Genomic DNA, 144179 nt, shown 5'->3' on the forward strand with positions numbered 1-144179 from the left:
TGTTCTCTCTCTGATTCACTACTTGTGTCTATTTTTGGTGCTCTGACAGAATGACTATGGGTACATATGACTGGGTGGGTGGGTAACATGATGTTCTTTAAGGTCATCATCTAATATTTGCTGTGCTTAGAAAGTTGATACAATTTTAATATGTGATGAAAAATGTGCTGTAAAATTCACTATCATGGGACCGGGCACTGGCAGCCATCCGTAATATGAAATGTGAAGACGACACAAGAGCTGAATCTGTGGCGCTATCATTTTTCAGACCATTTACTTCAGTCACTCCCATCACAGTACAGTAAGGGGGGCAGGGCCTATATTTGGCTGTCCTTTTGTGGGCATTTATGTGCTATTGAACTGAGACCTTTATTTGGAATAGCTTGTAGGAGCAGCTCCCCCCGATGTCCAAACCTGGGTGGGAGGCTCAACTACGGTGTCATTGTCACACGACTCCACCATGGTGGCCAGCTGCCTGGCAGAAACGCATCCACCAGTTAAATCTGGTTAAACCGCCAGGTTCGCCATGAAATGAGGGGGAAGCCGGCTCCTCGGGGCTAGTAGGGCTGCCCCCTCCTCATGAGCAATGATTATAGACTTTGCTATCCCCTCAAATAGGGGTATGACAAATTAAATTTACTAACGTTACTAAGGATTCTATATGGTCCAGTTATTTGCCAACTGTGTCCACTGGCAGACTCGGAGCAGAGGAGGTCCATGCGGTAAGTCGTGAGGGGGTGACACCATGTGTTACCCGCACCGGGTGACACCAACCCTAGTGACGCCACTGGTAGCTGGTGCATTCACCCTGTGGGCTTTCCCTCAAACTTTCTTGGAAACAACCCCTTTTTGTGTGAGGAGCACACCTGACCATGGCACGTATGTAATCTTGTGTAGTATACTGTCAGAGTGCTCGGTTCTTTTCTCTTCACGCTTCACCATACCCTGAGGGGGTTCAGCGCTATATAAATGTAATCACCATACAATACAACTGCAGATTTGTTTCTTGTACTGCTCACTTTCAACCCAAGTGTCTGCTTCCGCTCCCCCCATTCTGCTGTAATACGTAAAGTCCACACCGGATGTTACAGCTGGGTCAATTTAGTACTTCCCAGAAGCTGCTGGCAGGAGTAAATCCTTCTACCAGAGGCACATGTACTGCTGGTAAACAGCCCCCGTACTAGTTCCATCATGCATCACAATCCACCCACTTCCTACACACACTACAGTGGCCTGGCGCATAGTGCACAGAAACTGCAATTCAGAGACAGGCTTGGCGGTATGCACCCACTCCCAGTTCATCGACCTCTCCGGTAAACCAGTGAACTGATGATAAAGTAATATATAATTCTTGTAATACAAGGCATTTACAGCCCCAGATCCCCCAAACGGTTACAGCACAATTCTCTCCTAATGCTATATATGCTTTCAGACATCTATTATTTCATCCTTATATCATTCATCTGTTCACTCACATATATAAGTACAGACTACCAGCTGTAAAAACAAGCATTTGCAATGCAATAGGTCTCGCATTAGGAAGGTTTGAGCTATTGGTATTGTAAATGACAATTTTTTTATTTATGTGTTGGTTTTGTCATTTACGATGCCAATAGTTTTAACTTTCGCAAATGTGACACCTATAGCTTTTGTGATGCAATATGTGTTGTATTTATGTGACTTAGATGTATTGATATTACAAATAACAATGGCTTTTTTTTAAATAATTAATACTTAAATTAAAGTTATCGTAATTTATAATGGCAATAGCTTAAACTTTGTAAATAACTTTTGTGAAGATTATGTTCAGTTTATTTTATTGTGACGAAAATCCAAGAACAGACGTGAAATATAAACATATTTTTGTGACATTTGTAATAATGCTTGAAACATTGAGAGAACATATTTGAACCAGTTGTTGAATGGTTGCACAGATTGATGCTGTGATGGTGCTGAGTGATGTTGTGGTGGCGACGAGTGATGCTGTGGCATTCAGTGATGCTTTGGTAGCTCATAGTGATGTTGTGGTGCCGCTGAGTGATGCTGTGGTGATGCGATAGATAGATAGAGTGAGGGCGATAGATAGAGGGAGGGAGGGCAATAGATAGATAGAGTGAGGGCGATAGATAGAGTGAGGGAGATAGAGTGAGGGATATAGATGGAGTGAGTGCGATAGATAGATAGAGTGAGGGCGATAGATAGAGGGAGAGAGGGCAATAGATAGATAGAGTGAGGGCGATAGATAGAGTGAGGGAGATAGATAGAGTGAGGGAGATAGATAGAGTGAGGGCGATAGCTAGATAGATAGATAGATAGATAGATAGATAGATAGATAGATAGATAGATAGATAGATAGATAGATAGATAGATAGATAGATAGATAGATAGATAGATAGATAGATAGATAGATAGATAGATAGATAGATAGATAGATAGATAGATAGATAGATAGTGATAGAGTGAGGGCGATAGATAGAGTGAGGGTGACAGATTCGAGTAGGTAAATTCGAACTTTTTCCATGGGAATAGGATCATGAAAAGGATGGTGGATGTTTTACAATGTACACTATTTGCATAGGAATTGTTGGCCTGCTTCATTTAATTGGTATTTCAGGGACGTTGTTTTAACAAAGATGCCAAGGCTTTTATAAGTAGATGCATTTCCCTTTCTGCATTGGTTTTGGAGCATTTTGGAAAAGTTATTTCAACTTGGAACACAGGTGTCGAAAGCAATGTTCTGGGGTTGAAAGGTTTGACGTGTCTCATGATTAAGCGGTAAGCGGGAGAGGTAAAGAAGCAGGGTGGATTAACAACTCACAGCCTAAGAACGGCTCAGTGCAAGATGTAATCCTTGGAAAAGGGCAAAAAGCGTCACACACAGTGAAGTTAGCCAATTGCTGATGAGGTCTGACCTGACCCACTGCAACATGTCCCATGCTATAATGGGCAGAACAGATATCTAACTGAAACAACAACAGACCAGTGGATGAAGAGCGCTGGACGAAAGCCCTAATGAGAAAGAATATTCTGTATATAATTTAAGTTAAATGAAAAAATCTTGGATAACATCAGACGTATAAAAAATAATATTGCAGTCATTTTTTAAGAAAGGACAGGTGCTGGGCAAAGATGTTCATATGCTGGGTGCAGTTAGTCACACAAACACACTTAGGCCAGGGTACCACTGCAACTGAAGTAATTGTAATTTCATTTATATAGCGCTTACTACGCCTGACGAGGGGTCAAAGCGTTTTTCGGCAAGTAGAATGCTACTCCGGAACACAAAGAGGATTAGTGGTGAATCAGTATAGGGAGATATGAAATTAATTTAAGCGGTGGAAATGTGATTCTGTTAGTTGGATTGAAAAGGACAGAGGAGGGATAGAAGATAGAAGGTCTTGAAAACGGTATTTTTGTATCACAGCAGTAAAAGATGGTATGAGATGAGTAATGGGGATGTGGGGGGGGGTGTACCATGTTAGGCTAAGTCACAGTGCACTGTCAGAGAGCCTAGATACACCATCAGAGAGAACAGTATTCAGAAATGAACTGAATATGCTTTTACAGAGGAGTTTCACTGCAAAACCTATATATTTTTTTTTTAAAAGACACGCTCGAAAAGTCAGTCAATACCAGTGCCATCTCTGAACTGCCACCACCCTCACCCCCTGACAGCAGGACAAGATAGCCATCAGGAGCGAGATCAGAGAGAAGGGGTCATCATCCTCGCAGAGCTGAGTTTGTAAAAGAAAACAAAGGTTGAGATTGTTATTCTGAATAACGCCTCTAACCTGAAAGGAATGTCTGACAATAGAGTGCGTGGCTTAATTCAGAACAGCGCCCCGGGGAGGGAGGAGGGCTGTTTCACAAGCCTGAGATAAAGGAATAACATCTTTCCTTGGTTATTAAAGTGTGTTTCGTTGAGTACTGGTTCTGTGAGAAGACACCTTGATGCCACGAAGGACGTTTTAATACAGTTCTGATAGGTCCTGTTAGATTTCTAGTCCTATAAAGAAGAGCCACGTGAATCAAGCATGACAAGGTCTGTGTGGGAAGGATGGGGGCGAAATACATCTATTTGTGGATGTAAGCCATGGCAGGGGGTGTCTTTGTCCTGCTACCGCGAATTAATGACTATAAAAACTAGTCTGTCAGGCAGGAGAACCTCTGACTGTGGTCCATCATAGAAGTCGCAAAGAAAATGTATCTCTTCCTGTTTGTCACATTAGCTGTGGATATTGCTCTCTTCACTTGTTTTTAATAAAAAAAACATTTATCATCACCGACTGTGTTGCGGACATACAAATGGTTCTTGAATTCTGAGGCCTGTACTTATATCGCCCCTCCAATCATGCACACACATTAGACATCAATAGTTGCTTTAATATTGTTGTATGTCAGTCACATATTCTGTCACTTTGCAGCTTGGCGTATAAACCCTCCGACATACATACAGGCCGATGACGTCACGCTGTATTTCAAACGTAGTATCGCAAATTACCTCACCCATAACGTAGGTGCCCCTGTCAATCATGATGTCACTGCCCCTGAAGTATTCCAGTCTCTTGAAAAGTTCCCTCGGAATCCATACAGTACTTCATAGAAGGAATATGAAATAGGTACTGCTAAACAGGCAGCTTAAAAAACGAGCTGCGCAGTGGGGAGACCAAGAGGGCACAGCGCGTGCAAGAATGCGGCACTGCCGTGGATGATTTTTATTTATTTATTTATCTGTTTTTATATAGCGCGGACTTTACCCCAAGGCGTCAGAGCGCTTCACAGTAGGGTGGGCTCCGACTCCTCTGTGCACGTCAACAAGGTGGTCGCTACCTCGTGGGGACGTGCTGGTATCCGGGACCCTGTCTCCCCCCCCTGCGCTTAGCAATGCCTCCGCGAGCGCCGACGCTCGGCTCCTCTCCACCGGCCACACGCACGAGTAACGAGTAAAAACGAAACTGAAACATACAAGCCGCACGACATGAGCTGTCTACGGTAGAAGCTAACGCGCGTGACCAAATCCCAAGACGCGCGTCGACGCGCGCGAACCAATCCCAAGGAGCGTGTCGGAATCCGACTCGGACATGCTTCTCAATCTGCGCGTGGCCATCTCTTGTCTCCACTCGTTGTCGGCTGAGCCGACAGCTATAGTCTCGCGGCGAGAGCGCGCTTCGGGCTTTCGCCAGGACGAGACATAAAAACAGGAAACAGCCTTTACAACGTGGGCTGAGACGCAAATGCCATTTCCTTGCAAGAGGAACAACGCTTGCCTGAATCACGGATCGGCCTTAACCACGCATACCCATGGTTAAGACAGACAGTGGGCAAGATGTCTGGCTGGGCGGGGAGAGGAACAGGAAGAGTTTCAACAGTAAGCTCCGGATGCAGACAGGTTAGTGGGGCTGGGGCTGAAGGGTCGTTTTTAGGGGTGTGGGTTGAATTTATGGCTCAGAGCGGGTGGTTGGGGTGTCTTTTTGAGAAGGGGCAGAGTTTTAGGGCTAAGGGTGGGGATTTGGGATAGTTTTAAGGAGTGGGGAGGGGCAGTTTTGATGGAAGGGGGTCAGTTTTCAGGCTGGGGGCTGGGTCGGGCTAGTTTTTGGCAGGGGTAAAGGTTTTATGCCTTAGAGCAGGGGAAGGGGTAGTTTTCAGGGCAGGTTGGGGTCGGTTTTAGGGTTCAGGGCGGGGCGGTCGGGCTAGTTTTTGGGGAAGGGACCAAGTGTTAGGGCTTAGGGTGAAGGGTCAGGGTAGTTTTAAGGCGTGTGGCTGGGGTGGGGTGAGATACCGGTCTGGGAATCTGGTGCTAGGGCACAGGTCAGGCGGGCTGGAATACTCAATATACCATGCATATCCCTTTAGCAATCATGCCTTTACAGTGAAATTTGTTGTAAAGGCATACGTGGTAAAGGCGTACGTGGTTGTATCATACATCCCCCAAAAAAACATTTTAAATAACAACTTCTCAATACAGTACTATAATGTCAAAGCTTCCCTGTTAAAAAAATACACCTTTTTAAATTTTAGAGACTTTATCATATTTTCATAAAATAGCATGAAATTCCAACCCCCAGATGTGTGTGCCCTTTCATCAGTGGCACGTGATTTAACAGTAGATGTTGTAGCACCCAGGATAATGTGCTGCATGGCAAAATACTTATACGGACCCAAATGCGATACCCATTGCCTATGCTTGCTATGTATTCTTTCATACTGGCTCTGCGGATAGCACTGACCTCATTGCTTGAAGTGTGAGGCTTCCTGCCCCCACTCCTGCACCACTGCTGCTGCTGTACAGGAAGGGGGAACCCAGCAACAGAGAACCCTGACTGCTATCTCAAACCAACTCATAAATATTTCTGATAAGTGAGAACATTCGTCCTCGAGAACGTTTGAGGCCAACTTTCCAGGCAGCTCTTCCACTGAAATAGATCATAACAATCATTAGTACTCAAAACAATTTGTTATCTTAAATTGTGCATTAAAACAATGGTACCAGATGCAATACTGCACTAACCCTTCCCCAGAGGAATGATTTTGGACTCATTTAATGATATGTCGTTGTTCCAACTACTGGCATTTTTTTTTTAAAGAGGAAAGTGGCCAAAAGAAGAGGCATCATTGCTTTGAAAATGCTGAAAAAATAGAAAGACAAATTGGGTTTAGGAATATTGAGGTGTTCTAACATATTAAAGACATTTTCAAAATATGTTTACGCTCCACGTTGTACACAGAAAACTATGCAAGCTAACACCATGCGAAAGAAGGCTGCTGTAGAATCCTCTGATGTAAATCTCACACGTTTTCTCAGTGTTTTTTTATTTAATGAATACACAAAGCAGTGGGTCCCCCAGACACACTGCTGTACTAAAACAATTAATAATCAATTATTCCAATGATGCTTAAAAGAATCATATACAAGTACAAACCAGAACTTAAAACACCAGAACAAGCTCGGGAAGATCAGCAACAACAAAATTACTATATGAATTTTACGACACAGCAACTTTTTAAATTATATAGAAGTATATCATTTTAAGACAAACACAATCAAGCAAAAAATCACGCGAGACGTTAATATAAACAATAAAAAAAACATTTGCCCTAAAATGTTAATAATTAATAATTGAACAATGTGGTATTATGCATCCTTGAAAATATATCAATGTAATCCCTTGTTTTCCATGCTACATCTCTTCCTTTAAGGGGAGAGGTGTGGCGCTGCGGCCAGGGTGACTGACTCCGGAATCTGGGGATCCCAGGGTCGGCGGCAGGTTAGCCCAGCACCATGTGACTCTGGGCAATAGCTTGCTTAATCTTCCCGACGGCCCCTAGCGCCTAGAGACCCTAACGGGTGATGGTACGCACTTTACAAATGTGTATTATTATTATTATTATTATTATTAAATGTGGATTATTATTCCTTGGGGTCAGATGTTTCTTGTATGGCCTGCCAACTATTGTGTGGATGACACTGCCAGGAGAAGCAGGACCATGGTGCCCCCGAAGCAGAATGCCTTCTGGAAGTAGATTGCCTCTCACAAACCTGGGAGCAACTATCAAGTCAATGAAACTGATCTGGATGCGAACAAAGATAGCATCGGACCACAATATCACTAAGGACTGTAGGGATGGTCAAGTCTACACATGGCATTCATTCTTACAAGGGGGAGATTTGAGCATTAGTCTGAAGAGGGTAGGGTCCCATTCCAAGAATGATTTGTCTCCACAACTGTTCTGCTGCAGTACCCTTCACATGCCACCTTTCTAATGGTGCACATTCAGCGAGTACAGAGGCATCCAATTTCTTTAATAAAGAGAGTAACACTTTATACGTCCATACAATCAACACATAAAGAAGGGAGAATAAGTCCCATGCAATTACAGACAGGGCACTTAGTGTCTCTCTTGGACATGCGCACACTCTCCAGAGCCACCAGACTCCCTGGAGTTGTTTGTTTAAAATGTTATGTGCTTTATGCCCATTTTTGCCTAACTATAACTATATAATCATATAATTATATATATATATATATATATATATATATATATATATATATACATACATACATATATATATATATATATATATATATATATATATATATATATATATATATATATATATATATATATATATATATATATATATATATATATATATATATATATATATATATATATATGAAACACCAAATCCTGTCCACATCAAATGCTGCAACACTTTACCAGCGACGTTAACAGGAGCGGTCCACCACTCAGGTTTTAATTGATTTTAAAGATTCTCCATCTTGTTCCCTCCAAAAATACATAGAATTAGAAGAAAGACTATATGGATGTGGGGTATCGATTTAAAATTCGCAACTCTAATTACATAATATCAGTATTATTTTTGTAGTGCGAATTATAAATACAAAGTATCCTAAAATAAGCTGAAAAACTTTGTCAATAACAGCTAAACATTGCAACAAAGAAGTAAAAGAATTAATCAAAACTTCTGAACCCCACTCCATAATGTTGACAGAATGTATGGATAATCCATTATATCTGAAAAAATACACAAATGTGCAATAAAGGGCAAGTGCCCACATTATAACCAACATAGTCTGTCAAAAAATCATCTATTATATGAAGGCAATGGAGACCAGAGCATTTCACCAAAGTGCAAAGTGTATCGTTCTACTGAGAGTACCTAGCAGACACGATATAAATAAACTAAAATTAGAACTAACGGATGCATATCAATTTTCTTATTAGAAAGATGCCATAAAGTGCATATTGTAATTGGTGTGTATAAATATATCAGTAAAAAGCAGATGCTGAAGACAGGAGATATAAATAATTTGTAGCTAAACATATTTAAATAGTGTGCAACATAAATGGTCATCTCACGATTCCAATACTACACAAATACCAGATAAAAACCAGTAAAACCAAGAACATAGTTTAACCAGTAAAAACCACAGTAAAAGTGCAGCTAAAATCCAACAAATAACCAATCTGTTCACACTAAAAAATATATATACAGATTGCATAAAAATAATATTTAGAAAAATACATCAGGATAGTTGTAAGCTTGAATAAAAATTAAATTCACCATCCTGATGATAGCAGCAAGAAATAGAAAGTGTAAATAGTGCATTGAAATGCAGACATGTAAACATTAGACTCCAATTATAAAAATATACACAAAATAAATATATACATAAAAATGTATATATATATATATATATATATATATAAATATGAGTGCATAAAAATAACATCACATTAAGAGTCAGATCATAATTTCCTGCAAATTACTTTCGAGGTTGACGCCATACTACAGAAAGTTATAAAGATCCTCATCTGTATTGAGCCCATTGGCCATCTTTGTATCTAACCGTATCATATACTGGCTTTCCAATTAGCGCAATTTCTTCTCTCTGTTCCCTCCTCTGATAGATTTGGGAACTGCGTCAATTACAAAGTAGCAAAGATCTTGAACGTTATTATGGTGCACCAATTTAAATTGTCGGGCAACTGGATAAGAGGAATCCGAATTCACAATTCACAATTACAATGCTTCTGAAGCATTGTGATTGATAAACAACAAACTGCGATACACAGGTTATTTTCTCTCGAATTTCAAAGTTTCTTCCTTTTGAGTCTTTCAGGCTTTTCAAGTTTTGGCCAACTTTGCAAGCTTTGCACGATTGACATTTGGTAAACCCATGCTGGCGTTTGTCTAACCATGTAGCTGTTTTGATTTTCTTGAAGTGACTGTTGACTAAAGTATCTTGAATTGATGGAGCTTTACGGAAAGATATTAGTGGTCTGTCTCTTATTAGGGAGCCAATCTCTGTATCTTTTTTCAGTACACTCCAATACTTAGTCAGAATGTGCGGTATCTTGATGCTCTCTTTTGAATATGTGAGAATTAGTCGCGGTTTGTCGTCATCTGGTTTGGTTTCTTTGTTTTTGGGTATAAGCGTTTCTGCTCTTGTTTTTGTTCTTGCTCTCTGTTCTCATCGTAGTGTATCAGCATATTTGTATCCGTGGGTGATGAACCGGTCTTTGGCCTCTTTGAATTTGTTTTCCATTTCTATATCTTCCAAGCAGTTCCGTTTCATACGCAAACATTCACCATATGGGATACTTTGCTTCAATGATGTAGGGTGAAAACTCGTGCCATATAGTAAGCTGTTTGTGGATGTCTTCTTTCTAATGAGTGTTGTTTCCAGTTTATTGTTCTTTACATAGACCTTTGTATCTAAAAAGTCTATTTCTGTTTTCTGGATGTTGTAAGTAAACTTTAGTCCCACTTGATTTTCATTTAAAATTTCAATGTACTTGATCAGTTTTTCTTTCGGACCCTTCCATAGGAGGAACAGGTCATCGATGAACCTGAGCCTCAAAACCACTTCCGTGGTATATTGTTCATTTTCCTCTCTCCAAGCTATGTTCTTCTCCCACCAACCCATGGTGAGATCGGCATAGCTTGGAGAGAAGGACACACCCATGGCACAGCCGCATACCTGTGCATATATGTTTTTATTAAAGAGAAACACATTGTTAGTTAGGCAAAAGGTTATCATGTCTAATAACATGTTTGTGTGTCTCAGCTCAGATATTGGCCTTTGTTTCAAGAAGTACTTAATTGCTGTTAATCCCACGTCATGTTGTATTGACGTGTACAGGGACACGACGGGCCCGTGAACAAGCCTGATGTGAAGGCGAAACGCGTTGGGTAGGACAAGCTGAAAATAAAGCTGCTTTAACTTCGAAAGAAACTCGAGTGAGTACATTTTTTAAAACAATCGTTGGATTGATTCTGTTGATATGTATATCTATATATATATATATATATATATTTATATACATATATAAATATAAATATATATATATATATTTATATATATATATATATATATATATATATATATATATATATATATATATATATATATATATATATATATATATATATATATATATATATATATATATATATATATATACATATATATATATATCAAACAGCACTCCTGACCGCTTACGAAGCGGCAATTCAGCAGGCGCAGACCTCTTCTCAATTACATCAATGGGCTCAAAAGTAAAACGCCATCACACCATCAAATCAAGGCAGTGGAAAACTTAATTGCAAAGGTGCAGAGCTTGGTCACATGACGCGCCTAAAGTAGGTGTAACAATAAATAGTGTACACAAAGCTCTATCACCCGTGGAAACAGGATTAAAAGCATAACAAAATCGATTGGCATAACATAAATTCATGGATTTAATGTCTCTTATCTGTTTGTGTATCATACACAGCATGTGTGCATCAGAACAAATTAAAGCATACCAGCAGTTGAGAGGGGTGGCTATGGGGGCATGCTTCTCCCCCACCTACGCATGCTTGCATGTGGGGTGGTGGGAGGAGCATGTCCTCACTAAAGTATTAGCCGATCATTTCCCCAACTGCCTGGTACATTTCTGGCGTTTCATTGACGACATTTGTGTAATTTGGAGAGGGTCGTTGGAGTCAGCTAATGAATTCGTCAATTTGATTAATGTAAACAACCTTAATTTAGGTTTCACTTCACAGATTAGTACACAAGTCATCCAATTTCTTGATGTAGAGATTTATATTGAGAATGGGAGAGTTAACACTCGCTTGCATAGAAAAGCTACAGCGGGCAACGCCATACTGCACGCGAGTAGCTCCCATCCTAACCATTTGATCAGAAGCATCCCTTATGGGGAGTTTCTTAGGATGAGGAGAATCTGCAGCACCCCATCAGATTTGGAAAGATGCCAAAATGAAGCACTGGAAAGATTCTGTGCCCGAGGTTATGATGTGGCTCTCTTATTAGATGCAAAGGATAAAGCCAATCAACTGGACAGGGATAACTATCTAGCATCCATCACTGGGATTGTTACCCCTAGTTCAGTTGAGAGTGAGGTTGAGACCCAAACTGATAACATCAGCCTCATAACCACCTTTAATGATGAGCACAAAAAAGTGAGAGGAATACTGAAGAAGCATTGGCCCCTTTTGAAGACTGATATCACTCTGGCCCCCCTCATACCAGCTGAACCAGGGGTGGTGTTTAGAAGAGCTCCCTCTATGAGGGATATGTTGGTTAGATCCAGTCCGGAGGTAGTAATTAAACCTTATCGTATCTCCAATAAATGCGGTTTTTTTAAATGTATATCTTGCAGGGCCTGCAAATTTGGTGTAAACACCAGTGAGTATTGCTCTGCTTTTGACCCTACTCCCATTAAGATCAGGGATCATTTCACCTGCCGCACGGACTTTGCAGTATATGTGCTCCAGTGTACCTGTGGACTCAGGTACGTTGGGAGCACCAAACTGCAGGCTTTTAACCGCATCCTACAACACCTACGGGCTGTGGTCAATTCGGATGGCAACTATCCGGTAGCCCGGCATTTCGAATTGGTCCACAATAAGAACTTAAATGAATTGAGATATTTCATCATTGACGCGGTGCCGAAAAATATCAGAGGGGGAAACAGGGAGAAAGCGTTAAGGCAACTTGAGAGTAAATACATTGTATTACTCGATACCAGAATCCCTAACGGTTTGAATACAGGGGAGGATCTTTATTGTTTCCTCTAGAGGTAGCAGTATAGCAAGGTACATTAGCCACCCTGTCACTTCAATCATGAACTAGTACCCGTTGGGATCAAGCTGCCTGTTGAACAAGTGAAAAGGGCACTATGCCACAATATTAACTTGAGACACCTGCTATGCCCTGTACCCCATGGTGTAGCTTTTCTTGTCAGATATTTGTGCACTATGCCATGATGTTTCCGTTGTGCCTTAGTACATACGTTGTCTATAAAAGGTTTTTTTGATGTCACTGTAACTATTACACACATTTACTTCTGTCAGTTGGTGGCATGCAACTCTTCATTAATAGAGATTAAATTAGCGTGCCACCACCAATGCACTCCCTTAAAATACTTGAGTATAGCACTCGGTTTTAACAAGCACAATTTTGCACATTATCACTAAAAATGCACTTTATAATATCATATATTGCACGTTCCCTATATGTGTGACTTTTTGCAACTCAGTAATACTTATATACATGAATTGGAGTAAATCATGAACATGATGGGCAATGCACTTTATTTCCATAGGCATCAGTATAAAAGATATATTTATTTGTAAATAGTTTGTAAATATATTAATTTGCCTTGCTATATGTGTACATTGATAGATATTTTATCATGTAATGAATTTGCCTTTTTGCACTTGGACCATTGTACATTGTCGATGGGATTGTAAATAACTGTTCCGTTTACAAAGTATTTTTTTCATGTTTATGTTGCATTTAAGTCTGATTGGGAGCATTCACAGTATATAAGCACACGTATTGGTTCTTTCTAGTCATGTGATCAAGGCTGCCGTGTTGCAGCCGAAACGCGTCATGCTGGGGACAGAAGAGCAATAAACCACCCTTGAACTAAAACTTATCGCAGTGTTTGTGGTCTGTACCTACGTCGAGGACTCTGCACTTTTGCCGAGAGTAGGAGTTGGAACGGATATATATATATATATATATATATATATATATATATATATATATATATTACCCACACACTCCTAGAAATCGGCTCCAGGGTACAAACGGCCAGCACACCGGTGTCAGTGTTCTTAGTTAGTTTATTTCATTTCCAAACCCCCCAGCACCCTCGACAGACGCGTTTCGCACAGGGCTTCGTCAGTGTCTTCTGTGTACAAACTTACTCGCCATATTTAAACCATCCGCTCTTTTTGGAGTCATAAACATAGAAAAGGTATTTGCATCAACATTCATGGCGGCCATCTTGTAGTATATACATATATACAAAGATATTTACATGGTTTCAGCTTGGCGACTAATAAAAAAAGTGCTCAGTGCAAGTGAATTAAAGTGAAGTTTGACGTTTGACAAAATTATTAATTGTTTCTTTCGAGACTGTTGCCTATATACAATGTTTCAGCAATTTAATGTTAGGAGCAGTATAGATACAACTTTATCTCCAATGATCAAAAAAAAAAAAAAAAAAAAAATATATATATATATATATATATATATATCAAACAGCACTCCTGACCGCTTACGAAGCGGCAATTCAGCAGGCGCAGACCTCTTCTCAATTACATCAATGGGCTCAAAAGTAAAACGCCATCACACCATCAAATCAAGGCAGTGGAAAACTTAATTGCAAAGGTGCAGAGCTTGGTCACATGACGCGCCCAAAGTAGGTGTAACAATAAATAGTGTACACAAAGCTCTATCACCCGTGGAAACAGGATTAAAAGCATAACAAAATCGATTGGCATAACATAAATTCATGGATTTAATGTCTCTTATCTGTTTGTGTATCATACACAGCATGTGTGCATCAGAACAAATTAAAGCATAGTGCTTAAATCCGTACATAGAAGAGATATGAATTATGACAAAAATTGTGCTAGTGTAAACAAGATATAAAGGACACACCTATAAACAATCCGAGCATAGTGCTTATGTATATAAATGTGAGGTTGGAGCACAATATTTATAGTTCATTATTAACGGTTCCACAATCAAGTATATTGTATTTACAAAATAGTCAATATTAATTTTTGCGAATTAAGTTCCAAAATATAACTTGATGTCCTCTAGAGTGTGATACTCATACAATATGTCATATCGCAAAGTTCAATGTAATGATCGAAGAATTATCAATAAATCAACTGATGACCCAGCCATGATAATATAGACAGTGTGCCCCCTTGAGATCACTAGACTGCACAACACATGAAACATGATCTTAGTATGCCAACCAAAACAAAAAGTGCTCATGTGATTAGGGTGAAAAACTAAAATTATAAACAGTGTATGATGTTCAACGGTTAAGGCTGAAGCAGATTGTTTGAAAATCAACATAGTTCATTCAATGTAGCAATAAACTCATAAATTGTCTAGTCATCATGTAATTATTTAGACTAACAACGGGTGAACCTTCTCAAAATCTCAAAAACACAAGATCCAATATATCATTAAAGAAAGTTATGCAGTTCATCAATGGTGTTTAAACCATTTGGTGCCTTAGAATAAAGCAATAAGATGAAAGAAGTCTCTTTTTGTCTAAGGAATTTCTCTCTATCTCCCCCCCGTCCAGGGTTGGGAACTGACCCTAAAAGTGTGTATTGCAAATCATTTAATCTGTTTCCACGAACAGCCTTAAAGTGGCGAGCCACCGGGTAATTGCTGTCGGAATTAACAATCGCACGTATATGTTGTAAGATACGTTGATTGGCTGGTAGTTTGGTGCTGCCAATATAGGCGAGATTACATGTGCACTTGAGTTGGTAAATCACATGGTCACTCCGGCATGTCAAATATTCTGTGATCCGAATTGGTTTATCATTAAATGCTGACTTATAGTGCGTTCCATTGACCGCAAACATACACGCACGGCAGGACGTGCATTTAAAGAAACCTGTTTTGGCCAGCCAAGTACGTTTTGATGTTAATTCTGGTTGGGCCTGGTCCAAAGCGTCCTTCATGGAGGGAGCCCTACTGAAGGTGATCGCCAGTTTTTGAGGTAAGATTGGACCTAAAATGACATCTGTCAGAATAATTGGCCATTCTGCGTTGATGATACGTCTCAGTTTGCGTTGTTGTGAGCAATAGGTGGTAATGAGACGTACTGACTTAGTGTCACTCTCCTCAGAAATAGTCACAATTTTAGGAGCCAGTAATTTATCCCTCGAAAGTAGAGATGCTTTCGAGAGGGCGCGTTGCAAAAGATCAGGACTGTAGCCACGCTCTTGAAATCTCTTAGTGGATTCCGTCAGGCAATGATCTACTGTAATAGGATCACTAAAAATCCTTTTAATTCGGACAAATTCACCGAATGGTATACTGTTAATTGTGTGGGAGGGATGGGCACTCTGGGCATGCAAAATTGCATTGCCCGCCGTTGTTTTTCTGTGGAGCTTGGTGTGGAGCCTACCCTGTTCAATATAAATCTGAACATCAAGAAACTCGGCCGAGTCTAATGAAATGGTGGCAGTGACTTTCAGATTACGAGTATTGGTGTTAATCTCGTTTACAAATTGTTGAGCCTCAGCTTGTGACCCCTTCCATATGATACAGATGTCGTCTATGAAACGCCAGTAGTGGGCAAGGTGTGAAAGCCACTGGCTGTGGGTTTTGCCTAGCATGTGATCCTCCCACCAGCCAACATGTAAACATGAGTAGCCGGGGGAAAAGCACAAACCCATGGCAACACCCCTTTCCTGATGGAAAAACTCATTTTCAAACTGGAAGTAATTATTAGTTAAGCAGATGTTCATCATTTCTACCAGCATGGTGTTATGGTTACGCAGAATGGCATTGCGAGAGTCCAAATAGTATTTGGCTGCCTTCAAACCTTGGGAATGATTAATTTTAGTATACAATGATTCAATGTCCATCACCAAAAAACAGAAATCAGAACACCAATTTACATGTTTGATTTTAACCAAAAAGTCTGTAGTGTCTGTGAGATAAGAAGGGAGTAAAGTCATGTGGGGTTGGAGAAAATAATCAATATACTTAGATAGATTTTCATTCATACTACCCCGTGCCGAAATAATAGGACGACCAGGAACAGGAGTGATGCATTTGTGTACTTTGGGGAGAAGATATAAAACAGGAGTGATTGGGTGTGAAACGCTGAGAAATTTGGCCTCTTCTTTGGTGATGAGACTTTGTCTTTGCCATTGATGGACCTTTTTTCTGGTTGTGTCATTGCTTTTCAGCATGGCAAATTTAGTTGTCTTAGTGTAACACACGGGATCATCCAATTGTCTTTTCGCTTCCCGGATGTAATCCACTTTGGCCCATAGTACCGTGTTACCACCTTTGTCGGCGTTTTTAACAATCACTGATTGGTCGCTTTGAATTTTCTTCATCAATAACTCATATTGCTCGTTATTGTTTTTTTTTCTTCCCCAAAGTAGTCCTATTGAGTTGTTTTAGTTCAGCTATGACCCGGTCGCTAAAAACGTCGACCGCGTCCTTCGGCATCAGAGGTAGGAAGGTTGATTTACTTCGAAAGGGACTGGGAACTGATTTGTTTACAGGGACAACTTGACCCACAGTAGGTGTTTCTTCCTCGTTGTCCTCATGTGCTAAGGAAAGAAGTGTTTGAAGGCCTTCGAGATTTCTTACTTACAAGGGAGCAATAGTTGGTTCGGGTGGTATGCTGCTGATGGTGCTTGCTAAATCATCAGGCTTAGGGTGCAGTTGGAAGTATTTCATCAATTTGACATTCCTGATGAATTTAAAAACGTCTATGCGTGCCTGAGTGTAAGAAAAATTAGTCTTCGGACAAAATGAAAGGCCTAACGACAAAAGTTGCTCCTCAGCTTTAGACAAAACGAGGTCTGTCAAATGAATTACCGTGTTCTGTTGCCTCATTGGGGTTTGTTCCAGTTCCTCCGGGAGTTGCCCGGGCTGCGCCTCGCTTTGGATATATATGCAAAACAACTCCTCCAAAGAAACAGCAGAGGCTGCAGTAGGGGAAAAACCACGGAGGCGTCTTTATTCACAATGTACTTCGTGGCGAATGCATTTCGGCTTCTTTAACCTTCCTCAGCGCCCAGAGTGATTAGGAAGTTTAAACGCCAATGTGGTTTTAAATGTCCTGCCACATGCTGATAGGTTGCTGTCCGCTACGCCCCAAAACCTGTGTCTGCGCTCACTTGCTGCAGATCACGTAATGTGAGTGAACTGCAAGTCCCAGAGTGCTTTATTTCATTCAGGTATGTAATGCGGGGTGGCTGATGCATGTGCGGATTACAGGACAACACGATGTTGTTATGTCCAATTTCCTATGTGGTACTATATATATTGGCTCTGGAAAAAGCAATGGATACAGGGACATTATAGTTAGGAAATAGAATTTTTTTTAAATATGTATATATACGTATATATATATCTATACTTACAAAAACAAAGGTTAAAAGGATGTTATAGTTAGGAAACAGAATTAAAACAACCTTAGAAATAGGTTTGGATTTTACAACCACAAAACCATAGAAATTCAGCAGTTACCACAAGTAACTATAACTCGTGCCTTAAGGTAACTATAATTCACCCCCCCACCATGCACAGTTTTCTCACGAATAATTTCACTGCAAATGTTGTAGTGATATTGTCAATGATGTCATAGAGGATGTCATAAGTAATGTAATATATGGGATAATAACAGTGCATGGTGAGGGCATGACTTATTGTAAACATAGGGCTTGAGTTACTATAACATCCCTGTAACCTTTGTTTTTCCAATTGAATTTCTGTTTTCTTAATGCTATTTCCTAAGTGTAATATCCCTGTAACCTTTGTTTTTTCAATGAATTTCTATGGTGCCTGCATATCTGAATGGGTGTGTGAGTGTCTGTTTGACTGTGTAAGTGGGTTTATGAGTGGTTTTCTAAGTCTCTGAGTGGGTGTGTGAGTGGTTTTCTAGGTTTCTAAGTGTGTGTGTGTGTGAGTAGCAGTATGGGTGTTTGAGTGGGCGTGTAAGTGCGTGTGAGTGGGTATGTGAGTGCATGTGTGACTGACTGTGTGGGTATGTGAGTGGGTGTGTGAGTGGTATTGTGGGTCTGTGAGCGGGTCTGTGTGTGGGTGGGTGTGTGAGTGCTTGCATGGGTGTTTATCTTGGTATGTGAGTGCCTGTGTGGGTATGTGGATGGTGTTCTGGGTCTTGGAGAGGGTATATGAGTGGCTGTGTGGTGTTTAAATAGGCATGGGAGTGGGTGTGTGAGTGTGTGTGTGTGAGTGTGTGTGTGTGTGATCGGCCATGAAGGTCTGTGAGTGGGTGTATGATTTGTTTTATGGGTCTCTGAGTGGGTGTGTGAGTTGTTTTGTGGGTCTCTGAGTTGGTGTGTGAGTGGCTGTACAGGTGTGTGAGTGGGTGTGTGAGTGGTTGCATAGATGTGCATGTAGATGTGGTGAGTGAGTGGTTCTCTGGGTCTCTGAATGTGTGTGTGAGTGTCTGTATGAGCATGTAAGTGGGTGTGTGAGTGGTTTTTAGGTCTCTAAGTGGGTAGGTGGTGGCTGTATGGATGTGTGAGTGGTTTTCTGGGTCTCTGAGTGGGTGTGTGAGTGGCTGTATGGTTGTGTGACTGGCTGTGTGGGTCTGTGAGTGGGTGTTTGAGTGGTTCTGTAGGTATATGAGTGGGTGTGTGAGTGGTTGTGTGGGTATGTACCTGAGTGTGTGTAAGCCTGTGTAGATGTGTGAGTGGATATGTGAGTGGTTTTCTGGGTCTCTGAGTGGGTGTTTGGCTGTGTGAGTGCATATGTGACTGGCTGTGTGGGTATGTGAGTGGGTGTTTGAGTGGTTTTCTGGGTCTGTGAATGGGTGTGTGAGCAGTTGTGTGGGTGTGTAAATTGGTGTATGACTGTGTGGATAGATGTATGAGTGCATGTATGACTGCATGTGTGGATCATGTGTGGATCATGAACATGACTCCACTTGAAAGAGTGGTCGCCCCTTCGGGGGTGAAGATCATCAGCTATGCTGATGATACTCAGCTGGTGGTGGGCCTCACTCAGTTGGTGGAACAACCTGAGGTGTTACACGACTGCCTTGCCAATGTCTATCGCTGGATGTCTAACTCTGCCTTAAAGCTTAATGGAGGAAAAACCGAGCTGATGCTCCTGGGTAATTCCAGTCCCTCCATTATTGCTAGCTGTTGGCCCCGGTCTCTTGGTGAGCCACCATCTCCCAAGAAGGAGATCAAGTCCTTGGGAGTATGGTTGGAGGAAGATCTGTCCTTCAGGACCCACGCCAAGAAGACCGCGGGGGTCTGCTTCGGTCTACTGAGGTCAGCCCGAAAGGTGTTACCACTGCTTCCTGATCCAGCAAAGAAGCTTCTGGTACGTGGTTTAATCCTATCGAGGCTCGACTATGGGAATGCGCTGTTCCTCGGCACTCCCGAAGCGACCTTTAAAACCCTCCAACAGGTGCAAAACGCAGCTGCTAGACTTCTTATGGATGTTCCTAGAAGACAGTCTGCCGCCCCAGCCCTTAAGATGCTTCATTGGCTCCCCGTGAAGGAGCGGGTGAAGTTTAAAGCGCTATGCACGGCCCACAAAATTCTGCATGGCAAAGGCCCCCCCATCCTTTCTAACATGGCCCGTCCTTATAAGCCCCCACGTCTTTTACGCTTGGACCAAAAACATCTGCTGCAGTCAGCGAGAGTAAGGAGAGCTCGATCTGGGGGCAGGCGTTTCTCTGTGCAGGTGGCGACTCTGTGGAACTCTTTGCCCCTCAAGATTCGCTCAGAGCCCAAGATCCTACTATTTAGGAAACTTCTTAAGACCTACCTGTTTCCACAGTAGGGATTAGTTGAGTCTTTCCTTTTGGTCTGTCTACGCCGGGATGCCCCAGGGTAAGCTGAGCGCATTATAAGTTTCATATTGATCTGTGGTTCGAGGGGTTTTGTCGTTCTCTGAGTGGGTGTGTGAGTGGCTGTACAGGTAAGTTAGTGGATTTTTTAGAGTGGTTATGTTGGTGTGTACATGGATGTGTGAGTGGATTTGTGAGTGCTGTGTGGGTCTGTGAGTAGGTCTGTGAGTTGTTCTGCGGGTCTCTGAGTGTGTGTGTGAGTGGCTGTATGCGGGTGTGAGAGGTGTTTTGGATCTCTGAGTGGGTGCATGATCGGTGGGATCTAGATCCATGGGTTCACATGGGGGCTGTGCTCAGTGCCATAGACAGTCCACGGATCTTTGTGCGCCCCCCAAAAACTTTTTGGGACAATTTCCTGGCCATTGGGGCTCCCTCACAGACTCGACCATCAATCCTAAGGGGTCAGAATACCTCGATCCTCATACCTTATATCCAAATTACACGTTATTCCTTCCCCAGGAACCATGTCCCTCTTAAAACAAAACATTTTGGATGCACCTTTTCTCTCAGATTGCAGCCAGCCAATTATGGCATTGCTGTTGGTGCATGTATCTGTGTCTGTAGATATACATACATCTTTTTTATTAATAACTCCAAAACTACTGAACTGATATACACCATATTACAAAAAGCAATCTTTCTGAACCAAGATCTAGCTTTCTGCCAAATGTGGTGTAATTCCGTTCAGCGTTTCGGGCTGTACTCATGTCTAAAATGCCAACGGAAAATTGCATGGGGAAAACACATTTTGGAACTCCTCCCTTTTTCTTGGCCTCCACTTGATGAACCACCGCAAAACGTTCCTGCCAGCACCAGAAGTAGGTGGCAAACTAGTACTGAAAATTTTGTAAAGATTTGTAAAAGCCCGGCCAAATTTTATTGGCATGACAAAAAATAATTTTCCTATGGAAACTAGGTCCAAACTGTAATTACCAACCTCAGTAGGTAACAAATATCAAGTTGGGTCTGATGGCTTAGTGGACTGATGCGTCCACTGTATGGACCACTGTTTGCACTTATCGTCACAGGTTCAAATCCGGGCAGGTCCACTCAGCCTGTCATCCTTCTGTGGTCGATAAAATGAGTACCTTTTAGTGAGTTGACAATAAACATATGTTATTCAGCACCAACTACACATGTTTGTATATATACACTATATACGCTGAACAAAAACGGGGGAAAGGTGTGGTGTGTATACATGTATATATATATATATAGAGAGAGAGAGAGAGAGCTCAGTGCTTTATAGATGATTTTTTTGCATGCATTTTTACTATATAATTACAATTATTTACTGTACTGATCTCACTCATGATGTTTCAGTTGACATAAATGGAATAATCAATGACATCCCTGAAGACGTAACAATTATTGTCAGCAATGACATCATGAAGGGCAACATTGATGACATCACACTTAAGGGCACGGTATGACTGAAAGGTATGTTAAACATATATGTGTCTCATTCTTGGTGACAGTTCAGCTTCTGTAAAAATACTAGGAGTGCACCAGATATGGGCCATGATGTACAGTTGGGCAGTGTAGGAATATTCATTAATTTATGGAGGAGGTGCAAAATATGTAAGATTTGCCCCTGAGTGAATTTAATCTGCCATACAGAAATAACATGAAGGAAATATCAAAGGTGGTATCTCAAAGGTAGTATCTCTTTGTTAAGTATTTTCTATATAAATCAGGGGATTGTTTATGTCCAAAACTCTAGATCTCCTTCACTTGAGGCTCTTTCACTTAAGGCTGGATTAACACATATTTGTTTTTTTTTAAACTGAAGACTGTGTGAGATCTGCCAAAGAACAATGGACAGCGGATTTTTGTTTTGGGGACACTCTTGAGACCGTGATTGGCAATTGTGTTGCTTTGTAAAGTGTGAAAAGATCATCTAACTCTGAGAGGACAAGTGTGTGCCTCTCACAAGTGTGCGAGGAATCTGCTTGAGCTTAGAATATCTGGCAACTTCTAGAAGACAGTGCAGTGCACAAAAGATAATATGTGTCAGCGATAACCAAGAAGGTCAAAGATACTGAGTGAAGATATTCAAGTAAAGCAGTCATGCCATGCCACTTCTGTGCACCACAATGAAGCTGGATGCCATATTCAGATAGTCTGTGGTTGGTTCAACAGTGATTTTCAGAGCCCTAAATACAGGGTCTGCCCTAATAGAGCGTTGATCCTGTATTAACAGTAACCTCAGAGATTCAGCCATCCAGGATAATAGAGGGGAGAATATATTTTCAAAGTTTTGAGGTGAAATAACAAGCAGGATTCAGAAATAGGTGTCAAAGGTGACCCTGGGGTTTCTGACCATTTTCACTGACAGTGAGCAACTTGCCACTGGCTAAGGAGATTGACACAAAAGGTCCTCCTTGTCAACAATAATCGTACTCTCAGCCATTATTACTCAACATGAGCCAATCGTATGCAATCTCTGATCTCCTCCAAATACTCCTAAAACTTGGTAGTCATAGGGCCCGATTCAAAGAATGAACTTAAGACTCAATCCTAAACTTACTACTATTTTGGTATTCACAGAATACACTTACTACTTTTGGCATTCACAGAATGAACTTACTACTTTTGGTATTCACAGAAGTTGATTTTGTCTTAAGTTTGTCTTAGGACAAACTTAAGACAGACTTAAGACAACATCCTAACTTAAGCCTGCCTGCATCCTACTGAGACTCACTTAGAGAGAAAATGCAGTTGAAAATAAATTAGAAAATTCATGCTAGAACTTACTTAAAGGAGACTTCATCTGCATAACGAACTCCATCCCCCACAATGCACCGAGGGAGAGTGCGATGTAAACACGCCCACGGATGGGGATGGTATTTAAATAAAGTTGGATAATGTGTTGTGCAGATCTCTAGTGTTATTTTTCCTGCCTAGGAAGAAGGGGCTGTGAGCCCTGAAACGCGTCGGCGACAGAAACCATAACACAGAGGAAGCATGCAGGATGCATGGTGAGGCCGGAGGGCTGAGCATGGTCGAGTTCTCTCTCGAATGCTTCAGGGCAATTTTGCGGTTTTCATAATCACACACGGCTGCCCGGCCGTGGGGACGGGAACCATTGTTTGCTGGAGAATATGCCCATCACCAGTGATCAGAGGCTGTTGTCCGACACAGCTCAGGATGCTCAACAGCACCGTGCTCTGTATGCGGAATAAGCCTGCCTGCATCCTACTGAGACTCGCTTAAAGAGAAAATGCAATTGAAAAGAAATTAGAAAATTCACGCTAGAACTTACTTAAAGGAGACTTCATCTGCATAACGAACTCCATCCCCCACAATGCACCGAGGGAGAGTGCGATGTAAACACGCCCACGGACGGGGATGGTGTTTAAATAAAGTTGGAGAACGTGTTGTGCAGATCTTTAGTGTGATTTCTCCTGCCCAGGAAGAAGGGGCTGTGAGGCCTGAAATGCATCGGCAACAGAAACCATAACACAGAGGAAGCGTGCAGGCTGCTTGATGAGGTCGGAGGGCTGAGCATGGTTGAGTTCTCTCCCGAATGCTTCAGGGCAATTTTGCGGTTTTCATATATATATATATATATGTATATATATATATATACATATATTCACTGAAAAAAACAAAGGTTTCTAGGTCGTTATAGTTAGGCAAAAGTTTCACTTATACAAAACCAGTGAAATTCAGCAGTTATACTTAGCTGAGCTAACTACAACTCGTGCCCATCAAAGCTCTGCTTATGACCTCACATATTACATCACTAACGACATGGTCATTGACATCACTGATGACATCTCAAATGGCATCACTGATGACATCATCCAGTGACTGTGAGTGTTTTTAAAAAGTTTATTAGTGTTAAATATATATACCAAGGTGCATTGGTGAATCAGTGGGTGTATGATTGCCTGTATGGGTGATTCAGTGGGTGTGTGACTGACTGTATAAGTAAGTTAGTGATTAGGTGTCTCAGTGACTGGTTGTGTGAATATCTGTATCGGTCTGTCATTTGGTGTCTAAGTGGCTGTATGCGTGTGTGAGTGGGTACGTAAGTGGCTGTATGGGTGAGTGATTGGTTGTCTGAGTACCTGTATGGATGTCTGAGTGTCTGTGCGGGTGGGTGATGGGGTGTGTGACTGCCTGTATAGATGAGTCAGTGGGTGAGTCAGGGACTCTATGGGTTAGTGAGTGTGTGTGTGTGTGAGGGGCTATATGGCTGAGTGAGTGTGTGTATAGAAGTGTGGTTGAGTGAGTGGATGTGTCAGTGGTATATGGGTGAGTAAATAGGTAGGTGAAAGACAGAATATGTGGGGTATATGAGTGACTGTATGGGTGAGAGTGAGTGAATTTGAGAGTCTCTGGGTGTGTGTGTGCTTGTGTCAGTGACTGTATAGGTGAGTGAATATATGTTAGTATCTGTAAGAGTAAGTGAATGGTTGTTGTGTGTAGCTGTATAGGTGAGTAAGTGGTTGTGTGATTGACTGTATCGATGAGTGAGTAAGTGGGTGAGTCACTCCTTGGGTGACTGACTCAGTGTGTGTGAGTGGCTGTATGAGTGTTTGAGTGGATATTTCAGTGGCTGTATTAGTGCGTGAATGGGTGTTCAAGTGGTTCTATGGGCGAGTGAGTGGATGTGTGTGTTTAGATCTATGAATCAGTGAGTGGGTGAGTAAGTACTGGTATGGGTCTGTGAATAGTTTGTGAATGGTTGTGTGGGAGTGGGTGTATGAAAGGTTCAAAGGGGGTGTTAGTGGGTGCATTAGTGATTTTGTGGATGATGTCATCAGTGATGTAGTGGAGAAGTGTGGCTCACTGGTTAGAGGAGGCAGACCTGGAAGCAGAGGTCAGCCCGGGACCAAGGGTTCAATTCCCGGCTCGGCGGGGTCTTGAGTCCTAAAATGTCCATGTTTTTTAAGGAAACAAGGGGGACCCTATAATTGGCTGTGGACCAGGGGTTAGTAACAATTTGTTAGGAGACAATGGTCCAAAGCAGTGCATGTATGAAAAGAGAAATATTTAAGCAAAGCCGTAATAAGCCACCTGTATTTATCCAAGTCCAGCCGGACAAGGAATTTATTTTCACAATGTAAGAATACTTGTAAATCACGTTACAAAGAATACAAGGGCACAGTCCTGTGCTTTACCATAAAAGGGAAGAGTTTAAGGAGAGTTAGAGGTAAGAAGAGTTTTTACAGGCAAGGAAAAAGAGCAAACTGGACACTTTTTTAAAATCAAAAATGCGAGTGTTTTGCCAGAGTAGTCCGTACAGCAAAAGATACACATTGTTTTATACCATACAACTACTTTAAGAGGTCGACGTTTCGATCCCCCGCTCTAAGATACATGGGGATCATCATCAGGACTTATTAATTGTGTTGCCTGTGGGGAAAATTTTTTTATAAGCCTCTTCTATGAAGGAGGTGCAATTGGGAAGGCTGCGATAGCTCTGAATTAAGCTGTCTTTCCTGGTTGTGCTGCAAAGGTTAGCGAGCAAGATCGGCATGTGACGCTGGCGGCCGTAGCCACTTTACCGCGTCGGGGAAGTAATAATGATCAGACCTTGGTTTGTCCAACGGATTGCCGGATTGTATTGTGGAGGAGCCGGGACAGTGCTCGGATCCGCTAAGGCTGGGAGCGATGTCCTCAAATTGCCACGGTGCAGTCGGTGCTGCCGTAGACCTGGAAGCAGAGGTCAGCCCGGGACCAAGGGTTCAATTCCCGGCTCGGCGGGGTCTTGAGTCCTAAAATGTCCATGGACTCGACAATTCTCGCTCCGGTGCCTACTCGATTCACGGGTTCACACTCTGCGACTCTGGGCAATAGCTTGCTTAATCTCCACAATGGCCCCTCGCGGCGGGATGCCTGGCTTTCACCTTGCGGATACCCTGCCGGGGTATCTCACAGGGGAATACCAGGATGGGTTCCCTAAGCAAGCGCCTTGATGCCTTCGGGTGATAGGTGCGCTATATAAATTGCAATACAATACATGTCACTAACCATGTCATGACTAATATAATATGTGAGGTCATAAGCAGTGCATTGCGGGGGCGCGAGTTATAGTTAGCTCAGGGAACTATAAATGCTGACTCACTGATTTTATATGATTGAAATCTGAGCCTAACTATAATGACCCTGTAAACTTTATTTTTTTTCAGTGAATTTCCAAGGTTTCATTACTTCCTTTTCCTAACTATAACGTCCCTGTAACCATTGTTTTTTTCAGTGTATTGCTGAGGTTTTTAAAATGCTATTTCCTAACTATAACGTCCCTGTAACCTTTGGTTTTTTCCAGTGAATTTCTATTTTTTTTAAGTAGTAATTGCGTTGGAGTGGTGGAGAAAGGGGGCGGGCCTCCGACCTGCTCTCAGGAATCTCACTGTGTAGGTCTTACAGGAGGTACCAGGAGCACTTATTGGCCCCCAGTGTCCCACAGCATTCAAGATGGTGGACTTTATTCCCCAACCAGTAGTGTTCCAGGAGGGATGTTTGCAGAGTGGTGGAGAAAAGAAGCGTGGCCTCCAAAGACCTCTTAGCAATCCCTCTGTGTGGGACTTGCAGGAGGTAGCAGTAGGGGCTGTTCACCTCCAAGCACCCTCAACAGCCAAGGGAAATTCATCCTCAACTAATTGTGTGCAGGAGGGGAATGCAGAGTCTTGGAAAAATCCACAAAGACCTCTCAGCAAGCCCACAGTGTGGGACTTACTAAAGGTAACAGGAGGGGGAGTTGGCCAACAACTCCTCCTGTTACCTCCAGTAAGTCTCACACATCATGATTGCTGAGGGATCTTTCTGATGCCATGCCCTCTTTCTCCACCACTCTACACACCACTGGCTGGGGAATAAAGTCCCTTGACCGCTTAGGGTCCTTGGGGGCCAACTACCTGTTATCTCAAATAAGTCCCACACAGCTAGATTGGTAGTGGTTGTCAGAGGCCACGCCCCCCTTTTCCAACACTCTGCAAACACACCTCCTGGTGCACTACTGGTTGGGGGAAGAAGTCTACTTTAGTCCTAAAGCCCTCAGGAGTAAAGTGGAATTTATCCACAACCAGCAGTGTGCCAGGAAGCGCGATTGCAGAGTGGTGCAGAAAGTGCCTCCGGCAGTGTGTGATTACTTTATCTTTATATGGAATTATTAGGGAAGGAGGAGCTGTGTGCCCCCCCCTTCATGGGGCTGATTTTGGACCTGGAATCCCCATATACAGTCAATAGGTATATTTAAAATGGGAGGAGGGTTACATAGCCCCCCTCCCCGGGGTGCCCCACATCTTGGGCCCAACTTTTTGTTTTTTTTAATATTTTTGTTAATAGCAGAAGAGGGTGGCCCCCCTTCCCTGGGTGATTTTGGCCCCGAAGAACCTTCCCCCGGGGCCTGCCCTTTATTTATTTTTTAAACATGGGAGGAGGGCCATGTGGCCTCCCTCCTGGGCGGATTCTGGCTCTGGGGACCCCATTCCTCGTGGCCTGGCCACACTACTGAGTACCCTGGTCCCAACCAGGGCACCCAGTTTCTCACATTGGGGACTGCAGGGGGAGCCTGAAGGCACGCAGTCCCTGCCGGCGCCCTGCGTCCTGCGGGAGCCAGCATGGCTTTTGGACAAAAGCAATTCAGCTCTGCTCCATGCAAGTGAGAGCATTTTACAAGCTCTCACTTGTACAAAGCAGAGTAGAGTTTGCTATTGCTTGGCAGGAGCAGTGCTCCGGCCAAGCCACAGCAAACTGCAATGTTTTGGGCGTGGGCACCCCGGGACATTGCAGGGGGCCGGCCCTGGGTAAGGGCAGTCCCCAGGGTGGTTAATGGCTCCAGGAGGGGCCCACATGAACCCCTCAATTGTTTGTTTGATCCATTCTTTGATTTAGCCCTGGGGAGGTGGTGGTCCCCACTCCAGGGATGTGGGGGGTCTGCGGCCCCCGCAATATTTACATTTAAAGCTCTGGGGAGGTGGCACCCCCCAGGGCTGTGGGGGGCCGCCAAGCTCTCCACATTCTTAACATAGACCCCCGGGGAGGTTGTGGGGCTGGGGGCGGTCCAAGAGGCCCCTCATTTATAAAGAAAATAAACCTGAGGAGGTGGTGGTCCCCGGGGCAGCGGGGAAGGCTGTATGAGCCTCACCCACATTCATTGTTGAAAAATCGCTGGGAAGGTAGTGGTCCCAATGTCAATATTTAGCCAGGGTCATGCCCCCCGTCCATTATAAAAACAATACCGCCGGCAACAGGCCCACCCAAGGGCTGATAACGAACTAAGTGTGGGAGCCTGCGCTTCATTTTTTAAAATTTGTTACCGAGATTTTGCTGATTTGCCACAACCTCACGGTTAGTATAAAACAATATATACTTTATTTGCCTGGTGGGGTTCCAGAGGTACCGCAAGACCATCACTTGGGGATGAGAGTATTCCTACCCTTCCCCAGTTTCTTTATTTTCACTTTTTTGGGGGGGACTCTGAAAGTGGAGTCCCAAGATGGCTGTCAGCACTTCTTGGTTTAAGTGTTGGCAGCAAATCAGAGCTGTGCATTTCCCTTTTTCGCGAAGGCTTTGCAGCTAGAGATGTCACTAACTTTTTCTTCTTAAATTTCTCCAAAATTCCTGAACAGATTTGCACCAAATAACAAGAAGCGCAGTCTGCGGAACAACATCTACCTTTCTGCCAAATTTGGTGTAACTCCGTCCAACGGTTCTGGCTGTAGAATTGACTGCGCATACTATGAGAATTAAATTGGGAAAATGCATTTTTCCATCAAACAACTATTACTATATAAAGCAAGCTCTTCTTTGTTTGGTGGGCATGTTCTCATATTCTTCAGCATCAAGAGAGTATCACTAAAATCTACGAGAAATCCACTGGGGAGAACTAAAACTGGTTGGAAATGCCCTGGGGGCCTTTTGATAAGCTGCCCATCAGCCTAACACAAGGCAGGAAGATAAGCATAGGCGGAAAATCTGATACGCTCGCGGATTTTGTGGATTTTTGGGAAATTCGCAATCCGCGAGATTTGCGAATTTCCCGCAAAATCCGCAAATTCGCACGCAGCCGATTTTTTTTGCGGCTCGCGTCGTTGGTGATACAATTTTTGCGGCGCGCGGCGTTTATCATCGTTTGCCGAGTTGTTTTTCTCGATATTTTGCGAGTGCTGCGCCATTTTGGATCTTGCTGTGTGATCCCGCGGGAATTTGGTGAGCGCGATTACGTCATCGCGGCTTGCCAACTTGCACAGCGAGACTTTGTCAACGCGAGTACGGCGAGATCACGTCTCGCGGTACTTCGCAATTGCGAGATTTGAGATGCGGCGAGCAGCAACAATCTCGCAGAAGCGAAAATATCAAATATGCAATTCTGCACAAGAAATCCACCAGCAAGCAGCATAAACCTTCTTGAAATGATGATTTTTATCTGAATAACTCCTTAGGTTGACATTTGCCTGCACTTTTTTAGCGAGGAGTCCATTTTGGGGAGGGGGGTAGGGGGGTGGGAGGAAGGAAGTGCCCCACAGTCTTCAACTTCCTGTTCCTGTCCAGCAGGCTCCTCCCAGTGCTTTGTCCATCTCCTGGTCACTTTTCATTTGGATCTGGAGCTGGAAGGATTACTTTTTGTGGATGCTGCTGGATATTTGGATTTGAGGCCTTTTTGACATTCTTTGGATCATTGTTGGATTAGAAATTTTACAAGTAAGTTTGTTTGGGGCATTACAGTTGCTGCAACTAAAATTTTGGAATTTTCGATTTTTGGGCTGTTTTGGGGACTTTTGCCCAGGGGTACTCAGTGGTGGGGGGACTGAGTCTTTCTGTGGGTTGTCTTGAATTTAAACATCATGGAGGGCATGGATGGATTGGGATTGTGCTGATTTTTCAGTGATTTTCGTTTTTTGGGGCTGTACTTGTGGCCTTTTCACCAGGGGTATTTGAGTCTAGCATGGGCCTAGTCTTTCTGTGGGCTGTCTTGAACTTAAACATCATGGAGGGCATGGATGGATTGGGATTGTGCTGATTTTTCTGTGATTTTCATTTTTTGGGCCTGTACTTGTGGCCTTTTCACCAGGGCAGGGTATTTGAGTCTAGCATAGGCCTAGTCTTTCTGTGGGCTGTCTTGAACTTAAACATCATGGAGGCCATGGATGGAATGGGATTGTGCTGATTTTGCAGTGTCATGTGGCTGGTGGCCATTTTGAGTGCTGCTACAGGCACTGGCCATGTGCTGGGAGAGGCAAGTGGCCATTTTGAATGCAGGCTTTGTTGTTAGGCCTGCAACCATTTTGCCTACTTTTCAACCTTTATGCCCAGGCCAGGGTAGTGAGTCTTGCATGGGCCTAGTCTTTCTGTGGGTTGTCTTGAATTTAAACATCATGGAGGGCATGGATGGATTGGGATTGTGCTGATTTTTCAGTGATTTTCGTTTTTTGGGCCTGTACTTGTGGCCTTTTCACCAGGGGTATTTGAGTCTAGCATGGGCCTAGTCTTTCTGTGGGCTGTCTTGAACTTAAACATCATGGAGGCCATGGATGGAATGGGATTGTGCTGATTTTGCAGTGTTTTTCGATTTTTGGGGGTGTTCATGGGGAGGGACAGGCCATGTGGCTGGTGCCATTTTGAGTGCTGCTACAGGCACTGGCCATGTGCTGGGAGAGGCAAGTGGCCATTTTGAATGCAGGCTTTGTTGTTAGGCCTGCAACCATTTTGCCTACTTTTCAACCTTTATGCCCAGGCCAGGGTAGTGAGTCTTGCATGGGCCTAGTCTTTCTGTGGGTTGTCTTGAATTTAAACATCATGGAGGGCATGGATGGATTGGGATTGTGCTGATTTTTCAGTGATTTTCGTTTTTTGGGCCTGTACTTGTGGCCTTTTCACCAGTGGTATTTGAGTCTAGCATGGGCGTAGTCTTTCTGTGGGCTGTCTTGAACTTAAACATCATGGAGGGCATGGATGGATTGGGATTGTGCTGATTTTTCAGTGATTTTCGTTTTTTGGGCCTGTACTTGTGGCCTTTTCACCAGGGCAGGGTATTTGAGTCTAGCATGGGCCTAGTCTTTCTGTGGGCTGTCTTGAACTTAAACATCATGGAGGCCATGGATGGAATGGGATTGTGCTGATTTTGCAGTGTTTTTCGATTTTTGGGGGTGTTCATGGGGAGGGACAGGCCATGTGGCTGGTGGCCATTTTGAGTGCTGCTACAGGCACTGGCCATGTGCTGGGAGAGGCAAGTGGCCATTTTGAATGCAGGCTTTGTTGTTAGGCCTGCAACCATTTTGCCTACTTTTCAACCTTTATGCCCAGGCCAGGGTAGTGAGTCTTGCATGGGCCTAGTCTTTCTGTGGGTTGTCTTGAATTTAAACATCATGGAGGGCATGGATGGCATGGGATTGTGCTGATTTTTCTGTGTTTTTCGATTTTTTGGGGTGTTCATGGGGACAGGCCATGTGGGTGGGGGCCATTTTGAGTGCTGCTACAGGCAGGCCCTGGCCATGTGCTGGGAGGCAGGGGGCCATTTTGAATGCAGGCAGTGTACTTAGGTCTGCAACCATTTTGCCTAGCTTTCAACCATTATGCCCAGGGGTAGTGAGTGGTGCATGGGCCTAGTCTTTCTGTGGGGTGTCTTGAATTTAAACATCATGGATGGCATGGGATTGTGCTGATTTTTCTGTGATTTTCGATTTTTTGGGCTGTTGTTGTGGCCTTTTGACCAGGGGTAGTCAGTGGTGCATGGGCCTAGTCTTTCTGTGGGGTGTCTTGAATTTAAACATCATGGAGGGCCTGGATGGCATGGGATTGTGCTGATTTTTCTGTGTTTTTCGATTTTTTGGGGGTGTTCATGGGGACAGGCCATGTGGGTGGGGGCCATTTTGAGTGCTGCTACAGGCAGGCCCTGCCCATGTGCTGGGAGGCAGGGGGCCATTTTGAATGCAGGCAGTGTTCTTAGGTCTGCAACCATTTTGCCTAGCTTTCAACCATTATGCCCAGGGGTAGTGAGTGGTGCATGGGCCTAGTCTTTCTGTGGGGTGTCTTGAATTTAAACACCATGGAGGGCCTGGATGGCATGGGATTGTGCTGATTTTTCTGTGTTTTTCGATTTTTTGGGCTGTTGTTGTGGCATTTTGACCAGGGGTAGTGAGTCTAGCATGGGCCTATTCTTTTTGTGGGGTGTCTTGAACTTAAACATCATGGAGGGCATGGATGGAATGGGATTGTGCTGATTTTTCAGTGATTTTCGATTTTTGGGGCTGTACTTGTGGCCTTTTCACCAGGGGTATTTGAGTCTAGCATGGGCCTAGTCTTTCTGTGGGCTGTCTTGAACTTAAACATCATGGAGGGCATGGATGGATTGGGATTGTGCTGATTTTTCAGTGATTTTCGTTTTTTGGGCCTGTACTTGTGGCCTTTTCACCAGGGGTATTTGAGTCTAGCATGGGCCTAGTCTTTCTGTGGGCTGTCTTGAACTTAAACATCATGGAGGGCATGGATGGATTGGGATTGTGCTGATTTTTCAGTGATTTTCGTTTTTTGGGGCTGTACTTGTGGCCTTTTCACCAGGGCAGGGTATTTGAGTCTAGCATGGGCCTAGTCTTTCTGTGGGCTGTCTTGAACTTAAACATCATGGAGGGCATGGATGGAATGGGATTGTGCTGATTTTGCAGTGTTTTTCGATTTTTTTTGTGGTGTATAACTGAACTGATGTTCCTCTGTCTTCCATTGTTTTTAGGTGCACAAGACTCAAGAGAACCACCAGTGCCAGGAAGAAGTCCTGCAGCGGTGTGTGTGTGCAGCATAACGTCACGCGACGTCACGTCTGGCCTCAGACAACTCTACAATTCGTGCAACTGCGGCCTGCTGTCTGACCTGCTCTGAAGAAGATGGCCCCAAAAAAATTTCTCCGTAGCTCCTCTAGCAAGAAAGTTGCTAGTAAGGAGCAGAAGCAAGTTACCAAGGAGGCTGGTGTGCCACCCGCCACGTTTTTTGGGAGCAAAAAAAAAAGTACGCCTGCAGCAGCAGGATCTGCTGGGGACCAAGCCGGGAGCAGCACCCCTGCTCCATTGGGTTCAGTGCCTCCACCACCACGCCAACTTAAGTCAAAGCCCTTGAGTGCTTCAGAGGCAGTCAGTGTACTTCTCCAATCACCATCGACCAGTGATGTTGGCTCATCGCAAGAAAGTAGCAGCAATGTCCCTGAATCAACACAGGTTGTTGTAACTCATCTGACAAGTGTTGAACAACCACAGCCGCAACAACAACACCATGTGCAAGTACACGCCCAAGTACATGTGGAAGGAGAGGCAGCAAAAGGAGATGCGCGAGCAAAGGTGCATGGAGGTTCACAAGTGCCCACAATAGTTGTTCCTCCCGAAGTAGGGGCACATCAGGAAATCGACAATGAAGCCGAGGTATTGGAAGCCACTCCTCCTGATGATCATTCATTGTCTTCCACATCCCTAGCAAGGAAAAGATCAAGGGGGGTGTCTACATCTTCTTCAAGCCCACCTCCTTCTGATGATACGGATCCAGCTTGGAAACCACCACTGCGGTCTGAGAGTGAGGCACACCATGATCTGACAAAGGTACCTAAGCGTAAAAGGAAGGTCGTCGAAAAACTCATACCTATGGAGTGTGATGAGGCTCAACAAGAAGTGACAGATACTGCTGGTGATGAAGCCTCTCACGATGACGACGAGCCAAAGGTCACTGCAGCCCCAGCGGGCATGCAGCAAAGAGACATTTTGACCCTATCCCGAGAAGCTGCTGAGCGTGATGATGATGTCGACGAGGAGGCAATGGAAATGGAATCATTAGATTTGGAGTTAAGTAGTACACCAAAACCTACCGCTTCCATATTTCTTCCTCGCAAGAAGGTACCCACCTCGACCTCAATTCGTGGTGGTGAAAGTGCAAAACGTACTGAAGTTCGGCAATCCACATCCTCCACTTCATCTGGCATTAGCAGCAGGACCACCACCACCAGTATCGCCGCCTCCTCCGGCCCCCAAAGACATTTCAAGTCTCCAGTTTGGGACTTCTTTAGTGTTTGCCCAAAAATGGAAAACGTAGCCATTTGTAGCATTTGTAAGGTTCGAGTTGGTCGTGGTAAGCTTGGTTCTAACTATGGTACCGGAGGCCAGAGAGGTCATCTTAAGAGAGCGCACCCTGTCCAATGGTTTCCGCACCTAGAGGCGTTTAAGCAAGCCGGAATTGCACGTAATGAAAACGTTGATTTTTCATCTGATGATGACGAGGAGGAAGAAGACGATTCAAACACTTCACTAACACCCAGTACCCCTGTCAGCAGCACACCCCATGTGAGGCACACTAAGAGTGTGGGAGAGAGTGAGACATCAATGCAGAAAAGTTCATCAGCGAGCGTAACTGGGTCGAAGATATCATCATCATCCCGTAAATCCTTGGTCCAGGGCAACATTAAAAAGATGTTGTTTACAGAACCGCAATATGAACGCAACCACCCACTGACGCGTCTGTATAACACTAAGCTGGCTAAAATGCTAGCTCTGGACCTTCTCCCTTTTTCTTTTGTAGAAGGGGTTGGTTTTCTAGAATTAGTGGCAGCGCTCTGCACTAAATGGAAGGTTCCTAGCCGGTTCTATTTTGCCCGAGTCGCGGTTCCAGCACTACATGAAGATGTTCTGAAGGTGATTGGGGCAGCTTTGCAGAAGAGTGCTGTTCACACTATACATCTGACAACAGACATGTGGACCAGTGGCGCAGGCGCTGATTACATGTGCATCACTGCACACTGGGTCTCTTTTTCAGGGGCTAAAGCAAAGCTAAACGCAGGTGTTGACGCGGACATTGTTTTTAAAGCTGCTCGGAAACATGCAACACTAGCCATGTTTGGTTTGGAGAAACGTCACACAGCAGAAAACATTTTGGATGTCTTTAACACAAAGGTCCTTAACTGCCTGTCCCCACTAAAACGCCAGGTTGGTTATGTTTCCACGGACAATGGCGCCAATATAGTTAAGGCCATGAGGGATGGTGACTATTTCAGAGTGCCGTGTTTGGCGCACTGTATAAACCTGGTTGTCCAAAAATTCTTGGGTAATAAAGGCAGTGCAGCGTACAGTGTATTGGACACCTGCCGAAAAATGTGCAAGCATTTCAGCCATTCTTTTAAGGCCCGGAAGCAGCTGAGGAACCTGCTATATCAACGTCAAATGCCAGTGAAAGCACTCATCCAGGAGGTGGTAACACGTTGGAACTCAACCTTCTACATGCTTGAGCGTCTGTATGAGCAGTATAAGGAACTCGATCAATATTTCCTTACAGAGGGTACAGAGGAGCTGAGGATGGGTGGGGCGCAATGGAACATAGTTCAAAGCCTGACACGCATGCTTCGTCCTTTTGAGTTCTTCACGCGTGCAGTCAGCAAGGAGGACTCTAATTTGGGAAAAGCTATCCCATTGTTGTACATGCTGGAGGACCAACTGAAGGAGGTGTGTTCTGTGTTTGAAAAAGATGACAAAAACCAAGACTCTTTGCTTCTGGCTGAGAAATTATTCGAGCTCCTACAAGGTGATGAACGTCTTAAAAAGATCCACTCCGAAGAGCATTACATTTGTGCTACTATTCTGGATCCACGCTACAAAAAGGCGCTGGCAGGCCAAGCATTCTTTCCTTTTGATGATCAACATGTTCCAAAGTACAAACGTTGGCTAGCCTTGTCAGCCAAGAGGTTTTAAAGAGAACAGCTGAAAATTAAAGGAAATGGCAGTACATCAGCAGGCCATCCCCAGTCAAAACAATCCACTTCTGCACCTGTGGCTGTGGCACAAGTGACCTCTCAGCCGTTAAAGACACCGGCAACCGGATCATCTGCACGAGACACAACAGAAACATTGGAGGCTGAAGAGGATTGGCTAGCTCTGCGTGGGTTTGGTTCTCAAAAGGTCAGAGGCACAGCAAGAGCTAAGCAAAGTGGAGGAACCTTGGATGAGGACCTTGAGTCGATGGTGAAGGACTATCTGAATGACTCAGCAGAGGTCTATGTTAATTCTGACCCATTGGCGTATTGGCATGGGAAAAAAGAATTGTGGCCACAGCTCACCAACCTGGCTTTAAACTACTTGTCTTGCCCACTCGCAAGTGTGTCTTCTGAACGGGTTTTCAGTGCTGCTGGTGGCATTGTAACTCCCAAACGGAGCCGCCTCTCGCCCAAAAATGTGGAGAGGTTAACAATGATCAAGATGAATCAGCACCTCATACCACCAGATTTCAGAGTACGAGAAAGCGTGCCGGATGAAGAGGAGGTGGCCAGCAACATAGATGAGGGAATTTCTACTCTGTCAGGTGACACTGAGCTCACCCTGCCTGAATTCGCAGAGTATGATGACGAAGCCTTATTCTTATTCCTGGACCGTGATACCGAGCCCTGAAAATGAGACAACGAATCAATAACTTTCTTTTTCGTCCCTATTCACTTTTATTCCTGTGTGTCTGTCTTTCTTTGTTGTGCACAGTTAATATATTTCAAACTTTAATCAGATAATCACAAAATCAAGCCCATCAGCAGAACTGTCTTCACTGGTTTGCTAATTGATTTGAAGTTGCCGCAGTCTGCATTCCTCAGGTTCACAAGTTCAGAAGAACATGCTCCTCTATCCTCCTCCTCCAGACTCCTATTTCCATCAAACCAGAGGGCTGGTTTACGCCCATTGAAGAAAGACTCAGCACTTGTGGGGGTGTTGTTGTAACTCTTTGCAGGTGAGTTGACGGCTCTGGGACCATTGTTGGGAAGCTCTAATACCGGATAAAAGTGGTTTGGACCAAATCCCAGGCGGAATTTTTTTTGTGTTTTTGATGACTTGCTTGCCTTTTAGGTGCTCTTAGGGAAGGTTCCGTCTGTTTGTGGGTGAGTTTCGTGGTCTGGGAGCACTGCTGGGACACTCTAATCTTGATTGCATTTGCTTTTCAGGAAATCCGTGGTGGCAACCCCGACTTATGGCCTAGCCACGCAGCGCGTTTGGACCGAAGGCCGAGAAATATTGCAAGTATGAGATTTTGCTTTTGGCCTGTTTGGGGGTGTTATGCTTCTTGGCGGGTCTTGGGGCATTCCTGGGAAGGTCTAATACCGGGTAGAAGTGGTTGGGACAAAATCCAGGCCGATTTTTTTTTTGGCTATTTCTGACATTTTGCTCAATGTAGCGTTTTCGGGGGCCTGTTTGGGGGGCTTCCTGGTGTTTGTGGGTGAGTTTCGGGGTCTGGGAGCACTGCTGGGACACTCTAATCTGGATTGCATTTGCTTTTCAGGAAATCCGTTGTGGCAACCCCGACTTATGGCCTAGCTATGCAGCGCGTTTGGACCGAAGGCCGAGAAATATTGCAAGTATGAGATTTTGCTTTTGGCCTGTTTGGGGGTGTTATGCTTCTTGGCGGGTGGGTTGGCGGGTCTTGGGGCATTCGTGGGAAGGTCTAATACCGGGTAGAAGTGGTTGGGACAAAATCCAGGCCGATTTTTTTGGGGCTATTTCTGACATTTTGCTCGATGTAGCGTTTTCGGGGGCCTGTTTGGGGGGCTTCCTGGTGTTTGTGGGTGAGTTTCGGGGTCTGGGAGCACTGCTGGGACACTCTAATCTTGATTGCATTTGCTTTTCAGGAAATCCGTCGTGGCAACCCCGACTTATGGCCTAGCTACGCAGCGCGTTTGGACCGAAGGCCGAGAAATATTGCAAGTATGAGATTTTGCTTTTGGCCTGTTTGGGGGTGTTATGCTTCTTGGCGGGTGGGTTGGCGGGCCTTGGGGCATTCCTGGGAAGGTCTAATACCGGGTAGAAGTGGTTGGGACAAAATCCAGGCCGATTTTTTTTGGGCTATTTCTGACATTTTGCTCAATGTAGCGTTTTCGGGGGCCTGTTTGGGGGGCTTCCTGGTGTTTGTGGGTGAGTTTCGGGGTCTGGGAGCACTGCTGGGACACTCTAATCTTGATTGCATTTGCTTTTCAGGAAATCCGTTGTGGCAACCCCGACTTATGGCCTAGCTACGCAGCGCGTTTGGACCGAAGGCCGAGAAATATTGCAAGTATGAGATTTTGCTTTTGGCCTGTTTGGGGGTGTTATGCTTCTTGGCGGGTGGGTTGGCGGGTCTTGGGGCATTCCTGGGAAGGTCTAATACCGGGTAGAAGTGGTTGGGACAAAATCCAGGCCGATTTTTTTGGGGCTATTTCTGACATTTTGCTCAATGTAGCGTTTTCGGGGGCCTGTTTGGGGGGCTTCCTGGTGTTTGTGGGTGAGTTTCGGGGTCTGGGAACACTGCTGGGACACTCTAATCCTGATTGCATTTGCTTTTCAGGAAATCCGTCGTGGCAACCCCGACTTATGGCCTAGCTACGCAGCGCGTTTGGACCGAAGGCCGAGAAATATTGCAAGTATGAGATTTTGCTTTTGGCCTGTTTGGGGGTGTTATGCTTCTTGGCGGGTGGGTTGGCGGGTCTTGGGGCATTCCTGGGAAGGTCTAAGTGGTTGGGACAAAATCCTCGCGGAAAAGCCTTTTGGCACTTTTTGTAACTTAGGGTTCGTTAGGGTTAGCCCTAGCAGCAGGATTGCATGTGTTTCGGGGTGTTCTAGATTTTTGCAACTGAGTTCTGGGGTCTTAGAGCACTCGTGAGAATGTGTAATTTTGGTTGCAAGTCATTTGAAGAAAATCCATGGTGGGAAAGGGGGGATTTGGCATAGTTAAAGAAAGCCTTTGCCACTATTCTTAACTTAGGGTTCGTTAGGGTTAGCAGTATTTCTATTGCATGTGTTTGAGTGGGGGGGATTTCGAGTCTTGGAGCGATGCTGGCTATGGATACTTTTGCTTGGTTGCTTGCAAGTGGTTTGAATGCAATCAACGGTGGGTACGGGGTAATTAGGAAGGGGGTACTTCGGCCTACTTTTACTTTCAAAGTAAGTTTGCCACCAGTTTTCTGCTAGGCCTCGTTTTTTGAGATTTGATTGGGGGTCTTCTACATTTTTGCGACTGGCTTTAGTAAGGGTCTGGGTGGGAGCACTGCTAGGAAGATCTAATTTTGTTCTAAAACACAGTTTACAGTACACCTTGCTTGAGGGGAAAGATCCGCTACATTAATTTGCCCCTACTTATTTATCCTTCAAAAGGTGACTCCGACAGAGTACGCACTTTCAAAAATATTGTACTGTCTACTAGGAAAATCAAATTGTGACTTTTTGCACTACACAGCCTACATACCTTATATTTATTTATCAGTGGTGTTGTAATATTATATCACTTCCTGTTTTTCGTTGAATAATTACAGGCCGGGTTTCAGTCTCTGCAATGGGGAAAAAAGGATGGAGTCAGGCTTCACATTACCGAGCCACAATTCAGCATCAGGCAGGCAGTGGACAGGGTGTCTTCTGGTGACCAACATCGATGGACGAAGCGTCGGCTGCAATGGAGGAGTGCCGCTAATAAGAGGATTTTCTTTCTGCAGGCAACTTACTTACCACTTCCAACAGGACAACTACAACAACATAGATACAGTATCCTTTGCCTTTTTCTCTGACTGTGACTGCATTTCTTGGATCTCTCTCTGCTTCTAAATTGATCCCTTAACACATCACTTAGTCCACTCCACTATCACATCTGCACCACACATAGTCATTTGTAAGTGCTCCTACGTAATTCGCAAGTCGCAGCACGCCCCAGCCTGTAGAGGACTGGGATGGCCCCAATGATGAAGCATGTCACCAAGGGGCAACCCTGGTGAGTGAGGGGACACCTAGAAAAAAAGCAATTTCTCCTTTTCTATCTACTATACCTTCCAGACCAACCCCATTGAGTGTTGTTGTGAATGGATTTCTAGTGACCAGCAAGGCTCTCAGGTATCTGGCTACAGAGACCTTATGTTGAATATAGTTATCAATAATTCCACACACGCCCTGTACTGTCGCATTCTTTCTTCCACAGTTGTCGAAAGTACTACTTACTTTTCACTGACATGCATGCAGTAGTGCATGCACTTTCAAAGATTGATGGATAGGTTTGTACCCAAAGAATTGTTTATGTTCAATTGTTTGTCTATGCTGTGCTATTTTTTCTTGTCTCCCAAAACCTTTCCCAAAAACCCCCGTACCCATCCATTTTTCAAACCCTAACCCTCTTCCCCCGGGCTGTGTGGTTTTGATTGATGTGTGACTAAATTACAGCAATAAATCCACACACTTGCTGGGGAGGATAAGGTGATAGCAACAGGCTGGTGAAGAAATCCGAGGATATATTCTTACTCTGCTTGACAAAGACCCATGGCTAATGTCAAAGAACTTCAACCGAATTAGTTATACTTTAACATTTGTTAGGCTACAATGTGGCACTGTTCTAGTGTACTTCTGTCACCTGCTATATTCTGTATTGTACCTTTGTATTGCTCAGGAGGACAAACCAGATTTCATTTTCTTTTTTTTCATAGGCAAGCAACTGCCACTGTGTCACACCACTAGTACCACCGCTATGAGGAAATTTTATCCGCCCAGGATTGCCAACCTTATTTGCTGTTTCCACCGCAGTGAACTTGCACCCGAGAAAAACAGACGCACACCATGGTGAGTGAGACAGACTTGCGTTACTGTACCGGTCCAGTACATGCAGGTGGTGAAGCTCTTACTTTTCTATTACGGGTGGCACTGAGAATACTCTGTTAAAAGGGCTACTGCTTAATTAATTTAGCTTTCACCCTACAGTGCAAATGAGTATTAGAAAAGGAAAATGAAGAAGCTAAATTATCTGATTATCTATCACTTCACATGGGATGTATTTGATGACATATGGGATGACTTTAGGTGCTTTGCTTATTATTGAGTGAACAGTGATACCCCCACACATGAATGACGTACTACTACTAAACTAAAGTTATTAAGGGAGGTAGGGAGTGTCCACCGTAATAACCGGATATATGCTGTGCTTGCAGTTGCAATACAAACTACTGCTACTATTCATGGTAGTCTTTGGACAACGTTACAACTTCTTTTCCTTGCCTTTCCTACACTGGAACGGACGTGCGGGTGCGGTGTTACATGCTCTTCAAAGTAACACTTAGTTCATCCAGTGACCGTCTACTCTCTCTAGATACACATATGCTATCTAAGAGTCAGATAGTACCATGAATGATCCAGGCATCCATCCATTCAAAGTATATTGCACACATACAGTTTCTGTCTCACCCACCCAGGCTGTTCTCCTTCCACCCATCCTTGCTTCATCATTCACCCAGCCATGCACCATACCATTTTTTTACCTTCCCAGCCACCTCGGGGACCAAGCAAACACATATCATTCTTCTTTGCCAGTCATCATTACATTTCTCGTGCTTCCACACTTACTTACACCCTTCTTTCGCTTTTCGTTCATCCCATCCACCAAGTTCACCTCAGATCTGATTGGGATTCTTCTCGCCAAAAACTTCACAGCTAAGTCGAAGTACATTTAGAGGAGACTACTACCTGCTTTTTTTATAATACACCCGTGCAGAAAGCACACTCTGCAGTCTTCAATCTCAATGACTAAGGAATGTATAGCTTACCTCTGCCCGCCACCACCGTGTGAACCCTCACAGGCATGTCCTTGTCCGGCACTTGCACCGCCTCCTCCCCAGAGTTGTCCTCCTTGTCCAATGCCACCACCACCTCCGCGCTGGCCCCGTCTCCAGATGTTCCACCTACAAAGTACATTTAATAATGTTAGAATACACCACTCACTACTATATAATATTTGGTCTAGGAGGAAGAAAGAAATGTGAAAAAAAAGTGTACAATTTAATAATTTTTGACTGTGTACTCTAGAGTAAAAATGTCCCTTTTTCCAGGGAAGGCTGTTGTCTTGCTGCACTTTTTGGCACAACTGATGAGTGTTTGCTTTTTACTTTTTAACACGCACCACTTTTTCTCCTAACAGACAGAACCTTGACTTCTAAGAACACGAGCAGGATCAAGTTCAAACCAGGTGAGAGCTCGGCTCGACCACAAGAAATGTGTCCAATTAATCGTCAGCACTAAGCACTTTTCCATTTTCAGTTACACGTTCACTTTTATGACAAACTTGAATTTAATAAATGTGTTTACTTTTAATAAAGCTTTTAAACTTAAATAGTCTCTGCGGTTTTTGGTCCTCCAGACTAGAGTGGATGAGCTAAAGGTTTTCGAATTTTTGCAAGCATGAGTCCGTGCCTCTGCCATCGGTGACTTTGGGAGCTAAATGACTCTGCCACACTATCTAGTCAGTAAGGAGATTGGGGGTCCAACTACAAAGTCTGTTATCACTGAGGTATGTGGAAAGTCTAACAGTTACAGCACCTATTATAATTGATAAGCTAAGCGATGCATTATTTAGTGTCCATAGTTCTGTTTGTGCAGATTTGTCCCTGCAACAGTAGTAGAATGGATTGTCCTCCTATCCAAACCAAAAGTAAAGTAGTATCTTATTCTTTCTTGGTGGTGGTCATTCACCTTTTTTTTGTTGACAATGGTCAAAGCATAAACATTTAGAATACTTGAAAAGACATTATGGACAATCCCAGAGGACTGCACTCAGTGCATAGAGCTATTGCTGACTAGAATGGGAGTCCAATGGAAATGCCAAATGTGCAATCTTAGTTAGCTACACAGACAGACTAATAAGAATAATCTAGTAATACCACACGGAGTCATAGTCGAGGCAGGATAAGAATTTAGATCCTGTCTACAAGAAGATCAAAGACGGTTTAGAAAAAATCGAATGAGGAACGCTAGGAAAAAATAAGTACTCTATATTAAAATTAAAACTTACTGGGGCCAGCAAAGGAGCCCTCGACTGCCCGGTCCTGGCCTGCATCGACAACAGCACCCTCCTCCTCCTCCTCCTGTGTCCTCCTCTTGCCCCTGGGGGAAGCTGATGTACAACATGAAAGAAAGAAAAACAGAAAACATGGATGATATTTCTCAACCAAATCAAACATTTCAAAAGAACTAACAAAGTAACAACATATTTTTCCGAAATAGCAAATAGGGAACAACTCCACGGGATATATTATTGACCAATCTCATGTGGTCGACTACGTTATTACTTTAGTATTGCTTGATTTGCGGACCGTCGAATTGGAAACTACCCTATGTAACTCACTAAACAAAGTACTAAAAAGGTTTGCCTAGGATTGGCAGGCAGCAGTCCGCAGCACGCAAAGTGACAGCCAAAGTCTATCGTGATTGAAGATCAGCGACAACACTAAAGTTTCCTACTACATTCACCAGTCATTAAAATACTCAAACTATTAATCCACCACCACTATTTCTTCTTATCGCCATGTGTACAAAGGAAGGACTGGACTTGAGTCTGTAGGGGCTGATTTAGAAGGTCCTTGCGGCTCTTTTGCTCCATTGTTGCGTGACTTTTGTGACGCAGCGACAGCACAAAAGAGGCGCAATGGTGCGGCGTATATTAACAGCGTGACGCATCTGGGAGATGCATCACGTTGTAAAGCCCTGCGCCAATAGGGGGCGTTCCGGCGCAAGGGAGGGCGTTCCTGCGCAGGAACGCATCCTAAAAGTGGCTGAGGGAAATCTACAAGATTTCAATCAGTCACTTTGAGGACAATGATGCGTGACTCAAACCCTGCGCCTGCTTGAAGCAGACGTACGGCTTGACGCAGCATTGGGGAGATAGGGCACCCCAGAGCATTGATGGAGCTGCACCATCGTTGCGACGCAACTCCAGCAATGCGCCCCCTTTACAGCACAGATGCGTAACGCTTTGGTGACGTTTTGGGCCCATGGCGCGCCGCATTGTAAATACGGCGCACCATGGGTGATGGTGGCGTGACGCACAATTACTGGCGCATCCCTGCAACTTTGCAGGGATGCGCCGGTAATTAAAAATCTGAACCTTAGTGTGTAGCATTACGCAGTTCTTTCAACTACACTCATACATAATTTCACAGGCCAATGGAATGAACACAAAATCTAAAACAAATAAGCATAGTAGCAACACTACTGAGAAGAAGGAGAGCAGTGTACCTGAAATGCACAGAAGATTTTGAAATAAAATTTACCTACAATGTAATGAGCGGCATTATTGCTCTTGGTAAAAAACAAAAATTTGCAATATAATAACACAGCAGGAGAAAACATAGTAGTAAAGACATAGCTACTACTACTACTCACCAAGCCCGGGGATCTCAAGGCCAAGGAGGTCGAGCAGATCTCGCTCAAGGGTCAGGACATCCGTCCAGCGGTGGGTGGCCTGGTTGTAGGTGCGCCAGACCCGAGAGTGGTAGTAAATGGCCTGGCACACCTTCTCCCACCGCTTCCGGCGCTCCCGGGCCCCGTACCCGGCACTGATCTTGCCGCCTCCCATGATGGTCCTGGGGAGGCGGCGCTGAACATAAAAAATGAGTTGGGCCACCTCCTCCGGGGTAAAGATCTCCCGTGGCATCACTAGCTCCCCCCTCAAACGCCCGCACGGGAGCCGGACACGGGGTGCGGGACCCTTCCCCTTCTCGGGATGCTTCCCGGCTCCCTTCACCATGGTCTGGGCGGAAAGGAATAAAGAAAATAGAATAGGGAAGAGAAGAAAAGAAAAGAGTTTACAAAAGTAGTTTAAAATTAACCAAAAGTAGCAGTAAACACAAAAATATAGGGCTAGAAAAATAGAGGGATAGATAATAAGTAAAATAGATAAAAAAAACTTCAAACAAGCAAAGGATGGCAGAGATTGACAGAGGATACAAAGACCATGCCCGGAACCATAGCAATGAATGAGAAACAAGATGGCCGCGCCCGTTCACGACCGCGCGGGTAAGTTCGCGCAAGATTTTCCTTGCGAACACGCGCGAGACTGTACTGGCAAGCGTAGTTTGACTTTCATGCTTGTCATTTTAATTTTTGTTCTGTGCAGCTTGTGCTCGCGCTTGTGTTATAAGCGTGTCTGAGCCTAGCGCTGCCTGCCTTAGACTTCCCAGCGCTTGTAAGCGTTTTTGCCCTGTTCCCTCTCCCTTGCTTGGGACTGTAAGACCGCCCTCGGCTGAGTGTTGACGCCGAGGGCTGGGATCTCATTTCGGCCGCCATCTTGGGGGTAGGACTCTCCGCCCTCGCGCTCTAGTAGCGCTATAAAAAGCTCCACCTTTCCTCTGCGCAGCGGACGCGGACAGCGGACGTGCCGGACCTGCGCCGGAGTCGTGCCAGAGTCCTGCCCGTCTGCGCCCGTCAGCGTCCCGGAGGCGTTCGGCGTGGCAGGTACTTCTGGCCATTATGCTGTCCTACTCCGCTCAGGAGCTCTACTCTTTGCGATATAGGGGTAAACATAAGTGCCCTGTTTGTAAATGGCATTCTACTCGCAATCTCCCTTCCTCCCGCTCTATTGAGGACTGTGGCACTAAACATCTCTGTCTACTCCTTAATACGAGGTCGTTGCATAGACACACTCAAGAGATTTATGATCTCCTCTCGACGACCAGTCCCACCTGTCTGATGCTCACTGAGACATGGCTCAACGAGTCCTCCCACGCGGACATCACGGCAGCCATTCCCTCTGACTATATCATCCATCGACAAGATAGAGACAAGGGTAGAGGGGGAGGAGTTGCCCTGGTGGTGAAAAATTATTTTCCATGCACGGTCACGCCCACAAATACCATCGTAGGGGCTGACTCTCTTGCCTTTACCATCTCCCTATCACCTCAGCAAGCGCTGAAGGGTCTTGTTGTTTACAGACCTCCGGGCCCTGTGGGATCTTTTTTTGATGATCTTCAGCAGGTGCTGTCGGTCCTTGTTTTAAGATCGGAGCTGTGTATATTGGCTGGAGATTTTAACTTCCATATGGATGATCACCAAGACCAGGATGCTATCAAGCTGTTGGATATTACATCTACCCTGGGCCTCTCCCCCTATCTCTTCGGCCCGACCCATGATAAAGGCCACACACTGGACCAGGTTTTCTCCACCTCACCCATTTTGGCTGTAACGCTTTTACCAGTCCTATGGTCTGATCATTGTCTCGTTCATTTTGAAATATCTTCTATTACGAATACAACGGCCAGTGCCACGAGACAGCAGGGTAGCAGCTATAGGGCTCTCCATCGGGTGACTCCGGATCTGCTAGCGCAGGCTCTGGTGGACCACCCTATGTCTCATACGGGCGACCTGGAGAAAGACCTGGAGAGCCTGCAATCCTGGCTCCTTGCTAGATTAAATGAGCTCGCCCCACTACAGCCACCCAGATCTGCCACCCAACGGGTCTCGGCCCCTTGGTTCACGGAGGAATTGGCCCATCACCGTAGGCAATGCAAAGTCGCAGAGCGGGCTTGGAGAGCCCAGTACGAGCCTGAGGCTAAACAACTCTATAAAACCATGATGAAATCTTATCATGATTTAATACTCCAGGGCAAGAAATGCTATTTTGCCAAAAGGATTGAAGATGCGGCGAACTCCTGCAAGGAGATTTTCTCAATTGTTCGAGAATTTACCAGCCCGCGCTCAATCTCAGCTCAGGACGCCCCGGCGGAGACCTGGGCCAACACCATTGCTAATTTTTTTACCACCAAAATTAGGCAAATTCAGGATTCCTTTCCTTTGAGACCTATAGATGACTCGTCTACTCTGCCGATTGAGACAACTCTCCTGTCGTCTCCTAGCCCAGTTCTGCAAGACTTCCCGCCCCTTTCGGCTGCCGCATCTTTAGCCTTGATGAGGAACCTTAAATCGGGCTCACCGCTAGATCCCTGCCCAGCAAAATTCTTAGCGAGAATGGCAGATGCCGTTAACCCCATAGCTAATCCCATTCTTAACCTTTCCCTGAGCCAGGGATTTCTGCCTCAGTCCTGGAAACAGGCCATGGTGATCCCTCTTATCAAGAAGCCTAACCTGGACCCAGAAGTGCCCTCCAACTATAGGCCAATCTCGCTCCTTCCAGCACTCACTAAGATCCTGGAGAAACACGTTCACAGCGTGTTATCTAACTTCCTGGAGTCTAATGAGTTACTTCATAAATCCCAATCGGGCTTTAGTTCCAACTTAAGCACCGAGACGGCGCTCCTGGAAGTTTCTGAGATCGTGAAGGAGGTGCTGGATACCGGAGGCAGGGTGATGTTAGTTATGCTAGACCTGTCGGCGGCGTTTGACACCGTCCCCCATGAGGATCTCCTCACTAGACTACATGACATCGGTCTGGGGGGGACGGTGCTCAACTGGTTTCGTTCCTTCTTAGCCAACCGCCGGCAGACGATCTGGGTCCCACCTGGATCTGCCGAAATGCCGCCATTGGGAGTCGGAGTGCCTCAGGGCTCTGTACTGAGCCCCACTCTATTTAACATTCTTATGACCCCTCTGGCGACATTGGCGGAGTCCTATGGGGCCCGGATCGTCTCTTATGCTGACAACACCCAGCTTCTGTTCACCTGCCGTAAGAGCGAAGAGTTCGATGGAGAAAGTATCCGTAAGTGCCTTGGGGCTGTCTTTAATTGGTTCCAACTTAACAGCCTCAAGTGCAACTCGGATAAATCAGAGATACTATTCTTCGGATGCCCATCGGAACCAGATTGGCATGGTTGGTGGCCTGCTGACATGTTCCCTCCAGCTCAGTCATCTAAATGGGCTAAGAACCTGGGAGTCAAAATTGACAATGAGCTGTCGCTCAAATCCCAGGTCTCTACTCTTACGGGAACGTGCTTTGGGATCCTCAGAATGCTGCGTAAATTCTTTCCTCTTCTATCTGAGGAACATCGGAGGATAACTGTTCAGGCACTTATAGGATCCAGATTGGATTATGCCAATGTTCTATATCTGGGTCTGCCAGAATATCTCCTTCAGCGTATGCAGGTGACCCAGAACGCTGCAGCTCGAGCGATTTTTGGCCTGCATCGCCGTACTAGTGCCTCTAACCTTCTTGTATCCCTCCATTGGCTTCCTGTACGGAAGAGGATACTCTTTAAAGCCATGACCTTAGCCCATAAGGCCTTGCACGGTAATGGTGCAAAATACCTCCAGAAGAGGCTGGACTTCTACCGACCTACGCGATCCCTCAGGTCGGAAACTTTGGCTCTGGCAAGGGTGCCACGTATCAAAAGGGCTAGGCTAGGCGGCCGGTCCTTTAGATTCCTTGCCCCCCAGCTATGGAACTCTCTACCGGTGTCCCTGCGGACTACCTCGAACTTGCTTGCCTTTAGGAAGGACTTGAAAACTTGGCTGTTCTCTGGTTAGTGCGTTTCCCCTTTTTAGGCTCCTGTCTTTTTACTGTTATGTTTTCCAGCTCTTTCTTTGGTCTGGAGCACAAAGCGCCGGGACACTCCTTTGGAGTAGCCGTTGCGCTATAAAAGTCCCTTTTTAACATAACATAACATAACAAGCCGCGGACTTTGCGAGATTACACTTCGCGCCCGGAAACGGAAATACGTCAGGCAAACAAGATGGCTGCGCCCTTGAACGACCGCGAGGGTAACTTCGCGTCTTGCGCTACGAGCGGCTCGCAAAAACGCACAAAACCTTGCCAACTAACACGCCGCAAAAAAAACAAATTGCATATTCGCACGAATTTGCGGCTTCCGAATCCGATCTCGCGCGTGTACGCGCCCCGCGAACCCCGCGAAAATGCAGAAAAACGAGTTTTTCAAAACTGAAAGCACTCGGCAGGGGCAAGAGTTCAAACTCATCATTAGTAACAATTCCCGGTAGTGCTTCCTGACTGGGGCCCCTCCAGAAATTCAGTTGCTAGTTGCAACAATTGTATGACCCTGCTCTGACCCTCACAGCAGGCTCATACAATAGCTACAAGTAAGCCACAAAGAAGGTCCTGGGGAAAAAAATGCACTGCAACAGAAAGCAAAATTACAGATAAGGAAGCAGGTGCCAGACTGGAATTTTAAAACAGTGACACATTAATAAACTAACCCCAAATTAATTCATCTCAGTTGGAGCAGGGCTGGTGTGCTTGCTTTCCCCCCCCATAATCTACAGTAATGATGAACCAGAGGGTGGCATTGATGTAACAGAGGGTTGCAGTGGTGAAACAGAGGGTGCTGGGAACCTGTGATGATGAACCAGACGTAGAAACAACATAATTCGCGACCGTTGCGCACCGAAATGTAAGTTCGCAATTGCGAACTGGTACGAAACCCTCGCGAACTGGCAGAAATCCTTGCGAACACAAAAAAAAATCCGCAAATTCACAAGAATTTGCGGATTTTGCGGATTGCGAGTTCACAAATCCGCAAAAGTCGCGAACGCGAGATTCGCAAAATTCGCCCATGCTTACAGGAAGACCTTTGCATACTACTATTGGTTTAAAATGGAATCACTGACCTCTCTTACACTTTCTCTCTCTTTCTCCCTTTCTCTCTTTCTCGATCCCTTACACTTTCCCTCTCTTTCTTTCTCACACACGCACACCATTGAAGGAGGGTGCAATAGGCATTTCACCGACTGTGCAATGCAAATACCAGCACTTGCTGGTTGTATCCTTAGTATATTAAGATTCCATGAACCATTATTGAAAAACTTCAGGAACTATTTTTAATTTCTGGAAGTAAAACATTCTGGACGCTCAATGAGCCTAAAACTGGGGAGTCACCTCTCGCAATCAGGTAAAAAAGAGGAATTCCACCCTTGCATTTAATTTAATATGTAATTTTCAAGAAACTATAATGTGCATCTTGATCAAATGTTTGTATTTGCTGTTTCCTCCATACAAAATAGCTCCTTTGTACAGGGCCTTCATGCAAGAGTCTGGAGCCACTAAGGTAGGAGGCAAATTCTTTATTACATGTTAGGTTCCTGGGTTACAGCTACAGTAAGTAGATCCTCATTAGGGGGCATTCCCCCTTCAGCTGTGTCCTTCTCTTAGGTTGCACCCAACAACACACACCAACATTCTGTTACATCATTCACGCTCAGCATTCCAGACACCAGCTTATTCATACAGGGATTGGGGAGACACACATCCCCTTTTTATAATCAATAAAACAACAAAACAGCTATTCACTTGCACCAACAGGCCAGACAGTCATTCATAATCACTCAATCGCAAACAAACGCAGGTGACACATTCACCCAACAACAAGCTGTTAAACTCTTGAGCACTAACACAGACACATATAGACAATGAATACGGCATACCTTGTCAAATAACAAAATGAAGCAACTGAGTTGTGACTAATATTTCACAATGGTCCGAGACCTGCAAATCTATCAACCTCCTTGGGCATGAGGTCCTAACACCACATGTAAACACAATCACAATGACACCATACAAGATTTATGAACGTAGGACTGTGCTCGTGGATGCCCAGTCAAACAACCAGCCAGGGCGTGGAACCCACATGCTTCCTTCAAAAGAGGGTGTCCCTGTAACCCTAAATCAACACATTCAAGCCACAAACTAAACAAACAAAAAATGGAAGGTTTAACCATACATGACCTCAATTCAAACTAACCTTCCCCAGACTCCAGCACCCAACCTATCCTCACAGTGTGACTTATACACAATATTTCCAGACATCCACTCAACATCACATTTCTAAACTACGCAGATGACATGGACACAACAAGGTCACCGTCTCACACCTTCTCCATCTTCCACAAGCAGCACACACATCCCAACAAGGACTACACACGAACACCGAACACACGAACAAGTGCAACCCAGTACTCCAACAGCTAGTTACACTAGCTGGCCAGACCAACATGACTAAGTGAGAGTTTGTCTTTTGAGCCAACATGATTCAAATATTAAAATGTTGCCTGATACTTTGTTAAAGGTCTAAATTTTATTTAGACTGTACAAAACAAAATACATAATTTGGCAATTAGGAATGTGCATTTAAAGTGATGTGCTACAAAAATCAAATGATATCTTTTCACGTGGTGCTTCACTTTGTTTTGTAAAGATACTGAACCTAGTAATTTACTTTTGTATAGAGTTTATTAAAGTATAAATTTGCATGTTCCTACATTTTTGATTTGGGGTTTGTACTTTCAGGTGGGGGATTGTACAGAGACCTATTCAGATACACACTAAAGGCCCAGCCTGCTCCCCCATGTGAGGTGGAATCCGCCCCACAACCAGATAGATAGAGACTCTAACATCGTTCTTGCGTTAGGGAGCATAACGCCTCTCTGGCTGTATTTATTAACCCGTTGCGTGCTCGTGACGGAACCGTTCCGTCACGAGCCTCAGGTGGGCTGTGCTGGTGACGGAACAGTTCCGTCACGGCCTGCTCGCCCCGCCTGCGCGGCGCTGATTTCGTGCCTGAGCGGCGCGTTCTATTAAGCGGGCGGGGCCATGACGGAACCGTTCCGTCACAAGCACAGCCCACCCGAGGCCCGTGACGGAGCAGTTCCTTCACGAGCACGGGAGTGCAGCGCGGCCCCTCCTCCCCCTTAGCACTGCGGCGGAATAGCCGCCGCAGCTAAGGGGTTAAAAACCATAATCACACAATATTAAAATCATTTTTAACAATCTTTCATTCTTATCTATTATTTCCAATATGTCCAGCTCTTCGTTGAGGATCTCTAATACATGGAACCTCCTAACAATAGCCCTCGAAGGAGCCCCCCAGGCACCCATGGCATCAATATTCCAAATGGGCCGGGTGCCCTGATCACCCCAACAACTTGCATTTTCACAAGGCAAACTCACCTGCTCCTTCAAAATAGACAGTGCATGGTCCAGCATGAAAACTGGACCCCCAAAACAACCATGCCAGAGCCAACCCACAAAAGGGATCCCCCCCGGCACCCAATGGGAGATGGTCCTGGACAACTGGGCCATACCGTGGTCCCCTGGCGCAGCCACCATCCCCCCACATAATCCCCAGGGCAAAGTAATGGAGTACCATGAGAGGCTCAAGACAATCTCTGTAGCGGGCGCTCTGCGCTGTTGTCACTATACTGCGGTACCCCAGCCCCGGTTTTGAGCCAAAAGGCTTTCAATTCCATCCTGAATTCGCCTGCACTTCTATTCCTGAAGCCAAGCTTGTCCACCTGCTTTGTGTCCAAACATGACACCTTCCCTGCCGAGGCGCTATCTACAGGGATGGGTGGGCAGGCAAAAGAATCTTCCCAGCGGTCTCAAAAAATATGCGGGTGGATCCCAGGAGCGTCAGCAGTCGTCCGGGGTAGCCAGGCAGGAAACCAGGTGATGGCAGAAGAAAATTGTGCCTCCTACCTGGCTGCCCCCGTCGCCCCGCCCTCTCCAGGTGACCCCATTTCTTCGTTGTCCGCCGCCCTAAACCAGTCTGATCCGGCCAGCACCTGACTATAGGGGACCGCCATTCTCGGCATTGTCCCCATTCCAATATAACCCTCATGTGCTGTAATTAGTAAAGTATTGATGTGTCAGTGGTGAAATTGTCCATTTAATGAATCAAATAATTTTTTTATGAAATTGATTTGATCAAGGTAAGCTGACATTTTGCACGTTGTTTCAATGAGTACATGGACTGTGTGTGCTCTGAAAATGTTATAAAGTAACAGATAAATCACATCTCTCGATCCCTACTGAAAACGTTCCTAATTACTCGAAACATTTTACGGATTTAAATGGATAGACCAGGAGCAAGGGGAAATAAATGAGCTGCATTTCAGAGGTACAAAAATGTTGAGCATAGTTTGAGGTTGTGTAGATATATTTACTTTCATTTCCGACATGCCCCATGTTTGAGAATAGTGGCACTGTGTAGCTCTTATGGGAAATGTTCTATTGTTGTTTAGCAGTGGTCCTCTCTCACTTACCCAACTACACACCGTATTTTACTCATAAATGTATATCTTTTGGAGATGCCGTATAATAGACTGCAGTTTTGTTTGTTTGGAGTGAAATCAGGAGAATGACTTTTTCAGGTCTTGGACTAGTCAAGGCATTTTGATTTCATTATAACAATGTAGGTATAATACATATTCATAAGAGGTTGCCACCGGCCCTCTTCATCCATTGGGATGTTGTGCCATCCACATGTTTTCTTCTGCCCTGTTAAGCTATAGTATCGTACTTATTCAATATGGTGCATTCCTGTCCTTCCCCCTGCGCTGGTGCGTTTTTAGCAGCTTAGCACCAACGCAGGCCCTGTCGCACCTTGGTGCATGGGTACCTGTTTTTGGCAGGATAGTTCATGTGCAGTAAGGGGCACCTTTCTGCACAAAAACAATCCTAGGAGGCTTTTTCCTCTTTCTATGTGTGCTGCAGATTGCAGCACACATATGGAAAGAGGAAAAAACGAGGAGAAATAAAGTAATTGCCCCTAGTTGAGCCTCCCCTGGGAAGGGGTAAGGTTTTGGTGCATCCCCACGTTTACAGGGTTTTGTAAATCCGGGACAAGATCAAAATCCATGGGTGTTGCATGGGAACACCCACTGCAACGCCCATTGAACCCCTCCCTAGCACAGAATAAAGGGTGTTCCCTCAATTGCATAGGGGCGTGCCCTATGCAAATAAGGGAATTCCTTTGACTCTGCGCCAGCGCCATATTACAGACGTGGGCGCAGAGTCAAAGTGCACCATTTAAAAGGTGCGTATGCTCAGTGCGCCTCCTGACAGCGGCCCTCTGCGAGGGGTAAAGGGGGTTCCATGGACTCCCAGACATCCGTTTGCAGACAGGCGGCACCCGGCTGCACCCCTTTGAAAGTGCAGGCGGGGGCCGCCTGCACTGTGAAAACATGGAGCGGCTGCTCTATGTTTTCACATGAATGCGCTGCACTGGGGCAGTGCGAGTTCGCGGCTGTCCTGGGGGCAGCGCATACACCGTAATGGAGCACATTATCACGGTTTGCGCCCAGCGCACCTCTTGAATGGTGCGCCAGGCGCAAACACTGATAATGTGTAATAGGGCGCCAGGCCTAAGTTTACCTTTCTGAATCAGGCCCTTAGACCTCAAGTCTAAACTTGGACTTTAGGTCTGAATTGACCTTTGTAAACAGGCCCCTTGTTTCTTTTGTGGCAAAACAATGAAATATATCATAAAGTACGTCATACTTGACAAAAGCCAACCAGTCTGCGCCTAAATAAAATGCTAACACTTCACATCTGTTGCTGTTCTGAGATTATTTTTCTGCGCACATACTTTGGATGGAAAACTAAAACAATCGTCCAAATATAGTGAATATAAATCAAGGGAAAGAAAATTATAATCAAACCAATTTAGTGCATCTGTATCTCTTGTATCCATCCAGTGATGTAGCCAGTGTCACGGGCCCTAAAGCAAGGAAGGAAATGTCCTCCCACCACCCCGCCGCCCGGTCATTGTTTGATCTGTAAAATACAGCAATAATCAGGATTCTCAGGGCCCCTCAGATCTCTGGGCCACGGTGTCACTGCACCTGCCGCACCCGCGGAAGCAGCGCCCCTGCGTCCATCCACTCTTATGTGCGCCCCTCTGCATTTAGATATCGTGCAAGAGCGAGGAGACAAGCGAAGCCCTCCACGAGGCTGCCCGCTTTCTTAACCTCGGTGTTAGCAAAGATATTCCGGTGCCTGAAAGTTGCAGAGCAAACATTCTGCTTTCTAGAGCCCTTTCGGAATGTTAATCCCCACCCCCGCACGCGCGTAGGTATATTTATACGCAGTCCAATCCCCGCAGAAATAACACCCTTCTCCCACAGCAACCCGCTAATTAAGATCAGATTTCACCAAATTAATCTGCAGCTGTTAGTGCTCAGCAAATGCCACCTGCAACTGAGCTCGGATCAGCATTTTTCAAGAGTGAACCGGGCGCACGCATTCGACAAGTCTGGCAGGGGTGGCGCAGGGCACGTTCCGACTCATGACTCTCCACCGGAAGGAGGTCAAGTGCCCTCTACAAGCCAAGGAGGCGTGCCTTGGATTACTTTACCAGATGATTCCATGTCACCAAAGACATAATGCTTCAGTATAAGACTTTCCTTTGCAACTCATTGTTTTCGAGAATCTTGGTTTAAGTAGAGCAATGGGATGAACTAGGACCACAACTCCCAGAATGCACAGTGTTATTACATGCTAGTAGCGCATCTGTCCATAGTTTCTCTACCAGCTTTGAAACGCCGACCCGCACCCACAACCACAAACCTACCGCATTTCCTGGGCAAATCACTTATTTCCCCGTGACTTCAAAAAAGGAGAAATTGGGTGTGTCCTCTCGCAATGTAACGGGGCCTCATTTATGAGAACTGACGCATCGCTGCGTGAAAGCAGCGATACGTCACCTCTCAGTGAGAGAGGCAGGAAGAGTGTGGGAGAGAGGGAGAGAGAGGGATGGGGGAGAGTATGAGTTAGAGAGGGACTGGTTGCTCTTCCAAAAGAAACCTTATTAACCTCATGAAAGGCATGTGTTCAGACAGACAATGGCCACTCACCATCTGGAGGCTGGGCACCAAGGATGGACACCGGACCGAGAGAGCCATGTGAGCCGGCAGAGAGCAAGGGGAGAGACAGGCTGTGCACATCTTCCAGTTTTCGAGTATAAGTGGGAGCAGCACTGATATGAGTGGGAGGGGTACCCAGAGAGTAGGAGGGGCGAGAGGTGGATGATTACACAGTGCAAGGTGGTACAGGAAGGCAGCATGTGTGAGCAGGCAGTACAGAGGTGGAGACGGAGTGTGAGGGAGGGAGGGATGAGAGGTGGCAGTGGAAGCGAGAGATGAGAGGGGGCAGTTGGAGTGTGAGGGTGAATGAGAGGAGTAGTGGGGGAAGAGATGGCAGAGTTGGTGGTAGTGCTAGTGTGAAGGGGAGATGGGAGGGGGTGGTGGGATTGGGAATGAGAGATGACATAGCCACATTTTGAGCAGGATACTCTAAAGACGTGGGTCATTGGGTCCAGGCCCCGCTGGCCCGAAACATGCTCAGTGGAGTACTGAGAAGAGTTGAGAACAATATGGTCTTAAGCTAGCAATAGATTGGTTTCAGTACTTACATCTCTTTTTCAGTCAGGTAGTACAGCTTGTTGATGCATCTGTGGGACTGAGCTAGCTGACAGGTATTTTCACAGTGACATATTGGCTAATATATGCTCATTATCTTTGCCTCTCTTAGTTTCAGCCTTATTTGTTATCTTTACCTAAATGTGTCTAGAATATGTCTGCATGCCCCAATCATCTCAAAAAATGGATTGAAACCAGGCCTTCAAAATACCCCCTTAATTAATATGAATATTGTGTTTGGTGCATTCTGTTCTAAACGCCAGTAAGAGGCAGGTCCAAATGTAGCTGGGTCTCTTGGCATGGGACCAGACATGGTCAAAGGCAGACCTCAAAGAATGGTCATCTTTTAAAGAGAGGTGGTATACTTTGGGTTGACCATACCCTGCCCTGCAGAGCGTCCACAAGGTGACAGAAGAGCAAGTGTACGCGTGCAACAAAAGTGCTGCACACATTTAGCCCAGAGTAGGAAGGACATATGACTCTGAAGGTTTATGGGTATACATGCAGCCATGGAGGTGTCGATTTAGGGTGCAAGATTTTCATCGGAGAGTTCTGACATCACAAAAGTTCTGCTGTCAGTATGAATCAGCAGAGAAGAACCTGGGCTACCATGCCAGTCACATGATATGTCTGTTATTGATTTTCTGCTCTCAAAGATACAGCACAGGCTTTTATTCAAACAATAGCCATTGTAAAAACCTCACAAAAAATAGACAATATAGAAAAGGGGCTCAAGGTCAGAGAGTGCCACTGCTCAGAAATTGTTGACAAACTAACGACACTTGCCGAAGTTCTGGCATCCATGATAAAGAAGCTGAGGAATCTCATTTTGCATGCACAAATAAACTCTAACTATGAGAAACCAACACTAGACCCTATAGGCAAAGTACTGGTAGTAACAAATGTAGAACAGATAAATGAGTTGGAAAAAAATCACAAACTGACACCTTTGATTGCCAGGTCCTGTAATTCGCAACACAATTCATCTGTGGGAAAATCAGAGCCCAAATCAACAAATGTAACACCAATGAAAGATGGCTCAACACAAGGTAATGCAACCCACAGGCAGCAAAAAGAAGACCCCATAAAGATGTGCTAAAAACTTGAAGCTGCAAAAAATTTGGGAGGGATAACAAAGTTGGGCGATATGGTCCCCATTGAGTTTGACACAGGAACTACAGGAAACCCAGGAACCACACGACCACGGTAAACAGAGGACAACCACAAGCAACGTGCGAAAAATCAACTGAAGTGCCAAAAGACCACACAAATCAGATGAAGTTGGGGGCCGTCATTGCATGCCTCGACAGAGCCAACAAAAAAGTTGGATCAAAACCAGGATGGGCAACAGAACAAAAAGCCATACCTGATCATTTTCACTTAATTTTATAAAGCTTTATTCGGTACATATAAAAATGACCATAAAAGCACATATGACATACGTATTTAGACAACAGATTACAGAGATTATCAATTATACATATTGGTAAAACATCATACTTTTCCTGGCATTAATTGATTTGTATAAAAAGGTGGCAATAAAAAAACAAATATCTGGGTTTGACATATTAAAAATCAGCGTCATTGCTCCATCTACATTACAAATACCATTTTTTATAAACATGGGTTTTAGGTAGGCAATACGAAAATTCATGTAAAGATTACAGATGAGAAGAAAGTGCAATGTGCATTGTCTAGATTGAGCGTTACACGGGAAAGGGCCGACCGGGTGCTTTTTAGGATGTGGGAAAGCCACCAGGTGATGTACCAGCCCGATCCTAAGCCTAGTAAGAACAAATCTCTGTGATGGTCTGGTCACCTGGCTCAAATATAACTGGAAGCCTTCACACTCTGAGTATCTGTTATAAAACAGACAAGTAGGTAGTTGGCCACTAATATTCGCCCGCCTCTTTGCTCTGTGTAACATGAACTTTTTCTTCATCTCAACTTTCGACATAACTGCAGCAGCACAAGGGTCAGCCAAAATATGTATGTCGTATATTTCCTGAAAGCTATATACAATATATTTTAACCAAGGAATCCAAAAATCATTATCCAAATCAAGGCAATCATCAATTACAAGTCTATTAAAGGATGTCTTCTCCTTTTGCCAAATAGATCGCCAGATCATTAGAGGCCTTAGAGATATCAAATCTGACAGATGATCGATCCCGAATTCTCTATGAGTTAGAACAGTTGGAGCTGAGGCAGGTAGGCAAATTAATTTTTGGGGGAAAGAGTATTCCTTAGTTTGTAAACAGCCATCAGGATGATATCCCCACACCCCAGCCCCATATAGGGCGATTGATACACATCTGGACTGATAGATCTGCAACATATCACTGATGCGTCTATCTCCTATCTTTGCAGCGAATCTAAAAATGCCATGGGCACTTTTGGCCATCTTTGCCCATACATTTATAATTTCATGCGACCAGGTTCTATCTCTGGCAAAGGTGATACCTAGATAACAAAATGTATCCACTTGTTGTACTCTCTCTCCCTCTATAAAAAGGCATGGGACTTATTACGGTCTACCCCGCAGATCATAGTATGAGTTTTGTTCTTGTTGATCTTCAGCTTCCTATCCTTTATAAAAGCGGTAAACCGATCCATCAAACGCTGGAGGCCAATAGGGGTCCTAGACAGTAACACAGCATCATCTGCATAAAGCAGTACCGGAACGTCTATCCCTTTAACCTGTGGGGCATCTGCTCTAAAACTGTATCCACCTCATTGATAAAAAGGGTAAAAAGCAAGGGGGCGAGGACGCAGCCTTGTCTAATGCCACATTTAACATTAAATTTGGGTGTACACTCCCCTCTCACCCCATACCGGACACAGGTTTGTAATCTTTCATACAGTCGAGCTAAAAAGAAGATTATTCCTTCTGGGACCCCAAGCTCTAACAGCGTTATCCATTGGATGGGATGGTCCACCAAATCAAAAGCGCTACTTAAATCTGCGAAGCAGAGATAAAGAAAGTCTTGTTTGGCCTGGGTATATTTCCCGATTATCAAATCTAAAATAATACACTGATCAAGTCTACCACGCCCTTTCCTAAAGCCATACTGGGAACTGCCTAAGATCCCTTTAGCCTCTGCCCATTCTTCCAGCCTCACCAACAGTATCCTACACATGATTTTAACAGAGGAGTCTAGAAAGTAGATAGGGCAGTAGTTTATTGCATCCGACCTATCCCCCTTCTTGTGTATTGGGATAATGATGGATGCCCCCCATGTTGGTGGGACACCGTTACTTACAGCAGCGTTAAAAACAATGGTAAGTAGGGGGCCCCATAACAATGGAACAGCCTTATAAACATCTATGGGAACCACATCAGGCCCCTGGGCCTTTCCCCCCTTACTAGCTCTAATGCCTTGTTCTACCTCTGCTAAGGTGAAATTTAGGGGTACAATAGGCCACGATCTAAGGTTAGCACCATGAGGACAATTAGCTTTAAATATGACAGAGAATTGGGTTACCCATGCCTCACTACTAACATGGGACATGAGCTCCGGGATCGAATCATCTTTTAGGAAGGAGGAATTAATGGTTGCCCAAAACAGGCAGACAGGCATACCTGATCTTTACTAAGAGACAAAAACAAAATAAACCCTTAGGAGAAGGTCATGCCACGGTAAACATCACACCCTTATCAGCCACCTGAGAAGTAAAGCACATTGTGCAGGAGGAGGCAGCAAAGAATGGTCCACAAGCTATAATAGAAATCTACCCGGAAAAAACTGTTAGTGGTTTTCCTAAGGAGACACCCCGAGAAGGAATAAAACACCTACAGCCTGTGACTGGTAACACATCCAATCCTGCCTACATAAGCAACACATGCAAACGCAATTTTCAACCACTCTATAAATCAAAGGGTAGGCATGTCACACTAAATAGGAGAAATGTACTAAGGCTCTTTCAACACATACCATCTCCGTCTAGCATAACAAGTGTAGATATGGTCAATGTTCAATTTGAACCGAGAGACGAAGTTACCCCCAGGAAGATACCGCAGTGACTTGGATAAACAATCATATTTCAGAAGCAGTGCTCAGGGAAAAATAAATCTTCAAAAATTGGGGGATAGCAATAATTGAACTAGAGCAAGAAAAGTATCCGCTAATTCTACTCAAATCATCAAACATCGCAAAACACACCAAAAAAGCGAAGGAACATTCGCAGGGCATATTGAGAGGCCCTACGAAAATACAACTAGACCAGAAATATAAAAACTTAAGTATATCAGTAAGAACACAGGAGGAAACAATCACAAATAGAATAGTAAAAGATGACAGACTTCAAAAAATCCAATGGAGGAAGCAACATAGCAGGACAGGTAGTGAGACACAGCATCTCACTCATTCCTTATGCTTCAGCGGTCCCACAAGAGTAGATTAGCACAAATCCGTCGACTGCTGCAATGACTAGTACTCAATGACCCAACCAAAATAATAAATCCAGTTTTGAAATTGTCTCCTAGAATGTTGCGGGCATAAACAAAGCTCTCAAACAAGAATCAGCAATAAAGAAACTGAAAGAAGGTGATCTTCTTTGCCTACAGGAAACTTGGGCTACAGAGCCCGTACATCTAGAAGGCTATGCCAGTTTCCACAAAGTAGTATATGGAGAGGGGTCCCAGTTGGTACAATATCAAAAATACAAACTCATAAATCATAGAGTGAACAATAAGAAATTTCATAAGAATAGACTTGGAGGGATGCTATTTAATATACATCCTCGTTTGAAAATTAATTTCCATGTCTTCACAACAAAACACTTTAAGACATTCAATAACATGCCCAGGACAGGGGGGCGTGGGAAGGAAAGAGGGGTGAGAAGAGGGAAAAAGTGCAGGGTAGTGCAACAAATCAAATTAGTCATAGAAAAAGTACATAGTCTGTGGTCTCATCCACATTTAACATTGAGTGCCACATTGGACATGTATACATTGTCATATACTGATTCTTATACTAGAGAAATCCTATCCCATTATCAGCTTGCACAGTCACAAATGATCCGTTGCTAACAGGTAGCATCAGACAAGGGTGTGTCGACGTTTCGACCCCAGATGTGTAGGCGACGCTATTGCCCTACGGCGGGGTCTTCCTCAGGACAAACAGTGGTGGGGTGTGGGGGTAGTGTAGAAGGGCACCTATAAGGAAAGAGACTATTTAGTATTTGCTTACTATATTAACAAAGAGGATGGGGGCTATACACGCCACACCAAATTACATACAAGAAGCACAGTGGTTTCCGTGACTCCGTCTGATACAGATGGTGGGCCGAGGGCTCCTGATGCAAAGAGAGCGTGAACCTAAAGAGAAATTAGGCTACTGTAAGGTTGTGGGCAGCAATTGGCTAAGTTCCACAACGAAAACATTATTTGCTACTATATACAAATGTACACAAGTGCTTGAATTGGTAAGCATCAAACACAACCCAGCCGGGTTAAAACATTAAAACACTATCACACGGTGGAGGATGAACCACACCAACAAACATCAGGACCAGTCCTGATCAATATGTTAATCAGAAGATATTCTGGTGGGAAAAAACCTCCTCATCATCACACGACTAGAAACCAACCTACGTGGTATGGCGGTAAACACGAGTAACACCAAACAAATTAGCCGAGGGCTAACCTATTCACGCTAGTGCTGCCCTGGATTTCTTTACAAAAATACTGTCTTCTTTACAAAAGCGATAAATGCTGCCATAACTAAACAGGGTTCTGTTCCACGTTCTGTCCCTGCAGTAAACAAGAAATAGTAATTGTTTTTAGTCTATCTTTCTCCTGTTTGACAAGGGATATACGGTAATGGGCCAGTGGGTTTAGTTGTTTACTCACCGAAAAAAGCATCAGACGACGGAATGAATCCGTACTGGTGAAACTACACGGCGAGTCTGTGCAAATGCGCGGGCGTCTCAACGCGAAATGCGGGACGCCGAAGAAATTGGATGCGGGCAAGCAGCAGCTAAATGCCAGCGCTATTGTAGCAGCCAATCAGAATGTAATGGAGATGGGAGACAGACTCCGCTCCGGCTGAAGTTAAGCTACGGATCATTTTAGAAACGAGCCCCATTGGGTGAACAGCATTAATATCATCAAGGTTAAAACGCTAATAAATTAGTTGATAAACATAATTGTTGTAATAGTCATACATTAAATGTAATTCCGACATACATACAATACATTGAAATCAAAAGTAGTTAACATGCCTTCAAACGAGTTGGCCTCGTATTCGGATTGTTATGTTTACAGATAGTTAGGTTGAGTTAGCAGGTGTCCCGTGGTGGGAGGCAACTGGGAATGCATTAGTGGAGCCTTACATCCTAGTTCCTGGCTACACCTGCATGTGGATTTAGAGCAAGAAACTACGTTTGCAAGAAACATCAAACATTTCATTTCAGTACATAAATTGAATATATGACGGAAGGATGCGGGTCGTGTCAAGGTTAGGACTGTTGTTAAATATTGCACATAACCACAATGTTACAGACATGCTCGTTGGGCATAACTGTTATCTTGCTCATTTAATCCATGGACTACAGTGTCCAAACGACTCATCCACTTGCTCTCTCTCATATTGAGGATGGATACAATACTGCCTCCTCGTAGTCCCAAAGAGACCTTTTCAAGTACCACCCATTCAAGCTCATCCACAGTGTGCCCCAACCTTCTATAGTGGTCTACTAGTAAATGTACAAGTATTTATATAGCGCAAATCACTGACCGAGGTCGGTATCTAATCGCTTGCTTAGGGAACCCGTCCTGGTTTTCCCCTGTGAGATAACCCCGGCAGGGTATCCACAAGGTGAAAGCCAGGCATCCCGCCGCGAGGGGCCGTTGTGGAGATTAAGCAAGCTATTGCCCAGAGTCGCAGAGTGTGAACCCGTGAGTCGAGAAGGCACCGGAGCAAGAATTATCGAGTCCGTGGAATTTTTGAGCTCAAGAACCGCCGAGGCGGGGAATTGAACCCTGCTCCAGGGCCGATCTCAGCTTCCGGGTCTGCCGCCTCTAACCCCTGAGCCACACTTCTCCACACTAGGGGAGCCCCAATCACCTCACATGTAATCCTGCTTTGATGTTGAAGGATGCAGGTTTTTATTTTCTGCTGTGTTTGGCCAATATAGGCCAACCCACAAGGGCATGTAATACAATAAAGCACACAGTTCGTGTTACAGTTAGTGAATGTTTTTAAATCTACACTGTGATGTTTATACTTGAACTGCTTTGTTTGTACACACATTGGGCAAGCTTTACAGTGTCCACACCTATAATTGCCATTCAGAGATGGTAGATTCCACATAGATTGCAGGGTAGGTGGTTCTGGCGTGGGCAGAAATGAGCTGACCACCTGATCCTTAACATTCCGTGATTTTTTGAAGGAATGCCTGGGTAAATGTGATTGTCCGATCTCCTCAGATACCAGAGGCCATTACTTGTTGACAATTTTCTTTATATTGTTGCTCTGAGTGTTGTAAGTGGTAAAACAGATAATTCGGTCATTACTGTTGTCTGTCATAGCTTGTGGAATTAGTAATTCGTCACGTGAGCTATACCAAGCCCGTTTTCAGGCTCTCATGACGAGTCTTTTCGGGTACCCCCTTTCCAACAATTTAGCAGTTAAAGCTTCTGATTCCAAGAAATAATCATCTTTTTTGGAACAATTGCGCCTTATGCAGAAAAATTGGCCCACCGGTAGGTTGTCTCGCAAATCTCTGGGGTGATGGCTATTGTATAGCAGCAGTGAATTGCGTTCTGAAGGCTTCCGGTACAAAGTCGCCGACAGCTTACCATCCTCATGGAAGATGGTTATATCCACGAAATTGAGTCTCTCATGGTGTGATTGCATGGTAAATTGAATATCTACACATCGCTGATTCAGCCAGAGATGGAACAAATTTAAAGTCTCTTCTGATCCCGTCCATATCATCAAAACGTCATCTATGTATCGACGCCACATTATGACTTGTGCTTGATATGGGTTGCCAGGATTCAAGATAAATTTCTGCTTGAAATCCGCCCTGTATATAATGGCCAGGTCCGGAGCAAAGGCTGCCCCCATTGCGACTCCTTTGGATTGAAGGTAAAACTCGCCTTGGAACATGAAGTAATTCTTCCTCATTGCGATGGTTAGAAATTGAATGATGAATTCAGTTGGCACTGGCACAGGTGCTGTCCGACCATCCAGTGCTACACGCATGACCTCCAGAGCATCCAGTTGTGGGATGCTCGTATAGAGCGATACTATATCGCATGTCACCAACCTTTGTTCATCGCTATTGAATTCGATGCCATCCACCAAATTAATGGTTTGCATTGTGTCCCTCAAATAGGTGAAAGTTCCTTCCGCAATTGGTTTTAAGAAAAAGTCAATATATTTACATAGGGGCTCAAAGATTGAACCGCATCCGGACACAATAGGACGTCCTGGGGGTTTTCGCATGTCTTTATGGATTTTGGGGAGGGTGTAGATCGTTGGTAATCTAGGGTCGCTCTGATTAAGGTACCTAAATTCCAACTCACTCAAAAAACCTTGATCTTTCCCTTCTGTTGTCACTGCCAGGATTTCCAATGCTAGGTCTTTGGTTGGATCACTTCGTAATAGCTGATAACTTACACCGTCACCCAGTTGTCGTAAGATCTCATTCTTGTATTTCTCTACATATTGGATGACGATTGCTCCCCCTTTATCCGCAGATTTGATTACGATATTTCTGTTGTCTCTCAGGGTGGTCAACGCTCTCCTTTCATCTTGGTTGATATTGAATTTGGTATATTTGTGTATAGATAAAGTTTTGTCAACCTCCTTCAGAACCATGTCTTCATAGGCCAGAATTTGATTAGTCATTGCACTCCTAGGTGGTACAAAGGTTGATGGCATTCTGAGTCCTGTGACGGATGTGCTGGTGTAGTTGGAGCTGTTCTTGAAGTTTGGTCTGCTCTGTTCCCATGATGCACTGGGCCAGGGTCAGACTAATTTGCATATAGCCAAGTTCTGAGCTGGGATGGTGCAGTGAGCTAAAAAACGGTGATGGATCAAGCCCTGATCTTTGGACTGGGTAAGAGTGGTCTGCTTAATTCAGACACTCTGTTCATCACCACCCCCTTTTCTGAATCGTTCTTGAAGAAGTAGCGTAACCTTATTTTTCTGAAAAATTTCATTAATTCTGTTTTTATTGAAAAACAGTTAGGGAGGGATGTAGGTACAAAAGACAGACCCTTTGCAAGGATCCTGTGTTCATTCTCGTTGAGTTCATATGATGACAGATTTAGGACCGGGCTCGGTTTCCTGATTACCACCGGTACACCTTCCGGCGGGTTGCAATCTCCCCGTGGCTCTCCTGTGGGAAGTGAACTTGTTTCTGAGTTTGGCCGCGACCCTTGTCCCAGTTGGTGTTCTGGCCCCTCGTTGAGGTTGATGGAAGGGTCCCATCAACCTCAGCCTTTTCTAGGAGAGGGTCAATGGCGGCCGCCACGCGGCAGAAGGAATTGGCAGAGAGGAACAACGAGGGGCCAGAACACCAACTGGGACAAGGGTCGCGGCCAAACAGTTTTTCAATAAAAACAGAATTAATGAAATTTTTCAGAAAAATAAGGTTACGCTACTTCTTCAAGAACAGCTCCAACTACACCAGCACATCCGTCACTGGACTCAGAATGCCATCAACCTTTGTACCACCTAGGAGTGCAATGACTAATCAAATTCTGGCCTATGAAGACATGGTTCTGAAGGAGGTTGACAAAACTTTATCTATACACAAATATACCAAATTCAATATCAACCAAGATGAAAGGAGAGCGTTGACCACCCTGAGAGACAACAGAAATATCGTAATCAAATCTGCGGATAAAGGGGGAGCAATCGTCATCCAAGATGTAGAGAAATACAAGAATGAGATCTTACCGCAACTGGGTGACGGTGTAAGTTATCAGCTATTACGAAGTGATCCAACCAAAGACCTAGCATTGGAAATCCTGGCAGTGACAACAGAAGGGAAAGATCAAGGTTTTTTGAGTGAGTTGGAATTTAGGTACCTTAATCAGAGCGACCCTAGATTACCAACGATCTACACCCTCCCCAAAATCCATAAAGACATGCGAGAACCCCCAGGACGTCCTATTGTGTCCGGATGCGGTTCAATCCTCCAGCCCCTATGTAAATATATTTACTTTTCTTAAAACCAATTGCGGAAGGAACTCTCACCTATTTGAGGGACACAATGCAAACCATTAATTTGGTGGATAGCATCGAATTCAATAGCGATGAACAAAGGTTGGTGACATGCGATATAGTATCGCTCTATACGAGCATCCCACAACTGGATGCTCTGGAGGTCATGGGTGTAGCACTGGATGGTCGGACAGCACCTGTGCCAGTGACAACTGAATTCATCATTCAATTACTAACCATCGCAATGAGGAAGAATTACTTCATGTTCCAAGGCGAGTTTTACCTTCAATCCAAAGGAGTCGCAATGGGGGCAGCCTTTGCTCCAGGCCTGGCCATTATATACGTGGCGGATTTCGAGCAGAAATTTATCTTGAATCCTGGCAACCCATATCAAGCACAAGTCATAATGTGGCGTCGATACATAGATGACGTTTTGATGATATGGACGGGATCAGAAGAGACTTTAAATTTGTTCCATCTCTGGCTGAATCAGCGATGTGTAGATATTCAATTTACCATGCAATCACACCATGAGAGAGTCAATTTCTTGGATATAACCATGTTCCATGAGGATGGTAAGCTGTCAAAGACTTTGTACCGAAGCCTTCAGAACGCAATTCACTGCTGCTATACAATAGCCATCACCCCAGAGGTTTGCGAGACAACCTACCGGTGGGCCAATTTTTCCGCATAAGGCGCAATTGTTCCAAAAAAGATGATTATTTCTTGGAATCAGAAGCTTTAACTGCTAAATTGTTGGAAAGGGGGTACCCGAAAAGATTCGTCATGAGAGCCCGAAAAACGGGCTTGGTATAGCCCACGTGACGAATTACTAATTCCACAAGCTATGACAGACAACAGTAATGACCGAATGATCTGTGTTACCACTTACAACACTCAGAGCAACAATATAAAGAAAATTGTCAACAAGTATTGGCCTCTGGTATCTGAGGAGATCGGACAATCACATTTACCCAGGCATTCCTTCAAAAAATCACGGAATGTTAAGGATCAGGTGGTCAGCTCATTTCTGCCCACGCCAGAACCACCTACCCTGCAATCTATGTGGAATCTACCATCTCTGAATGGCAATTATAGGTGTGGACACTGTAAAGCTTGCCCAATGTGTGTACAAACAAAGCAGTTTAAGTATAAACATCACAGTGTAGATTTAAAAACACTCACTAACTGTAACACGAACTGTGCGATTTATTGTATTACATGCCCTTGTGGGTTGGCCTATATTGGCCAAACACAGCAGAAAATAAAATCCTGCATCCTTCAACATCAAAGCAGGATTACATGTGAGGTGATTGGGGCTCCCCTAGTAGACCACTATAGAAGGTTGGGGCACACTGTGGATGAACTTGAATGGGTGGTACTTGAAAAGGTCTCTTTGGGACCACAAGGAGGCAGTATTGTATCCATCCTCAATATGAGAGAGAGCAAGTGGATGAGTCGTTTGGACACTGTAGTCCATGGATTAAATGAGCAAGATAACAGTTATGCCCAACGAGCATGTCTGTAACATTGTGGTTATGTGCAATATTTAACAACAGTCCTAACCTTGACACGACCCACATCCTTCTGTCATATATTCAATTTATGTACTGAAATGAAAAGTTTGATGTTTCTTGCAAACATAGTTTCTTGCTCTAAATCCACATGCAGGTGTAGCCAGGAACTAGGATGTAAGGCTCCACTAATGCATTCCCAGTTGTCTCCCACCACGGGACACCTGCTAACTCAACCTAACTATCTGTAAACATAACAATCCGAATACGAGGCCAACTCGTTTGAAGGCATGTTAACTACTTTTGATTTCAATGTATTGTATGTATGTCGGAATTACATTTAATGTATGATTATTACAACAATTATGTTTATCAACTAATTTATTAGCGTTTTAACCTTGATGATATTAATGCTGTTCACCCAATGGGGCTCGTTTCTAAAATGATCCGTAGCTTAACTTCAGCCGGAGCGGAGTCTGTCTCCCATCTCCATTACATTCTGATTGGCTGCTACAATAGCGCTGGCATTTAGCTGCTGCTTGCCCGCATCCAATTTCTTCGGCGTCCCGCATTTCGCGTTGAGACGCCCGCGCTTTTGCACAGACTCGCCGTGTAGTTTCACCAGTACGGATTCATTCCGTCGTCCTATGCTTTTTTCGGTGAGTAAATAATTAAACCCACTGGCCCATTACCGTATATCCCTTGTCAAACAGGAGAAAGATAGACTAAAAACAATTACTATTTCTTGTTTACTGCATGGACAGAACGTGGAACAGAACCCTGTTTAGTTATGGCAGCATTTATCGCTTTTGTAAAGAAGACAGTATTTTTGTAAAGAAATCCAGCGCAGCACTAGCGTGAATAGGTGAGCCCTCGGCTAATTTGTTTGATGTTATTCGTGTTTACCGCCATACCACGTAGGTTGGTTTCTAGTCGTGTGATGATGAGGAGGTTTTTTCCCACCAGAATATCTTCTGAGTAACGTATTGATCAGGACTGGTCCTGATGTTTGTTGGTGTGGTTCATCCTCCACCGTGTGATAGTGTTTTAATGTTTTAACCCGGCTGGGTTGTGTTTGATGCTTACCAATTCAAGCACTTGTGTACATTTGTATATAGTAGCAAATAATGTTTTCGTTGTGGAACTTAGCCAATTGCTGCCCACAACCTTACAGTAGCCTAATTTCTCTTTAGGTTCACGCTCTCTTTGCATCAGTAGCCCTCGGCCCACCATCTGCATCAGACGGAGTCACGGAAACCACCGTGCTTCTTGTAGGTAATTTGGTGTGGCGTGTATAGCCCCCATCCTCTTTGTTAATATAGTAAGCAAATACTAAATAGTCTCTTTCCTTATAGGTGCCCTTCTACACTATCCCCACAACCCACCACTGTTTGTCCTGAGGAAGACCCCGCCGTAGGGCAATAGCGTTGCCTACACATCTGGGGTCGAAACGTCGACACACCCTTGTCTGATCCTACCTGTTAGCAACGGATCATTTGTGACTGTGCAAGCTGATAATGGGATAGGATTTCTCTAGTATAAGAATCAGTATATGACAATGTATACATATCCAATGTGGCACTCAATGTTAAATGTGGATGAGACCACAGACTATGTACTTTTTCTATGACTAATTTGATTTGTTGCACTACCCTGCACTTTTTCCATCTTCTCACCCCTCTTTCCTTCCCACGCCCCCCTGTCCTGGGCATGTTATTGAATGTCTTAAAGTGTTTTGTTGTGAAGACATGGTAATTAATTTTCAAACGAGGATGTATATTAAATAGCATCCCTCCAAGTCTATTATTATGAAGTTTCTTATTGTTCACTCTATGATTTATGAGTTTGTATTTTTGATATTGTACCAACTGGGACCCCTCTCCATATACTACTGACTACCCAGGTCCCAGTACTATTGGGTCAACCCGTATATGATAACAACAGTTTCCACAAAGTAGCAACTGAAAGCAACCGGTACGGGTGGCATCTCGATTTATATAAAACACGCAAAAAAAATTACAGCAAGGAAAATAAAAACTGAGTCAGACATGTTACAGACACTCATAGTGGAGGAAAAAGGGGACAGGGAAGGCAAATCTTCAATGCTTTAACGTACATGGTCAGTCAAAATTGGAAGCTACAAAAACTATGATCACCTCAATACAAGAAATGTTATGCATATATTTGCTACCAGCCAACGTGATTGCGGGCGAATTCAATCTGCACCACCTGCGAATGAAGTTGAGTGATATGATACATTAAACTAGCTCAGAAAGAATTTTTAACAGCTTCCAACAAAACTATGAACTCAAGTCAACCGAGGAACTACAAAAAAGCTCAGACCCAAATTGACCAGGAATTGCTACATTCAAGAATTGTACGACAACCAACTATATCTTTCTGTGCAATTGACTTAACCGTAAAATAGCCTACTTTGAAATGAAAGCACATGATACTAGCGATCATGCAATTCTCCAGGTTAAATTGAGTATTACTATTAAACAACGGGAACAAGCTCCCACTGTAGCTCACTCAACAGGCATTGAGGAACACTCACTAGTCAGAAGGATAAAATGGAATGAGCAGAAGGCCCCCATATTAAATTCGTGGAAAGATGAACAAGAAGGCAGAGGCAATCACCCTGGTATTGAGCCCAGCATGGAAAACTGGATAGCGTGGACCACTGCCTTGTAAACAGCTCTCAGTAACAACAATAAAGCAAATTTCCAACCAAAAGTGACATCCACAACACAAACATGGAAACATAAAACTTAGTGACATAACACGTAACCCGAAAAAGGCAAAAAGAGCTCACAGGATTGTTCGCACGCAAAGAACACAGGACAAGAACAAAGAAATGAGCACAAACACCTGCTATGGATGCTCAAACAGAATAAACTAGAGGAAGAATGGATCAAGATCCATGTGCTAACAAAGCCCTGTAACACTAACAACTTTGGCAATATATAACTCGTTTAGAAAACAACAAAGTGGACCGGCGCTATTCTGTCCAAATTGTTGCATGGTTGAGACATGTTCCCACAATCAACATATAAAATGAAGGTTGCATTCAACCTGGAAGTACAGAGGAACGTTCTATGGAGAGTACAAACAATGAAGGGGAGCCCACATCTGAAGCCGGGGGTAAAGATCAAAATGGCCTACCGGGAGAAATGTTTAGAGAAGACTCGACATACTGGGGTAGGTTCTATCTAACCTATTCACTGAATGCTGATTACAAGCCAAGGTAGCAGACTCATGGCACGGGTCACTCTTACAACCAATATTCAAGAAAGGAGAACCAAAAAACTTTAGACTGATTGCCCTTCTGGACATCGAAGGGAAAGCCTATGCAAGCACCCTATTTACAGAGTTGAATAGATGGATCAAAGATAATGAAATCCTTCCCCCTACCAAACAGTGTTTCGTAAAGGCTGCTCAACAATCGATAACAACGTAGCCAAATCATACCTGAGTCAGCAAGCAAACTTCAAAAATAAAAAAACTGTTTTTGCCTGTTTTGCAGACTACTCAGCAGCTTTCGATGGGGTGCCCAGATGCATGCTTTGGACCAAATTGCACAACTGGCAAATTCCAGCAGGCTCCTCAATGTCAATATCTCGCTATACAGTAATACTTGGATTAAAGTCAAGCTAGCAGACAACACAACAACAAAAAAGTGCTTCACAAACCGAGGCCTAAAACAGGGATGCATACTTGCTCCTACACTTTTTAACCTATATGCAGCAGACCTGGGTAAGATGCTCCATAATGCTAACCTTGCGAGCCCTTAAATCGGATCTAGCAAATTTCAAATACTCCAATATGCAGATGATCTAGTGGTGTTGGACCACACTAAAATTGGACTACAAAGGGGTCTAAATGCCTTAAACACTTACAACGAGATAAATGAACTAACAATAAACTCACATAAGACCAAAGTAATGATTTTCGGGCGTTGCGCAAAAAAAGCACTGCTTAAATGGCACAGTGGTAAAGCGACAATCTCTGCTTCAAAATCCTATAATTACCTAGGTTGTTGGCTCAGCACTTCTGGAAAAGCAACTCTACATTTACATAAAATGAACTCCAAAGTACAGTCGACAATTTATGCTCTGTGCAAATTACACGAGAAAATGCAAAATCCAATGACAGTTCCAATCAGAAAGGTATTTCAATCCAAAATAAGGGCAATTGCAGGATAAGCAGAGCAGGAATTTCCAGGCAAAATGGACAGTATATATACAGTATAAAAAAGACTCGTAATAGCCTGATTCGCCTGGAGTTTGGTCTGGTGCAACAAAACAAAGAATGCCTGGGTATGCAGTTGAAATACTATTAGTGAGTATTTAAGGCCCCCACTGGAAACATGAAGAGCATGCCAAAACAGATCTACAAAGGGACAACCAACCCATGGCACATCTTTATGCAGAAAGCGGTGGAAACACTGGACCTGGCAATACAGAACTGGGGTCAAGAGGACATAAACTACGCGACTATCGAAAATGCAATCAACAAACGATTCGACCAACTGTCACGTAAAGCCGACCTAGCACATTACGAAATGGGAGGAGGTCAATCTGGGCTGATCTCAACATACATGGAGCACAGAACCCAGCCCTACCTTAGCCAAGCACTGGGGAGGAAAACATTCTGTGGGCCAGACTAGTGCCCCTTCCAATCAAAGAACTAAATCCTGGGTGGAAATTCCTTGATCTTAGAAACAACTGTAGAATTTGCAATTTTAAAAGAGAATTCCTGCTACATTTGATGTGCTGCTGCCCCGGCCTTTTACAGTCTTGTCAGAAGCTTCTAAAGCCAATGTGGCTATGCAAAGGGGGAAACATCCTTTACAACGAAACCTTTACGACTTTTGCGTGGTAAAAGCATGCGTTATAATGTCATACATCCATGCAAAGGAGTCCGGACAGTGAAAGAAGCCTCTTCGATTCTATTCTCTTGCACCCTACCGACAGACTTGGCCAGATTTGGGAAATACATATGGACGAGCTGCGCACCAGACTTACTGGAGAAGAAGGTCCTGACATCACTGGAGGAGTCTTGAACTGCATCAAGCCATTTCTTAGAAAATAGACTTGCTGCTAATTTGCTTAAGGCACATTTTAAAACGATACATTGAACTCTGTTGCAACAATGATGATATAACTTTTTTTTTAAAACAAAAATAGTATTTTTCAAATTCAAATTCAAAAATCTTTTATTCGGTTCTCAAAGTTAGAAAAACCATAAAAGTTCATTACTAAAATTTATATAAAAACAATAATTAAAAATTCATCCTTTTAAAAATTACAAGAGTTTGATCAATGACCAGCATACCAGCAAATTGCTAAAGTACAGACTAAAAGTACGATGCAGTGTGTAGGATTTTAAGCAATCCTGTTTTTGTTTTAATCTCATTGATGTAAGATATACTGCAAAGGGTTTTAAGTAACTGTGCAATAAATGTTTCACTCACTAGAAGACACCAGGGGTTTGCCTTTGCACCTTTTGCTTTCCTAGCAGTGCTGTACGATAAGTTTCACCTCCATGGTTTGACTAAGTTTTGGAAAAGAAACATGTTGTCTGCCTGAAATGATGACAACAGCTTCACGTGAAATATTGATATGAAGACCAAGATATCAATTGCAACAGTTTGATAGCATATGTGGCCTGTCCCTTTATAGACGGACATTGAAATGGTGGCACGTCCTCTTGACTCGAATCTCAAAAATAATGTTATGAAGGTGTAATGTTATGATCATATGTAATAGTGTACATGACACCTCGGTTTTCTATGGTGGCCAAATGAAGGGCCAAAAGGCAGCCCTCTGTGCTCCTGTCCACATCGACACCACAGAAAGAATTCAGCATATGCCTGCTGGCACCTCAGAATAGGCATCCACAGTCACTTTGAAAAAAATGCCTAGTAATCTGAACCCTACCTGGAGAACCATATTGACACACAGAGTGGTAGGTTTGCAATACACTGTTAAACAAAACAGAGCGTGACAATAAAATACTAGGGGCCTCCATTATGAGAAATGACGCATTGCTGCGTGAAAGCAGCGATGCGTCACTTCTCAGTGTGCACTCCTTGCGACATACCTGATGCGTCATATGTAATGTATGACGCATCATGTTGCAAGGAGTTACCGATACGTCAGTATTTCTGACGTATCTGTTAGCGCAAAAGTGATGCATTGCTGGAGTGTGTCACAAAAGTGACGCAACTCCAGCAATGCGTCCTTTCACATGTGAAAGGGCCTGCGTCAGTCTTATGCCTGCTGTGAGGCAGGCGCAAGATTTTGACACAACGGTGTCCTAGAAGTGATGCAGTGAAATCTCATAGATTTCACTGCGTCACTTCTAGGAGGCTTTTAGCGGGGGAACGCCCTCCCTGCATACATTATACCTGTCGCAGATATAATGTAGCGCATGGGGTTACAAAGTGACGTATCTGCTTAGATGCGTCACTTTGTAAATAGTGCACTAGAGGAGGCATGTTTTACGCCGCCGATGCATCACAAAAAGTGAAGCATCGGAAGCGCAAAACTGACGCAAGGCCTTATAAATGAGGCCCTAGAGGTATTCTTGAAAATGACTGCAGAAAAATATCTTAAAACATATGTCAGTAAAGTGGAAAGCATGTAAGCTACAGATGGTGAATTATCTCCTGAAGCCTGAATTATGTAACAGTCCGTATGTTGTGAGTTACAGGAAGAATAAGGGATCCAGCGCTCAGGATACAGTACACAAAAATGTATTCAATATTGATATTAGTGTGGTGCTACAGGAAAATGGAAGTCATCCCTGCGTCGTCTAACACATAGGTAAGAAAGTTGAAACAAGTCTCTCAGATCATGCAATAGTGTATTAACACAAATGAGTCATCAGTCCTCCTTTTGTTCTCCAGTTCCTTCTTTAATTGGGTTTTTGATTCCTATGCCAGCCAACACGCGTTTCATCTGTGGGTGTGTCACCCTACAGCTTCCTCAGGGCTGGAAAATCAAATTGAAAACCCATTTTACATAATCTGCACACAATCGTAGCATTGTGTTCAATGTCCAGATCAGTCGTTTTTATCAATATTTCATTAGTGTAATTAATGGTGGAAACGTGCTTCTTTACATTTTAGAGAGCTGTTATCACCGCAACCAAATTCCGTGTCACATGCTTTGGTGCTTTGAAGCTGAACAGCTGCCTCTTTAACCCCTTCCGTGCTCGTGACGGAACCACTCCGTCACGAGCCATGGACGCGCTGTGCTGGTGACGGAGTGGTTCCGTCACGGCGCGCCCACCCCGCCCATGCTGCAGGAATTCTGCGCCTGCGCAGCAGTTCTACTGAGCGGGCAGGGCCGTGACGGAACCACTCCGTCACTAGCACAGCGCACCCGTGGCTCGTGATGGAGTGATTCCGTCACGAGCATGGCGGCGCCACTCGGCCCCTCCTACCCCCAGCGCAGCGGCGGTAATTCCAAGTGGTTAAAATCCACCCTGACCTGCTCCATCTCCAACGAGTGGATCCACTTCAGAGTCAAAACTAGACTAAACTTACACATGAATGAATGAATGAATGAATGAATGAATGAATGAATGAATGAATGAATGAATGAATGAATGAATGAAAACATTTGGTATAGCTGACAGCTGCTCAAAAAAGAGTGACCCAGCCCTGGCAGAAACGTATGGCAGGGATCTAGCTATGCAGCTAAGTTTTAAAAAGCCACGTTTTCAGGTGTTTCTTGTAAATTGAAAGTTCTGAGATGGCTCTCATTGTAGCAGGTAGTCTGTTCCAAGCCTGTGCGCCCAAGAAACCAAACGACCTGCGCCCATCCGGGCCAGGCATACAAGGTCAGAGGAAGACGATCTTAAAGATCGTGTTGGAATGTACCAGTTAACTCATTTGCTAAGATAGCTTGCTCCTTTTCCATGATGGACCTTTAAAAAACAACAAGGGCTTTACATATGATCCTTTCTTTAAATCGCAGCCAATGGAGCAATTTAAGGAAGAGGAACATATGAGACCTTGGTTTGGGCCTGAGGATTGCCCTGGCCGCGGAGTTTTGCACTACCTGCAGGCGCTGGATAAGATAGCTGGGAAGGCCCAGATACAGGATATTAGCATAGTCCAGGCTTGACGACACCAAGGCCTGGACTACTATTTTCCTGGTATCTACTGTCAGAAGTGGAAGACATTTTTTTAACATGCTCAAAATACCAAAGCAGGTGCCAACCAGAATTTGGACCTTGGTCCTCAAGGAGAGGGCGTTATCCAGAAACACGCCTAGGTTTCTCACATATGTATGCTCTGCGTGATGCGGCAATAACTCTTCCGCCCACTACACATTCCAATTACTAACTAGGTTACTAGGTTGGCCAAAGAAGACAATACCAGATTTATCCGAATGGCATTTCAGCTGATTCACATTCAGCCACTGAAACACCTTTTTAAGTCATGCTCTGGTGGTAGGCCCGTCAAAATCAGTTCCTTTTTCGCAGGTAAAAATAATTTGTGAGTCGTCCTCGTAGCATATAATGTTAGCACCGCTTGCCTCTTCCAAGAATGCTAAAGGGGACATATACAGGTTAAAAAGAGTCAGGCTAAGAATAGAGCCCTGGGGTACTCCTACATTCATGCAGGGCAAGGGGGCTGAAAAAGCGGAAGCCATATTTCACAGGCTCTGTCCTTTTTTTAAAATATTTTTTATTTGCATCAAAGGATCACATAAGCAATAAACAATTCATTTTTTCACGTAAGAAAACAGGAGCAGAAATAAGAAGATGACAATATTCCATAATTACATTTGGATAAATATAAAAATAGCATTACTTAAACAGTGCAAAGCATAAAATTAAGGATCGAAAAACTTGTGTTTTGAAACACACCTACTAAGACATGAATAGGCCCCATATTCTGTCAATTTTCCGCCTGGCCTGCACTCCTCTTGAATCTGCAATAGCGGCTTCCATACTATAAATCTCCTTTACTAAGCTCCACCATTCTAGAACTGTTGGTGGGTTCTTTTCAATCCAAACTCTGGCAACAATTAGCCTTCCACAAGTAATTAGAACATTCAGCAGATCTTTAAACCTTTCCCCCCCACTGATGCCTACGCAAACACTAGTATTTGAGAGTAAAAAAGGTTGCTCCAGCCTCTCAGTAATAACCTTAGTTATTCCTTCCCAATATTCCTTGAGGTGAGGGCAAGTAAAAAACATGTGAACAATGTCAGCCCCCCTCAAATCACATTTAGGACATTTCGTTTTATCTGCATAAGTATTATTCATTGCCCATTTAAGTATCCTGTCAGGCGTGTAATATAATTGACATATTGTTTTAAACATCTGCAGTTTTAAGCTGGAAGATTGAACTGTTGTGTTTAGGCTTTTAAAGGATTTAACAATCAAATCTGTAGGAATATTTATGGCCAGTTTCCTATTCCATTTCTCTGTTAAAATGGTAACATCACTGGTCTTGAGATCAGAAAAGAGCTTATAGCCCAGACTTATGATAGATTTATCATCATCCCTATATATGCAATCCCATATCTCAGATTCTGAGATTGTAGTAAGTTCTATTTTTTTCACCAGGTAATCTCTGATCTGATAGTACTTAAACCTAGCTATTTCTGGTAGATTGAAGCATTGTTTCATTTTATCAAAAGCCATAAAACCAAGATTGTCATATAAATCCCCCAAAAGTCTAATACCAGAGTTTAAAAACACTTGACAAGCTGCATCATGAAAAATAATAGGAAAGCCGGGGTTGCCCCATAAAGGTGTTTGACTATGAAAAAGAGAGGTATTGCATTTAGCCATAATAGATCGCCAAATACTCACAGTATCCCTTATGGTCTTAAATTTTACCCTTTTAAAATAATTGGGGTCATTCATCCTATACACAAACATATTGACATCTAGTCCTAGTAAAAACTTGTGAAAATATATGCATTTATCCAGAACAGCCAAGCTGCGGATCCGAGTCATAAATGCTGACCAATAGTAAAATTTGAAGTCCGGAAATAACAATCCTCCTTGACTAAAGGGAAGTTTAAGTAGTGATAAAGCACGCCAGGCCTTTTTGTACCCCCATACAAAGCTGCCAATTATTCCTTCTAACCTGGAAAAGAAGGAATTATTGACCCGCAGAGGGATTGTGCGAAACAAATACAGGAATTTAGGCAAGATTTTCATTTTTATTAAATTTATTCGGCCAATGATATTAATAGGAAGTTTATGCCATTTCTTAAGTTGCATGGCAGTTTCTTTTAATAAGGGCTCATAATTCAATCCAATTATGGAATCAATATCCGCACAAATTTTGACACCTAAGTAGGTGGCTATATTGCTAATTCCAGGGACAGGGGTAGTAGCTTGATAGTTCATGACAACTTGGGTTTTGGTGGTATTGAGTTTGTAGCCAGAAACCGAGCCATAAGTGCCAGCTTCTTTTAATATACCTTTCATAGTCTTAGCGACGTCTGGGGTAAAAACAGCGATGTCGTCAGCATATACAGTGATATCTAATTTCTCTAATCCATTAAAAAGAGGGCAGATTAAAGTTTGATGTTGTAGAGCAATTAAGAAGGGCTCTATTGCAAGAGCAAAGAGTAATGGTGATAAAGGACACCCTTGCCTTGTCCCTCTTTTAATGGGAAACAAAGAGGAGCATTTTCCCATATATGAAACCTTACCCATAGGATTATCATATAAAGATTGAATCCATCGTAAATGTTTTCCTTTAATCCCAAATGCTTGTAATGCGGCCCACAGAAAACCCCACCCCACCCGGTCAAATGCTTTTTCAGCGTCTAATAAAATCATACCGAGTGGGGTGTGTTTAATCCGTGCTGCATCAAAGGCTGATATAGCCATGTTAATATGTGCTGTGGTGTCACGTTTAGGAATGAATCCATGTTGTTGGGGAGAGACAAGTTGGGACATATATGGAGCTAATCTAGTAGCCAGTATTTTAGCGAAGATTTTGGCATCACTGTTAATAAGGGAGATAGGCCTATAAGATCCCCTCTCTTGTGGTGCTTTATCTTTTTTCAAAAAGAAAATAATTTGGGTCAAATTCCATGATCTGGGTGCTTGTTGCCCATTACCAATAGCACTGATCACATCAACAAATAGTGGTAGTAGTTCTTCAGTGCAATATTTGTACAGTTCCAAGGGAATAAGATCTTCCCCGACCGCTTTACCCATTGCAAGAGATTTAATTGCACCCCTCACTTCTAAAGGCGTGATCTCGGCCTCTAATTGAGCCGATTGATCTAAATCTAAGTTCTTAACTTTATTAACATCAATATAATTCTTAATACAATCATCTAAAATAACATCTTCCGGTGTATAAAGAGTTTGGTAAAAAGAAGCAAACTGTTGTAAAATTGATTTTGGATCACAAAATAATTGATTATTGTCCCCTTTAATTTCTTTAACCATATTAATGGAGCGATCTTCCGCAACTTTGTAAGCCAGCAATTTCCCACTTTTATCTCCATTTTCATACTGTTCCATATGATACTTTCTAAGTTTATTAATACTTTTCTCCCTCAGAAGGTTTTTAATTGCTGCTTTAAGCTCGATTAATTTGAGGTTCAGATCTTCTAAGTTTGAAGCATTGTTACATATGGCCTCAGATATCTGGAGTTCGGTATCCCTTATTTCATTTAACCTTTGCTGATTAATATTTCGAAGTTCTTTATTTTGTCGCCATATGTATTGTTGGGTAAATCCCCGTACACTAGCTTTACATGTATCCCAGACTATCCGTGGTAAACTTGATTGTCTGTTGATGTCAATGAATTCCTTTATATGCTCCCTAAGCTGATTTATAAACATGGTGTCAGAGAATAAGTAGCGTGGAAAAGAGAAGGAGCGAGTAGTATTTTCCTCCGTTGTAAGTGTAAATGTTATAGAGATCGGATTATGATCAGATGTCACCCTTGGATATATATCCATTGAACATTTACATTTATCAAGAATCCAGCCTGATGTCCATATCATATCAATGCGTGAGCACACCTTATGAGCAGCAGAATAAAAAGTATATCCACCTATATCAGGATTTAAAGATCTCCATACATCTTTTAAAAGATGAATTGCTGCCAGATCCAAAATTGCAGCCCTAGTTTTCCTCATCCTTTGAAAAGCATTTTTTCTTGTAATATCCCGTTTATAATTCATTATACAATTAAAATCTCCTAGCACAATTATCTCACCCCTCCATCCCAGTAATTCCATGTTAATTTGGTCAAAGATTAAAGGTTCATCTTGATTAGAAGCATAAACTCCACATATTGTAAGTTTGAAATTTTCTAACTTTATCTGCGCTATCGCCCATCTCCCTGCTTTATCGGTTAAAGTCTTAATTATTTCACATTTCAGCCCTTTATGTTTTAAAATCGCTACTCCCCTAATAGAAGCATTGAGTTCCGTGCAAACTATTGGATCAAATCCTAATTGTTTAATAAGTTTTTTGTCTTTATAGGCAATATGTGTCTCAGTTAGGACTACTATTTGTGGACTATACATCCTAAGTTCCTCATAGACAAGCCGGCGCTTAATTTTATTGTTTAATCCTGAAACATTCCAGGTTAAGCACTTTATTAAATGCATTCTAAATTATATATTTCCTTCCCTATGTAACCTATGTAACCAAAAAAAATAATCACAATCAGTGTCTTGTAAAACATCTTAATTTTTTCTTTGTCATTTTTGTGTCCTTTGATGCAGTTTTTACCCCCAGCCATAACTTCCCTTAACCCACCCCACACTCTGATATTACCTCCCCCCACCCCGTGTTTACCTGTGGATCCCCCCTTCCTGTTGACTGCCGTTCACTTGGCAGTAGGTGGGTGGAAAAAACGCTAATCGGGTCCAGGTATTTATAATTAATCCGTGCAATACAATCCAACACATATTCTCAATGCCTCTCTTTTAGTTATTTCAATGTCATATAAGCATTAAATTCATGCCCTGCAAAACTTTTGTATGTATAATGAGAAGCTAGAAGAAAAAGAAAAATTGCACCAGTATTTACTTCACATTAGTCTTGGGTTTAATCAATCAATCATTTCCCAGTTTTCCAGGAGGCAATTGCTTTTTCAACCTCATCTGCATCAAAGAAAAGATATGAGCGACCATTTTTTATCACTTTAAGTTTTGCAGGCTCTTGCAGATAAGCTTGAAATCCGAGTTCTTTAATCGGATCTATGAACTGTTTTAGCTTCCATCTTTTCTCTAATGATAGTTTACTTAAATCCGATCTCACAAAAAAGGTGACTGACTCAATAGTGACTGGGGTATTAGGCCGTGCTTTCAAAGAGATGGCCTGTCGAAGCAGAAAGTTGCCAATGTAAATCAAAATGGGTCTTGGAAATTTCCCGCTCTTATCTCTCTGGAATAGGGGTAAACGATGCGCACGTTGGATCTGTGAATCCCAGTCCCAATCAGAGAGATCAGGGAAAGCCTTCTGAAACAAATGGGTAATGTATGCCCTCGGATCTGCCCCCTCTGCCCCTTCCGCAATACCAAAGACACGGAGATTCTGCCTTCTGTTCCTATTTTCCAAATCCTCCAGTTTGGCCTGCATCTGGGTTATTTGTGAATCATGCCTATTCAACTCTGCTTCAGAGTTTTGTGATCTCTCTTCCGTAGCGGCCACTCTCTGCTGCAGTTCTTCTATGTCCTGTGACACAGCTCCCAATTTACATGCCATCTCTTGTAAAGAAATTTGAGTTCTGCTGTTGTCCTCTCTCATTTGCTGGTAATGAATTTTAGCCTCTTGTTTCTGTTCGTTTAAGAGGTGTAAAATTGTCTGAAAAGAAGCAGTCACTTCGCCCTGCGGTATCCACTCAGTAGCCCCGGAAGATGAGGATGAAGTATTGCCACCCATGCACACAGCTAGAATAGGTTCACCTAGTAGGGTCCTAGCAACCTCAGGAGTAGTAGCCTTCGGCGTATCACACATGTCACCAATTAGGCTATCGCTATTGCTGATATTATTGCAATCAGTTACCCCAGAAGCAGAAGTTGAGGCAGTATTATCTTCGGTAAATTTCAGGGTGGATGCAGAAGACTGAGGCTGTAACTGATCCATGATACTAGCTCCAGTGCCAGCTCCATTGCTAGCTCCACTGCCCTTTGATTTCTCTGTAAGAATAGACTGAATAGGACTGGGTGGAGCATCCCCTTTTGTTTTATCGGTGGATACAATGACTACATCATTGGGGCTATTGCCAGATAGACGTAGAGCCATGGTTTTCACTCCACCCTTAGCCTGCACCCACTGTCTGATAGGGCTATTTTCAGCGATAGCCTTCAAGGCATTTAACTTTGATTTCCCCGCCATTTTAGCCAACTTATTCTTGCTTTTCCCCTTGGGCTTTTTGGATACTGTTTTGTTTTTGTCTTTAGTCAAACATAAGGGTGTGTTACTCCCCTGTTCGTTGACATCCACATATTCCTCATCTGTTTCACTTATGTCAACGTTAGCCTCATTTTCAATTCCTTCCGTCTCAGTAGCCTCCACAGCACAGCTTTTATCGAGAGAGAAGCTGGTAACATTAGTAGTAACTGTGGGAGTTTTAACTTGAATGTCAGTGCAGGTCGAAGACTGGGATGCTTCAGGGTCACTGCGAGGGGCAGAAGTACTGCTAGTATTGTCAATAGAGGTAGTGGTAGTACTAGCATTGGGATTTAAATCAGCAGTATTCTCCATCACCACCATTATCACTCTATTTCCCACTAACTCAATGTCTGAGGTCCGTACCCCAATATTACCCTGTGCTGCAGGAGCTGTGATATCAGCAGTAACTGTAGTAGCGGCATTTTGAAAATGCTTCACGGAATCTTTTAAGTTGTTCTGCTCTCTTTCCTCCCCATTTGCAGCATTGACTCCCTTCTGACCCTTATCAGCTGCATTACCTTGTGCCTTTTCACCATTGCTATCCGCTGCTGCTGCTGCCGCTGCTGCCGCTGCTGTGCCTGTACCTGTTCCTCCATTTGCTCCGTTCTGTATCTCCTGCACAGTGCTCTGAGCCAAGCTCTGCGCCGTGTCCACGATGTTTTTCTTGCTTGCAAAGATCTCGTTGATAGCAGTCACTGACAAAGAAACTGCCGCGGCTCCTGCTCTCCCGCTCGCTGTGGTATTGCGCGTTGTCCGTGTGGGAGGTTTCGGCGCCATCCTGCTGACGCTCGCTCTCTCTGGTTGGGCTGCTGCCGGTGCTGTGGAGGAACGCAGACCTGGCCAACGGATCGCTGCTGAGGCTGAAGTCGATCCCAGCCTAATCCACGTTAACAGGCTTACCCAGCCCCGCCAAGACCTTGCTGTTACTTGCTGTTGCTGCTGCGGTAACTCGTTTCTTTTAGCACTCTTTTTGGCATCAGTGATGACAAATAGGTTTTGAAAACGGCTCCGGACTTGCCGTAGCTTCCACATCACCCACTGCTCACGGTATTACCGATATCCTCAAGGTAAGATTCCTCCCTGCTCTACGCTGTAGTTTTTTTAATTTGTAAAAGAAAAAACCCAGCAATTCACGATCAGCGCTGTATGTGCTGTATGCAGTGTCGGGTCATAGCGCTCAAAGCGCGGTTACTGCTACAGACCTGGACCCGACTTCAGCGCTTCCACTCCTGGCGGTGTCAATCCGCCATCTTGGATCGCCAGGCCAGGCTCTGTCCTGCAAAAAAGAGGTCAACCAGGCCAGTGCTGTCCCACCAATTCCCAGATTCCTCAATCTGTCAATGAGTCTCTCATGAGGCACATTATCGAATGCTGCCAGCAGATCAAGTAATATCAGGACGGCCCTACCGCCCTGATCCAATTTTTCCCTGATATACTCCATTACTTCCAACAGGGCAGTCTCAGTGCTGAAATTAGCCTTGAAGCCAGATTGAGACGGATGCAGCAGAATGTAACTTTCTGCATGATCTGAAATGGCTTTGTTCACATGTTTTTCTAAGGCTTTAGAGAGAGCTGGAAAAAGAGATATCAGCCTATAGTTGGCGGGATCATTATGATCTGCAAAAGTTTTTTTTTAAGTGGTAAGATTTTGGCCTGCTTCCAAATACATTGCGCTTTACCAGCAGAGAGAGATGAGTTCAGTACCTTATTCACTGTGAAATTAATAGCGGGCGCAAGGGAAGCCAATAATTTTTCGGGACAGGCGTCTATTGGAGAGCCAGACCTGAGACCTTTTAGGAACATGAGTAAGTCGTCTAATTGCATTTTCAGGAGCTCTAATAGGATTGGAGTCAGCGGAGCATCAGCCTTTCTGATCAAAGATGCTCTATCACTTGGCTCTCTTCTGTAATTTCCGAGAAAGATTGTTGGATTAATGCAATCTTATTGTGAAAGGATAATTCCACCAGCTTAGTCCAATCAGCTGAGTGGGGGGATACTGTCTTCATTGCCGAAGGAGAGGTAAAAGATTTAACAATGTTGAAAATTTCCTTTCCCTTATTTCGGGCAGTTTCTATCTTTGCCTGTAAATACTTCCTTTGGCTTCTTTCGCCTGAATGTAGTAGGATTTCTGGTTATAGTTCTTCTTATCTTCCAGTGAATAAAGTGTGTGCCATTTCCTTTCAAGGCCTCTGCATGTCCTTTTGTTTACTCTTAGGGGTTCTTTAAACCATGGAGTGGACGGGTGGGTCCTCCTTAACACCTTGCGTGCTGCCCCGATTTCCCTCCGGTGCTGGACATTCCATAACTGGGTGTGGTCGTGACGGAACCATTCCATCATCAGCACAGCTCAACCGTGACTGATGACGGAATGATTCCGTCACAAGCATCGACGGGGTTAAGGTACTTGAGGACAATGGAACAGCGGCTTCCAGATTGGACCGAAGCCAACATTTCAATGCAGTGGCGTCCTGTTCCAGATCGCCAGAATGCATTGGTGCAGGCAATTTCAGATCCTCCACCAGCGTGGGGAGGGATATTTTATGGAAGACTCTAAATTTGTGTTCAGTCCTGATGGACATGGATAGGATGCCCGCGCCTAGGATCTGTATCTTAAAATTGATAAGGAAGTGGTCGGACCAGGTGATGGGGAACGGAAGGTCGGTCACCAATTCTGCACTACAGAACTCTACAGGTAGTCGTGCGCTATACAAGTACCTCTACATTTAAACTTACATTTATCTGGTGAACGGTGTGGCCTAAATTATGTGTAGGGGGAGAGTATGACGGAGTCAAATTACAAGCTGCCATAATTTCAGTCAGGGATATTATGGTAGGATCTATTGGCTTATCCATAAGTTAAATTCACCCAAAAGGAGGAACTGATCATATTTGATAGCGAGGGAGGTAATAACATCATTCAATGAAGGCATGAAATTGTCAAGTGCTCCTGGTGGGTCTATACATTAGTATCCCACCTAAGCATTGTTGAGGGATAAGGAACAGCGCCAGACACTCAGCTCCCTCAATCGCATCTAACGAGAGAGCGTTACAGTTTACATTAAATTTAAAGATGATAGCGACGCCGCCTCCCTTCCCTTTTGAATGGTTTTTCCTTAGGAGTTTATATGCCTCAGGAATGGCCTCTGCAATAGAGGGATTGGAGGACTCGGATAACCCTGTTTCAGTAAGAAATAGGAGATCTTGACTGTCATCTACCAGAATATTTGAGCAATATGCTTTTGCAGCGAGCATGTACGCAGTAATATAGCTCTGAAATGCTTCCCATGTTTAGCTATCTGAATAGAGGAGTGCATGTAAGGAGAAACATTATGAACCAGGTAGGAGTCCACTTACACCTGGGGCAGTTAAAATTAGTCCATGTCTCAACATTGGAGGCTAGACAGTGACAGACTTGGAGAAAATTCAAGTTCAGCATGGCCAGTGCCGGCCACGTTGGGGATGCTGATGGGCGCAGACGGGCTTGGCTTAGGCATGCCCGCGGTGTGGGTCCACTTTGCCATCGTTTACATAAGCAGTAGGGTGCAAAGACTATACTGCATACCCCACCGGAAAAGCAAGAGCGTAAGTGAAGCAGAGCAGATTGAACTGGGAAGCCCCTCCCGGCCCTCCATGCAAACAGCAATGCAGCCACGACGGAACTGGGCCAGAGGCGGAAAAAAGTTCAGAAAGTGAGTGAAATTAATTCCAAAGTTTACAATGTTAAAAAGTAAAAAATGAACTCAAATGAATTAACAATTAATGGTGCAGAAGAAAATGCTTGCTAAAACTAAAAGTCTCTTTGTTTAAAAGCAGTGCAGCATCAGTAGATCCTACCACTAGTAGATCCTACCCTGACCCCTTCATGAAGTGGCTGTCAGTGTGTGAATGCCTGTCCTTTTGTTTACTCTTAGGGGTTCTTTAAACCATGGAGTGGACGGGTGGGTCCTCCTTAACACCTTGCGTGCTGCCCCGATTTCCCTCCGGTGCTGGACATTCCATAACTGGGTGTGGTCGTGACGGAACCATTCCGTCATCAGCACAGCTCAACCGTGACTGATGACGGAATGATTCCGTCACAAGCATCGAAGGGGTTAAGGTACTTGAGGACAATGGAACAGCGGCTTCCAGATTGGACCGAAGCCAACATTTCAATGCAGTGGCGTCCTGTTCCAGATCGCCAGAATGCATTGGTGCAGGCAATTTCAGATCCTCCACCAGCGTGGGGAGGGATATTTTATGGAAGACTCTAAATTTGTGTTCAGTCCTGATGGACATGGATAGGATGCCCGCGCCTAGGATCTGTATCTTAAAATTGATAAGGAAGTGGTCGGACCAGGTGATGGGGAACGGAAGGTCGGTCACCAATTCTGCACTACAGAACTCTACAGGTAGTTGTGCGCTATACAAGTACCTCTACATTTAAATTTACATTTATCTGGTGAACGGTGTGGCCTAAATTATGTGTAGGGGGAGAGTATGACGGAGTCAAATTACAAGCTGCCATAATTTCAGTCAGGGATATTATGGTAGGATCTATTGGCTTATCCATAAGTTAAATTCACCCAAAAGGAGGAACTGATCATATTTGATAGCGAGGGAGGTAATAACATCATTCAATGAAGGCATGAAATTGTCAAGTGCTCCTGGTGGGTCTATACACTAAGAGTAAACAAAAGGACATGCAGAGGCCTTGAAAGGAAATGGCACACACTTTATTCACTGGAAGATAAGAAGAACTATAACCAGAAATCCTACTACATTCAGGCGAAAGAAGCCAAAGGAAGTATTTACAGGCAAAGATAGAAACTGCCCGAAATAAGGGAAAGGAAATTTTCAACATTGTTAAATCTTTTACCTCTCCTTCGGCAATGAAGACAGTATCCCCCCACTCAGCTGATTGGACTAAGCTCTGCTTACCCTCTAGGTAGTGTGGCTTAAGCAGTCTTAGGCTAATCTTTGGGGCACATAGGGTTAAACATTTGCAATATCACACCATCACAACCAACCCACCACACAATGACACCAAACTGTATTTGTAAAAATATATATCTTTATATAGATTTCAAGCAGGCTTGTAAATACAGTTGTCAAACTTTCAATATCGGTTCCAGGTTACTTGAGTTCAGGTTGCCACAGTTCTCTTTTAGCAATACGCAGTCTGTTGGGCCTTCTGCCCAGGTTCGACAAGGTTCAGTGTCTCGTAGCGCCTCAATGCGCTCTCCACGTGGGCCCCGGGGGCCGGGCGCCGTGCGTACCTCGGTTTCAGGGTAGGCTCGTGTTGGGAGTAGATGGCGCGGTGCGAGCTCGGATTGCAGGACGCTCGCACCGTGAGGATACAACACAGTACCTTTCGATTCTTTTGGAGCGGTCGGCTTCCAGGGGACCTGTCCCACGTCGCGTTGCTTTTCCGGGGTCGCTGTTCGCTGCGGCTCTCAGCCGGGCAGGTCACGGGTCATCTTGGGCGGCGGTGTTCTGTGGCGGCAGGGTCCTTCCTTCGACGTTCGCTCCGATCTTGGAGTCGGCGGCTGTGTGGTGGCGGCAAGTGGCAGTACGGTCCCCAAGTGCAGGACGTACCCAGCCAAGTGCCGGTTGCAGCTGTGCGCTCACAGCTGAGCTGTCGGGCAGGATACCGACCAGAGGGGGGTTTATCATAGGCAGCTGTCCGTCTTTGCAGGTGGCTTGACGCAGTCAATCCGGGAGCTTGGACCGGACGGGTCCTCCTTTACTTTGCTCTCGGGCTCCCAGTGCAGGTGCAGTCACGGTGTTCGGGCCAGCGGCGGCTGGACCTCACGTTGCTCTCGCTGTTGCTTTGGGCCCCGGTCACGGTGCTTGGGGGGATGTCGATGCCTTGGATACGGGGAGTGTGGCAGGCTTGCCCAGCGCTCCCAGACCCTTCTGTCAGTACTGCAGCGATAAGCAGCACACACAGTCGCTTTCTTCAGGATGTAGCGCCCACTGGTCCTGGGGCGCTGGTCAGGGGGCAAGTTCAGCAGCAAGCCCTTGGAGAACTCTTCAGCAGAGTTTGGCACAAAGTTTCATAAAGCAAAAGTCTCCTGTAGTCTTTCCTTTTCCTCTCCTTCTGCAGCAAGGCACCAGACACAGGCAAGAGACAGCACTCCTCCTTGTCCTTTCCGGTCCTTCTCGTCGGGTAGAGTTCCTTCTGTAGCCCAAACAGGATCTAATCTACAAGGAGCAGGGCTCCTTCTTTTATACTGCATTTCTTTTGTTCTCGCAGGCCAGGGGGGCCTTTGCATAGCCACTTTCGGTCCTTGAGTACTCTGGTGGGTGTACTCCGGCTTCTGCTTTCAGTGTGAGGGGCAGGCGCATCAGACGCCCTACAAGAGGTGGAGCCACCATTGTGTGGACAGGGGCAGCCAGAAGTACCTTGTTGATGGGGCTTCGCCCTTCCTGGGCCAGGTGTCGGCTGAGTCATCAGTCGCTCCCCAGGAGGGTGGAGCCAGCATTGTGGTGGCAGAGCACAGCAAGATTCAGAGTCAAGAGCCACTCCTACCTCCCACTAAGGTGTAATCTGCGCATTCACCACCTGTCATCCCCCAGCCCTGTCACTCACACATCCCAGACAGTCAGATACACATACCAGCAGAGGCGGGCTGAAATGGTTAAGCAAGCAAATGCTGACTTTCTAAAAGTAGCATTTGCAAACACAGGATATTAAAATAAACTTTACTAAAAGAAATATCTTATTATTCTGAGTTCAGGCATACTAAACACGACTCTCTACCATGCTCCCTGAGCCTGCCGGGATTATAGAGTGTAATAATTCCAGCAGCCCATTCTGGCCTAACGGAAGCAGGTAGCCTTACAATAGTGAAATACGAATTTAGTTGTAAGTCACTACTAGGACATGCCACACACATCAGGGCTTGTCCTACCTTACACCTACAATGCACCCTGCCCGTAGGCCTACCATAGGGGTGGCTAATATGTAGTCAAGGGAAGGTTCAGGGGCTGGCAAGTGGGTGCACTTGCCCAGCCGGCATGACAGTACGAGACTGCACGCAGGGTCTGCAATGGCGGACCCCAGACACATCTTACGGCTGCTTCGGTGGGTGGCGCAACCAGCGCTGCAGGCCCACCAGCAGTATTGGCATCTACAAGCCCTGGCACTCCTAGTGCACTTTACTAGGGACTAACAGTAAATCCAATGCACCAATCATGGACATCAATCACATGTACAATTTACAGTAGGGAGCACTTGCACTGCGGCACGGGTCAGCCGTGGCGCAGTGCCCTGAGTATCGGAAAACCAGCAAAACATCGGAGGCACATCAGCAAAAAGTGGAAGGGAGACTCACGCCAAGGTGCCAGGTCTAACATGTGTCCCCTCCAGCTGAAATGTGGGGGGAACTACCCTTCCCCAGGGAGTTCCAAATCACTAAGGCGGAAAAATCTGGACAGACCGTCAGCGTTGGCGTGATCGGTGCCAGTATCGGAAAACCAGCAAAACATCGGAGGCACATCAGCAAAAAGTGGAAGGGAGACTCACGCCAAGGTGCCAGGTCTAACATGTGTCCCCTCCAGCTGAAATGTGGGGGGAACTACCCTTCCCCAGGGAGTTCCAAATCACTAAGGCGGAAAAATCTGGACAGACCGTCAGCGTTGGCGTGATCGGTGCCAGGGCGGTGTTCCACCGTAAAGTCCATACTCTGTAGAGAAATGGACCACCTCAACAGTTTCGGGTTCTCACCCCTCATTTGCATCAACCATCTGAGGGGCCTGTGGTCCGTCTGAACTCGGAAGTGAGACCCAAACAAGTAGGGTCTTAGCTTCTTCAGCGCCCAGACCACAGCAAATGCTTCACGCTCTATTGCACTCCACCTACTTTCCCGTGGTAGTAACCTCCTACTTATGAAGGCTACGGGTTGGTCAAAGCCCTCCTCAGTCATCTGTGAAAGAACAGCCCCTACACCATGCTCTGAAGCGTCTGTTTGCACTATGAATTCCTTGGAGAAATCAGGAGCCAGGAGCACGGGCGCCGTGCACATGGCAGTCTTCAGGGTGTCAAAAGCCTTCTGACAGGTGTCAGTCCAAATCACATTCCTGGGCTGCTTCTTCGAAGTCAGCTCTGTCAAGGGGGTCACGATCGTGCCATAGCCCTTGACAAACCTCCTGTAATACCCAGTGAGCCCCAGGAAGGCTCTCACTGCAGTCTGGGTCTTGGGGGGTTCCCAAGCCAGGATGGTCTCGATTTTGGGTTGCAAGGGTGCCACCTTGCCACTCCCCACTTGGTGTCCTAAGTACACCACGGAACCCTGCCCAATCTGGCACTTGCTTGCCTTGATTGTGAGGCCTGCTCTGCGCAGGGCCATCAACACTTCCCAGAGGTGTCGCAGGTGTTCTGGCCAGGTACCACTGAACACCGCGATGTCATCCAGGTAGGCGGCACTGAACTCATCCAGCCCAGCCAACACCTGGTTGACCAATCTCTGAAAGGTGGCAGGGGCATTCTTCATGCCAAATGGCATAACCCGGAACTGGAAATGTCCATCTGGTGTAGAGAATGCAGACCTCTCCTTTGCCCCATCGGTCAAGGCGATCTGCCAGTACCCAGACGTTAAATCAAACGTGCTGAGGAACCGGGCAGCCCCTAGCCGATCAATGAGCTCATCAGCTCTGGGGATGGGGTGCGCGTCAGTCTTCGTGACTGAATTGAGTCCTCTGTAGTCCACACAGAACCGGAGTTCAGGTGTGGCTCCCGGCGCAGCAGCCTTTGGGACCAAGACCACGGGGCTGGACCAAGGACTGCTGGAAGACTCAACCACCCCAAGGGCAAGCATCTTGGAGACCTCCTCCTTAATGCAGGCCCTGACCCTGTCAGTCACTCTGTAAGCCTTATGCTTCACAGGTAAGCTGTCTCCAGTGTCCACATCATGGACGCATCAATCTGTGACACTCAGAACCAGGGAGAACAGACCTGGAAACTGCCCCAGCAACTGGCGGCAGTCTTCCTGTTGTTCGGGGGTCAGGGTGGGTGAGAGGTTAACTCCATCCACTGACCCATCTTTCTCACAGGCCACTAAGAGGTCAGGAAGAGGCTCCGACTCCTCCTCCATTCCATCATCAGTTGCCAACAACATGCCCACTTCGGACCGTCTTAAGTGGGGCTTGAGGCGGTTGACATGTAGGACCCTCAAAGGGTTCCTGGGCGTCTTCATGTCCACCAAGTATGTCACGGGGCTCTTGCGCTCCACAACCTCAAATGGACCTGTCCACTTATCCTGAAGGGCACAGGGCTCCACTGGGGCCAGGACATACACCTCTTGTCCAGGCTGAAGCTCGACCAGAGTGGCATTCTGGTCGTACCACCGCTTCATTTTTCCTGGCTCGCTTCCAGATTTGCCTCGGCAAGTTGTCTGAAGCGCCTGGTTTGGTTTCTGAAGGCCAGCATGTAGCTATATACATTCTGGGGAGGTTTCCTGGGAGATTGCTCCCAGCCTTCCTTTACCAAACTCAGTGGTCCTCTCACGGGGTGACCGTACAGCAGTTCAAAGGGGCTGAACCCTAGGGACTTCTGGGGTACCTCGCGATATGCAAAGAGTAGGCATGGTAAGAGGACGTCCCACTTACGCCTCATTGGACCTTCCAGGCCCATGATCATGCCCTTCAGGGTTCGGTTGAACCTTTCAACCAACCCGTTTCCTTGGGGATTGGTAAGGCGTGGTGAACTTGTACGTTACACCACACTCTTGCCAAAGGGACTTCATATACTTGGATATGAAGTTGGTCCCCCTGTCGCTCACCACCTCTAGAGGGAATCCTACTCGTGAGAAAATTCCCATCAGTGCACGTCCCACCACGGGGGCCGTCACTGTCCTCAGAGGGATGGCTTCAGGGTACCGGGTGGCATGATCCACCAAGACCAGGATGAACCTGTTGCCCATGGCTGTCTTGGGGTCCAGAGGCCCAACAATGTCAATACCCACTCGCTGGAATGGCGTACCGACCACAGGGAAGGGTTGGAGGGGAGCCTTGTTCTTCCCTCCGCTCTTCCCACTTGCCTGGCAAGTCGGACAGGTTCTACAATGAGCGTCTGAGCTCTTGTGCATTTGGGGCCAGTAAAAGTGGGTGACAAGCCTGTCATAGGTCTTGTCCATCCCCAAATGTCCTGCTAAAGGCACATCGTGAGCCAGACCCAGTAGGAAGGCTCTGAACTTCTGGGGTACCACCAGCACACAGGCTGACCCAGGTTCAGCAGCCTTAGGCTCTGAATACAGGAGGTCATTCTCCCAGTACACGTAATGTGTCTTGGCCTGAACACCATTGGCCTGGTCTGCAGCCTGCTGCCGCATACCCACGAGAGAAGGGCATTCTTTCTGCTCCTTGCAGAATTCCTCCCTGGAGGGTCCTCCTTCTTGCTGCCAATGGGTCAGCTCAGGCAGGTCCCCCAGTTCGGCAATCAGTTCCCCTGTAGGCTCCAAGGCATCCCCCTCAAGGTCTGCCTCCTCCTGGACCGTGGGAACTTCAGGGGCCGGTTTCCCGCGCCCCCTGCGCCTTCTCCCTAAGGCCGGTTTCTGGGCCTCTCCTTCAGGCCCCAGGACCTCTTGATCACCCCTACTGGCTGCCATCGACCGGGTGGTCACGCACGCCCAGTCAGGCAGACCCACCATCCTCAGGTGAGTCGTCTTCTCCACCTTTTCCCAAGGGGAGTGCTCCAAGTCATTCCCTAGCAAACAGTCAACAGGCATGGTTTTCCTCACACAGACCTGCAGAGTACCAGAGACCCCCCCCCACTCGAAGGGCACTTGAGCCATCGGACACTGACTCTCTGAATTATCAGCGTTGATAACCCTACAGTAGGCATGGGGTACAACCTGCTCTTGAGACACCAGGTGCTGCCTCACTGCAGTCACACTGGCTCCTGTATCTATAAGAGCCTCAGCTTCCCTACCATTGATGATCACCACCTGCCCACATTCCTTAGTGTTTGAGGGCAGGTAGTTCGTAGGGATCATCTCACTGTCTCCTAGTGAGACTAGGGTCATGTGAACGGGATCTCCACCCCCGGGACCATCACTTCTTCTCCTAAGTGAACACTAGTCACTTGACGGGGCGGAGCACCAGTGGGTGCGGGTTTTCCAAACAGGCGACACTTGGGGTCACTGGATATGTGCCCCGGCTCGCCACATTTGAAACAATTGAAGGGCCCCTTTGGAACAGGTTTACCTGTCGGGGCCCCATTCTGCTTTGGGGGTGGGGGAGGCTGAGAACCTTGCTGCTCGTTCCCTTGGGGATTACTTTGGGGGCCTTTTTGGAACCCTTTCTGTTTTCCCTTGTCCCCCCCACTCTTCTGCTGGGGACCCTGCCCACTCTTGGCAGAGTCTCCCACTGGACCCTTGTGGACCCTGGTGCTGAGCCAGCGGTCCGCCTCCTCAGCAAGCTTCCTCGGGTTGGACAGCTTGCTATCGATCAGGTGTTGGCGTAACTCAGGAAAACAGTGATCAGACAAGTGCTCCCATGCAATTAAATCAAAGAGACCTTGAAAATCATTCACTTTGCTACCCTTCACCCAACCATCCAGTGCTCTGCAAAAATAAGTCACATACTCCACATACGTATTCCCAGGCCGCTTAGTACATCCCCTAAACTTCTGTCTATACATTTCAGGGGTAAGCCCGTACCTGTTCATTAAAGCTTCTTTCATGTGGGAATAGGATCTCTGGTTTTCAACGGGCAAATCTAGCAGGGTATCTCGCCCTTCGCTAAGGAACCTTCCCCACAACCCCGCTCCCCAATCCTTGTCAGGGACCCGGTGGGAGGACATGGCTACCTCGTATGCCCTAAACCACTGTCCTATGTCATCCCCCTTAAAGAACTCTTTAACTACATCTTTGGGGATGTGCACTCTTGACTCTACCTGCACTGGCGTTGTGCTGCCACCAGAGGGAGGATGATCCAAGTTTCTCTCCTTTAGACTCATCTCCCGCATTTTCAACTCATAATCCATTTGGTGCTTTCGCTCTTCCAGCGCCATTCTTTTGGTTTCAAGCTCCAGTTGGATTTTCAATTCTGCCAGCTTCCTTTCGTGATCCCTCGTTTCCTTCCTGTCCGCCAGCTCCTCTGGCGACAGGCCTTTACCAAAGCTGTGCACGCTGTCTTGCCTTTCGAGATCCACCAGATCCATAGGTGCATTCTGCTCCTCAGTTGCATCTTGCTCAGCGAGGGCATCTTGATCCTCCGGGGCCTTTCTGGACTCTATCCAGGCTTTCAGGGCCTTGTAGAGCTGTGGCTTGTTCTTGCAACCGGTGTGTGGAACCTTGAGTTTCTTGCAAAAAAACTTCAGTTCCGTTCTGGAGTACGTATCCAGCTTTGTGGCGTCCCACTCCACCTCCAACATCTCAGAGGTCGTGGACTCCGCTCCATCCAGGCTCTTCGCGCCCGGCATGGCTTCTTCGCTAGGGATCTTCTCTCGGCAAAATTAAAATAAAGCCTGTGGCTAAGTAACTGGACTGTAATCACCGTGCAATGGTCAGAAGTTAAGGTATAGACACTGCAAATGTAAATTCGAAAATCCTCACCGCTGCGTCCAATGTAGGAAGGGGGAGGCTCTAGTTGGCGCAGTGTAGCACTAGCGAAAAGCAGGGACTCTCTCTTCCTCGTCAGGGCTGAGGGTTACCTTCCAGACAACCTCTGCTTACCCTCTAGGTAGTGTGGCTTAAGCAGTCTTAGGCTAATCTTTGGGGCACATAGGGTTAAACATTTGCAATATCACACCATCACAACCAACCCACCACACAATGGCACCAAACTGTATTTGTAAAAATATATATCTTTATATAGATTTCAAGCAGGCTTGTAAATACAGTTGTCAAACTTTCAATATCGGTTCCAGGTTACTTGAGTTCAGGTTGCCACAGTTCTCTTTTAGCAATACGCAGTCTGTTGGGCCTTCTGCCCAGGTTCGACAAGGTTCAGTGTCTCGTAGCGCCTCAATGCGCTCTCCACGTGGGCCCCGGGGGCCGGGCGCCGTGCGAGCCTCGGTTTCAGGGTAGGCTCGTGTTGGGAGTAGATGGCGCGGTGCGAGCTCGGATTGCAGGACGCTCGCACCGTGAGGATACAACACAGTACCTTTCGATTCTTTTGGAGCGGTCGGCTTCCAGGGGACCTGTCCCACGTCGCGTTGCTTTTCCGGGGTCGCTGTTCGCTGCGGCTCTCAGCCGGGCAGGTCACGGGTCATCCGGGGCGGCTGTGTTCTGTGGCGGCAGGGTCCTTCCTTCGACGTTCGCTCCGATCTTGGAGTCGGCGGCTGTGTGGTGGCGGCAAGTGGCAGTACCGTCCCCAAGTGCAGGACATACCCAGCCAAGTGCCGGTTGCAGCTGTGCGCTCACAGCTGAGCTGTCGGGCAGGATACCGACCAGAGGGGGGTTTATCATAGGCAGCTGTCCGTCTTTGCAGGTGGCTTGACGCAGTCAATCCGGGAGCTTGGACCGGACGGGTCCTCCTTTACTTTGCTCTCGGGCTCCCAGTGCAGGTGCAGTCACGGTGTTCGGGCCAGCGGCGGCTGGACCTCACGTTGCTCTCGCTGTTGCTTTGGGCCCCGGTCACGGTGCTTGGGGGGATGTCGATGCCTTGGATACGGGGAGTGTGGCAGGCTTGCCCAGCGCTCCCAGACCCTTCTGTCAGTACTGCAGCGATAAGCAGCACACACAGTCGCTTTCTTCAGGATGTAGCGCCCACTGGTCCTGGGGCGCTGGTCAGGGAGCAAGTTCAGCAGCAAGCCCTTGGAGATCTCTTCAGCAGAGTTTGGCACAAAGTTTCATAAAGCAAAAGTCTCTTGTAGTCTTTCCTTTTCCTCTCCTTCTGCAGCAAGGCACCAGACACAGGCAAGAGACAGCACTCTTCCTTGTCCTTTCCGGTCCTTCTCGTCGGGTAGAGTTCCTTCTGTAGCCCAAACAGGATCTAATCTACAAGGAGCAGGGCTCCTTCTTTTATACTGCATTTCTTTTGTTCTCGCAGGCCAGGGGGGCCTTTGCATAGCCACTTTCGGTCCTTGAGTACTCTGGTGGGTGTACTCCGGCTTCTGCTTTCAGTGTGAGGGGCAGGCGCATCAGACGCCCTACAAGAGGTGGAGCCACCATTGTGTGGACAGGGGCAGCCAGAAGTACCTTGTTGATGGGGCTTCGCCCTTCCTGGGCCAGGTGTCGGCTGAGTCATCAGTCGCTCCCCAGGAGGGTGGAGCCAGCATTGTGGTGGCAGAGCACAGCAAGATTCAGAGTCAAGAGCCACTCCTACCTCCCACTAAGGTGTAATCTGCGCATTCACCACCTGTCATCCCCCAGCCCTGTCACTCACACATCCCAGACAGTCAGATACACATACCAGCAGAGGCGGGCTGAAATGGTTAAGCAAGCAAATGCTGACTTTCTAAAAGTAGCATTTGCAAACACAGGATATTAAAATAAACTTTACTAAAAGAAATATCTTATTATTCTGAGTTCAGGCATACTAAACACGACTCTCTACCATGCTCCCTGAGCCTGCCGGGATTATAGAGTGTAATAATTCCAGCAGCCCATTCTGGCCTAACGGAAGCAGGTAGCCTTACAATAGTGAAATACGAATTTAGTTGTAAGTCACTACTAGGACATGCCACACACATCAGGGCTTGTCCTACCTTACACCTACAATGCACCCTGCCCGTAGGCCTACCATAGGGGTGGCTAATATGTAGTCAAGGGAAGGTTCAGGGGCTGGCAAGTGGGTGCACTTGCCCAGCCGGCATGACAGTACGAGACTGCACGCAGGGTCTGCAATGGCGGACCCCAGACACATCTTACGGCTGCTTCGGTGGGTGGCGCAACCAGCGCTGCAGGCCCACCAGCAGTATTGGCATCTACAAGCCCTGGCACTCCTAGTGCACTTTACTAGGGACTAACAGTAAATCCAATGCACCAATCATGGACATCAATCACATGTACAATTTACAGTAGGGAGCACTTGCACTGCGGCACGGGTCAGCCGTGGCGCAGTGCCCTGAGTATCGGAAAACCAGCAAAACATCGGAGGCACATCAGCAAAAAGTGGAAGGGAGACTCACGCCAAGGTGCCAGGTCTAACAGTTAAAAAGAGTCAGGCTAAGAATAGAGCCCTGGGGTACTCCTACATTCATGCAGGGCAAGGGGGCTGAAAAAGCGGAAGCCATATTTCACAGGCTCTGTCCTGCAAAAAAGAGGTCAACCAGGCCAGTGCTGTCCCACCAATTCCCAGATTCCTCAATCTGTGAATGAGTCTCTCATGAGGCACATTATCGAATGCTGCCAGCAGATCAAGTAATATCAGGACGGCCCTACCGCCCTGATCCAATTTTTCCCTGATATACTCCATTACTTCCAACAGGGCAGACTCAGTGCTGAAATTAGCCTTGAAGCCAGATTGAGACGGATGCAGCAGAATGTAACTTTCTGCATGATCTGAAATGGCTTTGTTCACATGTTTTTCTAAGGCTTTAGAGAGAGCTGGAAAAAGAGATATCAGCCTATAGTTGGCGGGATCATTATGATCTGCAAAAGTTTTTTTTTTAAGTGGTAAGATTTTGGCCTGCTTCCAAATACATTGCGCTTTACCAGCAGAGAGAGATGAGTTCAGTACCTTATTCACTGTGGAATTAATAGCGGGCGCAAGGGAAGCCAATAATTTTTCGGGACAGGCGTCTATTGGAGAGCCAGACCTGAGACCTTTTAGGAACATGAGTAAGTCGTCTAATTGCATTTTCAGGAGCTCTAATAGGATAGGAGTCAGCGGAGCATCAGCCTTTCTGATCAAAGATGCTCTATCACATGGCTCTCTTCTGTAATTTCCGAGAAAGATTGTTGGATTAATGCAATCTTATTGTGAAAGGATAATGCCACCAGCTTAGTCCAATCAGCTGAGTGGGGGGATACTGTCTTCATTGCCGAAGGAGAGGTAAAAGATTTAACAATGTTGAAAATTTCCTTTCCCTTATTTCGGGCAGTTTCTATCTTTGCCTGTAAATACTTCCTTTGGCTTCTTTCGCCTGAATGTAGTAGGATTTCTGGTTATAGTTCTTCTTATCTTCCAGTGAATAAAGTGTGTGCCATTTCCTTTCAAGGCCTCTGCATGTCCTTTTGTTTACTCTTAGGGGTTCTTTAAAACATGGAGTGGACGGGTGGGTCCTCCTTAACACCTTGCGTGCTGCCCCGATTTCCCTCCGGTGCTGGACATTCCATAACTGGGTGTGGTCGTGACGGAACCATTCCGTCATCAGCACAGCTCAACCGTGACTGATGACGGAATGATTCCGTCACAAGCATCGAAGGGGTTAAGGTACTTGAGGACAATGGAACAGCGGCTTCCAGATTGGACCGAAGCCAACACTTCAATGCAGTGGCGTCCTGTTCCAGATCGCCAGAATGCATTGGTGCAGGCAATTTCAGATCCTCCACCAGCGTGGGGAGGGATATTTTATGGAAGACTCTAAATTTGTGTTCAGTCCTGATGGACATGGATAGGATTCCCGCGCCTAGGATCTGTATCTTAAAATTGATAAGGAAGTGGTCGGACCAGGTGATGGGGAACGGAAGGTCGGTCACCAATTCTGCACTACAGAACTCTACAGGTAGTCGTGCGCTATACAAGTACCTCTACATTTAAATTTACATTTATCTGGTGAACGGTGTGGCCTAAATTATGTGTAGGGGGAGAGTATGACGGAGTCAAATTACAAGCTGCCATAATTTCAGTCAGGGATATTATGGTAGGATCTATTGGCTTATCCATAAGTTAAATTCACCCAAAAGGAGGAACTGATCATATTTGATAGCGAGGGAGGTAATGACATCATTCAATGAAGGCATGAAATTGTCAAGTGCTCCTGGTGGGTCTATACATTAGTATCCCACCTAAGCATTGTTGAGGGATAAGGAACAGCGCCAGACACTCAGCTCCCTCAATCGCATCTAACGAGAGAGCGTTACAGTTTACATTAAATTTAAAGATGATAGCGACACCGCCTCCCTTCCCTTTTGAACGGTTTTTCCTTAGGAGTTTATATGCCTCAGGAATGGCCTCTGCAATAGAGGGATTGGAGGACTCGGATAACCCTGTTTCAGTAAGAAATAGGAGATCTTGACTGTCATCTACCAGAATATTTGAGCAATATGCTTTTGCAGCGAGCATGTACGCAGTAATATAGCTCTGAAATGCTTCCCATGTTTAGCTATCTGAATAGAGGAATGCATGTAAGGAGAAACATTATGAACCAGGTAGGAGTCCACTTACACCTGGGGCAGTTAAAATTAGTCCATGTCTCAACATTGGAGGCTAGACAGTGACAGACTTGGAGAAAATTCAAGTTCAGCATGGCCAGTGCCGGCCACGTCGGGGATGCTGATGGGCGCAGACGGGCTTGGCTTAGGCATGCCCGCGGTGTGGGTCCACTTTGCCATCGTTTACATAAGCAGTAGGGTGCAAAGACTATACTGCACACCCCACCGGAAAAGCAAGAGCGTAAGTGAAGCAGAACAGATTGAACTGGGAAGCCCCTCCCGGCCCTCCATGCAAACAGCAATGCAGCCACGACGGAACTGGGCCAGAGGCGGAAAAAAGTGCAGAAAGTGAGTGAAATTAATTCCAAAGTTTACAATGTTAAAAAGTAAAAAATTAACTCAAATGAATTAACAATTAATGGTGCAGAAGAAAATGCTTGCTAAAACTAAAAGTATCTTTGTTTAAAAGAAGTGCAGCATCAGTAGATCATACCACTAGTAGATCCTACCCTGACGCCTTCATGAAGTGGCTGTCAGTGTGTGAATGCCTTGTTTTGAACTGTCCCCTCTGTTTCCTTGCTCTCCCATGGTAAATCCCAGATTCTGCGCTTACCACACATCAATAATGTGAATGTGCTTGAAGATTCTATGCTGCACTTTTTGGTTTCTATTGTCTTGATAATTTAATAAACACATTTTCAAAAAAAAACTGCTGTCCTCCTTCCTCAGCTTTTGCAGGGGAGAAACTGAGAGGAGACCACAGGCTCTGGCGGGCTGGGCTTGGGGTAAATAGAGGCAGAGGCCATCTTGCAACAGAGCATTATTCAATTATTTAGGCACAGAGCACTGCACTTATGTGTTATATTTCAGTCTAAGTGAAAACAAATGAAGGCTTACATTTGATTTTACAGCTTAATAAATAGTAATCATATAAGCAATAAATTTCATTTTGTTTCTTTGATTTACTCTAATTTTTATATGTCACAACTAAATTGGCCAGGGATAGATATTGTGGTTTGGTAAAATTAGTAAGAAAAACTATGAATTCCAAAGCATGATCTCAGGGAACAGCTCCCATATTATATTGCTTCAAAATGGCCTTGCGGTTTGTACCAGAGCGGCCACACTCCCTCGGTGACTGGTCAAGCCAGTCCTTCTCCTATCAACACCCCTCTAGCAGGTCTCCCTTCCCTCATCGCTCCCTCTGGAAACATGCACTAAACAAACAGCATTTTCTGATGCCTTGACAACAGTGAAACAATCTGGGGAATGTGTTGTTTACACACAGACAGAAATTAAAAAGGTAACCTCTTTATTCTTTTCTGAAAAGGGATATGGTTTTGCTTTGTCTCACAAGCAGGAAGTAATTGCCTTTCCGGCCTCTGGGAGTACTAGCAGCTGCGGGGACTCTGTACGAGCAGACAAGGGCAGGCGGAGGAGAGGAGAGAAGCTGTGTGGTCTCCACCTCATCGTAAGCGAGAGTTTAGGCAGAAGAGGCAAAAAATATTAAAGGTCAAAAAACAAGAGTTTCTTTACTTTTTCCGATAGAGACCAGTAAGTTTCCAAAACAAACGCACATTTCATTAGCTTTGTATTCGGGAGACAAAGATGCACAGTATTTCTAAATACTTTGAGAGTAGTGCTTAACTTCACACCACTGACTGGGCGACTGGAGTCTTGAAATGAACGAGCGTGTGGCGGGAAGGGGGGTGACTGTGGGCAAGCAACAAACAGCGCTGGACCAATTCAATGAAAAAAAGAGTGCGCCAAACAAACTATAAATAAATCAAAGAGTAAGGGGACATGTAACAGGGGCAGTCACCATGAAAGTGAAAAACATTCCCAAAGGTGGGACAATTAGCAACGCTTCAACAATGAAAAGAAAGGAATTTAGAAAGGCACATGAAGGAACAAATGAAAAGTGATGGATGTGATAAAAGCCCACAGAGTAGATACAGCGTCTCTCGAAGAGACTGCGCATGTCCTTTTGTAATATAACAGGTGCTCATATAAAGCACTCCAGTACCTTTGGGTTTAATTTGTGTTTTATAAAACTGCAAAAATTAATTTGCAATCAAGAAGATGTGGCCTTAGGTAACTTTGAAACTGGGAGGCTTGGTTAGAGCCCCGGCATTAGCTCAATACCCTATGATTCTGGGTAAATCAATCAGTCTCCCTGAGCCTAAAAACATTAATCTGACCTTGTGTAATATAACAGGTGCTCATGTAAAGTGCTCCAATGCCTTTGAGCCAAGTTCCTGTAAAACTGCATGCGTGTGATGAAAGTGACACAGTGAAACAAAGTGATTTGGAGAATGAGGAGAATGTATGTATTTGGGCCGATCGAATGACATAATCATGCGTGTACACCACCACGCTATGCAAAATGATGAGCAGACGATTTGGGGAATAAGGAGAACGTATGGATTTGGGCTGGCTAATTGAATGACATATTTATAGGCCCGCTATTATGAACGTTTACAACACAACAGGAAATACATTATTTAGGAGAACTGAGCCTCTATAAAATCACACGGGTCCCAACCTTTAATAATGAGGAATGGACCAGAATACACCACAGTGGGTTTACTACGGTCATAACACCAAACAGCAAACCACATCACAAGATCTCCGCCGCCGCCACCAGGAACACTACTGTTGGATTTCCAAAGCCGAACAAGGTATGACGTCATCCAGGTTCCACCCCCTTCTCGCACGTGACCCAGACCAGTATTTCAGCACCCACTGAGAACTGACTCACACTGATCCGGTGCCGGAGAGGAGGGGTATGTGATTCGGACTTGTTTCCCCAATGGAAGGGTGTGTACTAACGGTCCACTGGGCAGGGCTCGAGATCTGACCTGACCGGGCCCAGTTTGGTTGCGGTTCAGCAAGTGAATTTAGGATACTGCTATTCCGATTAACCTGACAACACGCTGGCGGGCAGGCTAGGAGGAGTGTGGCTGGGATATCGACCCCGGTCGGTTGTTAGGCACACCTCAAGTTAGAGGGTGTCCGAAGCTGCAATGGTTAGTGTGCCAACCATACTCCTTCGAGATCCTCCCACAGGGGTGACCATGGGGTACTATTTGGAGCTGTTGTTGAATGGATGTGCTCCCTGTTGTAATCCACATTAGCGGTACAAAAGGGGGTGGTGATGGACGGAGCATCTGAATCAATCAAACACTCGAGCTACCGCCGTGAACTCCACTGGCTCAGGGTAGAAAGTAGAATCCGTTTCAAAGCCCTGAACTACATGTTCAGAATCAAAGCTGGTACTGCACCCAAATACCTTCTAGCGTTGGCTCATCCTTACATTCCCAAGCGAAAACTTCGCTCACAATCAGCTGCCAACTTCTGCGTACCAAGATTCAATCTGGCAAAAATGGGAGGCAGATCTTTTGCCCACCTTGGACCATCCCTCTGGAACGCACTCCCTCCCTTCATTCGAAAGGAGGAAAACCATGCTAGGTTTAGAAGGCACGTAAAGACTTGGCTATTCGAACAATAACTAGAATAGCCAGTAATTCCTTGCCCTCATTTTGCTGTGTCTCGGCGCCGGGAAACCCTTTTTGGGTAGCTGTTGCGCCTTACAAATTAAAAAAATAAAATAAATAAAAACACTCACACCCAGTCAAAAGATCTGGGTTTAATCCATCACCGTTCTTTAGCCCACTCTGCCACCCCAGTTCAGACATGGCTATATGCAAATCAGTCTGACCCTGTGCCTCATGGGAACAGTCCAGCCCAAACTGCCAAGCCATGTCTTCCCTGGACCGGAAACAAGCTTCCGAGGACCGGTTTCTGGCATTCCAGCCGTCTTCAGCTCACTTTGCCGCTGGATTCAAGCAAGCCGGGCTGAAGATGGCTGGAATGCCCGAAACCGGTCCTCGGAAGCTTGTTTCTGGTCCAGGGAAGACATGGCTTGGCAGTTCGGGCTGGACTGTTCCCATGAGGCACAGGGTCAGACTGATTTGCATATAGCCATGTCTGAACTGGGGTGGCAGAGTGGGCTAAAGAACGGTGATGGATTAAACCCAGATCTTTTGACTGGGTGTGAGTGTTTGATTGATTCAGATGCTCCGTCCATCATCACCCCCTTTTGTACCGCTTTTGGCCGCCATAAGGATGGCAGGGTATGCTCAGATGTGAGTCCCTTGCTCACTTTGCCACTGGATTCAAGCAAGCCGGGCTGAAGACGGCTGGAATGCCAGAAACCAGTCCTCGGAAGCTTGTTTCTGGTCCAGGGAAGACATGGCTTGGCAGTTCGGGCTGGACTGTTCCCATGAGGCACAGGGTCAGACTGATTTGCTTATAGCCATGTCTGAACTGGGGTGGCAGAGTGGGCTAAAGAATGGTGATGGATTAAACCCAGATCTTTTGACTGGGTGTGAGTGTTTGATTGATTCATATGCTCCGTCCATCACCACCCCCTTTTGTACCGTAATCCACATTAGGGCAGGCAATGTGAGCAGGAATGGGATTTGAACCACCACCTAACGATTCGTGACTTTTCATTTTCCTTGCCTCACATGTTTTACAGGACACCACGTTCCAGGTGTCTACTTGATCTGCTGTGCACCGACTGAGGTGACACTCTCAATCTAGGGAGGTGAGTGGTGCAACAACTGGTCCCAACGTCACCATTGAGTCATAATGAATGGAGCATTTTACCCTCACTAGCTACATGTTTACACTTATGAGTGACTCACTATTCCCTTGACTAAAGCCCCCTGGGAAGGATAGTCCTTTGATTGTTTGTATATTGTTTTAATTGGGTATCCAAGCTATGCCCACCCACCACACCAAACCCAACTCCCTCCCCCCTTTTTTTATTCACATCACATGCCTAGATTTTTAAACCCTCTTTAATTATTGCATTATATTGAAGGAGGTGATTGGAGAGAGAGTGAGGGATACTGTGTGACCCAAATAGCAGTGCTACAGTTGTGTTTCCATTTTATATCCCTTTCTTTAGGTTACTGAACAACACTACAGAAAATGTGACTCATAGTGTATACACGTGGTAGGTAGCAAACAGCACCACCATGAGGTGTAGATAGATTCACTGATTAGGTCCTGAAGAATTGCCACAGATCAAACTGACCAGTAGGCATGAAACATGTTGACCTGGAGAGATGAGCATAGCTTTAACTGAACCCTTGTGTCAGACAAGCTGCCACTCTGTTTGTTTTATTGAGGTGGATAGCCAGCCAGAATAAAAGTTTAATTTGGACTATCTTACTTCTTTTAAATCACCTTTCCACTATATCTACACATTACAGGCCACACCCCCCACTTCATCATACGGCGAGGAACAAAAGATCTCCGCTAAAGAACCCCTTTACGGGTGCCCGTTGGGTATGCAGCGTTGACCCAACAAGGAGCAGGTCCATATGATGAAGCATGACACCTAGCTTGCTGGGTGTGTGAGGACCCTAGTTCCGAAAGAAGGAATTCCTCCACTCTCCCTCTCATGTCAGACACCACCAAATTCGTCATTACGAACGACGGTGATTGGTCTACTGACTTTTATTTTCTAGGCACCACTACAAGAGGAACAGCATACCTTTAGATAGTAGGATCTGACTGCCCCACTTATGCTGGACCTCAATAAAAAGCCCCACAGTCCCCTCTTTTGTTGACTGATCGTATGCACGGGTAACCCCCATGGGACACAAGGTTACCAAACAGTGTGAATCACACTGACTGGCCCGACATATACACGCTATCCATCATAGGATAGCCTGGTTACCTACCGATTATGGAGGACAACCAGGCCCTCAGCTTCAATGATGAAGCTGTAGCCGATATACTACAAAAAACACCCTTCCTACTGGGAACTGGGGCAAGTGTGGCCTCTGGGTCACAATCGGGGGACTGGTCTTCCTTATCTTCACTCAAAAGGGAATGGCTGAAAATCACCCTTCTTGGGGCCATGATGACACAGTACCTGCGGGCCAATATCGCCCCTAGCGGACTCATTGTCAACATCCTACCCAGAATATTTCTGAAAGATCCAGAGTTTAAAAAAAGATTGGTGCTTGGTCTCCTGGAAATGCACCAGAGTTCTTCTGGTGCTGATCATCAACACCGCTAAAAGACTGCCAGATGCCTTACTGGCCAGGATCCAGGCAGCAGAGGCAGTTCTGAAATCAGCCGTACAATCCACCACGTTTAAATCCAGAATGACTGAAATTAATAGTGAAATAACTGAGAACAAATAATATCTGTTGAAACAGAAGATTCCAAACTACAGAAGGACATCCACAAGATTTAGAAGGAGACAGTTTATCTCTATCTTAGGGATAACTATACCACATCAAGAAATGGATATTCATCCGATGAGGGCACTGACACAAGTGGGAGGGGATTCTCCAACAGCGACTCAAGTACTGAAAGCAGGTGTAGTAACACCCAAAGAAGGGGGAACTATCCTCCTTACTCTAACTACAACAACGCAACCTGTACCAAGGGCCACCACCACCTTCCCCGTGCTGGCTGTTCCCTATGTACCCTCAGGGTAAACCCCAATACTATTCGATGGGCAACCCCCCTTTTTTAGGCAGAGACTGGGGCAGAGGAAGAGGAGGAGGGCGAAAAAGAGGGATGCAAAAAGGAGTGCAGTGGCAAGACCAACAAAACACACTGTAGAGACCAGCAGCCGGACCAGGGGGAAAAGGAAATAGTGTTCTACTTGCCCCACAGGATCTTGACCAAAACCGAGAAAAGAGTACTCGAGAAAGGACTAGGATATGTACCAACTCCTACATCAGACAGGTTCAGGGACACCTGTGAGATCCAAGAAGTTTTCTGCAAGATCTGTTTGAAAGCCTTTTTCTTTGACACACCCCAAGTTGACATTGGAGATTCAGGTTTGAGGAACCCATCAACCTTTACCCCAACAACGGGATGGGGCCCCCGAAGCACTGATGCTTGAGAAGGCAGTACTTAAAGATATGGCAGGGATTCCGACAGGTAAACCTTTTCATAATGTATCTAATGCTGAAGAAACAGCAGCACGATCATTGGCAGAAGACATTAGTATGAGCATAAAGCAAGCCGACAAGAGAGGGCGACTGTGATCCAATCACTACTGATTACGATTGTGAGTGCAGACGTCAACTGGGCAACACTAGGTACTATACCCCGATCTCTGAAGATCCCACTACCAGACTCAAAATGGAGGTCTGTAGCATGGTCTTTGAGGCTGAGAACAATGGGTGGATTTCCAAAAAAGAAGCAGATTTCCTGATATCAAAGGACCCAAGAGTGCCCTATTTCTATACGCTCCCAAAAATCCACAAGGGCAAAACACCGTGCCAGGGAGGCCCATAGTCTCAGGAATAGGGTCACTCTTGGAGCCCTTTCGAGATTTTGTGATGACTTCTAACAGCCTATAGTGAAAAATAACCTCATTTGTATGTGGCACAACTGACATCCTACGCATCATAGATGAAATACATGAGACAAACAGTTTTTAACAGTTGGTAATTGCCGGCCACGCTTTACTTGCACCTTTGACACCCTTAACCGCATTATAATTGGTTGTACACCGCACTTTGCGGGTCCCTCGCCCCGTCTCGTTGGCGGCCATCTTCAGTGAGGGGTGAGGATTACAGCGGTCTAGTTCTCACTAGGAGGCTGGACCAGTACAAATACAAGCCATGCCGACGCGCAGCGTCATCGCGCAGCGTCATCGCCGGATATCCGCCGGAGTTACACCTGAGTTCAGCCCGTCTGTGCCCGTCCGCGCTGAGGATGGGCTGCAGGACGGGCTGGACTCGGCTTGTTCTCCTCCTCCATCTTTTGAGGTAATTAGGCAATATTCTCTATCCGATCTGTTGGCTCTCAAACCGTCTGCGCATTCTTGCCCTTATTGTTTTTCTCCTGAGGGGATCTTACATCCCCCTCATTGTTTTACATGCAGAGCTCCTTTTCATTTCCTTGTTCCCGCTCTAATAAGACCCCATCCATGCCTTGGAAAACGATCTACTATCCCTTCTAGAAAGGGTTTCTTAGTAAACGCACGCTCGCTTATTAAAAATAATGTTGCCTTCCATGAGTTTGTAGAAGAGAGACAGCCAGACTGGGTCTTTGTGACCGAGACATGGGCCTCGCACTCTTCCGGTCATGATTTACTTCTAGCCATCCCTAATGGCTATTCTCTTCATAGACATGACAGACCGATTCGTAGAGGTGGAGGACTTGCCATCCTCTATAAATCCTCTCTTTCCTGTACCATCAAATCCCTATCGATGCCTCAAGATTCTTTTGAAGCATTATATTTTTGCATTTGGTGTGCTCCATCTGTCTCATTTACCGGGATACTTATATACAGACCACCTGGTTCTAGAACTAGTTTCTGTGTAGATCTTCCTAGAGTCCTTGAACCATATTTTGGAAAACCTCGTCTCTCTATTCTTGGCGATTTTAACTTCCACCTTGAGGAAGTTGGATCAAAGGATACCTCCACACTAATTGAGTCGCTTGAAGCTTGTGACCTCGTTCAGTTGGTTAACAGCCCTACACATAAGGCTGGCCATATTCTGGACGGGGTATTTTCCAGTGACTCTAGATTATCTACTGGCCCTCCTTTGCCGTTAGTCTGGTCAGACCATCTGGCAGTGCCGCTAGAACTTGTTCTCCCCACCTCAGCTACGGCTAATCAGGCCGCCACCACATTTGTTCTTAGGAGAAATTACAAAAATATCACTGATGAAGCTCTTGCCCCTTATGTTCGAGCCACAGAGCCTTTCTCCTTAAAGAAGGCGAGTGAGGCAGCTCAAGAACTCGCTGATTCCATCTCTACTGCAGTTGAGAAGCTTGCTCCTGCCTCTCTTCGCTATGTGGCGAGGCAAAAACCTACTGCTCCCTGGTTCTCTGAACATCTGCGACTTTTGAGGCGGAACTGAAGGAGTAAAGAGAGAATTTGGAGGAAATCTTGGGACATGAAGGACCGGGAGGAACACAAGTCTGCTTTCCGGGAATACAAACAGAGAGTGATCACGGAAAAGCAGGAGTATTTCTCCAATCTCACAAGTTCTTTAACGTCATCTAGAGAACTTTTTAAAATTGCTGATTCGCTATGCTCTCTTCAACTTCCAGATCCAGTGGTGAGTTCACAAGATCTTTGTAATAACATCTCAGATTTCTTTTATAGTAAAATCACAGATATCCACACATCTTTGGAAGCTCAACGACATTCCCTGGATTATGGCGTTCCTCTTAATATAGCCAACCTTGATACTCTGGCTGAAGGTTCCTCTGCATCCCTCACCCAATTTCCAACTCTTTCACTGGAAGAACTTAACCTCCTTTTAGACAGGACTAAATCCTCCTCCCCAATGGATCCTGTACCTCTAAAAAAGCTAAAGGAATGTAGAAATAGTATCCTTCCTCCCCTGCTCGAAATTATGAACGGGGCTATTGTCCAGGGTTCTTTTCCGCCGGTGTGGAAGAAGGCCATAGTGAAGCCTCTCCTTAAAAAACCATCTCTGGACCCGGGCAACCTTAAGAACTTTAGGCCTATATCTTTACTGCCAGCCCCGGCAAAGATGTTAGAAGCGCATCTTAATACATATCTTTCCATTTTTCTTGAGACTAGTGAATACCTTGATAGCTCGCAGCACGGATTCAGAAAACATCACAGCACTGAATCCGCTCTCACTGTTGTGGTGGATAATATTCGCTGCAAAGTTGACCTTGGCCAAACTACATTACTGGTTCTATTAGACCTCACGGCTGCGTTCGACACTCTGTCTCCCGCCGTTTTAACATCTCGGCTCAGGGAGGCAGGGGTTACGGGACCAGCCCTGAGTCTTCTTAACTCCTTTCTCCACGACAGAGAACAGAGAGTCATGCTTGGAGATTTCCTCTCCCCTGCCAAGTCATTGCAATGTGGGGTGCCACAGGGGTCGGCTCTTAGTCCGACCCTATTTAACATTTTTTGTGGCCCCCCTTGCCAGACTGGTAAGATCGCAGGGGATGGAGGTGGTGTCTTACGCCGACGACACCCAGATCATGGTGTCACTGGCCCACTCTGTCAGTACATCCGCTTCAGCTTTAGGTCATGCATGCAGTGTGTGGCGGAATGGATGATTCTCAACTCCCTAAAGCTGAATGGCGACAAGACAGAGGTCTTGGTCTTTGGTAAAGACCAACACATGTGGTCGAGCGAGTGGTGGCCTTCGTCTCTTGGCATCTGCCCCACTCCCTCCCAATCGGCCAGAAACCTCGGTGTCATCTTTGACACCTCGCTTTCCATGACGCTCCAAGTGAATAGGACCGTGGCCACCTGCTGGGGTGTTATCAGGATCTTAAAGCAATTGCTCTTGTTGGCTCCAGGCTCGATTACTGTAATTCTCTTTATGTGGAGTCCAACAAGGGCCTTATCCATTGATTGCAAATTGTACAGAACGCCGCAGCGCGCTTCGTTCTGGCCCTTCCCATAGCATCATCTGCTACTACTGCTAGGAGAGATCTCCACTGGCTACCTATCCAGTTTAGAATTTCCTTTAAGCTCCTATGTCTCACTTATAGAGCACTTGCGGCTGGCCCTGTAGACGCACTTGGTACCCTGCTCACCCGTTATGTACCCACGAGATGCCTGTGTTCGACCAGGTTACTTTAATTGGTGGTGCCTCGTGCTAGATTGACCAGATGGGGAGCAAGAGCTTTTTCTGTCGTCGCTCCTCAGCTCTGGAACTCTCTTCCGATGGAAATAAAAATCTCACCCTCTATCGATTTGTTTAAAGCCCTGAAAACCCTGAAAACCCTGAAAACCTTGTATTTCACCAGAGCTTATCAATGAGATACTGCTGTCTGACCTGGCTTGTTTCTTTATTTGATCTAGGCGCCTTGACGCCCATTGGGCTAGGTTAGCGCGATATAAGAGACAATTCATTCATTCATTCATTCACAAACAAGATCAACCTTCTGGTCACCCTTGACGCAGAAGCATTGTACACAAACATTCCCCAGCGTGCTACTCTGATGTGCCTTGAGTCACTGCTCAGGAATGAAAACTGGACCTCATCTTCCCCGATTTCCTACATCATGGGGTGTGCCACACTGGCATTGACTGAAAATGACTTTGAATATCAGAAACAACTGTTCCATCAGTCACAAGGTACTTCCATGGGAAGTACCTTCGCTCCCAGTGTAGCTTGTCTATACATGGCCAATGTCATCATGAATACGAACAACCCCTACATCAGTAACCTAACCTTGTGGAAAAGGTTTATTGATGACATTTTATTCTTCTGCAAAAGGGATCTTTCGACCTGTGAGGATTTCTGAGAATGGGTTAACACACAGAATGAATTCTTGAGATTTACTCATACTATCTCAGAGACTAGTATACCATTCCTGGATCTGAACCTTAGATGCGATCACACAGGACTGAGCACTACCCTATATAAAAAAAACACAGATATGAACAGCCTATTACTGTACAAGAGTCATCACACTAGGGCCCTCAAATACAATCTCCCCTTTGGACAGTTCCTTTGCATCAGGAAGAACTGTAGTACCACAACAGACTACAGGACTCAAGCAAAGGCTCGGGAAAATAATCTAAAACAAAGATGCTATCCAGAGCGTCTTGTCAGGAACTCCTTCAAAAGAGCCCTGAATAATCCCAGGGATCTACTGTTACATACCACCCCAACAGAACCCACTGCGACCTTGACATGCGTCATATCATACACAACAGACTCCACACGCATTAAGGGGACCATTAAGAAACATTGGGGTATTCTGAATACGGGAGACATGGAGATTCCTACACCCAGATTTGCCTTTAAGAGGACTAGAAACTTGAAGATATCATTGTACACAAGACCCAAAACTGTGAACAACGCACAGAGAACACTCTGGGACCTTCCTGTTACAGGGCATTATACTTGTGACACCTGTGTGGTCTGTGAACAGACGAGAGTCATTAAGACAATAACACTGTCAGACACATTCACCTGGATTTTAAGAAGTCATACGAACTGTAACACATCCAAATGCATATATCTGGTGATATGCCCCTGCAGAAAGAGATATGTAGGAATGATCATGAGAGCAGTTAGGGCGCGCATTACAGAACATAAGAGCAACATAAGATGCCAGAGACTCACTACCAAGATGTACACTCACTACAAAGAACAGCGACATAGCCCAGAATCGCTACAGTGACTTGTTCTTGAAACCCATCCCAAAATTACCCAGCACGCACTATTCAGAATAGAATAACAATGGATACACCGCCTATCCACGGTCTACCATGACTTGAATGATGACATACCTTGGGGGTTGGACCAGAAAACACCACAGTGGGTTTACTACTGTCATAACACCACACAGTAAACCACATCACAAGATGGCCGCTGCCAGGAACACTACTGTTGGATTTCCAAAGCCGAACAAGGTATGACGTCATCCGGGTTCCACCCCCTTCTCGCACATGACCCAGAACAGTATTTCAGCACCCACGGGAAACTGACACACGGAAGGGTGAGTACTAACGGTCCACTGGGCAGGTCTCGAGATCTCACCTGACCCGGCCTGCTTTGGTTGTGGTTGAGCAGGTGAATATGAAATTTAGGATAATGCTATTCTGATTAAGCTGACAATAGGCTGGTGGGCGGACTAGGAGGATTGTGGCTGGGTTATCTGTCCCGTTGGGTTGTTGGGCGCACCTCAAGTTAGAGGGTGCTGGACATTGCAATGGTTAGTGCGCCAGCCATACTCTTTCGAGATCCTCCCACAGGGGTGGCCATTAGGTACTATTGGGAGCCGTTGTTGAATGGATGTGCTCAATCCACATTAGGGCAGGCGATGTGAGCAGGAATGGGATTTGAACCACCACCTAACGACTCGTGACTTTTCACCTTCCTTGCCGCACATGTTTTGCAGGACACCATGTTCCAGGTGTCTACTTGATCCGCCTTGCACCGACTGAGGTGACACTCTTAATCTAGGGAGGTGAGTGGTGCAACAACTGGTCCCAACGTCACCATTGAGTCACTATGAATGGAGCATTTTACCCTCACTAGCTACCAGTGGCGGCTGGTGAATTTTTAAAGTGGTGGGGCGGATAATTGTACCCTAGTAGTAGTAGAACTGAATTTACACTTGATGAATGTCCCACAATTAAGATATATGAATTTGTATTTAAACTATTGCCTGTAATTGACAGCACATCAATGATGAACTCACACCGTACTTTATGTACCAGAGTAGCATAAACAACTATTTTCGAACTTGAATCAAAAATATTGGAGTGCTCTATGTGAGCACCAGTTACATGACCTACTTTGAAGCAGAAGGAATGTACCTTCATAATTGCAATATGAAAGTGTTTAATAACGCTTCACTTAGGCCCTTTTCACAGTTAAACAACACATCAGCAGCCATACACACTGAGATAGGTGGACTTACACACCAAAACACACTCTCAAACCGTTACACACATCAGCACTATTTACACAGCCAGCACTCATTTAGTCTACTGCATGGCTGGCTTGCTTCTCTCTCAACTGACTGCAGCATGGAGCGCGACACCAGGTATGGCAATAATCTTCCAACCACTACAAATCACCGAGCAGTGTGACCCCCGGTGTCATACTCCCTGCTGTAGTCACTTAAAGACCTTGCCGTGCCTTTCAAAAATCCCAAGAGCCCATATGCACAGTGACTTCACCCAAGCCCCTTACAAATCCAACTAGTAATAAAAAGATAATAATGGAGGTTTCGAGCATGCATACCCAGCCTACAGAGTGCACCCACCCCAACAAAGTCTCCGGTACGACTCCTGCCTTTCCCAGCTCTCTATGGTCATGAGATCTGTTGACTCTGCCCTGAACCACAGCCGTCAGCACCCAATGTTGGCCTCGGATGGCAACTTATTAATTACTAACAAGCGCCTTTCAAAAAGGATTTCACACGTGCTTTCAATTTGGCAACTAAATGCTAGCTACAGTTTACGGCCTCTTAAATACCTGACACGAGGGCATGAACACAGTTCAGCACTACTAATATCTTTTAAAGTTCGCTCATTTCGAACACTTCATAAATGTACATTTTAATTTTCACCCACCGGAGGTGTAAGGAATCATGACGCAGCTTCTTTCTTTCCACTTTAACCCATTCTTGTTTCATTGGTCACAGGGCAGGGAAGGGAGGGGTTAACATTACAGGGAGGCTTCATGAACTATGATTGACATGTAGCCCTGGCCTCTGCAGAGCTGAAGCAGACAGCGCCCAGGGCTATCTCTATCGGCGGGGGAGGTCCTTCAGCAAGGACTTCAATGTCTTTGCCGAGGTGCTGACGTCACACGTCTCAGGGCTGTGAGCTCCTCAGCCGGCAAATCTAGGATTGGTGGCGCATGCTCAGAGTGCATGATTTGTGCCTGCCAGGTTTATGGCAGGCACAAAGCATGCGCCACCAATCCTAGATTTGCCTGCTGAGGAGCTCACAGCGCTGAAGCAGGTTACTTGCAGGAATATATTTACTCAATTGTAAAGTAAAAAGCACAACTAGGGGGCAGAAAAAGGACGAGGGCGTAGCCCCTCCGCCCATATAAAAGAACCGCCACTGCTAGCTACATGTTTAAGACTTATGAGTGAAGCACTATTCCCTTGAGTAAAGCCCCCTGGGAAGGACAGTCCTTTGATTGTTTGTATATTGTTTTAATTGGGTATCCAAGCTAAGCCCACCCCCCACACCAAACCCAACACCCTACCACCCTTATTAGGTCTCGCCTACGCAGCGCGCATGCGCTGCATAGGCAAAAGACCTTTAGCTATCGCTTCCATTGCCTTCAATGGCAACACATGCACGTCTGGCGATTCACTTGCGGTAGCGAGCGCCGCCATATGGTAGCAATTATCGCTCTCGCAAGGGAATCGCGCAGCCCCCCTCCTGCCCCTGCTGCTGCGAGAGGCGCGTGAGTGTCTCCCCCTACTGTCAGTAGCCTGCCGCGCTTTTGCTTGTTTACTTTGGCGTTCTCCACCTGAAAGATGCGGCTCTCAGGGCGAGTTGGAATCTTGAACATGTCCTTGGCAGGCGGATGTTCTTTCACATCACCACAGCCAGATCGTTTCTTCCATTAATAGCAGCAATTACATTTTCATTTCCTCCTTTTCACAAAAAAATTATCAACCAATGTATCGTTCGTTCTCATCAAATCTGAATTGTGAATTGTTTAAAATAAATGCGGTACAACCTTGATGCATTCTGGGACTTGCTTCACCCCTTCTTTAGAAGCAAACCATTTCAAATCATCTAAATTAGAACATATAAAAACTTGTAAAAAAAAGTTGTATTTGTAACCAAAAGGTAGAATTAACGGTAGTATTGGATAAAACATCATGATACTCGGATCGCTTCATGAAAATTAAATGTAAGAGCTAATATGCCAGGATATTGCCAACGCAGGCTTGAATTCTTTTTGCAGAAGACATTTGTGCATTTGGATTTCTGGCTAGAGTATTGCGTCAATTGATTTTTTCTTCTTTAGCACACCTGTCCCATGTTTGTGATATAATTTACTATATTTCGGTATAATCGGTATTGCATAGTTTTTGTCAAGATTAGAGCAACTTCAAATGAAATTATTCTTTCGTGATGATGTAATACTTTTGTGGAAATAAGATTACTGTGAATGAGAAACTCTAATGGGTTGCTCAGTCTACTTGAATAGTCGCCCACTTGGGCTTAACTGTAATGAAATACTTTTGCATTACATTGTGTGTGATCAGAACAGAACGTTTAATAATATTTCGGGGGAATGTTCTCACTCAAGATATTGCAATTGCTGTGATTGATTAATTTCTGCACATATTTTATCTAATTTTGTCATGAATGTTCTTTATTTAAAGGTTATATAGTTGCATCTGTAGATCGTGAATACCATGTAATGGTTTATGAATGGCAGCAGGTTGGTTTTTCCAGTATGTTTTCTATTTCGTTTCTTTCACTTTTACACGTGATATTTAAATGAGGACAAGATGGCATCTCTCATCGTGACCAAGGCTGTTAATCAGCCAAAACGCATAGATGTTTTCCACCCCAACTATGCCGAATAAGCTTACTTGAACCGTGTCGCCTTGTGCCGCTCCTACCTGTATGGGTAAAGGTTATGAATATACAAGACACTGTGGGCCTATCTTTGGCCTAAACACAATCGATTGACAGGCTCGTTCATTTGGAGTGCTTCTTTCAGCCGAAACGCATAGATGTTTTCCACCCCAACTATGCCGGAATAAGCTTACTTGAACTGTGTTGTCTTGAGCCGCTCCTACCTGTATGGGTAAAGGTTACGAAGATACAAGACACTGTGGGCCTATCTTTGGCCTAAACACAATCGATTGACAGGCTCGTTCATTTGGAGTGCTTCTTTTTTCACCCTTCTCTCTGTACCACCCTAGTGAGTGCTCCAAGACTACCATATGTAGCACACAGCCATTTACAACAAGCATTGGCATAGCCGATAGGGCTCGTCTTTGGGATCTTATAAGTGTTTAGCCTTGCAACAGTTAATGTTGTTGCAGTAAGAATATAGTGCTGCATGACTAAACACTTATAAAGACCCAACAGCAAGACCTATTGGCTATGCCAATGCTTGTTTTATTCATATCACTTGCCTATATTTTTAAACCCACCATAATGATTGCATTATACTAAAGGAGGTGATTGGAGAGAGAGTCTGGGATACTGTGTGACCCGAATATCGGTGTTAGAGTTGTGTTTCCATTTCTATATCCCTTTCTTTAGGTTACTGAACAACACTACGGAAAATTTGACCTGTAGTGTATACACGTGGTAGGTAGCAAGTAGCCCTACCACGAGGTGTAGATAGATTCACCTATTAGGTCTTGAAGAATTGCCACAGATCAAACTGACCAGCAGGCATGAAACATGTTGACCTGAAGAGAGGAGCATAGCTGTAACTGAACCCTTGTGTCAGACAAGCTTCCACTCCGTTTGTTTTATTGAGGTGGATAGCCAGCCAGAATAAAAGTTTTATTTGGACTATGTTACTTCTTTTAAATCACCTTTCCACTATATCTACACATTACAGGCCACACACCCACACTTCAACATACGGTGAGGAACAAAAGATCCCCGCTAAAGAGCCCCTTAACAGGTGCCCGTTGGATATTGCAGCTTCGACCCAACGAGGAGCAGGTCCATATGATGAAGCATGACACCTAGCTTGCTGGGTGTGAGGGCCATAGTTCTGAAAGAAGAAATTCCTCCACTCTCCCTCTCACGTCAGACACCACAAAGTTTGTCATTTCGAATGACGGTGTTTGGTCTACTTACTATTGTTTTCTAGGCACCACTACAAGAGGAACAGCATACCTTTAGATAGTAGGATCTGACGGGGCGCCCCACAGTCCCCTCTTTTGTTGACTGACAATATTTTATTCACACACTAGCATCATTCCGTTTGTCAGAACTTACAAGTAATGCTAGCAGCAAGTAAAACAAGCATTGGAAAAGCCAATAAGTTTCGCCTCTGCAATATTTATTGACTTTGTCAAATATTTTTAGATATGTTACACAGAAGTGTGGGCTGATGTACCACATGGCTTATAGTAAAGGAAATAAAAGCGACATGATGCTGCCAGGGCTGACTGCGTCATATCACTTTTTTTTCTTTAAGCAATGTTGCACAACAGCGTGTGCTGCTGTGCAATATGTCTAAAAAAACATTGACAAAGCCAAATAGCTCTGTGGATGCAGGAGCACGCGGCCAGTGGAAGACACTGGCCTCGGACCAGAAACTGTATGCGGCAGAGACAAACACTTTAAGACCCAGGAGGAAGCACGAGGCACTGACCAATAAGAAGCAAGGAAACAAGATTGGGATTGAAGCCAACCATTTGAAAGTAATAGGTGAGATCTAAGCCTGTTTACAAAAATTTAGCTGGCAGCGCATGCTCTGTCTCAGGTGAAACATAAAAGCATGTGCACCTTTCACCAGTCCCTAAGCATTGGCCTCGCTTAAATACTGTAAAAATACTATGAATATCTAAAAAGCCCAGGGTGAGTGTAAAGAACAGCCTTGGTCTTTGTCATGTCCTTTTTCTGAGCTGACATTAATCTAACCATCGACAGCAAATGTATGGATAAAAACACAATTAAAAGTGAGTTCCTAGTAGTTTTCATAGTTCCAAACTTCCAAAATAAATATGTTTAGGTCTCGCCTATTAATCCTGCAAGGGATAATAGAAGCGAGTATAGTGGGCAAACCAACGTCTGAAACCATTGTGGATTTCGGACAGTTTGTGTGGTGCACTCGTGCGGAAAGCGCGTCCACATCAAAGCCATCAGCCCACAGGCATCTGTTGCTTCCCCAGCGTGCGCAGTGCGTGCTCGGTCTCACTTTTCCTCCCCCCTAATTACATCCCGCAGTCTAAGAGGTTTCCCTGGCTGCTTTCCTTGTCTACGAGAGATACTTGGCTTGCGTGGAATTACGTTCGGATTGTTACCTTTTGGTTGTGTCATAAGTTTAATTTAATTAGTTTTCCCTCTTGCAAGCGTGTAGTAGTATAAACAACAAAGAAACCTAGGGGTCTAGAAAAAGAGGTAAATAGATTATCTTAAGGTGTCATCAATGGTATTCAATACATTGATGACCAACAGCAAGTTACAATGAGTGGGACAATATTTATCAAACACTATGTCTACGGTAATTTGTGAATAGAACCCAAGAGGTATTAGTAGGATTCCCATCAAAAACTTGTGATGATCAATGTTATCATTTAGTCATCCAACCAAGGCAATAAAGTCTCTTGATCATTGAGACCATGATCTTGCCTTGTACCATAATAGGCTCACTGCCCACAAACACTTCTTAGACCAAGTGATATCAAGATGATGGGAGAAAGTGCAGTGCAAAAAATTATAAAAAGTGGTGAATTAAAAAAGGATAGAGGACTAGAAAAGTAATGTTAATTGGGATCTAGCCTCCTCCTAGTTAAAAACAAGAACAGTGCAATAAAGCAGTGTTAAACAAATAACTGCATATGGGCCAACATGTTTCAGCCTAAATGGGGAAGACCCTAAGCTTTCTTCAGGGCCTCTGTTCTGAACGTTGCAACTTGTCCAAACAAGAAAACCAGGCACTCCTACTCTTATCACAGGACCCCTTAATTATGATCAAACCTGCGGACAAAGGGCATGGACATGGACATTTACAGAAATGAGTGTTTACGCCTGTGAGAAGTTGGCCCGATATGCAGCGTTCGCTATTCTAGCGACCGCTATGTATCGTTCCAAACGACCCTTATGGTGATTGGTTGTAAGTCAACCTTAGACCAGCTATCCTAGTAGCGTGGATACGAGCAGTCTTCGGGCTAAACTCTAGAGGGCGTGTTAAGCCAGCTGTTATACCATCACATACCCCTTGAACCCCAAGTGAAAGGACACCACACAAGTGTTATGAAAATAAACAGAATATTTATTAAGAATCACAACAGCCCTGGACTCTTTATGAGGACAGGGTACTAAGCACAAACCAAAACTCTTAGGAAAATACTTCAAGTGCACAATTAAAACAAGTGTCCGAGGACACGGAAAGTTTAGTCGTCTCGGGCGGACCCGATAAGGCAAGTCGGAAGCGAGGGACTCGGAACCCTAGAGTAAGGAGGTCATGCAGGCACCGAAATGCCGAAGTTACCTAGCCACGAGGGCTGCGGCTGCACAAGTCTTACAGGCGTCGGGGTCTTCGCTGACGAGCCAGGAGCCGGAAGAAAAAGGAGTTGCTGGCCGGCGACCAGTGCTGAATAGTTCGTAGGGATCCAAGCCTGGATTAGAGATCATTGATACCTGAAAGCAGAGGGGACCAAGTTCGTACTACTAGCCAGTAGTCAGAGGGTACCAGGAAGGCACCGGTTGGCCGTCACCTCGACTAGGTGAGTGGGCGACGCTAGGCTCTGCAGTCTCACGGACCAGGAGGCGTTGTCGGCTACCAGGATGGAGGTGCGAGCTGTCCCACGAAGGTTGATGCTGTCGGCGTCGCTGGGCCCAGGATTGGGCAACAAGCCTTGGCAGATTTCAGGGCCACGTGGTGGGCCTAAAATGGCGTCTTGAGTGGACCGGGAGGGTCCGGGATGCTTCTCTCAAAGATGGAAGCAAGGGCCAGTCTGGAGCAACCAGACCAGCAGCGTTGGTTGTCGGATGTCGTCAAAGAAGGGCACAAGCCAGCGGCTAGTGACCAGACAACGTGCTGAGCAGCGAGCAGAAGGGCCCCACGCAGATCGTGGAGATGCTGGGAGACTGCACTTTGGTGCTGGAGCTGCTCAGGGTCGGGGCTTCTCTGACCCCAGAGCACTCACCAGAGAATTACTTCGATGGTCGTGCTGATTAAGAAAGCGTGCAGGTTTTGATGATGGCCGGTCCCTCGAGGTCTCGTCGCACCCACAGATCACAGCTGAGCTGATGACGTGGGTAGAGGTCAGAGGTGCCAGGGAAGCCGGTTCTCGTCGAGCTGGGCCGTCGGATTCCTTAGAAAGGACTTGCAGCAAACCGCAGAGTTCTTAGATGGTGCCTGCGGATGCAGGGTGACTACTCCTTAGTCACAAGGGAAAAATCTTGAGAAGAGTCTCGGATGTCCTTTCGTAGAAAGTAGTTCTTGATTCAAAGATGATCTAATTTGGAAGGGTCCCCGCTCCGGCCTTTATCCTAAAGAAAGGGGTGGCTACATGACTAGGTCCTGCCCTAAGGGTGGGACCAGGAAGGGGGGTAGTTACACCCCTCTCCCCTGCCGGACTTCCCCCGGCCAGGGGCTGGCGCCCCTGGAACTGGTTCTGACCGGCAGATGCGTAGTGAGCACCGGGGTGCCACTCCGCAGTCACCTTCTCGCAAAGCCCTACCTACCCAGAATACACAAACCCTGTCTGGGACGGTGCGAACACCACCCTTGACAGGAAACCCTTTGTCCAAGCTCTCCTCGCTGGAAGGACTCCCAGCAGCAGGAGGTCAGACTCGTGTCTGTGGTGGCAGCATCCATTTTGTGGAGCTGAGGCTTTAGTTAACTTTAACCGGGGTTCACAGTTACGTACATGTCGTGTCCCTCTAGAAGGGCGGAATGCTAACTTCGTCGCCAGTATTGGTGAGGGGGCAGTATCCCGATTCGTATGACACCTTACTCGACATGCCTTGATAACGCGATACCGAAGTTACCGATATGGTACGCGTTATCATGGAACAGCCATTGGGTCTTGGTTCCGCAAGCTGCAACCGGGCTCGGCTCGGGCCAGAACCCAATTCACACGATTCCAAGCACTCTGCCTTCAGGATTGTCAAGGCCTGCCATAGGAGTGACTGATAGGAACTCGGGTGTCCATTGTACGGTTAGATATAGGGCTACTATACCTAAAGCAACGAGCGGGTACCCTACGTTGCCCCAGCTGTCGTGCAGCCAGTTGTGTCAGATTTAGATGGCCATCCAGGGGTGGCATAATACATGCTTCAGCCCCTGGTAGGCCCTGGGTACACCGATGCCCTGAGTTACAGGGTCTCACAGGGGGGCCCAGTTCCAATTGGGTAATGCACCTAAGGTACACGCATCAATTTAGAGAGAGAACAGCTAGGCTGTGGGTCTGATTAGCAGGCCCACAGCCCGAGAAAGTCGTAAACCAGTGAAACAAAAGCAAAAAGTCCGGGTGATCATAGGATTGCAGACCCTACTCTCCTACATGACCCCCCCCCCAAACGTTGGGACAATAAGCTAACCTTGACCAGGTGAGTCTTCTTGTTCTAAGTGGAAATACCTGGAGAGCCCATCTGCATTGCCATGATCAGTGCCAGGTCTATGCTCCACTGTGAAGTCCATCCCCTGTAGGGAAATGGACCACCTAAGCAGTTTGGGGTTTTCACCCTTCATCTGATTTAGCCATAAGAGGGGCTTATGGTCGGTCTGAATTTTGAAATGAGTGCCAAACAAGTATGGCCACAATTTCTTCAGGGCCCACACCACAGCGAAGGCCTCCCTCTCTATAGCTGACCAATTTTTCTCTCTGGGGGTCAGCCGTCTGCTTATAAAAGCAATGGGCTGGTCATTACCATCAAAATTCAGTTGAGATAGAACAGCTCCCACACCCAACTCAGAAGCATCTGTTTGGACAATGAATGGTTTGGAGTAGTCTGGACTCTTAAGGATAGGTGCCGTGCACATGGCCTGTTTTAGGTCATCGAATGCTTTTTGACAGCTCGCTGTCCACTGAACCTTTTTTGGCATTTTCTTACTCGTCAGTTCATTGAGCGGAGTCACAATCGATCCGTAATTTCTGACGAACTTCCGGTAGTAACCAGTCAGGCCCAAGAAAGCTCGAACCTGAGTCTGGGTGGTTGGAGGAGCCCAGTCCCTGATTGACTGTATCTTGCTCTCCAGTGGCTGAACTTGGCCTCCACCGACGAGGTGGCCCAAGTATACAACCTGTGTCTGCCCTATCTGGCACTTGGTAGCCTTGATAGTGAGACCTGCTGCTTGCAGAGCCTCTAACACTTTCCGCAGGTGGACCAGGTGATCCTCCCAGGTGGAGCTAAAGACAGCAATATCGTCAAGATACGCCGCACAGAAGTCATCCAGCCCAGTGAGAACGTGATTCACCAACCGTTGGAAGGTGGCAGGTGCATTTTTCAAACCAAAGGGCATCACCACGAACTGATAATGCCCACCAGGGGTAGAAAATGCGGTCTTAGGCTTGGCGTCCTCAGCTAACCTGATTTGCCAATACCCAGCTGTCAGGTCAAACGTACTTAAGTAGTTGGCCGAAGCCAATCTATCGATAAGCTCGTCTGCCCTTGGTATTGGGTGGGCGTCAGTCTTAGTGACTGCATTGAGACCCCTGTAGTCTACGCAGAACCTCATCTCTTTCTTACCGCCCAGGGTGTGAGGTTTCGGCACTAGAACTACGGGACAAGCCCAGGGGCTGTCCGAGGGTTCAATGACTCCCAGCTCCAACATTTTCTGCACTTCATTTTTGATGCAGTCTCTAACGTGATCTGGCTGCCGGTAGATTTTACTCTTCACAGGCAAGCTGTCACCAGTGTCGACCTCATGGGTGCACCAATTGGTCTGACTGGGTGTTAGAGAGAACATATGCCGGAAGGATTGAAGAACCTGTTTACAATCCTCCTGTTGATGTTCGGAGAGGCCTCCCTCTCTATAGCTGACCAATTTTTCTCTCTGGGGGTCAGCCGTCTGCTTATAAAAGCAATGGGCTGGTCATTACCATCAAAATTCAGTTGAGATAGAACAGCTCCCACACCCAACTCAGAAGCATCTGTTTGGACAATGAATGGTTTGGAGTAGTCTGGACTCTTAAGGATAGGTGCCGTGCACATGGCCTGTTTTAGGTCATCGAATGCTTTTTGACAGCTCGCTGTCCACTGAACCTTTTTTGGCATTTTCTTACTCGTCAGTTCATTGAGCGGAGTCACAATCGATCCGTAATTTCTGACGAACTTCCGGTAGTAACCAGTCAGGCCCAAGAAAGCTCGAACCTGAGTCTGGGTGGTTGGAGGAGCCCAGTCCCTGATTGACTGTATCTTGCTCTCCAGTGGCTGAACTTGGCCTCCACCGACGAGGTGGCCCAAGTATACAACCTGTGTCTGCCCTATCTGGCACTTGGTAGCCTTGATAGTGAGACCTGCTGCTTGCAGAGCCTCTAACACTTTCCGCAGGTGGACCAGGTGATCCTCCCAGGTGGAGCTAAAGACAGCAATATCGTCAAGATACGCCGCACAGAAGTCATCCAGCCCAGTGAGAACGTGATTCACCAACCGTTGGAAGGTGGCAGGTGCATTTTTCAAACCAAAGGGCATCACCACGAACTGATAATGCCCACCAGGGGTAGAAAATGCGGTCTTAGGCTTGGCGTCCTCAGCTAACCTGATTTGCCAATACCCAGCTGTCAGGTCAAACGTACTTAAGTAGTTGGCCGAAGCCAATCTATCGATAAGCTCGTCTGCCCTTGGTATTGGGTGGGCGTCAGTCTTAGTGACTGCATTGAGACCCCTGTAGTCTACGCAGAACCTCATCTCTTTCTTACCGCCCAGGGTGTGAGGTTTCGGCACTAGAACTACGGGACAAGCCCAGGGGCTGTCCGAGGGTTCAATGACTCCCAGCTCCAACATTTTCTGCACTTCATTTTTGATGCAGTCTCTAACGTGATCTGGCTGCCGGTAGATTTTACTCTTCACAGGCAAGCTGTCACCAGTGTCGACCTCATGGGTGCACCAATTGGTCTGACTGGGTGTTAGAGAGAACATATGCCGGAAGGATTGAAGAACCTGTTTACAATCCTCCTGTTGATGTTCGGAGAGGCTGCCACAAAAGACAACACCATCTACCGATCCATCGTCAGGATTCTGAGTGAGCAGGTCGGGGAGAGGGTCACTCTCCTCCTCCTGTCCCTCATCCATGGCCATGAGCAAACTCATGTCCTTCCTGTCGACATATGCCTTGAGCCTGTTGACATGGAGCACCCTGTGGGGGTTCCGGGGAGTTCCCAGGTCTACCAGGTAGGTGACCTCTCCCTTTTTCTCCAGGATGGTGTAGGGCCCGGACCATTTGTCCTTGAGTGCTGCTGGGGCCACTGGCTCCAACACCCACACCTTCTGTCCGGGCTGATAAACAGTCAAGACAGCCTTTTGGTCATGCCAAGCTTTTTGGAGTTCTTGGCTGGCCTTAAGGTTTTCGGATGCCTTCTCCATGTACTCAGCCATCCGCGAGCGGAGGCCCAGCACATAGTCCACTATGCTGGTTGCAGGCTTTTTGAGAGGTCTCTCCCATCCTTCTTTCACCAAACACAGGGGTCCTCTCACAGGATGCCCGTACAGAAGTTCAAAAGGGCTGTAGCCAACCCCCTTCTGTGGGACTTCTCTGTAAGCGAATAAAAGGCAGGGGATCAGGACGTCCCATCTACGCCAAAGCTTTTCAGGTAGTCCGTGAATCATCCCTTTCAGGGTCCTGTTGAATCTCTCAACAAGCCCATTGCATTGTGGATGATAGGGTGTAGTGAATTTGTAGTTGACACCACATTCCTTCCACATAGCAGTTAAGTAGCTCGACATAAAGTTTGCACCTCTGTCGGAGACGACCTCCTTAGGGAAGCCCACTCTGGAGAATACTCCAACTAGGGCTCTTGCCACAACAGGCGCTGTAGTGGTCCTAAGGGGAATAGCTTCAGGATACCTGGTGGCATGATCCACTTCCACCAGTATAAACTTGTGCCCTGATTAAGCATGGGCGAATTTTGCGAATTTGCGAACTCGCAATCCGCAAAATCCGCGAATTCTCGCGAATTTGCGGATTTTTTTTTTTTTGTGTTTGCGTGGGTTTCTGCCAGTTCGCGAGGGTTTTGTACAATGTCGCAAATTGCGAACTTACCTGTCGGGTCGCAAGTTTCGCGAACTTGTTGTTTCTACGTGTCCAGCCTGTTTGGGACACTCTTCTTCATCACTGCCACTCTCTGTCACCACTGCCACTCTCTGACTACTCATGCCACCCTCTGGCCCACCCATGCCACCCTCTGTTTCATCACAGCACCCTCTGGTTGTCCAGTCAGTGTACATTATTGTGGCAACGCAAGCACACCTTCCCTGCCTCAAGTGACCTGAATTAATTTGGGGCTGATTAATGTGTCACAGAATATTTTTTTAGCTGGCACCTGCTTTCTTAGTGCTTCCTGATTAGTGATCTTTTGCACTTGCTAAGTGCTTTCATTGTTGCAAAATTAGTTACAACACCTGCCCTGCCCCAACTGACAATAATGAATTAGGGGCTGATTAATGGATTTGAACTTCCAGCCTGGCTCCTGCTTGTCTCCCTTAGCTGTAATTCAGGACCTTTGTGGCATATGTGTAACTATTCTGAGGTTCAGAGCAGGGTCACATAATAGTTGCAACTGGCAACTGAACTCTGGAGGGGCCCCTCAGGAAGCACTACAGGAAATGGCTACTAATGATGAGCCTGAACTTTTGAACCTGGTAAGTAGTTTCAGTTTTGCTAAGATCGTATTTCTGCAATTTTGCACTTATTCGCGGGGCGCGAAGTTGTACTGGGAAGCCGCGAACTCACGCGAACAGTGCGAACAGTGCGAGCAAAATCCGCTGCTCGCGGATTTGCGGATTTTGCGGGAGATTCGCGAATCTCGCGGATTGCGAATTTACCGAAAATCCGCAAAATCCGCGAGCGAAACGGATTTTCCGCCCATGCTTAGCCCTGATGCTGTTGGTGGTTCCATGGGACCGACGATGTCAATCCCCACCCGTTCAAAGGGCACCCCCACCACAGGCATTGGTATAAGGGGGGCCTTTGTCGTGCCACCTGACTTACCACTGGCTTGGCAAGTGACACAGGAGCGGCAAAACTCCTTGGTATCTTCGTTCATGTGAGGCCAGTGAAAGTGTGAGACAAGCCTGTCCCACGTCTTCGTCTGGCCCAAGTGTCCTGCTAAGGGAATCTCGTGGGCCAAGGTAAGGAGGAAACCACGCTGAGACAAGGGGACGACCAGCCTCCTGGTCATGCCAGGCTTGGGGTCTCTTGCCTCAGTGTACAGGAGTCCATCTTCCCAGTATACCTTGTGGGTACCTGTGGCGTTCCCAGCAGCCTCAGCAGCAGCCTGCTGTCTGAGGGGTTCAAGAGAAGGGCAGCCTAACTGGTCCTTCCCCAGGTCCTCTCGTGTGGGTCCCCCTGAGCCCAGAAACTCAACTTGATCAAGTTCGAGTTCTTTAGGTTCAGTTTCCTGCAATTCTTGGAGGTCAGCCTCCTCTGAGTCCTGATCCTCGACCTGGGGCAAGGGGGAAGGCGAAGCCTTAACCCGACTGCTCCTCTTCTTGGGAGGTGTCTGGTCCGTTGTTCCAGGATCCAGCACCTGTTCAGTGGGGCATCGTCTGACCTGTGACCTGGTCACAGCAAACACGTGTGCTGGCAAGCCTAACATCTCCATGTGAGTCCGTTGCTCCACTTCTGACCATCGTGATGACTCCAAATCATTGCCCAACAAACAATCCACTGGGAGGTCTGAACTAACAACAACCTTTTTCTGGCCATTTACCCCTCCCCAGGAGAAAGCAACAATCGCCATACTATGACTGGTAGTGACGTTGCTGGCATTGGTCACCAGGAAATCTGTACCTGGCATGATCTGTCCAGGGTCCACAAAGTTAGGCGTCACCATGGTGACGCTGGCACAAGTGTCCCTATAGGCCTGAGCCATTCTTCCATTTATTAAAGGCGTCTGTCGGTATTTGACCAAAGTATTGGGACTGACATCAGGGGATATATCCACATCCCCTGTACAGACAAGGACAGCCTGAGTGAGTGTACCAGCTAAGCCGTCACACCCCTCAGAACCCAAGGTTAACCCAACTAGTCCCTTGGGAGGCGTACTACTACTGCTGGCTGTACTAGGGGGCACAGGTGCCGCAGGGGCTGCAGTAGCAGGAGTCTGCCCTCCTTTCTTGGTGCACTCACTAAACCAGTGAGTTTTACTTTTACAGTATTGGCACCACCTTTTCGATTGACCTTCTTGATTCTTCTTTTTCTGGGAAGCCTGACCCCCCCCCCTCTTTGGGTTGTTGGGGACCTGTTGAAGACTTCTGGTCAGTTTGTTCCCCTTTTGAATCTTTACCCTTCTGGTCTGCTTTCTTCTGACCACCCTGGTTCTGGCCCTGGTTTTGCTTAACCCTTGTTCTGACCCATCTGTCTGCCTTCTTTCCCAATTCTTGGGGAGAGGTCAGATCCGAGTCGACAAGGTGCTGATGCAACAACTGGTTCTGAAAATTGTTTAAAATCTGTTCTCGCATGATCAAATTATACAATCCTTGGTAATCAGTAACCTTACTGCCCAGCAACCAGCCCTCAAAAGCCTTAGTGGCACAATCAACGAAATCAGACCAGTCCTGAGACTGAGTTTTCTGGGTATCCCTGAACAGCAACCTGTACTGCTCAGTGGTTAGGCCAAACCCGTCAATCAGTGTGTTCTTCAGGACCTGGTAATTGTTAGCGTCCTCGACCCTTGTGGTGAGGAGCTTATCTCTACCTTTACCTTCAAAGGAGAGCCACAAGATAGCTGCCCACTGACTCTGGGGGACGCACTGTACAGTGCAGGCCCGCTCCAAAGCAGTAATCCATTTGTGGATGTCGTCCCCTTGCTTAAAGGGGGGCACTATCTTATTCAGGTGCTTAGTGTCTAAACTCCTGGGTTCCCGTGGGGGAATGCTGCCACCAGTGGGAATCGTCCCACTCAACTCTTGCTCTCGAGCAAAGGCGAGTCTCTCTTTGGCTAGGGCAAGTTCTTCCCTTTCGATCCGCAGATTGACTTCCCGCTCCTTTGCTTCGTACACTCTTCTCTAAAGCGATGTCATCCCTCTTCGAGCAGAGCCTCGAGAGCCATTGGTTCGAACAGATCTGTTAGAGCCTCTCGACAGAGATCTAACTCGTCCGTTCCCAATGTTAAGCTGGCCCGAGAGAGGCCCCAGGGGTCTCCTAGTACCAATCTCGTGCCGGCTTAAGTTGTCCTGAGTTAGCTGACTAACTATGACTGGACCTTTGTCTGCCTCGTCCCCAGATGTCTCTGGTTCCTCGTCCTCCTCTTCGCCCTCGGCTGAGAGATGGATAAGGTCAGGGTCACCTCGGGTTCCCTCGAGGGGAGGCATTTCCATTTCGGGATGAGAAGGGTCGGTGTTACCCGCCTTCCTGGCATCATAAGTCTCCAAGAGACCAATCAGAAACGGAATGGTAGGGTTTGCACCCTGCTTTATCTTTTGAGACGTACAGATCTGTCGCATCTCATGAAAGCTAAGCGCAGCATATCTGGAGGTGACCTGTGGAAGGTCGACTGACACGAGGGGAGACTCAAAGTTTCCGCCTTTGTCCGACATGCTGTTTCTAGTGTGGTGTAAGTGATGCACCTACCTACACTATGGGTTTACCTACTGAGCCCTTGCTAAGAGTTGCAGCCAAGGTGTGCTAAGCCTTGAAGAGCTACAACAGCTGGTTCAGTAGAACTCAGAGTATTCTAAGCTAGGTTATATGTACCTGGAGTACTTATGCGATCTTTCACAAGATGTTCTTAGGATACGCGTGGTAAAACAACAGCAAGCTCAAATCCCAACCGCTGCTCACCAATGTGAGAAGTTGGCCCGATATGCAGCGTTCGCTATTCTAGCGACCGCTATGTATCGTTCCAAACGACCCTTATGGTGATTGGTTGTAAGTCAACCTTAGACCAGCTATCCTAGTAGCGTGGATACGAGAAGTCTTCGGGCTAAACTCTAGAGGGCGTGTTAAGCCAGCTGTTATACCATCACATACCCCTTGAACCCCAAGTGAAAGGACACCACACAAGTGTTATGAAAATAAACAGAATATTTATTAAGAATCACAACAGCCCTGGACTCTTTATGAGGACAGGGTACTAAGCACAAACCAAAACTCTTAGGAAAATACTTCAAGTGCACAATTAAAACAAGTGTCCGAGGACACGGAAAGTTTAGTGGTCTCGGGCGGACCCGATAAGGCAAGTCGAAAGCGAGGGACTCGGGACCCTAGAGTAAGGAGGTCATGCAGGCACCGAAATGCCGAAGTTACCTAGCCACGAGGGCTGCGGCTGCACAAGTCTTACAGGCGTCGGGGTCTTCGCTGTTGAGCCAGGAGCCGGAAGAAAAAGGAGTTGCTGGCCGGCGACCAGTGCTGAATAGTTCGTAGGGATCCAAGCCTGGATCAGAGATCGTTGATACCTGAAAGCAGAGGGGACCAAGTTCGTACTACTAGCCAGTAGTCAGAGGGTACCAGGAAGGCACCGGTTGGCCGTCACCTCGACTAGGTGAGTGGGCGACGCTAGGCTCTGCAGTCTCACGGACCAGGAGGCGTTGTCGGCTACCAGGATGGAGGTGCGAGCTGTCCCACGAAGGTTGATGCTGTCGGCGTCGCTGGGCCCAGGATTGGGCAACAAGCCTTGGCAGATTTCAAGGCCACGTGGTGGGCCTAAAATGGCGTCTTGAGTGGACCGGGAGGGTCCGGGATGCTTCTCTCAAAGATGGAAGCAAGGGCCAGTCTGGAGCAACCAGACCAGCAGCGTTGGTTGTCGGATGTCGTCAAAGAAGGGCACAAGCCAGCGGCTAGTGACCAGACAACGTGCTGAGCAGCGAGCAGAAGGGCCCCACGCAGATCGTGGAGATGCTGGGAGACTGCACTTCGGTGCTGAAGCTGCTCAGGGTCGGGGCTTCTCTGACCCCAGAGCACTCACCAGAGAATTACTTCGATGGTCGTGCTGATTAAGAAAGCGTGCAGGTTTTGATGATGGCCGGTCCCTCGAGGTCTCGTCGCACCCACAGATCACAGCTGAGCTGATGACGTGGGTAGAGGTCAGAGGTGCCAGGGAAGCCGGTTCTCGTCGAGCTGGGCCGTCGGATTCCTTAGGAAGGACTTGCAGCAAACCGCAGAGTTCTTAGATGGTGCCTGCGGATGCAGGGTGACTACTCCTTAGTCACAAGGGAGAAATCTTGAGAAGAGTCTTGAATGTCCTTTCGTAGAAAGTAGTTCTTGATTCAAAGATGATCTAATTTGGAAGGGTCCCCGCTCCGGCCTTTATCCTAAAGAAAGGGGTGGGTACATGACTAGGTCCTGCCCTAAGGGTGGGACCAGGAAGGGGGGTAGTTACACCCCTCTCCCCTGCCGGACTTCCCCCGGCCAGGGGCTGGCGCCCCTGGAACTGGTTCTGACCGGCAGATGCGTAGTGAGCACCGGGGTGCCACTCCGCAGTCACCTTCTCGCAAAGCCCTACCTACCCAGAATACACAAACCCTGTCTGGGACGGTGCGAACACCGCCCTTGACAGGAAACCCTTTGTCCAAGCTCTCCTCGCTGGAAGGACTCCCAGCAGCAGGAGGTCAGACTCGTGTCTGTGGTGGCAGCATCCATTTTGTGGAGCTGAGGCTTTAGTTAACTTTAACCGGGGTTCACAGTTACGTACATGTCGTGTCCCTCTAGAAGGGCGGAATGCTAACCTCGTCGCCAGTATTGGTGAGGGGGCAGTATCCCGATTCGTATGACACCTTACTCGACATGCCTTGATAACGCGATACCGAAGTTACCGATATGGTACGCGTTATCATGGAACAGCCATTGGGTCTTGGTTCCGCAAGCTGCAACCGGGCTCGGCTCGGGCCAGAACCCAATTCACACGATTCCAAGCACTCTGCCTTCAGGATTGTCAAGGCCTGCCATAGGAGTGACTGATAGGAACTCGGGTGTCCATTGTACGGTTAGATATAGGGCTACTATACCTAAATCAACGAGCGGGTACGCTACGTTGCCCCAGCTGTCGTGCAGCCAGTTGTGTCAGATTTAGATGGCCATCCAGGGGTGGCATAATACATGCTTCAGCCCCTGGTAGGCCCTGGGTACACCGATGCCCTGAGTTACAGGGTCTGACAGGGTGGCCCAGTTCCAATTGGGTAATGCACCTAAGGTACACGCATCAATTTAGAGAGAGAACAGCTAGGCTGTGGGTCTGATTAGCAGGCCCACAGCCCGAGAAAGTCGTAAACCAGTGAAACAAAAGCAAAAAGTCCGGGTGATCATAGGATTGCAGACCCTACTCTCCTACAACGCCAATTAAGTGACAGTTCAGCTTATTTACCTCTGTCAGTAGACCCTACTAAGAGACTGATGAGAGAAATCCAATCAGTAGTGGAAGAAGCCTTGTTGGAAGGCTGGATTACACCGTTGGAAGCGCAATTTTTGCAAGCCCAGCATCCGGTTGTACCTTATTTTTATACCTTACCGAAGGTACACAAGGCGCAAAGACCACCTCCCGGTAGGCCCATAATATCTTGACAGGGCTCTGTCCTGGAGCCACTCTCTGAGTTTGTTGACCACTTTTTAAGACCTATAGTGCAGACCATGCCCACTTACCTTAAGGACACTAAAGATGTCCTACGTGTAATTCCTGAGATCGAGTTCAACCAGGAGACAGACCATCTGGTGTCACAGGATGTTGAATCATTGTATACCTCTATCCCCCAGGATGAGACTTTATATACCATCTGTTCCATCCTGGGGGAGACTGCCCTGACTACTATTACTCCTGTTCCTTTCATAATGTCTCTAGCCAAAATCGCTATGAAAGAGAATTATTTCAGGTTCGAGGATATGCTGTACCTCCAAATCTCGGGCACGAGCATGGGCAGCATTTTTGCGCCAAGCTTGGCGAACCTCTATGTTCATGTCTTTGAACAAGAGCAAGTACTAACGGCAAATAACCCTTTCTTTTCATCAATAATCTGGTGGAAGCGTTATATTGACGACATCCTTGTGGTGTGGCGGGGTGAGGCTGATTCGATCAATCGTTTTCGAGAATGGTTGAACACTCGAAACAAATTTTTACGCTTTACAGTAGAGATGAACAAAGAGAGAATTGCCTTCTTAGATCTCTCTATATATGCAACCCCTACGGGACTTCAGAGCAAACTATTCCGAAATCCTATGGCCAGGAATTCTCTCTTGCTATACGACAGTCAACATCCCAAGTCGCTTCGCGACAACCTGCCATATAGACAGTTCCTCCGAGATTGAAGGAACTGCTCTACCATCGAAACCTTTGTGAGACATGCCACTAACCTTATGGGCCAACTCCAAGCAAGACATTATCCGAAGAAACTGATCAAACGCTCCCTAAAACGAGCTAGTAATAACAATCGGGAGGCACTTATTGAGCCCCCAATAGAGAAGCCTCCCCTCACACGCTTGACTTTTGTCAGTACTTTCAATACTAAATCTAACCAGATTCAGAAAATTGTAAGACGCCATTGGCGGGTACTGAATTGCACCAATGATAAGATCGAACAACCCCTGTTCGCGTTTAAACGTTCAAAGAATCTTCGGGATTGTTTGGTACATACCCGTCCCAAGGAGGTATCAACAGAGACCAGTAGCACTCTCTGGGATCTTCCAGCAATACAAGGACACCATCCTTGTGGAGCATGCTCTGTTTGTGCCCAGACTTGTAGAACAACCCAAATTGACATAGGGACTAATCGCCCTTGGGTACTGAAGCGCTTCTCCAACTGTAACAGCTCACATGTTATCTATCAGTTGGTCTGTCCCTGCAATGAGAGATATATTGGGATGACTACACGGAAGGTTCGTACATGCATGTTAGAGCACAAAAGCGCTTTCAGATGTAAGAAGAACGTATCAAAATTAACCAAACATTTTTTAGAACATGGTCACAAGGAAACTGAGTTCAATTGGACTGTCTTAGAAAAACCATTGATTTCTTCTCACATTTCGGATGTTTCCAAATTTCTTTTTATGAAAGAACAGCGGTGGATATACAAGCTGCGCTCGGACCGCCAGGGATTGAATGGCGAAATACCCTGGACCAACCTGTAATAGTGTAATGCAGTAGGGGCACTACTTGGATCTCTATATGACTGTGTTAACACTGCTGTTCTTGGAAACATTAGATGGGTTTCGACGTACTCCATTTGAATTTGCTTCTATACTGCTGTCTTTGGTGCACATTCTCCATATATAGGCCACACACATGTAGTTTGGTTGGCATGGGATACCTGTATGGATAATATATACCCACTGAATCCTTTACCTTCTTGTTTCAGTGCAATATTGCCATTATAAGGACTGGGCGCATTGTATTTGTACACACAGTACCTCTGTAGACTGAAATAACCCTTGGCATTCTGATGACATATAGCCAGACCTTATTGGGCTTATAGGGCAGTGTATCAACCATATTTACGCCCACAGAGCCACTTTGGTTATTATGAGGTTTTTTGGGGTTCCTTATGAATGCCCTCTGATCATTTGGTGCAACATCGTGGGCTTTCTCAAACATCGAGTGCATGCGCCTCAGGCATGAACTACTTTTTTTACGTCATCCTGTAGTTCTGGGAGTCTCGCGGGATTACGCACTAGACTCAGCTTTCCGGTTTTTAGTAAACAATGAGCCGGAGCTTCGCGGGGTAAGCCGTTTTTACTTTTTTACTTTTGGAGTTTGTTTTGTGGCACTGTGAAACCATTTTGTATCAAAGCACAATAGAACTTTCCTATATAGAGGCATGTTAAGACGTAATCCGTCTAATATTTAAATTTGCGAGCGCGCCAGCGATTGGGCGCTCACTAGGCATTGCTCCCTATTTTACTCGCTGCGCCTGTTCCGTTTGTTGCCTCCCCCAAACTCGGGACCTGCCAGAGGCAACGACGGACAGGTAGGCTTAGAGGTCAAAAGAGGGTAACGTAGCTGTGGCCTGGAGACTTCCCATATTAAGTTGTTATGACCAACAGATAAAGCCTTCTTACCATCGTCTATAACATCAGGACCAGATCTATTAAGGCACAGGCATCTGGTTTAGAGACCTCGGTAGAGGTGTGAGCCCTAAGTAATTTGAGGGTGACTGAACAGTATCAGAACACTAAGCTAAGGATAATGACTGTAGTGCTGATATTAATGCTGAGGAGAGTGGAATGAGTTTTTTCACCCATTTTGCATTATGCACTTGTATCCTTACTTTTCCAGAGCGTGGCCTCAATATTCCTGAGGATGTGTCCAGGTGAGGTGAGGTACAATCCCCGGTCGTGCTGGGTGAGTGTTATTAATTTATTTATTTCTATCTCACTATGAGGAGAATGAGTGGGACATGTTTTATTTCATTTTTGAACACTGTGTTTGTTTCATGTCTTGTTGTTTCCGATGAAATAAATCATCTACTGACACGGCGGATATGCAACCGCATTGACCGTATCCTTTTTGTCTTGTTTATTTGTTCTGTCACTGTACCTTTTGCGTGACATAATCACTTTGCAGTAGCAACGTTCAGAACAGAGGCCCTGAAGAAAGCCTTGGGGCTTCCCCATTTAGGCTGAAACATGTTGGCCCCTATGCAGTTATTTGTTTAACACTGCTTTCTTGCACTGTTCTTGTTAGGTCTCGCCCTGGAATTCGCATCCGAAGGATGCGTCCAGGGTCGGAGACTTATAGCTATCGGACACGGGGGAATGGAGGACAAAAAACTGTCACAAGCTTTTCCCCTGGATTTGGGTGCGCGAACGCGCACGGCGGCTCCATCCACGCGTGCGCACACAGCCAGCCACTACACAGACTAAAACGCACTCGCGTAGATTACTTTCACTTTCCATCCACCACCAGTCATCGGCTCTTTTTACACACACACGCATGCATACATTCACACACACAGACACACAGGCACACACGCGCACAAACACACACACACACACACACACAGACACACAGACACACTCGCGCACACACACGCGCGCGCGCGCATACTTTTCTTCTAACAGCCTGCAAGCTCTCACTTACCGGCTCGGTGTGCAGGTTCCTGGGCCGTCTTTTGGCGCTCACCAGAGCCTAGCACTGCAACCCTCCAGCCCCCTCTACATTCTTCAGAAACCTACCCCATCCCTTCAACCTAAGATAAATTAAGCTGGCAGAAGAGAGAGCATCACGCCCCCAATACATGTAGCATACTTAGCAATTAGCACCTCTTGATACTTTCGCAGCAATCTCTCGTTTAAGCTCAAGTTTAATTTACACACTCGCCCGCCATCCAAATAAAAACCTCCAACCACTGATGCCATCCATCACCATGAAAGTGCATTCCCAGTGTACTCTTACAATTAAAGTGTCCTCTTTTCATTGCAGTTTTAACAATGCACTCGCGCTTAGCACCTTCCTGCAACATGCACACACTACTTTGCCCCTGCAACCTTTAGCTTTCTACCCCTCACATGCTCTCAACTTTGATACTTGCACAAGTGCCATCCCTGTCCATGTGACTCCCGCCCATGTTACCTAACCCCACCGTCATGCGCCAGCAAACAAAACACCCCCAGCAGCCCCCTGTCCCCAGAAGCGGACTGTGACCATTAGCATAGACAGTGTTAACACAACATTGCAGAGCAAATGCATGATTCCATTAGCATAGCAAAAGTTAGAACTATTTTGTAAATGACAAAGCTATTCATTTAGCTATTTCCAAAACCAACACATTAATAAAAAAAGTCATTTACAATACTAATAGCTCAAACTTTACTAATGCGAGACCTATTGCAGTGAAGTAGTGTGGCTCACTGGTTAGAGGCGGCAGACACGAGAGCAGAGGACGGCCCGGGACCAGGGTTCGATTCCCGGCGCGGCAGGTTTCTGGACCAGGGTCAGCGGACTCGATAATTCTCTCGCCTCGGTGCCCACTCTGATCAGCGATCACACTCGGCAACTCTGGGCATTAGCTTGCCTCATCTTCACTAACGGCCCCACCAGACCGCCGGGGATGCCTGGTCTCACCCTGGAGATACCCATTAAGGGACCATCTCTCAGGGAAGCCAGGAAGGGTTTCGCAGCGGTCGAAGCGCCTTGGGACCCTACGGGTAAGTAGTGCGCTATATAAATGCCAATACATTTGCATTGCAAATGCTTGTTTTTAACTAGGGGGAGGGCAGATCCCTATTAAAATTACTTTTCTAGTCCTCTATCCTTTTTTAATTCACCACTTTTTATAATTTTTTGCACTGCACTTTCTCCCATCGTCTTGATATCACTTGGTCTAAGAAGTGTTTGTGGGCAGTGAGCCTATTATGGTACAAGGCAAGATCATGGTCTCAATGATCAAGAGACTTTATTGCCTTGGTTGGATGACCAAATGATAACATTGATCATCACAAGTTTTTGATGGGAATCCTACCAATACCTCTTGGGTTCTATTCACAAATTACCGTAGACATAGTGTTTGATAAATATTGTCCCACTCATTGTGACTTGCTGTTGGTCATCAATGTATTGAATACCACTGATACACAAAGAAAGAAGGGTGTTCCTACAGTGGCCGTATCATTCAATAATGTGTGTACATCTCTAAGTAATCAAAGACAGTGACAGAGAGAGGTAAAGTATAAATAAAGTTCATTCAAAAAATATTTATTTGCTTTTTTAAAGATATAAATTCATATAAATACTGTTGTTAATCAAAAATCTTTTATAGTGGACAGTACATATATTGATCGAGAAAATTCATAAAGGACACAAAAAAGTCATAAAAACAGCAGCAAACTAACAGGCCCCCTGAAGAGCAATCATACACAGCAGCTCGCTCTCGTGCTAACAATCATACTACATTCACACCACATTCATTGATGGAGAAGGAACTGGATTCCAAATAGCAAGGTAACACAGCTAATGTAATCCAAGGGCACCAAGATGTAATTGTTGGCCCTTGTGGCGGGCCACTATAAAAGATTTTTGATTAACAACAGTATTTATATGAATTTATATCTTTAAAAAAGCAAATAAATATTTTTTGAATGAACTTTGTTTATACTTTACCTCTCTCTGTCACTGTCTTTGATTACTTAGAGATGTACACACATTATTGAATGATACGGCCACTGTAGGAACACCCTTCTTTCTTTGTGTATTCTTGCTCCCCTCTGTTCCAGGGCCATAATTTATATATTTGAGGGGGTCCCATTGCTTATGTTTGAATACCACTGATGACACCTTGAGATAATCTATTTATCTCTTTTTCTAGACCCCTAGGTTTCTTTGTTGTTTATGTACTGATTAAGGGGGTGTTAACCTAGGCTTGGTCTTAAAAATTCCCGCAGACCCTTTCCCCATCGGTATGTTTTGCTTGCCAAGCGAGTAGTAGTGGCTGCTTGAAGACATAACGGTTTAGGAGTACTAGACTTGTTTAATTGCTGTTCAGAAACTATAGCCCTTTTATTTATCCAGCTTAAGAATTTCTTGTACCCGACGTCACTCCCTGCGCTTTTAAATGTCCAAGCGAGAGAGGTACTTCGGGTGTATTTTGACAGCAGCTCTTTCTCATTCGGACCAAGACGTTCTTGGTTTCCTTCACTCAACCCATGTGAGGAAGTTAGGCTCGCTGTTTTTTCCGAAATGAGTTCATTTGTCGTGTCTAGTTTTCATAGGTTCTGTCAGTCAACCCAGTCTTGCAGCGAAGTGGGAGTGGGTGCTACTGCTCTATCGTGTCTACACACTCTACTCCTGGTGTTGAAATGTAGGCTCCTACAGTGATACACTTTAGACTGTACCTCACAATTTTTGTATGTTTTCTTTGACACCTATTGTACCACGGTTGCCTTTGGGTACAATACCCCCGTCTCCTCCCCCATACTCTGTATTTTTAGGTATATTGTGCAAAGTGGTTACGTTCTTGCTAGAAGCAGCGCGTAGTGAAAGGTGCTTGCACAAGCGGTACATTTGTCAGCCGGATTTCTGAAGTATTGCTCCGAACCGGGTTGGCTTTTTAGTGTAATATAAAGGTATATTGTCTGAGGGCAGTAAGAAATGGCCTTTGCATCCAAGTGCAGCCACAGAAATGAGCAGCGCTCAACGAAAGGCTGTGTTAATTGCCAGGGCAGCTAAATGTCCGTATGTGGTACAAACACGCTCTCCTAATGTGCCGTGAGCGCGCCTACCTCCCTTACCCAAAGCATGGTATCTCCTTGCGCCGATCGCACACACGTTCCTTTGTACGTTTATCAGCAGCTTTTCTTAATGGAGCGCAAGCATTTTAAGTTTGACATCTCCCCCTTCTACAGAACGATTGCCACCATTGGCCACCATGCACGCCGATGTTTAGCAGCAAATCTTTTTTTGCAGCACTTTGGTAGAGAAGCCTCAACCCCTTTTCCATGTCATGGGCTTTTTAATACAGTAATGAGGGCGGTTTTTAAACGTTTTGCAGATGACATCATAGATTCCTTCCTTCCTTACTAGGTACCTGCTTTAAAATAAAAATTAAAGAGAACGCTGAACCTTAATCCTAGTTTGAAAAAATGGACGCCTGTGGATTACATGCAGTTCATGTGCCCGTGCACGCAATGCAGACCCGCCACAGCAATGCCGAGAGCTTCACACTTCAAAGGAATGCTCTCCCCCGCCCCCATGCCTCTTCTCTCACCCTTTCGCTATCTCCCCCGTCTCCCACCTTCAGCCTCTTCCTCTGCTGGACCTGCCCTCCCTCGCCATTGGCTTTTCCTTCCGTCCCCACTCTCTGCCTTGCACTCCTCTCCCTCCATCCCTCGCAATCCGTTGTTTTTTTGTACACTCCTAATTATGTGCAGTTACACACTAGCCTTAAGCATTCTTTTGCACAGCACCAAATCAGTTCACACACAGACAAAACACACTCACAGACTTTCTTTGCTCCCACCCACTAGCATTTTATCGCGCCCTGTCACTTCATTTTTTTTCTCAGATCCATGTAAACGTAAGAGCACAACTCTCGTTATTATAATTCCCATCAAGACACTACCCATACAGGCCACATGACCGAAACACACCGTTCAGAGCAATGCACGCCACAACCAGGGAATAGTGTGAATCAAGCTGAAGTACAGTTGTAGTCATACCCGAGCATTTCTTTGATATCTGCCCCTTGGGCTCAGCAGGATTCAGCTCTCAGCTTCCCCCTCCACCCCCTCCCCCCCAGCCTCCGTACACACACTGGCATTTTTTGGAGCTGCCAGCAGCGGGCGTGTACTTGACAGGTCTTTAAAAAGAACAATCACTTGTTAACGAGGCTTTGTTGTTTTTCACACCTTCTTGGAGCCCCAGCAACTCCACTCTGCCTGTGCCTTGAAGAATTACCCCCACCCTCCCGAAAATTTTATCCACCCCCCACACCGAAATGTGCCTCTAGTTGCGCCTCTGTAGGAAGCCCTTGAGTGTGCCACACGCTCTCTTTTTCTGATTAGTTTGATCCTTAGTTGCCTGCGGATTGCGATCTCACACATTTGGTTTATGCGCGCTCCCTTCCCTTCCATCCCCACTCTCTGCCTTGCACTCCTCTCCCTCCCTCGCAATCCGTTGTTTGTAACGTGGGTGGGTGTAAGCTCTCGGACCCGCCGTTGACTACCAGTATCTTCTAGTTTGTTGGCTTTGATATTTAATTATCCGGAATTGGGCTCGATATTCGGGTTTCTTCTGGTCACTGAAGGTGCCTTGACATTAGTCACATCTGAATTGACAGGATACAGCGAGGGTCTCAGCCAGTCTTGAATCTTTTTTTTTTCTTGTTCGAAACAATGCCCTTATTTGGACAATGACAGACCTTGCTACAAAACTTCTTTCGGATCCTTTCTTGTGAATTGAAACTGCACATACGCTGTGCTGTGTTTGCATTTCAGACCTCTGGTGGTGAGCTTTTTCCAGGTGCCCGAGGAGGTTGTACCATAGAGCGCTACCCTTTTCCCGTCTCTCCCTTCATGGAGACTGCCCTTCCCTGTTATGCCTGCAGTGACACAATGAAGTTAGCTCTTAATGTATGGTGGGGACTCTTCGCATGATGGTGTCAACCACAGGTTTTATATTGGCACCCGCAGAGTGTTGCGCTACCCCAGCATCACTCAGCACCACCACAGCACCACTCAGCACCACCACAGCATCACTCAGCACCACCACAGCACCACTCAGCACCACCACAGCACCACTCAGCACCACCACAGCATCACTCAGCACCACCACAGCACCACTCATCACTACCACAGCACCACTCAGCACCACCACATTATCACACTGCACCACCACATTATCACTCCGCACCATCAAAGCACCACTCAGCAACACCACAGCATCAGTCAGCACTACCACAGCACCACTCAGCACCACCACAGCACCACTCAGCACCACCACAGCACCACTCAGCACCACCACAGCACCACTAAGCATTACCACAGCACCACTCAGCACCACCACAGCATCACTCAGCACCACCACTGCACCACTCAGCACCACCACAGCATCATTCAGCGCCACTCCAGCATCACTCAGCACCACCCCAGCATCACTCAGCACCACCCCAGCATCACTCAGCATCACTCAGCACCACCAAAGCACCACGCAGCACCACCACATTATCACTCAGCACCACCACAACACCACTCAGCACCATACAGCATCACTCTGCACCACCACAGCACCACTCAGCACAACCACAGCATCACTCAGCACCACCTCAGCACCACTCAGCTCCACCACAGCATCACTCAGCACCAGTACAGCACCACTCAGCGCCATCCCAGCATCACTCATTGCCACCCCAGCATCACTCAGCGCCGCCACTGCATCACTCAGCACCGCAACAGCATCACTGGTTTAAATATGTTCTCTCAATGTTTCAAGCTTTATTACAAATGTCACAAAAAGATGTTAATATTTCACTTCTGTTCTTGGATTTTCATCGTAATAAAATACACTGAACATAATCTTCACAAAAGTTATTTACAAAAGTTTAAGCTATTACAATTATAAATTACAATCACTTTTATTTAAGTATTAATTATTAAAAAAATAAAAGCCATTGGAATTTGTAATAGCAATACATGTAAGTCACGTAAATACAACACATATTGCATTACAAATGCTATAGGTGTCACATTTGCAAAAGTTATAACTATTGGCATTGTAAATGACAAAGCTAATAATTTTGCTATTTTCAAAACCAACACATGAATAAAAAATTTGCAATACCAATAGCTCAAACTTTCTTAATGCGAGACCTATTGCATTGCAAATGCTTGTTTTTCATTGGTATGTTCATTTCGAACTTAAGTCCCTCTCAAACATATTTTTATTTTTTACTAATCTTTGAGTATATGATTGTATTACTTTTTTGTGTACATTGGAACATTTTTTCTGAATAAAGGGATATATTTAATTCATGTTCTTCTAAATGAAATACATGGTATGGGCAGCTATACCACAAACCAAAGTGTAAAGTGAGGTACAAAGATTTACTGACAGGAAGTTATCTCTGAAAATGTCCTTAGGAATGTGAGACTCGGAGTCACATGTCACAATATATACCTGTGCCTGCTCTTTTTACACCAGATTTTCACAGACTCCATTTCACCAAATTTACTTTAAAAACAATATATTTGGACTCAGGGCGTCAGAGCATCAGAGTACATGTGGCAACAGAGTGCTCTGGTCAGACTCTTCTTTTTCAGGGCCCCCAAAGCCAATGGAGGTCAGAGAGTGGGCTTGGGATGCTCTCCCTCAGGTGTGCTAGAGGATATCACATCATGAGGTTTTTCTTCCCCCTACCATTTGAAACAAGAGAAGTGCAACATCTGTGGCATCAAGATTGCGGCGCCAGCACTCCTGGGCCCTAGTGGTGAGCATACTCGGCCAGAGTGTGTACAGGAGAGGGCATCCATTGTGACCCACACCAAGAATTAGGAGGGCCAGGAGGTATACTGGAACTGCACGCCAGCGCCTCCCAGTGGCTGAAGAGCGCTACGGCACATGAGGCCCCAAGAAATAGTGATGTGATGTCCCAGGGGAAGTGTAGGAATGCTACTGTATGACAGCTGATCCTGGAGCCATTGGCAAGACCTGTGAGACTTGCACTTATATAGTACTGCATTTACCATGGCTTCCGAAGAAACAAAAATAAAAGATAGAAAGATCCATTGGACTTTTACTCTCCCACAATGCCCTTGGGGCAGAGGTACAGCGATAGGGAGATGATGGGCACCGCCATTGAGGCTGATGCTGGGAAGTCAGTAGGGAATGTAATCTTTTCAGCCCTAAGAGACCTGCAATGAACCACATCAGATACAAGAAGGCAAGTTATGATAATAGCCTCATGGACATGCAGCTGCACTAAACAGAGGGGACAGGATAACAAGATAAAAACTGGCAACTTGGAGGCCTTGGTAATAGTACTTCAGGATGATAACAAGAAGCTCAGAGGATTCAAGGACTGCACCATTCCAGTTCTAGTGCCCAGGGAGTCACAAAGTGAATACCTGAAAGACCTGATCTTGGCACCAGCATCCACCTTCTGGGAGTTCCGAAAAATATGGTGAAAAAACAATAAAGACTAGAATTGAGGGGATTTTGAATTCCAAGGACAGTCCTGCAGTGGGTGGCTCTTGACTTAAATCAGGAAGGCAAGCCAACTCTCCATAAAGAAAACAGGCGATACTAAGGAAATCCAGCGTAACTGTCATAGTGGATCTTTGACCCCACAAGAAAGAAATATTTTCAGGAATTGCACGACACACACCATGGATGGCGACCCAGTTTTGATTTTTCCAGATTATAGCTGGCAGAGCAAGCGATAGAGAACAGGAGACAACGATTACAGGTTATCAAGAAGGAGCTGCTTAAATTATGCCTGGAGAAATCTCTTTGGCATCCTGTAAATATTAACGTAATCCCTGAGGGTAAATCCCATGGGCCTCATTTATGAGGCTGTGCGTCACTTTTACGCCGCCGGTGCGTCACTTTTTGTGACGCACCAGTGGCGTAAAAAATGCTCCTTGTTGCGCCATATTTACAAAGTGACGCATCTAGGTAGATGCGTCACTTTGTAAACCCCTGCGCCACATTATACCTGCGCCAGGTATAATGTATGCAAGGGGGGGCGTATTGACGCAAGGAAGGCTCGTAAAAGTGACGCAGTGAAATCTATGAGATTTCACTGCGTCACATTTAGGACACCGTTGCGTCAAAATCTTGCGCCTGCCTCACAGCAGGCGTAAGACTGACTCAGGCCCTTTCACATGGGGCTTGCCCCATGAGAAAGGACGCATTGCTGGAGTTGCGTCACTTTTGTGACACACTCCAGCAATGCGTCACTTTTGCGCTTACAGATACGTCAGAAATACTGATGTATCTGTAACTCCTTGCGACATGATGCGTCATACATTAAATATGACGCATCAGGAATGTCGCAAGGAGTGCGCACTGAGAAGTGACGCATCGCTGCTTTCACGCAGCGATGCGTCATTTCTCATAAATGAGGCCCCATGCTTGCACACAGACTGAAGAGGCAGAGAAATTTCCATAAGCAAAGAAAAGGGAGAGTGAACAACTATGGAGGGATATGAACTAGGTGCTGTTACGTTGGACTATACCTGAGCTGCTGCTTGGTTTGGCATGATTGTATCATGCCCATGGGGTAGAGAGTAAGTGAGCCCTTTCATTTTGAGACTGTGTGTGATCCCTGGTGTGATGTGGGTCTGCTTTCTTTTTTGTGTTGCACCTCTCCCCTGCGCCCCCAGCACTCCTCTATCTCAGTTGCTATGGAAGGTGGGCCAGAGTGGGGACACATTGGGAGAAGCTAGAGATAACAAATATTGTATTCCGTTAACTGGGTTATGTTCTTCCCTCTGTCCTTTTTTGGAGCATTTAGTTTAGGTATATAGGGTATTACAATAATAAAAATTATTTTATCCTAAAGTCAAAGTATTTTGTAATTGTTTTTAACAAAACTAGAGCCCTTCTTTATGACATGTAAAGGCAAGGAAATGGTGTTCCAAATTGATCACCCTGTGCAGTCACTTGAATCTTTGCAAGTTCTGGCACGACTACTTGTGGCTATCCTAGGTACTAGCCCTGATTATGAGGCATACAGGGGGAGTAAGTAGGGCTGTGTACCAATTGCAAATATTAGGGTATTTACGATGATGTTATCTTTAAAGGTTTTTCTAATATGGGGGCAGATTTACAAGAACTGGCGCATCCCTGCC

This window comes from Lissotriton vulgaris, chromosome 8, assembly GCF_964263255.1.
Source record: "Lissotriton vulgaris chromosome 8, aLisVul1.2, whole genome shotgun sequence".
NCBI lineage: Eukaryota > Metazoa > Chordata > Amphibia > Caudata > Salamandridae > Lissotriton > Lissotriton vulgaris.